Genomic DNA, 144,179 nt, shown 5'->3' on the forward strand with positions numbered 1-144,179 from the left:
GATACAAACCGGTATTATAACTGAGTGCTAGGACTCCAAAATCATCAGACCAGAGGCCCATTTTTGTGTGCAACCTTAAGAGGTCAGTTAAAAATTCTGATAGCTTTGTAAATCATGACCCTTTCTAGGAAAACCTGAATCCTGATTACTTTGGTGGGACTGTTCTGCATGTGAATAGGTGAGTTTCCGTCTCCTCTCTGTCTTTGGCCTTCAGCTCCTAATTCAGCCTGTGCAATTTTGTTGAATAATTTGAGATGCAGAATTTAATAATGGTCATTTGGAGACTTTTTCTCATCCATTTGCATAATGGTTAAAAAACCAAAATTTTTTGTCTTGTAAAATGCTTTTTATTGTAGCTTGGATATTTGGGAAGTGGATGTGAGAGCTTTCCCTTCAAACTCTGAGCACTTTATACCCCCGCTTCAAAGTGTCCTGCATTCTTTTATATTGAAAGCAGTCGTCACTGATTCTTGTGCTAGCTGCAGTATTGCTTTTGAAACCAATTTATGTCTATTTGTTTTATTTTTAATAATTTTTTTTGCTTCTTTTAAAATTCCTTTTTTTAACCATAAAGCAATCTTACACCTTCCCAAATCAGTAACTGCAGCCTTTTGTTGGGTTAGGATCTTTGACAGAAAAATTTCTGTTCACATATGGAATCATAATTAGATTTACTCATTTCTAATTTTTTTAAATCACACTCCAGCACAAAGCAACAAAATAACTAGCATTGCATGGTCAGGGATTTTTGTAGGGAATAGCAAATCTGATGTTTTAATTTTGCTGTTAAAATATAAAAACATTTCTTCTGCTAGACAAGTACTGACAAGTTATTTATTGCATTTCTCTTCAGTTGATGGCAGCTTCCATAAGTTGAAGACTGTTTTGTTCCTTCCTTGTCTCCTGATTTTTCCACCAAAAGGGGAAAAACACAAAGAGGGGTTGTAAAGCCCCTGCAAACCCAAGAGACAAATGGGTGAATGGCCTTGTCCTGCAGTGTGCAGCTTTCAGGTATATCTGAAAGCCCAGCTTCACTGGGTGTGTTTAGTGACAGTGACACTTTCATCCCTCCATAGGGATGTGGATAATTGGTCAGTTATTTCAATTACCAACGAGCCCAGATGCAGCCTAACTTCACTCCTGATGAACTGGAGTGCAGTACTCAGCTGCAATTTGTTGAGAATTGAATTGGGGAACTCCAGAACTGCAAAGGGCTTTAAACTTATGACATTGTCACTTGATCCTAATGGCATCCACCCAGCTGGAAAAACATCAAAACAACAGAAACGGATCAATTGTAACAGACCTTCTGTACACTGAGTTCAGCTGTATTACACCCTGGCAGTCTTGCTCCAAATATCAGGCTACAGGCAATATCCTTTGCCAAAAAATGAATCATAAAAGAAGCTTTCAGTCTTCAGAACAAGCCTACTGCATTGTGCATGCTAAGTATACTAAGCAATTACAGCTGTATGACTGTACATGAATGAAAACTATGATTTATGTTCCCATGATCTTGTGGTTGCTCTATTCTGGGAGGTGTCAGCCTTAACTGTTGCAGTGTTGCAGTCCTAAGTCTGTAAAGGCTTTTGAATTGCTGTATTTATTCTTTCTGTGCTGCCAGGTGCAGACAGCTTCCATCCAAAGCCCTCCTAGAGCTGCTGGTGTTAGAACATTTAAATGTGATATACAATAGCTGCAGCCCTGTGGCTGCTATTGTACATTAGCCATAGAGTATTGCTCATAGACCTTCCTCTGCAAATAAACCCAGGCACTACTTTAATAGTGTTTTAGCTTTCTTGAATTTCTAGTGTTATTCAAAGATTATGCAATACAACATGCATTTTAAATGTAAAAGCTGCAGATGAAATTTAGAATATTGCATGGGTAAAAAGCAAATATGCCACAAGAAAAGTAGAGACTAAAATACTGTATTTAATTTTTGTTTTTAAATTCACAACAGCATTTCTATAGTTTTGCTTTCATGACTTCATTTATACCCCCAAAATAAGGTAATAATTTTACTTTTAAGCTCCTGCATTTTAATTTCCATGTTCTAGAAATTTTCCTGCTCTCTAACTTTAAACTGAAAACTTTCTTATTTTTTTACACTCTCTTTGTACCAAGGAGAAATTTTATAAATTGTTTTGGAACTCCATAAAAAATAGATATTCTTGAAACAGCATCCATATAAGGAATTTGCTGGATATACTTACAAGGCATGTCCTATATGAGAGGGATTTTATCCACCATTGTGGCCACACAGATGATGTACAGAAGTGAGGAGAGAGAGATTGCACATGGCACTTTCTCCTAGACTGATACTGCCAACAAAGGGATATGAGCATCCAAGGAGAAAGCACTACTACCCCTAATCTCAAAATGGTGGCTGATGCAAGTTGGAGTTGCCTTTGTATAGGAATATGTTCTACAGTTAAAAGTCATATCACAGGTTCTGTTAAATTTGGTTCCTTCCAAATTCTTAATATTAATGAGATGCAATCAACTGAGGTTCATTAAATATATAATTAATTACCACATGTATAAATTAAAAAATCCCAACCCTTTGATTAATTTGTTTTGTATCCAATGCATTTCAGCATACCAGGTTTTCATGAAACTTCTTTTCCTGAAGTATCCTGATTTACCTAAAAATCTAAGCCTCATAAGGATTATTTTTTCTAGCCCTCAAAATTAACCCAGACAAACCACTGGAAAACCAATTATGAAGAACATCTCAACAGCTTTTTTTTTTTTTTTTTTAGTTTTTATTATTACAAACAATGGTGAGATGAACGCACTTCTACTTCAGTAAAGTCATGTTTTCTAAAACAAAGTGTCTTTCACGACTTATATTTTCCAGTCCTATTGTAGACTTAGTAGAAATCTTGTTATTTGTCAGGAGTTTTTGCTGCCTCCTGACTCATGGTTTGACCCAATTGTGCATTATGTACATGTAGAAGAGCTCCTGTCTTTTCCTCACTGGGTGCATCTGAGAACTCACCGACCGCAGAACACTTGCGTTATTACCCAGCACCGTCAGCTTCGCCGTCTTGATGGGACGATGCAGAGCTCAGCCTAAAGGTCTTCAGGTTCCATGGGCCATGGAAAGAAAGATTAAAGCATCTCTGAGTTCTTCTCAGAAGCGGTAAGATAAATATATCTCATTGGGGTTTTTGTACTGGGGATCTTTTTGTTGTAAGGTCAACTCATAAACTTGGCAAGGTTAAGAGGAAAGTCATAAAAGTGGACAGGAAAGAAAAATTTGTTTCAGCTAAGTAAAATTTGACTGAAGCAAGTAAGGATGTATGGAATTCCCTGACTGCATGGGATATGCCAGCAGTTTGTCAGAGATGGAAAACGGAAGAGTAAGGAAGAGAAGTACTGGTCCTTTCTGCTACTTGTTATTAACTCACTGAAGGTGAACGTCACAAGCAACTATTCCTGTGAACAGAAATTTGTGGGCAACACACTTTCTTGAAAAATTGCAATCAATAATTTTTTTAATTTTAGATTTTTAAAGTAATGAAAACAGCCATGCAAAGAGGAAAAACAATCCTTGGGAAAGATAACACTGTTCTACAATGCACTATCACTTCTTTCTCCTAGAACAGCCCTTACCTAGCAAAGGGCAAACTCCCAGATCATAAAGCCCCCTATATAAGTAATAGTTTTAACATTTTTCATGGCTGTGGTGTCATGATTAGCATTGAAAATAATACAGTAGAAGTGAGAAGGAGCTTTAGCAATGCACTGAGTCTGTTTGCGTAAGAGGAAGCACAAAAGGCCAGAATAAAACAACCTTGGGAAAAAAAAGTAAATCTGTTTAATTCACCAAGCAGGAACAGGAACTATCAGAGAACTGTTCTTCTGCATTCTACAGATCTGAAAATGATGAGAAAGGACAGCACACAAAAACTCCCCTTAGTAAAAATTCACTTCACCCATTACTGGCATAACAGAAATAGGAAGTGGCTTTCTACATCTTTCCCTCTACTCAGACTACTCTTGGGCTGGCCTTTCTGACAGAGTTCAGCATACCACAGGCTGACCTACTTCAGAACAAGTGGGTCATGATGCAGCTTTCAACCAGGAAGCCTAAGCCCCACTCTTCTCTGCAAGAAAGTGTGTTTGAGTCAAAAACACTTCTGTCATCTTATACTTGGGATGGTACATTGGCTCAAGAGAGGATTTTTCAGAACCTGTGTTGGCAGCAAGAACCCAAGGTTCTCCAAAAGAAGTTCTTCATTGTAAATGCACTGATTTTGCTTCACATTGTCTGACAGAGTTCCCTTCTGCACAGTAGATAAATCTACACTGAAGCCGTTCAAAGCCTCCTGAATACAGACCAATGAGTTTTATACTATCTCAACTTTCTGACTCCCCTGGAAGCTGCTGACATAAGCAAAAATTCACAGGGAGCAAATGCTATATAAATTATCTTTCCAGGCTGATATCATCAATACTTTTGATCTCTGTATATAAAAGTTGTATGTCTCAGCATTTAATTTTTATTTCCAGTGTAGATATTTTTGAACTCCCAACACGGTGCATTCTTTGAAGTCAGCCTTTCATGACTCAGAGGTTGTGTGCACTCTTTAGACACTGAAAAAATAGCAGGGCAACAATTTTGCCCCAGCAGTCTGAAAATATTCCTTCTAAAAGTATGCACTAGTTGCTTCTTTTCATGAACTTGAAGAAAAGTTGCATTTCTCCTTAACAGTCAAAGTTTAATGGTATGGACAGGAGCTCAGTCTGCTGCATCATCAGAATCCCTCTTACCTAGTCTCCAAGCAAAAATGAAATAGTAAGTCCTTCCATTCATTCCCTTCCCACAGTTTTCCCCTTTTTGCCTAAAGCCTCCTCAGGTCATCATACTGGTGCTCAGCTCTGGTTCTGTGTCAGAAGGACACACTGTGGTCACTGTAGATGTATTTTGCACCCAGGCCTCTCCTGGGTAGCACTGTGGGAAGAGCTTTGTCTCAGCAGAGTTAGCTCCTTGTCCCCTCTCAGGTGGTCAGCAGTGTTTTCTAGTGACTGCACAGGAGTGGAGCAAACAAGGCCATCACATCTGTGCCTCTCTGGGCCGGCCTGGAGAGCAGGCACAGGGCTCAGAGGGATTGACTTCTGCCGTGACTCCACTGCTCCCTTATCTTATGCCTACAGAAGCAAAGAAAGAGGTGACAGCTGAGGCCTGATTTATCATCTTGTGTCATTATTGCATCCTAATAACAGGCAAGGACAAATTGTGAGGTGTCCATGTTCAGATGAAGATTTGGAGCAAGAAAGTGAGGGGAAAACATACTGATCAACAGGTACTGACGTTACGGGGCTCTGCAGTCCTTCCACTTCCCTCCCCTGTTTTGACTGTTTTGTTTAAATATGACTAAAACAATTAAATTTAGTATTTCCAGTTGGTTTAAGTAATACTGAAGGTACCAGAAAGGCTACATGAATCTGTGTTTATGATGAACAAATAATGTTTTAAGGTAAGAAGCAGTGTCCTTACCATAGTTGTTTGTTCACATCATTTAAGTTAAAAGAAGAGAAAAATATTTTTATTCCGAATTTATAATCTGGGTGAATAAATATTATGCTAAACAAATAAAAAAAGTTGTTAAGAAATTGGAGACTACCAAGATTTGGGGTTGTTCAAAAAGTTATTTTTGAATAGGGTTGGTCCAAGTAAGTCAATTCAGTCGGAAAGCTGTTCAGATTGTTTTCAATAAAAATATTTCTTATCTGCCTCAAGACTTTCCATGTACAAAGAAGATAAAAGACCTAAAACAAACAAATGGGAATGAAAAACTCAGAGACGACTTTGTCCCCCAGCCGTGTCCTGAAGTAAGTCTGGAATTGCCCATTGTATTTTATTTCCTGGCTTTCAAAAAACCAAAGGACCGTCTTCAAAGTGAAGCTGTAGGGAGCCATATGGGTGTTTTTGGAAAAGTCACGTATTGTTAAACACTGAGTGGGACTATCCTGCATTGATCCATTGTCAACAACCTGGGCTATGAGATCAGCCAAATGAGATTGTGTTTACTGCCTCCCCCTATTGATGCTGTACGGCCATTTCAGCACAAAGCTTGACTCAGATTTTTCATGCTATTAATGCATTATCTTCTCATGATTCCATGTTGCCTATCTCTTTTCAATGACGTTTTTTCTTCTCTTTTTGATGAAATGCACATGCAAAGAAAGGCAGTGGAACTGATGCAGGGTGTGGAGCACAAGGCTGTGAGGAGCAGCCGAGGGAGCCCGGGCGTTTATCTGGGGTGAAGGAGACTGGGGCGCCATGGCCACTTCCCCAGCTCCCTGGAGGGAGGCTGCAGTGAGCGGGGTGGGCCTCTTCTCCTGGGTAACAAGAGACAGGACGAGAGGAAATGGCCTCAAGTTGTGCCGGGGCATGGTTTAGGTTGGATATTAAGAACTGCTCAGGGAATTGGTGGAATCCCCATTCCTGGTGGTGTTGGACAGGCGCGCGGCCCTCGGGACATGGTTTAGTGGTGAACATGGCGGTGCTGGGTTAATGACTGGTCTCTATTGCAAGGCCTTCTCCAGCCTTCATGATTCTGTGAGTCGAAACTGTGTTTTCATAGTTGTGCTTCAGTCCTCAGTATCTCTTATAAAAAGAACTAAACTGATTTTTTTTTTAATTAATCCTTGCCCTCTTTCCTTAGTAAGTAACTATTCACTTTCCAAAAAGCTTTCACACTACGCCGTTACTAGTGGCTCTTGGGCACTCCGAATTTTTATATGTGTATTTTAGCGCTGTCCTTCCTAGATCCTCTCCTTTCCTCTCAGCGGCGCAGCCCCGAAGCGCTCGCAGCTCCGTTCGGATGATGCGGTGCCCGGTGCCAGCACCAGGCCGGCGGCACTGACCCGGCGGCACGGCCACAGCGGCGGGCCGCGCATGCGCCCCGGGCCGTTGCCATGGCTGCGGGCGGACGCGCGGGGCCGGGGCGGCGGCGGCGGCGATGGCGCTGAGGCGGCTCCTGCTGCGCTACTTCCCGCCGGGTGCGGAGCGGGGCCGGGGGCTCCGGGTGGTGCCGGCGGCTGTGCCGGGGCCGGGGCCGCGCGCGGGGGCCTGCGGGTGCGCGGCGTGCGGCGGGGCCCTGCGGGCTGTGCATATGGCGGGGCCCCTCAGCCCGCAGGGGCTGGGCACGGCCGGGCGGGTCCGTGGCGCGCCCGCAGGCGGCCGGGGCGGAGCGGAGCGGAGGTGCCGCCGCTTGTCCCGGTGCCTGGCTGGGAGGCTGCAGCGGGGAGCGGCTCAACACCCGTCGGGGGTGTAATCGGTGACTTACTGCGAAGTCAAGGCAGTCTTACTCGCATCACAGTAAGGAGTTGTTTAAAAAGTCAGCGGTGACTGTAGATGGCACGGAAAAAAAAAAAAGTATTTGTGTTTTGAAATGGCTGTTTAGCAAAATAAGTTTCCGCTCTCTACAGCTCCCTGAAAGGAGGCTGGAGCCAGGCGAGGGTCGGTCTCTTCTGCCAGGCAGCCAGTGAGAGGATGAGAGGATAGTCTTTAGCTGTGCCAAGGGAGGTTTAAATTGGATATTAGGAATAAACTCTTTGCAGAAACAGTGATCAGACTTAGGGAAGGGTTGCCCAGGGAGGTGGTGGAGTCACCAGCACTGAGGTGTTTAAGGACTGGCACTCAGTGCCAGGGTTTGGTTGACAAGGTGGTGTTTGGTCATGGCTTGGACTTAATGATTTCAGAGGCCTTTTCCAGCCTAGCTGATACTAATTCCTATTTTTTCCCTTTCATTTATAAATTCTCAGAGTGGAGCCATGCTTTGAAAAGCAGTGCTGCCAGACTGGCATGGTGTATCAGGTGACTCAGTGAAATTTCAGAAGTGAAACAAGCTGGAGATGGCCAGCTCAGAAAGTGTATTGGAAAAAAGGATCTTCTTTTCAAATTCCTTTCAAATTCAAAAACTCGCCCACTATCTGCCAATGGTTTGTGGCATGGGCTTTGTCTCCAGCTTGACAGAAACATCCACAAGCAATAATCATACATTACATAGGTGGTTTACTTATTGCAGTGCCAACACATAAAGAAATGGAAGAAGCTCATGAGAGTGTAGTCACAGAAGCGTGACTTTTCTTATGAACTTCATGAAATGCAGAATGACACAGAAGTTCATCTAAATCATCTTTTCCCACAGAAAGTCAAGGAGTGGCTGAGCCTTTTATCAGCTGTTTCAAAACAGGAAGCCATGTGGTTAAACATTTTAATACTCCAGTTCAGTGGAAGTTGCAGAGGTGCCAGAGCAAACCTGGGAATGAAAAGTGGTTTTATGATTTTTGATACATTACTGCACTCAAGCCTTTGCAAACACTAGAATAAATATAATACAAGTTTTGTAAAATGTTTTCCAGACTTCTTGGAACACCAAACTACAGCAAGTATTTTCAGGACAGCTTCTTTGAAATTAATGCTGATAAAATGGTACAGAAAGCTGTTGGAAAAAAAGATCTTGTTCATTTCTAGAATAGAAAATAGCTCAGAAATAATATTATTTAGTATCTTTTTTCATATAAGCATATCAGAGTTGTTCATCACCATGCTTACTCTCAGCAATAACACCTAACCTCCTTCCAGCTCCAAGAACTGGAACTGGGTCTCCTGAGTCAGTGGAGCTATGAAAGTGGAAGTGCTGCTGTCTTCACTGCATGTTATAAAACCCCAGAAGTCTAATTTTGACCTGTTTATCACTTTTTTTTAAAGGAATTATTTTGGAATATGTAGAAGGTGGTGAGTCAAAGACCAGATCAATAGATCTGCTTGATCTTAGACCTGAGTAAGTATGATATTCCTGCAGATAACAATACTCTCTATGTTTTTATAGCATGTTCATGTACAACTCTATTTGACTGTGTTACACATAACTGAGATCAGCTATTAGGCAGAGCATATGTGCTCTACTCAGCCAGCTCTGGTAGGAAGGGCTTCAGAAAAATAACAGAGTTCCACCATTAATAAAGTTACCCAAATCCATGGAGTTTATTATTAGGCAGAAAGACATGAAGTAATATGATTGTCTTAATACCAGCATTGATATGGAAGAGGCCTTGCATGTAAGCCCAAGTCAGTAGACAGTGTAAGCTGGATATGCAGGATGAAAAAATCCCAATTTAAAAATTATTAAGTTTTGTCTACTTAGGACTGTCCAGTATAATGCTGTGGGTAAAACCTATCAAGTCTCTTTGTGAAAGACATAAGTAGTCTGGTGTTACTGAACAGGAGTGTAAACACTGAGAGGATACTCTTTTATGATGTAGTGGCTCCCATTTAGAAGACTGATGCAGAAAATCCCCTTAGGCTTGAATAATTCCCATGCTAACAGAAATGCTTGGCTTTCTTGCTAAGCTGATTTTAAGAGAGTATTGTGATTTGACTGCTGGGTATTGTCAACCCTCGGTTTCTCACAGAAAGCCAGAAAACAGTGGTTATCTGATGAAAGGGAAAGAGGATCCAGTTCCTCAGAGCAGCTGTGCCCCCCTCGCTGGGTGCTCCAGGGACATCACTACACTGTACCACGTGGTAGTTACTGTCAAAACTAAGAGTTGTAGAAACAGCCGTAGATTTCTGAAGCCACAGACAGAGATAAATTTAAGACTTTGTGTACACTGGTTATATTGTTACTACTTCATGGGCAATTTGTTTGGAATTTATGAAATTCCATTATAATTCAGATATTTAAACTGACAGTTTGGGACACACATCTCCCATGCCTTATCCTCCATAGAAATAATTTGAAAAGATAAATTTCTTGCCGAGCTATAATTTTTAAAAGTTGAGTTTTACTGTACAACTTCAGTAAGAGAGGGAAGGAAATAATAAAACCAAGAAAGATTTATTCTTATTTCTTTAGGCCCTTAGAGAATGAGATAAATACATAACATTTAATTTCTTCAATTTCTTGACAAGTAAATAATATTCTTGGGTTTAAATTCATAATTGTTTCCAGAGAATGGAATGTGGTGGGTTTGGGGTATTTATTGAGTTTGTTTTTGTTCTTTTCTCATAATTAGCACAGATGTTACAGCCTTAGTAGAAGAAATCCAAAAAAGAGAACCTCTCATCACAGCTTCCTGCTTGGAACATGTCATACATCTAGTGCAAAGATTGCAGGAGAAGCTAGGGGAAAAACAGAATCACAAATTCTCTCTTTTTAAGGTCAGAGGCATCTTTAAAATAACTTTGGGCTTGTGTGGGGGTTTAAGTTGTGATACTGTGAGTATGTTTTTACTGCTGTGTATTGTGCTGCATGACTGATTCCTTGGTACTTTTCAATCCTCTCTGCACTTTTACAGCAACGGAGTCTGGCCTGCTTTTCCTGCCAGGAATTCCCCTAATAAGCTGAGAGGTATAACTGTTCCTAGATATTGTTTAGCCAGGCTTAATTACTAGGGTGTGTTTTAGATGGAGAGAAATCAATCTTTTATTTGTTGAGTAAGAGCTTGTGGGCCAGCAACACCCAAAGTTACATTTAAACAAAACCTGTATATCGACCCCACGTAAATTAGCTGTTGGACCAAAATATTTTCATACATGTGTCTACTTGTTCTTCATTTTGTGAAAATTGTGGGATTTATGCTATTATTTTATGGGGTTTTATGCTACATGCAGTTGTCGTTACAAATCCTGGTTTTCATTGCTTTCTGTCATTAGTATTATCTTTAAATATTGATAAATTGATTTTCAGCTTACAGATCACACTTGAAATATTTTTTCAAACAAATAGGAATTTTAAGAGCAATGATTCCAGAGACCTTTCAGAGCTTCGAATTCAGGATTGAGTGTGTCAGAAGAGAATAGGTTTAATTGTATTTGATTGTGGAAATGAAACTTTCTTCATGCTACAATCTGACATAGTTAAATGTTGTATCTTTATTGTGTCAGCAGATGGCAATGTGTAGCTGTTAAATAGTATTGGTCAGTGCTATGGCGTTCATTGTTACCTTAAATTAGAAGAGAAAAAGAAGTTTTGTGTTGGTTTGTTAAGCTATAAAACCCCTTACATGTTCTGAGGTATAACTTTGGTTCTTTTGACCAACATTACTCATCTGGGTGAATTCTGCAAAGAAATATGTATTTAACCTTGAACACAGGTTCCCTTGTAGCAAGCCATCTTAAATTTAAAAAGTTTCTCTTCCAAGTTATGCTCTCAAGTGAGATAATGCCTTGCTTTTCAAAAGCTTTAGAAATTGTTTGTTCATCACAGGACTGACAAATCTTCAAATACGTGTTCAAACTTGAGTGTAAATAATGTATTTGTTCATTGTTGGGTGGAGTGCTGTGTCTGAGCTTCTGTATTTGGAAATAATAGAAGCAGGCAAATCCAATCAGTGCGGGATTATTTCCTTCACTCAAGAGTGGTTAGAAGGGTGTGAAAAGAACTTTTTTGATGTTCAGTTTCATTTAAGACTTCTAAATGAAATATGACTACCAGGTCCTTCTGAGATCCTAATAAAATATAAGAGATGGGTCGGAGTGAGATTTGTTTTTCTTTTCCCTGAAAAAAATGTTCCATCTGTGCATTGTTTGGAAATGAATGGTTTTTATTCCTGTTGCACTGGAGTATAATCTGAAACAAGTGTATAAGCTCATTTTTTTATTTCCAGTAATTGTGGTGATGGTGGTGTGTTAGGCACCCTGCAGAGAAATGAGGTTTTATAGCAATTTCTCAGGTTTTAAACTATTCCATGGCATGGGATGCTGTAGTAATTTGCAGATTTTTATCTTAGGTACAGCTGTAGCAGATTTTGCAGAACTGAGGTATATTTTTTCTAATATTGCCTTAGGGTTTGGTTGTTGTATCATTTGCACAGGCAATTCTTGCAGCACTGGGCATTGGAAGAACAGAATTAGTCTCATAATCTGAAATTACGTAAAAACCCATCTCATTTTCCTCCCTTTTTTCATAATTTCAAAATACCTCTGTTGTTCAGAGCTGCCTGCATGTAGTCCTAAAAATGTTATGGGTGAGATTTCCATAAATTTCCATAATTATTGATTCTCATATGCAGACAGATATTGTGGCTCTTTTAAAAAAAACACAATATTTTTGTCATTTCCACGTCTTGATTGCCCATTCCCACTTCTGTAGCTGAAAGTACAGCTTGTGTTGCTTTCTCTAGAGAGCAGAAATTGATGTTTCTGTAACATAAAATGCATTTTCTCTTTCTCTCTCCCTCTCAGTCCTTCACTTATCAACTGTTATTTCCATTTTGATGAATCCCTACTCTTCTGAGTAGAAGATCTATGAGCCTTTCTCATTTTCCTTTTGGACACAGGCAGCTTGGAAAACTTGAGATAAGCAAAAAAAGTTGAAGCTCTGGTAATATGTCAGTGATTAAATCTCACTGTTCATAAACAGTTTCTTCTTCATTCTTACACTACAGAAAAGACCTAGTGAACCACTGGGGTATTTTCAATGTCCCTTTACTTCCCTGTCAGCAATTGTGGTGATTTCCCAGTTTATGATTTTATTTTGGTTTAGACTTGAGGAGCAGGCAGCTTCTCATAGGTGAAAATTATTCAAGTGCAAACATGTTTTACAGCAGCCAGTTTATTCAAACACCAACCAGATTATATATATATTTTTTTTGGTTCTTTTTAAAGTATCATGGCATGGTGACTTCCATTGCAGTATCTGAAACTATTTTCACCTCTGCTTAATAAGCCTTATTATGTGTTACTATGGCTATGGGCTTGTTCACATGAATGACCCTTTGTGTCTCATTAAAGCATTGTTAGAAAACAACCTACACAATTCATGCAGACATTAAAGTTGAAATTCTGTCTTGGAATTTTGTCCTGCTGAGTATCTTTGCTATGGTTTTGCACACCTTGTCATGACCCCATAGGACAGAGCTATAGCTTATATTTCTTATAGGCTGTAACTTATATTTCTTTTTTTCTTCCTGTTTTGTATAACAAAGTCAGGTGCCAGCTGGAAGCATCCCACACCCTAAAAGTCTCAAATTTTAACTGGATTTCTTGGTTCACTGGCTAAGGCTTAATATTAGTTGGGATTTCTTTCATCAGTGATCTTACAGTCGTCATGGTCTCCTCTTTGGTTTTGCCCATTCAGCTCTGGTCTAGGGTTGCTTTGCTGATCTTGGAGAAGGTGAAGAAAATGCAAACATGGGGAAAAAAACAATTCACTGAAATTAAATATAAAATTGAAATCAATACTATATAACATCTTCAGTGGTAACCTGATGATTAATGTGGGATTTCTTCTCCTCTAACAGGAGGAGGAGAAAAAATCTGTTGAATATTTTGAGCAATTTTGTTTATTTTTTTAGCACCAAATGTTTTTCCTCTCACTGCCCCCCCCTTCTATTTCAGGTGCTTAGAACACACATATTGCCTCTGACTAATGTCGCATTTAACAAATCTGGTTCCCGGTAAGTTGTGTTCAAAGTCAAAGTACCTAATCATTAATTGAAGTTTTTTACTTGTAAATTAAATGGCAAGGAAACTTCAGTGCTCTTATCTTGCTGCAGAAATAATTCAGCTCTGCTGCTTATAAGCAGCTTCAGGCATAATTGGGGATTATATTTCAGGCCTCTGTGGAAAACCCATGGGAGATGCAAAAAAGTCGCAGGTGAGATTCAATTTATGTAATTTTTTTCTTGCACAGTTATAGTCTGTTGACAATTACCATATTACAGAAAGAAGCACCTTTATGGCCATTAACTAAATATTGCTAAAAGCTAAATGAGTCTTTGACATAAGCTCATTTGGGAGTTTCACTGTAGAGAAAGCATCACTTTCGTGTTAATTGATTTCACAGTGGACATATGTCTTATCATTTTTTCCTTCATGTCTTAAAAGCAGCAGCATGCTTTCTAGTTAAAATACATTAAAGATTAGAAAAAATGTGTTTTTATGGCTAAGATGTTAAAAAGAAAGAAAAGGAGCCTCTGTGGTCATAAATCTGTATTTTTGAATACAGATTTAGGGTCTGAGACAATACTAACTAAAATCTGTGGAAATAAATAATTTGGCAGTGCATTGGGACCAGTAAGATATTTGCTGTATTCAGAAATGAATTTCTTTTTGCTTTAGCTTTATCACTGGAAGCTATGATAGAACCTGCAAACTGTGGGATACAGCATCAGGAGAAGAGCTGCATTCGCTGGAGGGACACAGAAACGTTGTCTATGCAATAGCTTTCAATAACCCCTATGGGTAAATAAATTTCCTCTGAGATTTTTCATAATTGCTAATACTGTTATTTTACAAATACTGTAACAAAGAATAGACTTTTTTAAATTGAAAGAGTTCAACTTCTAAATTTGTCGAGTTCATCTATAGCTCATTGCTGTAGGATGACACTGTCATTACTTGTACAAGAAATCCATTCAAACATGCTTTCTGCTATCATTTTTTAAAATTAGGTTTAGAAATTCTAACAAAAAATTTCATTAGGTATTCAGTCTCGGAAAAAAATATGAGTTAGTTGAATGTATTGAAACACCATTTATTTCAGTAATATCTACATGACCAGATTGTGTTCTGAATGTTAGTCATTCTCTTCTGGCGCCATGTAGTTGTATGTGGTGTGACATGTAAGTACTTAGGACAATCTGTGTTGCCTCTTTTAAGGAGAAAGAAGTGGATTTCTCCATTTCCCATTACAAATTCAATATTATTTAGGACATGATTTAGAAATGTCACAGCTTTTGAGTAATTTTTGTAAAATCCACAAGGTGCTGCTGTGTGAACATCAGATATTAATTTTTGCACCTTTTGTTTTCTTCGGTAATTTTTTGCCCTAGGTTGGAATTGCCACCTGTTAGGTGAAGGGAATTACATGTTAGCTACTGAAGTTTCATTGTCATTTGCTTCCTGAGAAAGCTGTCATGTGTGAGAAAACCATTTTTTCTGTAAAGTAAGATAAATTAATTCCTATTTTTCTATTGAATCACATTACCGTTGGATGTCCTATTTACCAGTTGAACAATACACAATTTACCATCAGGAAATAAATGTAAAAAGATTTGTCCTTACACTATTTGAAACTTCATCTCTTTCTTCTATATGAAAAGGAAAACTTAGACCCTTTTGTGTCAATGTCATATTCTGATATTATTCTTTACTTTATAAAACCATTTAATGAAGTTCATTTATATGGCTTGGTGAAACTAATGACAAAAAATCTGTGCAAAGATCAACAACTAGACTGTAACATTACAGTGGAGAAGGGACATGCAGTGAGACAAAACCTGATGAGAACTTTGAACTACTTTTGTATTAAAAATTTGATAAAACCCCCTTTTTTTGCTGCTAATCTTTAGGTTTTGTAGTGTCCCTTGGTACATTTTCTGGAGACTTCACTTTAGTCTTGCTCTAACTGCAGATGGTCACAACACTTCCACTGACTTCAGTGGGAGTAGAGTTGAACTTCTGAAATTTGCGTGAACTGCATTTATAATTGTTGGTAAACAGATGTTATCTGATGAAATAACTTCTTAATAAATCTGTAAATACAGCACAATATCATCCCTAAAGTCGGCCAGTCATCAGTTACCGTGCCTATCTATTAGCACAGGTCACTCCTCTGCTGATAGGCACAGTAGCTCTCTTAGAAACTCCCTGTGTCTGCTAATTTTTTGCCTTGCTGTAACTTGTGTTTGTGAAATGCTGCTGTAGGACCTTGTAGTGTGGCAGCAAGCACCAAAGTGCATGGGAGCTTCCAGGGATGGCTGTTGTTTTTCTGGATTCTGATGTCTCTGGAGTCAGAGGGTTTTTCTACATAAAAATTACAGGATTTTTTTTTTCTATTTAGTGACAAGATTGCCACTGGATCTTTTGATAAAACCTGCAAAGTGTGGAGTACAGAAACAGGAAAATGTTATCATACCTTCAGAGGACATAGTGCAGAAATAGTGAGTAGTGATGGGTGTTTTTATTCCTTTATGTTTCCTCACACTATCATTGATGACTGTGAGTTCTGACTCCCCGTGAGCTCCCACTGGAGGCACAGTTATTGTGGCACATCTATTCATACATCCAGGTCTTGTTAACATTTCTGCACTGCAAGGGAGGATGGTCCGACAGTTCTTGAGATAAAATAAACCCCCAAACACGGTTTGAAATTATATCGTTATTTTTACTTTATTCTGATTTCCCTTGTTTGCTAAATGTTAAAACATGGAAAAATACCATAGCAACTGGAATTTTCAGTTTATTGTACATACTTTTTGTTCGATCACATATCACATGTTTTTCTAGCTATCTTGCATTGCCTCTCATATTTGCAGAACTAAATATACAAGAACATCATTGCTTGTGTTGTTGTCTTTCACACAGAGATCTGTACTTCATGTACAAAACCAATTGGAGCTGTAGGGGAACGAATTTCTGAAATTTAAAGTGTGTTAACTGGGAATATGTGGGATGCTGAAATGTCAAAGATCTATGAAATTAAAACAGTTTAAGCTTAAAAATGCTTGGTTTCCTCTCCCATGCACTAGGACCCCTATCAGCAGCATCAAGCTCCTTGATGCCCAAATTTCAGATTGAAAGATCAGGGCAAAACCACTAAAACTCTAATTTACAATGATGAATAGGGTTTTGGTTTGTTTTGTTGGTTTTTTTTTTTTTTTTTTTTTTTTAATAGCTATACAATCACTATTCAATGAAATATTGCTGAAAATTGTTTCTGAAAAAACAATTTGAATTTAATTGTAGATTGAGAGGCTTTAACTAGAAAGAGGTGAGAAAATGGTGGTTTACTATACTGGAATTTGGGGTTTGTTTCAGTATGTTTTTGATTCTCTGGATGCTTTGAGTTACCCCTTATAATGGAGAGCGTGTTTGTGTATTGAGAAAGGCTGCAGTGGTTTTCCTTCCACAGATCAGTCAGGTAAATGTTTAAAGGTCTTTCCATTTTCTCTGACTTCTTAGGGGTTATATTAGACCTGAAGTGTTATGAGTTGTGCTGACAAGTAATTAGAAGGAGATAATTGCCAGCAGGAAATGATGTGTTTCTCTGAATCAGACCTGCTTCTGAAAGGCCATTATTGCATCTGATACATTGCTGGCAAGGGCATGCCATAGTTACTCAGGATGAAAAAACTGAGCTGCTGCTTTCCTTTTTTCATGGCACCTGCTATTCTTTATTTGCAGAGCAATCACACTGAATAATTACAGAAAATGGGAGGATGAATACATGATTTTTTAAATGTGAGAAATTAATTAAAGTAGTTGCTGAGCTTTTATTCTTGCTTTTTCTTAAATATGATGTTGTGACAGTGCCCTTGGCAAATGACACCTGATAGGGTAAGAGTGCATAGAGTGTGTTTGTGTACACAGAACTGTTTGCATGATCTTTGCCCCAGTCTCATCAAGTAACAGAGAAAACATACCAAACAATAGTGCTAGGGAGCACTGTCAGACTGGACAGTAATTGGAGGATTTCAAAGAGAATTTTGAAATAGAGAAAACAAAGCCTGTGCTTGCAAGGAGTCTACTTGGTTTGAGTACTTATCCAGAATTATGTGGTAAGGATTTGTGGCTGTTCTAGTGAGCTGTTGGAAGAATTCTGCGAGTTTTCTGTATGTCAGAAAATATTATCAGACCTTTGTCTATTTAAAAATATTAATCCTGACCCTTGTTTTGTTTATTTAGAATATATATATAAATGGACTCCTTTAATTTTTCTATCCAATGTTTCTCGCTACAGGTATGTTTATCATTTAATCCTCAGAGCACACTGTTGGCAACTGGAAGCATGGATACCACTGCCAAATTATGGGATCTAGAGAAAGGAGAAGAAGTAGCCACTTTAAATGTATGTTTGCATTCCTTATGTTTTCAGAGGTGTTCCTTGCTTAGCCTTCCAGCTGAGATAAATAACAGTTTAACCATTCCAACTGTTTCAAACCTTGCAGTTTCTTTTGCCAGGTGATCCCATAGTGACTATAGTTCAAAACAGAATAAGAAAACTTGTAGGGAATGAGAAAGCTGTGGTGTTTTATGAGTCCTATTTATCAAAAGCCAGATTTTCTCATTGCAGTGACATTACTGCTATAGATTAGAATCCCTTCCATTACTTGTTAAAACCCACTGCTCTACTGTCAGTTGTGACCTCCTCTGTATGGAGGAGGTAAACATGGGCAGAAGACAGCCATCCAGTTACCTCTAGATTTCATCTCTCTTTGCTCTGCATGGCTTGCTGGCATTCCCCAGGGTCAGATTGGCCTCTGCTGCTTCAATGCATTTCTCTCACATAAATCCTAAGCCATATATAGTGAATAAGCTTCCTGCTTAAGTGGTGTGCCTGAGTTTTTGCAGTTGCTGGGATATTGACTGTTCTACAGTCAGATCTTTCTGTCAAATTTGTGGTATACTGGACAAGATAGTAAATAAAATAATGATGAGTTATGGAATGATTATGCTGCTGAAAAAAGACTGCATATTACACTGTATTAATGGAAAAGTAATAATTTGTATTCTCATACTCCTTTTTAAAAATTCTCTCAGGGGCACTCAGCAGAAATTATTGCTCTGTCTTTCAATACCACTGGAGACAGGATCATCACTGGCTCCTTTGACCATACAGTAGTAGTATGGGATGTTGGCACTGGCAGGTAATAAAGCACTAATAAATATAATTTTTGCATGAGTTCAGGAAAAAATAAATAGAAAATGTTGAGCTACATCTTACAGAGCTTGTTTTTAATTTAGAGTATGTGTTCTTTGCTCTTGTAATTCTCTTTGTTCTTTTGAAAAGGAGTGCTGCTCATGAAATGCTTTTGTATGTGTTCTTTGTTTTAAACTTCTATCTTATGAGTACTAAAGAGGCGGAAAGACTGGACTGATCCTGTGCTTGTACCTGGTAAATTCTCCAAAGAGGAATATATTTTATTAACGTGGAAGCTCATGGCTTGCAAGGTGTCTAGGATTTCTAGACTGTTTAAGTAGAAAGTATGTTTTATGTTATAGAAAATTATTCTGGTTACGTTATCTTTAAAAACTGTAGAGGGTGTATTTTTCCTTCTCACCATCCTTTGTCAATAGAAATTTAAAATGTGTTCTCCTTTGACTGTAGAGAACAAAATCTCTTGATTAAGATGCCAACAAATAATAATGCAACAGTTAAATATTAACTTGCATAATACTGACAAATTCACTTGTGTTTTCAGTGGGAAACTCAGTGTAAGTAAAATTATAAAATGATCACCCTGATTACTGACAAAGTAATTTATGAAGGTAACCATTCTATTTTGTTTACAGAGCTGTGCCTTTTTTTTTTTTTTTTTGAGAGCAAGAGGAATATCTCTGAAATTTATATATAAAATGAAAGTGTGCGTATAGTGATATCTTGGGATAATAGACAATATATATGAAAGTGTGACTAAGTGTGTGATTTATAAGTAGTGTATACATAGTGTATCATTTAAGGTTTGATCCTATAATCTTTGAGCTTATTCAACACCAACATTCATTCAGCAAATCGACCTTTGAATTCAACTTCCTTCAGCCTGATGTTCTTGCAAGTATTTTTGTGTGAAAACAACTTTTTCCAGGTTATTGTCTGAGCCTACAGTGAAATCAAAATCTGGGGATTTTCATGTTGCGTTTTTTTTTCTATGAACTCAATATGAACTTCACATCAGGGCCATTACCAGCAATATGAAGGAGCAGATTCTCACTGGCAGCTCTGGTGATTAGCTAGTGGGCAATAGAATTGTTCCAAGGCCAGCAGTCAGCCTTTCAGATGGCACCTGGGCGTGAATACCTTTAGGTGTAATGGAAAGTTGCAGTCAGAAAGACTGTGAGCAGATCAATTATGATCAATCAATCAATCAATCAATCAGGTAGATTGGCAAAAATCTTGTAGGTGAGGTTTTGTGTGCTTGTTTTTCACCATGTGAGTCACATGAGGTGTACATCTTTCCAAATTCAAATTTCTTCTGATTTTGCTGAGCACATGTGTTCCTGAGTTTTATTCTGGGTAGGTGCCCTGAACTGCCCCGAGGGAAATTGATGTTGGGACAGGAAATCAGAACAAAGTTTGAGATTCTCTTCATAAAATACTATGATTTAAAAGAAAAAAAGGATGCAGGGGGAACACACTGGATTACACTTTTGTAATCCAGGGCTGTATTTCCATGGCAGATACAGCCCACTGTAGTTCAGTTGAAGGTGTCTGCAGAGCTTCATTTGGCAAATCAACAGCCTGGTCCTGTATCTTGGCTCAGGGGTGCTGGACACCAGTGTGTGAGAGAGAAGCAGTTTCTCTTTTGCCATTATAGTCAAATACTAGAGCATCCATAGATCAAATTTAACTTGGAACCTGAAGGCTTAGGAAATACTGCCTTGACTAAAGCTGATTACTTTTAATAAAGAACTTAAATGGATTTTTTTATGGCACTTCATAAGTCTCTCTTCTGTGTTCTTTCTGTGCATCTGATAATGGTTTCTGTGAGATGTTCTCACATTGCTATTTATTCTGTTTATTGATCAGATTTTTATGGCAAAGCTTGAAGGCCTCACTGCCTTTTTGAAAATTGGAAGTTTAAGTTTTTATCTTTCAAATTAAAGTTTTTTTCTAGGTATTACTAGGTATTTTGGCCATTAGGTATTATAGTAACAGCAGTCTTGATGACCAAATTATATGTTTATAAAATTAAGTTTTCCTCTGTTATCTGCTCGTTGATTTTTTGTTTTACTGTAAAAAATGTACACAATTACAACAGTGGAGACCTCACAGTGTTAGAAAGTAAATGGGGTAATTCTGTAAAATGCTAAGAATGTAATCAAGTTTTTGTTATTTTAAACAAATAGCAAATTCAAATGCTCAGGAAATTTTTCTTACTGTTCATTTAGCACATATATTAATTTAGCTACTCTTATATATCTTGTGCAATGAATAAAAACATTTTAGTCACTTAAACTAATTTAGTTGTTTTCCTACTCATTAGTTTATCTGTTATTTACAGTCTGCTTCTATTAATGATGCAGTGATACTAGCATTGTGATAATAACCCAATTTGCTAATCCTTTAATAGATGTATATCTCAATTAATCTTTTTTAGGCTTTGTTGCCTTACAGACCATTAAATAGGAAGCAGTACTGGCTAATTGTAACCTCTCTCCTCGGAGAAAGCTGAAGAATTTAATGGGACTTGTATTGCTAGTCTTGTGCAGCAAGAAGATGAGGATTAATGAGGATTAGAAATCATATTTCAGTTGGGCTGTCATTTGCCTGTTATTTGGGAACATGCTCACATTAAGTACCTGATTAACTTCCATTTGATCTTCAGTGGATTTTATAAAAGGTTTAGATTATATGGAGTTTTAAAGATGTACTGTTTTTACAGTTCATTGAAGTAGCATAATGGGAGAGTAATGTGGGAAAACTTGATGTACTTGCTTAGCATGTAGATGAATACAAGGAATCAGTTGCTGGTACTGAAAATCATCACATTTCACTGGAAATACATTCACTAAAATATTTTTGAAAGAGAAGGGAGGAAATTTCAATTTTAATCTTTACTGCCTCTTTTTGCCAAATAGAAAATAGAATTGATGTAGTACTAGAATCCTGAATGAGCTGCACCACTCCATTTTATTGCTTTAATGGTGAAGACTTGATGCCTTAACTATACCATTTTCTAAACTCTTAATTTATATGTGTATATAAAAAGACACACTATAAATGTAAATGATCATTTAAATGGGTTTTTTTTGGTAGGTTGCTGCATACTTTAATAGGTCACCGAGGAGAGATTAGCAGTGCCCAGTTCAACTGGGACTGTTCTCTCATTGTCACTGGATCAATGGACAAAACATGCATGGTAAGCTGGTTGAGTAGGTAGTGAATACAGCTACTTGACATATAAAATGTGCCTTTTTTTAAATTGAGGAGCATCATTTTAAAGTAGTACATATAATGAATTAGAGAATTTACAACTAAATGTAAAACCTATCATCTTACTAATTTCAGTGAACTCTAGTTAAGTCTTGTTTAATCAATACACTGAACTAAAAAATGTATAAACTTCATTACACTAACTAAAGAATGACTCATTATTGATTTGTATTCAGCTTTCGTGTTATTAAATGCCAAACATCAAAGGACCTCTACAAGTTGCTTTATCAATCCACTAGATATCTATAAAGTAAATTAGTAAATTCCAAAGCAGCAATGCAGTGTCCCTGTTTGTGTGTGCAGCTGTGGAATGCTGTGACAGGGACACACATAGCCACGCTGGCAGGGCACAGCAAGGAGGTGCTGGACGTGTGCTTTGACTACGCTGGGCAGCGCATTGCAACGGCCTCTGCTGATGGTGAGTGAGGGGAACTGCTGGGGGGCTGCAGCACCAAACACCTCTGTCCTTCATCAGGGAGGGGCCTGCCTCTGCTGGGGAGCTGCGGCACCAAACACCTCTGTCCTTTCCCTTTGGCTCTGCTTTGAATGTAGCTTGATGAACAGGAGGGCTTGATTCAAAACTATCGATCCGAGCAATGTTTGTTGCATTACAGAAATTGGGCGTTAAAATTTTAAAGTTTTCTCCAGTGACAAAGTTCTTATTTTCCTACTTCAATTAACTCAACATGTCTTTCCCCTTTAACTTCAAACTTGGAAGGAAATATTTCACTTGTGGCTGGAAATACGTTTTAAATGTGTACATAAATAGCTTTTGTGGGGGTTGATTTGGTGGCTCAGATTTAGGCTTAAATGAAAAATGTAGTTAGAATTTTACTGGTCGACTTACTAGCAGGCTTTTCTAATGCACAGCAAAAGAATTTACAATAAAGTGGTAGTGAAAGAAGCAATTTTGTTTAGTTATTGGTATGCAGAAGTTTTGTATGTTTATTATTTGTCTAGGAATCGCAATAAATAGTTTTCTGTATTCACCTGCTCAGTTATTTATATTATACTGCATAATGACAATACTGTGTTAGTTTTAGATACACAATTCCAGAAACAGGATACCTGACTGGATGGGGAGGACTATTTGTATCTATTTTCCTGTACTTACTTGCTATATTAAGACAAAAGCCAATGTAAAAGGTTTCCTGATATTTAATAAATATCTTATTAAATATAATGAATAGATTATTAAATAATGAAATATAATGAAAGCTTTATAAATGTATTGTACATGCATTCTGAAATAACAGGCTTCAGTAAGCCGTGTTCTCTGTGGACCTTTGTATTTGTATGTTAGGAACATTCCAGGAGAATGCATTTCTGGTCAGGAAAGGAAGTCAATCTTTTCCACCCAGATTACAGATTCTTTTTAACATACTTTACCCTTGAAGGAAACTCTGTTTAATTTGCCTTCTATTTCTTCCAAAATTAAACCTGAGGATGAGTTCCTTCTGGCCTTATTCAAATGTCCTTACTGAAATGGGTGCTTAAGCATAACAATCACATATGGCTCCTACTGCAACAGGGTCAGCAAGAGTCTATAATGCAGGAACAAAACAGTGCATTGCAAAGCTGGAAGGGCATGAAGATGAAATTTCAAAGGTAAGTTGTGTGTGGTTTGCACCTTTTTTAATTTGACTTTGTGTGGCATCCAATCCAGCTGTTATTTCATGATGCTGCAATACTCTTAATCATTATACCACTACATTCTTTAATTTTTAAGATTGATAGGTCTGGCTAAGAAGTTATCTTTATTAAAAGAACACTCCTTTTGGCTAAAAGCTATCAGACAATGATTGTTTACCAATTTCACACTTCTGAGCTAAGACAATACCGGGTCTGCTGCTCCTATGGGTTCCAAGAGCCACTTCTCTGTATTGTCATGTCATTACCATTTGATTCCTTAGAATGGTGGCAGGTGCTTAAGTCCATCCCTCCAAGGGGTGGACACCAGGTTTTGTTGCCATTGAAAGGACTGGTTTTCCTTATCTCTTTCCTTTTCCTGAAGCAGTTTATCAGTTGGGTCTGCACACACACTTGGTAAAGAATGGGGGAGCAGAGAGGGAGATGCTCTCTAAGTGTTCTTTCAGTGTGATCATTGTTAACTGAGCTCCTGTCTGACCTGTCCTAAACTCTGCCTGTGTTATTCTGCCATTGGAGTCCCACATTCTCTGACAGAATAAGCACCAGGTTTTTAATCTTTTGTTGACATCTTAAGGCTGTTGCCTTTAAGGCTTTTACCATCACCCCTATTCCTTCCTTCTACCAGATGTGCTCCTCTTTACTCTTTGTCATTTCTCTGCACGCCTGATTTATGGAATGGAACAGAACCATATTCCTGTGGAAAAATACATGGAGAATCTTATTTTCAATAGTGAATAAGGGATTTGGAAATACAAAGCCTGTTTCAAGAATCACTTGATCATGAGGAGTATGCTCATTTGCTTTGCTTATCTGGCTCAATTTTGAACACCAAGGTTCTGTTCCAAATAAATTTAGTTGCTTCCAACATAGTACATATTTTTCAAACTTTGTTATTTGTTGCTTGCAGCTTTTCATTATTCTTTCAAATAGATAATCTCCCTAGCTTCCAAGCTAGTGTGCTGTATTTATGCTGCTTTTTTGGATGTATTTTGATGTTGAAATATTAATATTTTTAATCTAGGATGGTTCTTAATGAACAAAACTTAAATGCTTTCATTTTCTTATTTGTCTATAAATCATTTTGCTGAGAGAATAGGAAGCTCAGAAGGATTCTTTCTAGCAACTCTTTCCTCAGTTACTAAAGTCACTGCAGTATCTCACACTTAGTGTAGACCCACTGAGGACAGTTTGAACCCCTGCTGCTGAGAGGGTGGGTCAGAGACCAGGGCCTTAGTACCAGCATCATTTCAGTGCTGGAGGAGAGAATCTGCTCCTGTGGGAGCATGGGGAAAAGGCCATGTATTTCTGCAGATATTCTATGGAGATGTGACCACTTAGAAATGTTATTACTTGGAAACTGAATTTCTGGGGAACATTTTGCCCTCAGTGATTAAGCAATTTTGAATTGTATGACAAACTGGTATTGTCTGGTTAGTGCTCAAAAAATGTACCTGATTATCTGGAAATTCATGCAGTTATGGCAGTGAATGTTTAACAAATATGAAGACTTATTATAAAATTAATTGTTCCCAGTGCAGATTCTGATACTCCAGCGATGTATGTTATTTAATGTAGAACTCTATAAAATATGTATAAATTTTACATTGGAATAATGATAACATCTAAATACAGTTGCTCTTTGGAAGATATGATCCTGTAGTAAAGTCATGGTATATAAGGCCTTTGTTAATACACAAAGTTTTCAGTCACAGTGGTTTGCCAGCATGACTCTAGTGGAATACTGCCCTTGATTTTAGCTAAAAAACTGAATGCAAGATTGCTGCTTTCTATTTTCATCTTTCAATCACTTTGGTATGTTTCTTTCTCTAGGCATACTGACTTCTGAGTAACATAACTCATTTGTGTATTTTTAAAGGTGTGTTTCAACCCTAAAGGCAATTGCATACTAACAGCCAGTTCTGATAAAACAGCTCGGCTCTGGGATGCTGCTACTGGGCACTGCCTTCAGATATTAGAGGGTCATGCTGATGAGATCTTCTCCTGTGCTTTTAACTACAAAGGTGATACAATCATTACAGGTAACTAATATAGTCTATTTTTCTTTCCTTTTTTTTTTTTTTAAGACATTGCTACAGCAAAACAAAAATAGTCTGAAACCTGGGGCCAAATGCAGGTACCAGCAGTGACTTACAATATAGTCAAGAAAATCTAGAACTTTACTTTAGAACTGATGTGAGAATATGGCCATGAGCAAATTTGTGCCAAGGCATGGGCATGCCTTCCCATCTCTCCAGTGAGCACTTACCAGCACCAGAGCAGTGACTAAGCCATTTACTCACAGTGCATTGCCATGAGGGAGGTGTGGATGAGCAAAAGGCAAAGGAGCACACCTTTGGTGTATTTGGTACTGAGCTCTGATAAGGTTTCCTTATTTCAGCAATGGGATGCAGGATGATCTCAGCTAAAAGTATTGTCCTAGATTCTGCTGCCTGTTGCTAGTTGTTGACAAAAAAAAAATATTTATGTGTCTCCTGGGTACATTGTTGATGTATGTATTAACAAAAATGGACAGACTGTGCACCTAAGTGATCCTTCACAATGTGTGTTCATTACCAGGGAGCAAGGATAACTCTTGTAGAATCTGGCACTGACTGAAGAAAAGGATCCAGTTTGATGTATGCCTGCCTACTTTGAGAGTCAATAAACTCAGCCTTTCAGATCTGTTTTATTTTATTCTCTTTGTTCACCTTCTGTTGAAGTAGAACAGCTATCTAGATTTGATAGGTTTGACTTAGATATGGCATCACAGAACTGCAGAGGTTGGAAGGGACCCCTGGAGGTTATCTCGTACAACAGTCTGCCCTGCTCAGAACCCTGTCATCCAAGCAGGCTGCCCAGACTGATGTGGGTTTGAACATCTCCAAGAATGAAGACTACACAGTTTCTCCACACAACCTGCTTAGTATTTGATAACTTGCATAGTAAAGAAGAAAAGTAGGGTTTTTTTCCCTCTCACATTTAAATGGAATAGTTCCTTATATTTCAATTAGTGCATATTGCCTCTTCACTGAGTAGAATCTGGTCTGTTATTTCAGTCCCCAGAGAAAAATCATGATAAGTGAGAATGAATGTATAGGATAGCTCAGTTTCTTTATGTGTGATTTTTAACTTGTAACCTTTTTAATAAAAAAAAAAAAATAGAGCATTATAGTAATCTCAGTTGTGGAAGGAGTGTTGGTACGCACTTGTTTTGAGGACTTTTGTATTACTTTTTTGTCTGCGTGTAATAAAATATTGAATTAAAATGCTAGTTTTGCTTTTTGTAATACAATGCCTCATTCATATTACTGGCAAAAGCCAGTGGTCATTTATGAGCTGCCTTGCTATTAACTGTTCCATGTATGCTGCGGTTAAACTCCCCTCTGATACTTGCCCACATCTTTCCAGTCAATCTGTTACCTTTCTGCTCAGTCCTCATTCTCCTATTTTGAACTGAGGTAAAAAAAAAAATTAATATCAGTGGTGACTTAAACTTGGAATCCTAGCCCAGTGATTAGCATGAAGAAACTCTGCTTGCCAAAGATTGGAAGCCAAGGAAACTGACATAAACGGAGAAGTGGATGAGAAACACCTGCAAGTCATTTACTACCATGCAATGAGCTTTTAGCCAGGCTTTCCTCTCCCAGAAATTGCCAATAGGTTTCACCAGTGCAGAGCTTGCTCCCCTTCTTGAGAGCACCTGGAAATGCACTTGCTCCTTGCAGGCATAGTGAAGAGGCAGAACTGACTGGTCTTCTCCAGCAGACTTGAAAGCAGGATGAAGAGGCCAAGAGGGAGAAAGAAAGTGTACAGCAGAGAATGAGCCTTGAGGTATTTTGTTTATATTCTGTATCTCTGGGTGATTGTGGACTTCTAAATGTTGTTAAATTTAGTAGGAAGTTACTAAAGCTGATGTATTGGGACTACCTGTGAGTGCTTGCCAGCACCCTTGTGTGTAAATGAAGAAACAAAAGTGCCTGTCATCACTTGGCAGATTTCCTGGTTATTTCAAGTAGTGCTGTGCTGTGGGAGAAGTGAGTAGAGAGCTGCAGATAATTTCAAATGTAACTTTCATCAGTAGGCACAGTGGCTGACAGAAATGTCTCTGTAATGCTTGTGGTGCTTCCTTGGTTTTTGTGCAAAGCTTTTGGAGGACAAAAATGTATCTCAGTAAGTTGGAATTGAAAGGGCCAGGAAGAGCAGTGCTGTTCTGTGTTGGTTTTGAATTGCCAAATGTCCCTAGATTGATGGGTACCTGTGACCTGGGAGATTTCCAGCTGATAAAATTGGAGGAAAATTACTATACTATTACTGCTACATAGTTAAAAACTGAAATTTGACTTGCTGTGAACTATCATGAAGTAGAAAATATTATTTGGACTGTGATTAGAAACAAAATTTTCCCCCTACCCTTAATCTTTTAGTTTGGTTTTATTCCTGTTGCCTCTTCCTTTATGATTTTTTCTTATACTCTGCTAGTGAATCAGATGTCTGTAATAACTTCAGCTTCTAGCTCTTGTTCTATTTTTGCAAGAAATTATGAGTCGAGGTTTAATACAGTAAGCATTAGACTGGCAGGTTATCTGGGTTCTATTTCTTATTCTTCCTTGATTCTTGAGTGTGTAGAATTGCTTTTCAGGCTGAATTATCTAAGTTTCCTGCTCACATGTGAAATATTTTCCCATCTGGTGTGTTTCACAGCACTGCTGGAAAGGGTGCTGGCTTGGTACCCTGTAAGAGCTTCAGTAGTACTCTGGATACTCTCTGTGAATGTTTTGATGTTAGGTTCTCTGCACCTTGTTTTACCTACATGTGGATTTTGTAAATTATAGATATAGGCATTAGGAATGTATTGCATAAATGTAACTTGCTGGAACCATTCTGTGGGTCTGGCAGCAGCTTTATCCCTTTCTCTGATTCCACTTTAGTTCCTCAGCCAAAATGGTGAATGTGTATGTTCAGCTCTGTTACCTGGCACTTTTTTAACCTGCACACCTTATACTATCCAAGTGCTACTTTAATTACTGTGTGGTTGGAGATGTAGCTTTCAACATTACCCTGAAATGCTGGGAAACTTGGCTCCCTGTGACCTTATTGGAAAGGATTACCTCAAGAGAGCCCTGAAGTGCTCAGGCTTGTCACTGCAGCAATCATATTTGATGTATTCTTTCTGTCCTTTAGACCTTTGAAATCTTTTCAGGGTGAACTCTGTGAATATGCAATTGTTTTTCTGGGAAAGAAGTTTGTGTCATGTAACTGCTCTAGGACAGAACATACCCTTCACAAGGATGGGGATTTCCATGTAAGCACATGATGTGTTCTTGGGCTTGTGACGTCTGAGATTCCAATGCTTTCTGAATAGGTGATGACAGTAATACTCACACCCACTCACTGTTGTAAAAATGGCATTTTGTGTGAATTTCTTTTTTTTTGTCTCCTTCAGTGGGACCACTCACATTTCCTGGGTAGTTTGTAAAAGGATATGGAAATATATCCTGCTTCTATTTTCCAGGTTGCTGCACTTTACTAATTCTCTCCTGAAGCTGGGAGGGGGAAGCAGTACCTATCACCCAGCCCTGTCTTCACTGCAAATTGTTTTAATTAGTTTGATAGTCCAGCTGTCTAATAGAGCTGGACATGCTCCACAGCTGCAAGTTGCCTTCTGAGGGCCTGTTCCTTGTGATAACTGGGTTCAGAGTGGGTTGGGAAAACTGAAATAGTGGTGTTATAAGTTTGCTTATACATGGCAAAGCCTTAGGAATGGCTCTGACTCAGATTCTTAAATTAGCTACTATGGATGTGCTTTCCTTTTGAGCTGCAATTTGTTTTATTTCAGTAGCTCATGTGGGCTCTTTATTTCAATGAACTGGTGGGCTTTTTCCCTCTCTAATTTTGAAATGTAGACTTCAGGATTCACAGTGGCATTCCTGTGCTTGTCTGTCCTGCAGCTCTGCATGAAACAGGGCAAGAGCCACTGTAAAACTGGCCTCTTCAGAAAAGTTATCTACTGAATTTAACAGGTGACTATTTTATCACAGATCATAAATGGTTCATTTACTCGAAGACAATACAAATCTTCAAAGGTATGAACAAAATTGAGGTAGATTATAGTTTTTCAGCTTTTAGTAACCTCAACATTAAAAGAACCCTAAGCACAAAAATGTAAAAAATGAATTTTTAAAATATCTAATTCAAATACAGTAGAACTGCTTTTTGAAGAGTAGCACTTATACAAGGAGAGGAAAGTTCTGAACTTCTGTCTCCCCACCCTCCTGCTCACTTGTGCCAGTACTGAAAGCAGCCAGAGTGAGCACTGATAGGGGCTTGTACATTGAAAGTTATTCTGGGCAATCAGGGTATCATTTCTTTTTATTTTATTGTGATACTAGGAATGCTATGTTTAGTCTCTTATCTCTTGAATGACTTGTGGAACCCAAGTAGCTCTGTCACTGAGGTAAGAACTGGACCTTGCCCAAGCTTGTTTTGGTCAGAGCCATGGATCAAATTTGTCACTGAGATGCAGAGTTTGAGATGCTCCAGGGATGGCAGGCAAATATATAATAGGTCAAAAAATCCATAGCTCATTTGTGAACATTTTAGGAAGAAAAAGAGGACACACATTATAACATAAATTTATTTCTGAATTAATTGCAACATTAAGAACTACTGTACAGAGAAACTGCATCACACTGTTACAACTCTGTCAGATATTTGTGCTTTGTAAACATTTATTCTATCACAACAAAAAATTGTATACTGACAACTAACTGTATTTGGTTTAAAAATAAATACACTTTGCCATTTATTAACTCAAACAAAGTACTTTATAATTCTTGGTGCTTTTCATTAGCTCTCAGCCTCGGAAATGCTGAGCATTCAGAGTTGCCACTCACGTTAGTGAGAGCTACAGATGCTCAGCAGTTCTTAAGGGCTGGCCAAGTGACTCCAGTTATGTTCAGTGTTTGCAATAAATTCACCTTTATTTTGACTGTAAAGTGACCTCTCCTGTTCTGTTTATACTGCAGAGTAGATTGAGAATTACTCATGTTATTTAATGTTCCTGGTTAGATTTTGCTTCACTAACAATTTGTATTTTGTAACAAATGAGTGATGCAATCATGCAAGTTTTGTAATGGTTTTAAAGATAAAACTGAGAATATGGCTCTTTTTCATAAATTATTTAAAACTACTTCAAAATTTTCAAAAATATTTAGTGCAAAAGGATAGTTTTTTTTTTTCCAAGAAATATTACAGAAGCATATACTGTTATATGGAAAATAAAACTTCTCTTAAATATTTTTTTGGGAAAAGCAGGCAGGTATTCTATTCCACTATTTGAGTAAGAGAGATGAAAAGTATTTTCAAAAAAAAAAAATTGCAAAAGAGCTGTGATGTTGTAAGCCATTTTTATCTTTAAATTCACACCCAGTCTCTTTGGCAGAGTTGAGAGAATGTATTACTAAGTGCATGATATCAACAGATCATCTCAACAGGACAATAGCAGAGTATATCTTATCAAACAATTATAGAAATGTTATAGGAATGTGAATTCTCACACATAGTCCAAACAGTTATCTTCAAAATGAACACGTATGTCTGCTGAAATTTTAACAAACATTTTGCTTTTTTTTCTAAGTTACAAAAATTAACCTTGAGATTTTTAGGACAAGATGGTGCTCTTTTGAGATATGCATTTCTTCACCTCATTAACAATTTATTTGATTACACTAAATTAAAATAGTTCTTTTTTCACTGCTTTTAATTGATATGTAAAATGTTACGTAGTGCTTTCAACAGAAGCACTTTAGGTAACAAGTGTACTGTCATGATTCCCTTTTGCCAGGCAGGGACACTGAGGCACAGAGGTGAAATGACTCGCCCAAGGTCGCAGGGCTGGGGCAGGGCAGGGCTTGAGAACTGCTGCCCTGGCTCACAGAGCTGTGTGCAGGAATCCACCAGGTGTAGCTATACTGACCTGCACTACTTCCCAGGGAAAAGGAATCAGTCTTTTAAGGATAGTAGCTAGGAGACTGGATTTTATTTCTTTGGGAAGGTTGCAGGAATCAAGAATAGCTATGGAAGAGAAATAAACATATAGGAAGAAACTAAAATGTGTTTTCAGCAGCTTTTTACTGTGTTGTCTAACTGCAAAGGTGTTAAGTGTTCAAAAGCTTTTACCCCTTAGCAGATTATGGGGATTTCAAAGACCCATAAATATTATCTAGGGACAATGGTGCCTCCAGGCATTCTGAAACACACTCTGCTTCTAACAGTTAAACTGTACAAATATCAGTGTTGTTTTAAAACTGAATGGTAGGCTACTATCCTATTTTACCTGACTGATTTAATCAAACTGATGAAAATTGAATATATTAAATAATTAAGCCTTTACTGTGTACTTCATTAATTCAGGAGGCTAAAAATCCATCCCCTCATAGTACAGTGCATCCTATAGCACAACATGTCAAGAGTCCCTCATGACACAGAGGGACACAATAAATTTGGATCCACTTTGCTCCTGGGTCAGCTGTGGCACAGACTTGTGCTGTTCTTGTAGAGTTTGTACATTTTGCACATTTTATTCAGTGATGTTCAGAAATCAGAGCATTACACAAACCACTGCTTATTTAAACTGGAATAAAACAGGAGAGCTGAACCTGGGGGCTTTGTTAGCCCAGCTCAAGCAGCCAGTCAAAGAGGCTGGGGGTGATCTCTCTGCCCTCCTCGCTGAGCTTGCAGTACTGCACCACGGCTTGGAAGATATCCCCCACTTTCCAGCACTTGCGCTGCACTAACTGCACCACATCTAGAAACTAAAGAAAAATAACACCATGAAATACACCTGGGATTTGGGGAACGTTTTCTAAGGTTTTGTGGAACACAAAAACTCTTGTTAGCCCACCCTTTGTAAGTGCACAGCTGTATGAGGGAGTGGGCACCGTTCAGTGCACAGCAACATCAATGTTCTTGCTATTTATAAAAACTTAATTTCTCTAGTTCCATAGCTCCCCAAAGACTGATGGGCTCTCATGACATTTTCTAAATTAACTGCTCCTGTCAATTTATTTATTGCAATGAAAGTAAAAACAGACAAAGTCAGTTTGATAAAGGATTGCTATTTGCCATGTTATCAACAACTCATTGTCAAAATAATGGAAGTGTGATTATCCATCTTGAAAAAATATTTTTGCATTACCACTAGCTATATTTTACTTTGTTTAATTTTCTGTACTTCCATATATATATGCTGTAGTATTTTAAATATTCAAATAGTACTGGTGAGAGGGAATTCTGTGTAAAATTTTGTCACATGAAGACATTTATCACAGGTGTGTTTTAAACATAGACAGTATCTGTATTTGGCTTTTTTTTTTTTAATTTCTCGAGAAACCAGGGGTTAAATATATTTTCTTAAGCAGCTGTAAAAAAAAAAGCTGAGTTTTGTCCACTTGGTACTTAATAATGGGCTTCACAGGGTCATCCATCTGGTCCCTTTTTCATCTGAAGCACATAAATGAAAATGAAAACTTTTCAATTCTTTGAATTTCACAATAATTAGTTTGCTTCTTCTGTTTTTAGTTTTAGAGCACAAAAGAAAAGATTGTGTCTCTAGTTAGTGTAGCTGTTTGCTATTTACATACTGCAGCCTAAACTTTTAATATGTATTTTAATGATATTTAATAGGCACGTGATTTGCAAGAATGCTGTTGTAGGCAGGATGTGCTTCATTATTCTCTAGTGTATTTTTGCAATTGAATTAACTGTTTGCCAAAGCACATGGGTAAAGCTGACAGCTGTTCTTTAATTAGATGCAATTTGGACTGTTGCTGTTGAAAGCATTTTAAATTATGTTTATGATTCCCAAATGCATGTACTCAAGAAAATCAAACAATATCTCTGCTACTCAAAATGATCTTCCCATAAGAGACCAAAATAGTGATTTGTAATACTTTTTTCATTAATTGACTTAAATACTAACATGTTTTTAAATCTTAAAACTTAAGCTCTCTTGCTGATCTTGGAAATGGGTCTCTTTTTTTGGTCTTTCCTGAATTATTGTGGCTGCTGTTTGGTGGGGTCTACAAAGGAGCCCCAGCTGATCATTCAGAAATAGAAAGAGTTGGCACTTCTTGTAGCTATTTTGGACTTCAGTGTTGTTCCTGGCTCTGGCTTGGACTAACACCTCAGGAGGTTTCTCAGTCATCTGTCTCTCCACTCTCTCTGGAAAGAGACTTCTGCTCTCAAAAGCTGTACCCTCAGCTGGAGCAGTTTAGGAACAGCCAGGCCCAAGTCCAGACCGACCTGAGGCTGCTGCAGTTGGTGTTACAGGCAAGGCAGAACCAGCATAAGGACTGAAAATCTTAAGTCCAAACAATGTTTCACATTATAATGACCAAGTAGGTGAACATTGCATATGTGATGTCTACACAAAAATGTTTTTTATTTTTATTTTTTTAAACCTTTGCACTTAAACTCCATGTAAGCCATGTGCAGCCTTTCAAATGCAGCCACATAAAGGACTCTGTTAATTCTGCCTTGGGCATTAGTATTTAAAGTATCATTGATATGAAAAAGTGAACAGAGTCATCAAAGTATGAATCTGGTCATTGGACAAAGTATCATGGTGACATTTTCTTATGCCATAGGCAATCTGCTACATATTTCACATCCTTTAAGTTCTGACCCACCTGTCCTCTCATTCCTTTCTCTCATAAAAAGTAGTGTTGCCATCTTGCTGTAATGAAGATGTTTTTGCATCTGCTTTTAAGCTCAATAACTTCAATAAATAATAACTGTTAGAGTTATGTAGACATTAATAGTATGCCCAATTCTGTAAACATTACCTTTTCAATTCTGTTTTCCTGAGATTTCTTAAAATAGATAGTTGGAATTCCAAGTTCAGAAGCAGCAATCCACTGCAGGGTGGCTCGCAGCTCCACGTCAGGGCACTCTGGCTCCAGATCAAAGTTAATCACCAGGAGGTCCTTTTGACAGTTGGCTGTTCCCACTGAAAGCTCAGAAGTACTTTCTGGAAAAATAATCCCACTAGTTACTGTGCAATTGCTTGTGTTATCTTCAAACTGTATGTTTTAATTGATATAGTTCAACTTACCCTCAGTGTTTTCTGTCTGTTCTTTAAGGAAAACCTTTTCTTCTACTAATTCACTTAGAAACAAACAACAACAAAGCTTATTAGTCATACTTAGGAACAGTCTACAACATTGCTTCATGATGAATAAACTTTCTCCCTCAATGCAAGACCTAGAAAACTGCAAGAAAAAGGTTACATAGGATGAAACAATAAAATGCTGAATATATTTCATTATTTAATCTGTGAATCAGGAAAAACTGAATTGCAGCATTTTTCTGTAGCAGGATGAAGTACTTGTATTAGTTATGTCATGTGTTACGTTTCACCAGGATCTGTGCATGTTCACAGCTCACAAAATGACAAGCAAACGACATTATGGTAAGACACAGCAAGTCTCATAACCTGGGTGGAAATGCTGAATTTCCAATGTCTGTATTTTGCTGTGACAATTTTTTGATGTCACTGACTTCAGAAGCTCAGTATGTGATGTCCAGTCTGTATGTTTGTGCAGTGGGTGTGCCCTGGCTGCATAATGACATTCACCAGCTGGCAGGTTGTACCAGGATCTTTAGGCAGGATGTACTCACACATCTCTTGATAATTTAACTGCATGTTCAGTAGAAACATTCCCAGAAACAATAGGTAAAATGTACTGTGGGCCAAATTGCTATTATTATTGGAAAGAATGCTAGTGAGTTTTTAAAAAATTGTTTTTAATTGATCCTTATTTGCTTGAGTTTCCTTGGTATTACAGTAGAGTTTTGATAATATCTGAAGTTATTCAGAGAAGAAGGTTTGATGACAGAAAAGTGATAACACAGAGAACTCTCGTTTAGACAGGGTGGTTGATGGATCTGTGTTCTCAAGAGATGCACCTGACTGGGTTTTCCTGTAATTTTTCACTGTCTGGTGCCCTCACTCTGCCCAGACACCTGCATGTGCTTTTTTCTGAAACCATGGGCAGGCACAGCAGCAGGTGCAAAGCAGGGCTTGGCACGGTTTTGGTGGCGTAAATGATTTGCAGTTAAAATTGGACTAAACATCAAGTCTCACTTCAGTGACTACTTACTTAATCATAGGAGAAGATGGCACGTTCTCCTGATAAATTTCCAGGTCCATAATGCCAAGACTGCTAGTTGTACTGCTGTTGCCATTGCTGACAAAGCAAAAGTTTAAGTATTAGTGCCAAGCTGTGCTGAACATGTCTCCATACATCTTCCAAAAATTTATTTCTGTACAAAGCAAAGTGGGGAGGAGCTCTGTTCCATAAAATCAATTGTGCTCAGCAAGTGGTTCCCTGAATAAAGCACACTAGTCTGCTCAAAGTAATGAGGCTTTTATTAAAAGAGTTCTAGATAAGCATGTATCAGGTGCATCAAGTGATGCTGTAAATTGCAGGGAAAAAAAATGGACTGTGTTCTTGTGAATGGCTTATGCAATGAACACTTGGCCTCAAACAAAAACTGAGTCTGCCTGAGTCCTTGAAAAGAAGAATTAGCAGGTACAGAGATGTCCTGCAAGAAACCTGCAAAGATCCAGCTCCCTCTGAACTGGGGAGTTCAGGAGCAAGGCACTGGCTGCCCATCATACACTTACCTGTAGGGTGAATCCACACTGATAATCAGCAGCAGCTTCAGTGTATGACATCATACCCCAAATACTGATTGGGGTCTGATGGAACCCACAGGTACAGAGATGGCCCCTCATGTTTCTGACTACTCTGAAAGACTGAGATTTTAATCAAAGCCAATTTGCTCATTGGGACCACAAATACACAGAAGTATTCTCTTTGGCTTCTTCACAAGGATGAAGTAGCACACTTGAGGATATTTGGAAAAAAATATTAGTGGTTCACTTTATAACATCATTATAAATGTGACAGTGAATGTTTATGCAGATACTGTAATAGTCTCATGGACAGGTTGTGAATTTGCTGGCTGCAAGTCAATTACCATGAACAAATTCTGTGTGGCAAGTCACGGTGAACAACTTAATTTTTACTGAAAAACCAACTAATAATATTTTCCCCTACATTAGAGGGACTGATTAGACAATCCTTCCCAATCAGGGTGTTCTGAGACATTGTCAGCATGCCATGCATTCAGACTTGCTGTAGCAAATTCTGTTCCAGGGCAGAGCTGAAAGGCACAATACTTCAGCTCTCTCAGACCAAGGACTTTGTTAAAGGTTGATACTGTAATAACAGGATGAATGTTCAGCTGCACTGACAGCCATGTTTTGTTCAGTAATTTCAGCCAGCCAGCAGTGCTCTCTGACAGAGACTCTTTCTTTTCCCTGCTTCATTACCATAATGTCTTCCCTCCTTGTCATCTTAATACTTAAGAGAAAGACGTAATTACTTGATAATATTTCAAAACAAAGTCTAAGAGCATGTGAAGGAAAAACCTTACTCATTTGATGCTATGAAAGGGCTGAAGTCAGCCTACCACCACTCCATATAAACTCCAAGGACTAAATAACATTTTCAAACATTCGTCCTGGCTTGAACTGGAGCAAAATTAGGTCATAGTAGTAGGAGCTCTTGATTTGGTCTACTCAGGGAAAAATTGGTCATCCTCTATTAGTTTGCACCCCTGTGCCAGTCTAATCAGATCAGGGCTCAATCTTTGTTCTCAGTGCATAGATTTCTGCTGGGAATGGCAGAAATGCCAATCTTGGCTAAGGAGGCGCCAAAATAAGCATTAGGCAAACAACAGCAAATAAATCAAAAGGAAGACTATAGCAATTAACTTGTCCAATGGCCTTTTTGCTGTAGGACTGAGACACTTTAGTGATGGCACGAGGTTTTTTTCTTTGTCTGAATCGAGCTACTCACCAATAGCAAAAAGACCTGGCTGAGAATGAGAACGTGGGTAATTTTTTTCCCCTTATTAAAAAATAAAGAGATAAAGTCTGCCATTGGACATTTTTTACAGTATTCTGAGTAAACCTCAAGCTGTTGCCTCTCACTGCTGATGCAGGGTAGGCTTGGTGGGCAGACCACAGCGTGCAGTGGGAAGAGACAAGGTGGGTACCTCAGGGAGCGCTCACTGAGCTGCAGGTAGCTGCTGGTGTCATCAGGGTTGTCCTCATCGTTGGCCAGCTGGGACCAGCTGCCAGTGCTCTCTTCACTGCTGCTGAGATGGGCTGGAAATTCTTCAGCTGTTTTGGTCTCTCCTATGATTTCAGCATCCGATCTGCTGTGAGGACTGCTGCTGGCAGGGTGATAGGGAAGGCACATTGAAATTGTAATATCAGCAAACAAACTGGTGCCACCAATCTTCAGGCAGTGCTGCTCATTAAAGTCAGCCAAGCTGCAGAATTACAGACATGCAAAAGATTGGACAAGCTTATAATTTATACATAGAGTCCAGCAGAACATCTGGCCTGAGATGCACTTAAAAGAGGACTTTCTTATGACTGCTATAAGTAAACACAAACCCTAGATTTAAGTATGCATAGCTTGTACAGACAGATTTAGCAGGTGTAAGAAACCTGATCACTGTAAAGGTTTATTGCTTAATGCCCTTCAGTCAATCAGTGGTTAAAATATGTGGTATATATTACTGCAGAGTGACTGAATTTCTTGGAAATATATATTGCTGCTAAATCCCTGTCCTGCTAATAGGTGAATAGAGTTCTTGACAGGGTTTTCTACTTTGTTAAAATTTTAGATCCAAAAGAAGAGAAAGTAGGAAACTATTGTGGGTTGTGAATCAGTAATGACTCTGAGTCAGCCACTTCCTTAGGATCTTCACTGCTTATGCTGGGGAAGGACAAAATATTTCAACAGTCAGAAACCAGACTGAAGATGGAGCCCAGACTGAGTTTAGAAAGTACAGGGTTAAGGGAAAAATGCTTTAATTCTGCACTCTTGACATACGTCACACGTGTGTCTATGCAATATATATGTACACATGCTCCCAACAAACACAGAAAAAAGAAACTATATTTTTGCTAAGTTTTTAGAGCTTAGCTAGGCTTTTGATACAAAGAAAAATAATAATTAATCCCTCCAATAATTATATCACTCTACTGCCAGAATAACAAGTAAAGTGAAACTGTAGTTTTGTTATATTCACTGGACAGTCTGCATTTGCAATTTAGGGATTAAAGCAATGTTAGGTTATGTTCTGTACTGATAACCCTCTGCAGGATCTCTCTAGAGAAGTTCTTGCCTTCAGACCTTTATCTGTAGTTGTGGTTAAGAAATCTACTGCTCCTGAGTAATCACCTTGATTAGGCAGATACTGAGACAATGTCATTGTGGGTGTCTCTTTTTGCCAAGCTCTCACTCTCAGAGGTTGCTGCATTAATGCTGGATGACAGAGATGCAGCCTGTGCAGGGAGAATGGGACTTGGCTGCCTGGGGCTCTGCTCCCCCTGGCAGTCAGCTCTGCCAAACCCCTGTGCCTGCCCCCCGAGCCCTTGGGGCCGGGGCTCTGCCCTGCCCTCTCTGACACGCGGGCACTGAGCAGCCAGGCCAGGGGCAGGGCTGTTACTCAGCTTCTCAGCACAGGACAGGCAGCTCCTGATACCTGCTCCAAAACACAAGAGATTTGTGTGGGTGATGTTTCTTGGCATTCTGGGTTTTGTTTGATTCATTATGCAATTACATCTCACACCAGTGATGCTTTGAACTGACAGTTCCCCACTTGTGAACAGTCGCTTGGAACAGCTTCTGCGTAACTGTGGCTCTATTGCACTGCCTACATACAAGAAACAGCTTTTTTTTTTTCATTGCTGAAGGTCTTAATGCTTTTCCCCCCCCCCCCCCCATAACTGACTCTGTGTCTGCTTGATATTTTGCCTGGAGTCCTATGTGCCTGTATCTGAACTAGCAAGTAATTTCATGCAGTAGGAGTGGATCAGAGCAATTTCTACTGATGCTTTTATAGCTACATTATATATATTTTTAGGTTTTCACTTCAGACTAGACTTAGTCCAGACAGCCATGCCACAAATGGTTCAGATCTGTGTGAAGAACCACTGGAGGCGTTGCCTTCCCAGCAAGGCTAGGAGCACATCTGGAGAGCACTTGGGCAGCTTCTATTTGATATTGCTTTGGAAGAACTCTGCATTTCATGCTGCAAATGAGGCCAATGGACAGAAATGGAGGCAAGCTGAACCAGAACTGCACAGCATTACTGAGCCAAGATGCTCAGGCAGATGTAGCCTCTGCTTACCAATTCTGCCCTACCAATACTATTGCTCCAACTATGTCATAGCCATGTTGGGAACTCTGCTTCAAGGCAGAGGAAAAGATGAAAGGGCTCGTAAACTGGCAAAATAACTTCATTTTCAAGCAGTCAAGATTCCAAACAGGTGGATTTCTAAATTTATCTTACTCAAAGCAGGTTGCATTTTAAGGAGGAGGAAGGTTAGTGCAGGAGAGTCAGTATGAAAGACTAGTGACACCATGGTAATTATCCACCTAATTGCTGCCATACACAGAGAAGTGCTTACAATCAATCTACTTTCTCACTTCAAGCAGAGCTTTGTCAAATGCTGAAACACAGCACAGCCTAGAATAAAATGAGCTACAAAATAGTTTTTAACACCAGCACCTGCACTCTTTCTGCCACTCTGAGATAATGAGGTGCTGCAGTGCTCCAAGACTGGCAGTTTAGGGACCACTAAAGTAACAGATACAATGAAGAATTGTGATAAAGAGACAGCACCTTGAGAGACAGCATTCCCTTCACCTCAGAGCACCCACAGCAATACTCTGCATTTGCACTGCACTCTCAGGCTGGCTCACACTTTACCTTAACAAAAGCAAGCTGCAGATTTCCTTACAAAAGGAGTACAGCTGTGAGGAGAGGGTGGTAAACTGTGATGTAAACTCCATGAAACGACATTAAAATAAAATGCTCTTTTCCCTATCTAAATTCTACCTGAGAAGTCTTGAACTGAGAGATAAAGGCAATTTTTATTCTTAGTTTTCCTTCACTAAAGAATTTTTACTACATGTAGCTTCAGGCTGTAAACAAAAGTTAAACCTCAAGCTCTCAGAAGTCTGGTCTTGTTTCCAGGTACACAAAATGTTACTTGCAACAAGCATAGCAGAAAATTACAGGTCAAATCCTGCTATTGTCTGTTATATACTAGCACTGATTTTTATTTATCTATTTTTTAGTTCAGATCTCAGCCTGTGCTAAGTAAAAGTTTAAACTTGGTCCATCTTTCCTGCCTTATGGGAGACATAAATGTCTGTAGAGAGAGAACATGTCTGTGCAGTATTAGATTTAAATCTTAATACCATAATATCATATTCAATCTAAGCTTTCTCCAGAAAGTATCACTGTGACACATGATTGGGTGATTTTATGCCAAAAGAAACCTTTAGTCAAAACTTATCCTGCTTATTTCTTTAAAAGTATCACTCTTATCTTCTTCCTTTATCAAAATAACTTTTACTGGGAAAATAAAACAGAGACTAAAGCAATGTGCTGATTTGCTGTTTTGTCACTTACCTACTTACTGGGGAACTGGAAACTATGTGTTTCCCATCCAAAGCTTCTGGAGGCTTTTCTTTGCTTTGATGCCCCTTTCCAGATGGGCCACATGAAGTCAAGGATTCTGAGTCTTTATCTGGCTCATCTCGTTGATCAGTTTCTATTTGAATTAAAGGCACTTCCCTGAGCTGTCCTGCAGGGAGGCTTCCAGGGCTCTTCACATGCTCTTTTTTCTCATCCAAATTTACTTCCTCCATTTTGGGTTTGGGCTGTATCTGGGTTGTGCTTTGGGGATGTTTGCTTTCCAGCACGTGTTCTCGGCTCGAATAATCAAAGGAATCCTGCTGGACAACAATTAAACTTTTACCGCTTTCAACAATATTTGCAGCCAGTCTTTTTGCATATTGTTCCACATGTGGTGGAGAATCGCTGTAAAACTGGTCTGCCTCTGTAGCCTCTGCCTCATCCGCAATGATTTTGTTCTTGCGCATCAGGGACTCGATGGAGCTGGCCCAGGTCTCGTGGATCAGCATGTCTGTGATCTGGTCAGTCTTGCCTCTCTGGTACAGGCACGAGTCAGACTTGCAGAGCCCCGCGGAAGCCACGGTACTGACGGGCTGGACGCTTAGGGAATCTTGGCGGTGCTGGGCAAACCCATCCAAGGAATTTGCTTTCATCGGGATGTTCACGGTAAGCCTGGAGCCTGAGGATCGGCTGTCGGGCATCGACGACTGCCTGAAGCAGAAAGGTGACCGCAGAGAGGGTGCCAGCAGACTGCCACACCAGTCCTTCGAATTCCGAGAGGAGGATGCGTTATCTTTATTTTCCTTTTCGATTTCTCTTAGCATATACCTATAAAACTCTTCTGTTATACTTTCTGTGCTGGACTGTTTGGATGGGCAACTTGGTCTTACATTCAGGTGGCCGTTTTTCTTGGCTACCTGTTGCAAGGCAGAAGTTAAGATATTGTTCGCATTTTTTCCTGCGTAATAATCCAGTAATAAGTCGAAACCTCTTCCTTCGTTTTCCATCTGGTTCACCATAAATCTTGAAAATTCATCTGTAATGCTTTCACAACTAGACTGCTTTGAGACAGAACTTGTCTGGCTCAGAGAGTGACCAAAGCTGTTCATGAGGCCTAGGGTGTTGAAAGAGGCTTTGGAATCTGAGTCCTCCTCTGGTATGCTCTCACAGCTTGAGGCCTTGGCTCGGCTCCACCTATCACAGTGCAGTCTGTTCCTGGGGAGGTTTGGACCTTGCCAGATGCTATCTACCATGGAGAGTTCAGTGAGGTTCATGATCTTGGCAGCCACTTCATTTGCAAAGAGATTGACCGAATCTGGTGTGTCCTCAAGGTTTATAGATTCATCTACTACCCGATTCATCAATTTTTCTTTTAGCTCAGGATGCTCATCTGTTTTTCTTTTGATCTCACTAAGCCGAGGTGCCCTGTGCTTCCGAACCACAGAACCATTGCTATGGGTTTCCTTCTTCCTTTTCATGGTTCTGCATGATAAACTCTGGGTCACCAGATATTCATTGCCTCTCTTCCATGCACAGAACCAGGGTTGCTTGCCATTTGAATTTTCTAGACAAATGGCAGCTATTTCTGTTGCCATAGAGACAACTGTTTCTGCCAATTCTTCTGCAAAGTCTGTTATACAATATTTGTCCCTTGAATTTTTCACCTGTAGCACAGGCTGAGAAGGAAGCAACACATGGTTTCCTAACAAAGACAAGCTAAGTTGAACATCATTATTTAGCACAGAATCACACTTAATCTTGGCTTGGTTTTCTGTATTTATGGTGGCACTGGAAGACGGCTGTTCTTGAACACCGTGCTTGCATTCACTGTTTGCAAAAGTATCTTCTCTGTCGGAAAATGATCTGCAGTCTTTCTTCTGAAGATGATTGTTACTCTGATTTGGGGATTTGTAACAGTCTCGTGCAGTCCTTTTCAGGTATCTCTTCTTGGGAGATGTTTTTGCACCAAGCGTGTTATGCCCTGTATCTCCACTTGGCTCTGAATTCAGTGTGGAACCTTCATTGCTATTTACATCTTTGATATCACTCTTGCAAGTGCTTGTGACCTTTTCAAGATCTTTGCTAGTAGTGGTGCTGTAGGATGTACCAAATGGCTTAGCAGCAGAGTGATCAAGGGGGCTGTGTGAAGTTTCACATGCTGTTGCCGGGGTTGGCCATCCTTCTGCTCTTGTTACTTTCTCTGCTTTTGTGCCTTCAGAAAAGAGAGGAGAACACTCTTCAAGTTGCCTTATGTCGTTCATCTTCTTGCAAGTGAAATATATTATATTAAAAAGCAACTCATTTGCAGTCTCTGTGAAAATGTCTTGTGTACTTGAGCCATCCTCCGAATGGGCTTGTGGCTGTCTTTTCTTCCTAACCTCTTCCATAGAATGTCGTAGAATAATATTGGATAAGTTTTGTGCAAGTTCATCCCTGATTACTGCATCAGCACGTGGAACGCGTGGTCTTGCTGCTGTTTCAATAATTTTCCCATTTATGGATTCCATAAAATGCCCTACGTTTTTGTATGTGTTGGGTTTTGTCAGAATTACAGATGCCTCTTTGAGAAGCGCCTCTGCAATGCTCTCATTCAGCTTCTCCATGCTGCTTCCTACAGCTAAGCTGCAATGCAGAGTAATGGCTGCAGAGGCCTGAGCAGCAGACAGAAGTCCACTGGAAGTTGCAGGGTACTTCTCCTCCTTTGTGTCCCCCAGGCCACAGATGGCTACAGCACTTGCCACTTGAGTCATGCCACAGAGTGCAGATGGGAACGAGTATTCCGTGCCAGCACAGTCAGGGAGCTGTGGGGGTGCTGTGTGCACCTCTCCATCAGCAGCCACTCCACTTCTTGAGTCTGTGAATTCCTGCTCCCGGCGGAACTTTTCCGCAGCCTGGGGACTGGAAATGGTTCCAATGACAGTGGCTGCACAAGCCAGAGCCACTTCCAGTGCGCTTTGGTCGTGTCCATTTGAGTGTTCTTCCTCAAAGTCATCTGAAACGTCAGCAGAGCTTTCTGCCTCAGCCCAGTGGCTCAGGCTGGGGAAGGCAGACCCCGGCCAGTCAGGTACATTCTCAGAGCTGTCTGGACTTTGCACTATGACAATCTTTGGGAGTTCATTCCATGATCGGGAAGCAGATGCATCTTCTGACTTACAGGAGCTTCCCACAGAGATGCTGACTGCAGCCTCCTCACTGAAACTGGGTCGAGACTGTGACAGTCTAATGAATGCATCCTGCAGAACAGATTCTGCTAAATTTGTGGCGTACTGGCCTGTGGTTGCCTGCTCATTCTGGGAGGGAGGATCAGTTTTCCTGCCCCCTGCACAGTCTTCCCCGTCTGCCTTGCTGCTGTGTTTCGCTGTGGGGTCACCCCGAGGCTCCAGCTCCTCTTTAGCCATTTTGGTTACAGATACATCTTCTAACGTGAGTGCTGAGTTTTCAACCCCACTAGTCAAATTAGTAGTACTAAATGATGAAGTACCTAATTCCTTCTGCCACAGTATTTCCTGGTCTGACTTATCTTCAGGTTGCGAGATGCCATCTTCAGCCGCAACATTCACAGTTTCAGAGACCTGAGCAGCTGCATTATCTTTATTAATGCAGTTCCCTTCAAGAATGAGCGGCAACCTGGCTTTTCTATAGTGAATGTTTTCAAATCCCTTCCCTTTATTTTTTTTGACATCTGAAGATGCTTCTGAAACATTTAATTTTTCATGACCTGTGGAGAAAAATAAAAAAATTAGTTTTTGGAGAGTAACTTGTGACTTTTAAAGAAAAGAGCTGTACAACTTTGTAGTCCATTACTGCTCTGTAAAAGTACTGCACAGCCATGTACCTTGTCTTTGAACAAAACTTAAAAAATATGAATGGCTGTCCATTTTCTAAATTACATATGCATGAATTAACATCAAGTGCAATTTCTGTGAGCATTGCTATAGCTGCTTTGCAGTATGAGCATAATTATGCTCAGTCCCCCTGCTTTTACCAGCTTTATATTCATCAGCCTCGTTGTCATCCTCGAGGTGCTCGGAGGCCGTGAGGAAATCTTCTTCTATTGAGGACACGGAGCAGTTTGTGTCATCCTCAGGCTTTAGGACACGAGTTTCTATCTGCAGCTGCCTCTCCTGAACGAGCTCAAGTCCAATCAGAAACTTGTTTATTTCAAAAATGATGCAGCTTGCGCTGTTCCTCCTGTCCCCCCTCGCACACTGAACCAAGCAAACATCTGCCAGCCAAGGACACTAGAGGGGAAAAGAATCTCAGTTATTCAATTAAAAAATAGCACTTATCTTAAGCTTCCCTCTCTATAAATATCTCGGGAATGTTCTGTTGCAAAGATGCCATACGATTTGTCATTTCAATGGTAGTAACAGCATGCAGTTACATGTATGCCAAAATACAATTTCTTGGACTGACAGCTGTTGTTATACAAGTGTTTTAGTAGAGAACCCAGCTGTATCACAGGGGATTGTTTGTTTTTAATCAACTTGTTATTTTAATGACAGATAATTATTTGATGTTAGTCATCTGACATGCAGTTATTAATGGCCTCACACTACCCAGTATTACCTCTCTGGAGGGAATTGTTTGTGGGCATGAATTCCTTTTCAGGGTCACTTCTGTTGCAATGCTTGTTTGAAGACAGCCCTGTAAATACTGGCTGATAAGACTGTGAAGAGCAGGTCACCTTTAGATTTTCCAACAGACCATTTTTAAATAGTGCTTCATTTTGTTTCTTTGCTGTTCTCCCTCTTTATCCAAAGTCCCCTTATTTCAGGCCAATACAACCTCCCACTGGAAATGGGGATCCAGTGCACAATGTGCTCAGCCTTTATATAAAACTGCCTTCTCTAGAGAAGCTGTACAATTAAGTGGAATGAGAGGAAGGAACTCTTGTTATCCTCCTTTTACTGATTTTGAAACTGTTGGACATTTATACAACAGAGCTGAGTCGATGTCTCTGCATGGGACCATGCTTGTTGTATGGATGTATCCTGAACCAAAGCCAAGGTTTGCAGCTTGTGATGCTTTGAACTCAGGCTCCCAGAAAAGAGCCAGCTTGGGTGGCACCAACTTTGGATTGGATTGAAGCAGAGGTTTAAGGCTGTGGACCCCCTGGGCTTTTGTACAGTAGCTAACATAGGAAGGTGACCCCATCCTGGACCTTTTGTCTTTGACTGTGAATGCAAACCAATCATCTACTAATAAAGAGAGTGGGAGGAGTGTGTTATGCGAGATTAACATGTTTCTTAGCTTGCTCTTCCTTTCCACCTAAAAAATGTGTTTGAAAAGAAAACCAGATAACTTAAGAGTGTTAAAACAGAAAAGATAAATTAGATAGCTGCTATGAAATTGAATCAGGCTTGAGCATGCACTGTATTGTGAAAAATGCTATGAAAAAGAGATGCAGCTTTAGATCAGCCATTCCCCTGCTTTTTTTCCCAATCCACATTTTGTGGGGTTGTACTTGTGAAAATGGCTTGAGGGGGAGCGGCATAAAAATCCTTTTACAAAAACTGCCAGTCACCTTACAAGTGAATTTCTCTGAAAGGCAAACAATAGGAAGGCTGTGGCATATTTGGCCAATAAATTTCATCCAGTCTCAATGCAAAGCTTTACTCAACAGAAGTTTATTTAGCTCCTGTTTGTCTCTTGACTCCACTCTGTGAGAGGGCTGCCAGTCTCAGTGTCTGTAGGCTTGTGATGACAGGGGTGACTTGGATATTTCATTTACCTTGTTTGGGTCTCAGACCACCCCTGTGTGGATTGCAACATCTTGGGATGTGGAGTTTGGAGCTCCATTGCTCCCTCCACAGCCTTGTGCCTGTATTTGTTGAACGTTTCTAACTCAGCCATTAGTCATGAGTGGCAAGAAAGCTCAATAACCAGGTAATTGCTCTCTTTAATGATCAGCTTATTGGCAAACTATAAAATTCAGTGATCTTTGCAATACAGCTGTCACAGGGTCTGCTTCAGGCAGGCTTTTGTACCCAAGGTAATTTCAGGGAAAGAAAGTTTCCTTATTTTCTTATCTGCGGCAGACAAACCCAGCAATACCTGTTCACATTTTAAACTGGTTGAGAGTTTTGTACTCCAGGGTAACTCTGCAGTTCTAATGAAGCTGAGAGGTGAAGCTGGATTGGGAATGAAAATGGGAAGTGGCAAGACCACTGGAAAGGCCAGTGTCCTGGCCCAGCTCTGTGCACTGAAGTGTTTCCTCTTGCCCTCTCTGCTGCCCTTCTGCTACTCTTGAAATCTGGCCTTACAAATCAGCCATCCCTGCCACCAGTGCCTGCCTCCCCAAAGGATCAAGTGCTAATGTGGCTTAAAGCATTACCAGCTGAAGCCCAGATCTGCAGGATCCAGGGGGAATAGCAGGATCTCTCAGCTGTCTCTGTGTACCTGGTGTGTGTCCCCCTGCCGTGCACCACACCTCAGTCTGTCTGACAGAGGCTGCTGTTTGTTTGTTCACAAACTTCCACTCATCTCAAACTGATCTCAGGGCTTTGCCTTTAGGTTCCTTTTTCCCATTTCCCAAATTCCACCCATCACAGGCGTGATGTGTTCTTAGAGCTGAGTTTGGCTCCTACCTGGGGAACCTCATAGTCGGCCTGGAGGTTTCCTGCTGTCAATCCACTGAGCAGGACTATTTCATTTTCCTTCGGTGGCTGCACGTTCATCGAACTGATCAGTTTGGGGAGGTTGGGAGAGATGCTGATCAGCTTCTGTAGTATGAAACAGAGAGTTTGCTCTCAGGTAATGAAGTCTGAGTTGCACAGTTATAAATATTAAAATGAAATATCACTTATGGGATCATTTTAGAAAGCTCACTTGGAAGTATCATTTCAAGTAGATTAAGAATAGAGCTGGCAGCATTAAAATGCACATTCTTTCTTTTGAGACCCCAGACAAGACAAGGATGAAAGTATAAATTTTTGCTCGAGTGTCCAGCAGGACAATCTGCCATCCCTCACATTGTCACATGCTAAACAGCTTGATTGGATTGGTGCATCTAAATATTTCCTGTTACATGTGAGTTCCTTAGACTGTGAAAACAGCATCTCTCTCATGGTCTGAAACACAAAAGCTTCCGTAGGTATGGTAATGAGAACAGGGCAAATCTGCCTGTTTTCCTCCAGGCATATGACTAGCAAGAAACCAGAGGAAGTTACCTGGAAATTGCCAACCAAACTGATGCAATGTTACATGTGGAACAGCAAAAATATTGGAGATACATGAAATGTGCCTTTTTTTGCAGTTACACTGCATACCTGCATGGCCTTCCATTTATAATGATACAGTCACTCCCTATGTGTTATGTATTTGTTAGAGGCAAAAGCAGCAACAGCCACAGCATCAGTGATGCTATACAGGAGACCTGTATTGCCCCCAGCACATGCAGGGGACATTTGTGCTCCTTTGTGGACAAAGGCCAGGCCAAAAAGGCAATACCTGCTCTGAGAGTGCAGTTCTCTCTGGCAAGGCTTGGTGTCCTTGTTCTGCCAGCAGAGAACCAAGGCTGACCCCTTAGAGCAGGAGCAAACACCACCTCCATTTTCTGCACCACCATGGCCCTGTGTTAGTGCAGAACATGTGGCAAAGCCCTTCAGGGAGTGCAGATTTGGGCACCCAGCCACCTGCTTTAGTTACTAACCAAGGCAACAATACTTCTTTTTTATTTTCCTTTTCATCCTCAAAATATTAAGCTTGCAGCACTGTTATTTCTCCTTGGATTGAATTAGATATAATAAAACTTTCTGGCTTAGAAAAGCTAAATCAATATTGGGAAACAGTTCACTTTTCAGGGGAATGATCTTCAGATGAGACTAAGTATTTTTATGTGATATGACTGAATTCAGTGCTTCAATTCATTTTGATGCTTCACTGTAGCATAAAAAAGTTCTCATCATTTATTTTTTTCTTTAAAATTATAACCTTTCTGTTATCACAAACACTTCCTGAAGTATCTCTGGTTTTCTGCCTAAGTTGCCACATTTTATCAGATTTCTTAGGCAGGAAGTTATGGCATTTTATATATCTTTTACTTCACTTCTTTAGCTTTTCTTCAGAAAAAAAGAAGTCTGGAAGCATAATTATTTTACACAAAACCCCTCAATTTAACCCATTCCAAGGTTCAATCAGTGAAACAAAATCCTAACAGTACTTATTAGTAAATCAAGTACCTGCTAGTTAATAGTGATGCATTTCATACACACAACAGCTGTGCTAACATCTTCAAAAGTCTTCTAAGAAATGCTTTCACCACACCAGTGTATTGCATAAAACTCCATGCCACTCAATGCTAATTTACAAATCCTGCTTATTACAAAACCTGCTTATTATACACAGAAATGGGGATGAGGGAGTTTCCTCTTGGAAAAGAATGCATAGCACCTGTGCAAGCAGGGGATTTTTATTACCTACACTGCAAACTCAGAACAGATGTCTCGATCTAAGACTGAGGGAGAAACTTTTGTTGTTTCCTCTGATAGCTTTTGTTCCTCAACAAACACTGTAAACAGCAATAACACCACCACATTTTAGAAAACAACCAGTGCTTCTGTAAAGTAAAACCTCTCAAGCTGTTCTGCACAGTTAACCTGCTGATTCAATAGAAAAATCATTTTGTTGCAAGATGCCATATTTATTTTTGACAACTGAATTTTCACAGATCCAGGATGCAGAACACAGCATAGAAAAACTGTTCCTGCTAACAAATGACTTGCAGGAGGCATCAAGGTGCCAGTACTGGTTGTTCTGTGAGCTAGAAGTGTTTCCAGCAAATGAACTGTAATGGTTTAACCAAGGAACTCCCTGGGCACTGTCAGGAGATCCTACCTGGGCTCACTCACTACATCTTGGTTCTCTTCTGGTGTGCCAAATATGGGAACTGAGCCAGGATGATAAAAGGAACTGATAAAGGAAGGTGTAAGCACAAAAGTGACACCAGGTCCTTTCTTTAAAATGTGACTTCTGCAGATTTAATGGTTTTTGTTTTTTTTTTTCTGGAATGGAATGTGTTTTAGATATCATATCATGATGTAGTTTGTCTCAGTGCTTGTAAAAGAACCAGGGTTTTTTACTGGTTTTTAAAAGTTTATTTTTTCCTACTCCTGTAACTTTCAGTCAAACAGATCAAACACAGCTTTAGTTCTGTTTTATCTAGCACCCCTCTTCAAGAGCACATAATCTACCTATGTGGAGTTTGAGTAAGACAGCTCAGCTGAACAGGACCTCGATGAGTGGAAGATTTTAAGAGGCTTTTTGGCTGTAAGACAGAGAAAGAAATCACAAACTGGTGCCAGAGCTGGACACCAGAAACCCTTTTTATGTAGTATTATGCCAAATTAAAAGAAAATGGATGCATATGAACATGTCCATGTTCACTTCTCTCATAAAAGCAAGAAATCTACTCATATAAGTGCTGAGAATTCAGACTGCAATGATTCACTACAAACTTCTGGGATGGGAATAAGAAATGCTAGGTAACACAGTCCAGTGCTGAGACAATTTCTGATTCCTTATGCATTGCTCTCTGTAATGCTTAAAAATCTAGGGTTAGCTTTGATTTGCTCATAGAATTTTAATCTGTATTTTTACTAGAGTGTCCTGGTAGGCCTGAATAGATCCACTGTGCATGTTTTTAAGACCTAAGCAGTTACCTGTTTCACTTGTTCATCGCTGCAATCATCTCTGTTGGCATCTAAATTCACAAAACAAACCTGTAATGAGAGAGAAAAAGAAAAAAGCACTTTATAAAGTTGTATTAGAGTGGCAGCAACTCTTTTAAAGTCACTGTATTTTCATTTTCTAGCCTTGTAGCTGAAGCCTTTCACTGTGAAGCCTTTGCCTAGTACAAGAAAGGTAGAAAGGTTTGTAAAGAGAACAGCAGAATAGACATTAAGAAAGGAGGAAAAAAAGGAGTAAGACTCATGACTTTATCTGTGCTGACAATTGGCTTGTCTGATGAATGAGCAAATGTTGCAAATAAACTGTAATACAGAGGAGATCAGTACAGGTAGAGGAAATGTTAAAAATACATTTGATCACATATCTGATAAATTCTTCATGTCTTGCTTTTCCAACAATGACCTCTCTTCAGGCACTTGTTGCTAAATGTTTTTTAAGGAAGTGCAATTGTGAGTTGCTTTTAGAGTTTTCTGCACACCACATAAATGTTGGAGTATTTTTCCTAACTTTCCAGAATGTCTGGGAGAAGTTTAACACTTAATGAAAGTAATTTTTTAGACTTGGTTCATGAGGCAATATTCCACAGGAAGTTTTCAGCAGTGCTAACTGGGCACCAGAGGTGCAGAAAAGCTTGACTGCCTGCTGAGCACCTGCTTCACCAGAAAGTTCTATTTTTCATGACAAGGGCTTTTGCCACTTAGAATATGATGAGTTTCAGTGACTATTTAATGGTGGTGAGATTGACTTAAACACAAACTTCAGATCTAAAGACCATTTAATTTGGGAAGACTTCTATTATATTATATGCTTACTGGAAGGCCATTTTTTAATAAGAAAATCCCTCCTCCAGCTCTGAGTTAGATGCAGGGACTCCAAAACCAGGCTGACTGGGATGTTTATGAGAGTTTGGTGCTGTCCCCATTTAACCCAAGGCCTAACACAAATTCAAGGCACAGCTGAAGCCAACACCTGACTCTAAATAAATTGCAGGTCCAAAATTTAACATAAAAGAGCTGAGTGATTTGTTTTTTTTTTTTTACTTCTTTTTCAGTGAAGAGGAAATACTTTCCCTAATTCCATGTAAATATCCCATAGAAAATGAAATTGCTCTAAATTATCCCTTTCACCAACACTGTTGTGTTAGGCACCCCAGCTCCTGTTGTGTGCCTGCTTTTACACCAAGACAACCCTGATTTCAGTTTATATATGCACATGCCATATGTACAGATTATGACCATCTGCAGTAACAGCCAGCACAGCAGATGGAAAGATCCAGCCAGTGCTCCCATTATAAACCACAAAAAACCCAGTGAAGAAGAAAGCTTTTTGCCCTTTTAAATAGTTTCATGTTCTATCTGCATGAACTTACAAACATATTTTCCAGCCCTTTTACAATTTTTAGCAAAAATATTTCTGTCTGATCATGACAACAATCAGGATATGCCACTGTCATCTGCTGAACTTTTAAGAAATAGATACAAAAATGTCTAAGCTACAAAATAGTAAAAATATCCTCTAGCAGCGTAGCATGGTGGTTATGTAATGTCCTAAACATGCTACAGTTGATTAGACAAACACTTCTCTTACCTTCCACTGGGTTTTCACACCAAGGAATGTCACACACCAACAATAGGCAGTACCAAGAAGCATTAGAAAATGACACTCTGGATTTGCTCATGATCTTGCCCATGGCAGTAGGAGCTCTGAGCTGAGTCTGCAGTGCAGGGAGGTGTAAATTGGGGAGCCACCACCGTGGGCAGGGCAGGAGAGGGGCAGGTGTGGGGCCAGCCCAGGCTCTCCCCAGCAGGGTCACCCCGTGCTGAAGGCAGGGCTGGGAAAAAGCTGCACAGGAGCAGGGGTGTGTGCAGCCAAACTCCAGATTCCCTGGTAAACCTTGGTTTGCCCTTTGCTGCCTCCATGGGATGGTGGCTCATGACCTTGCTGTGAGAACAGTGGCACTGCCACCAGTGGCACTGCCTGCCCTCCTAAAGCCAGGGCTCTCCAAGCAGCCAAAACAATCATCAGCTCTGGTTCAGGTGTGCATGGCACATAACTCACCAATGCCTCAGCACAAGAAACCTCAGGACAAGTAGGCATATCTAGTGTTTTAAGTCACATGATATTTCTTTCTTTTTTTTATTTTTAATTGATTTTCAGAATCTTGCACTATAAAACCTGCAGCAGAACTGAATCCAGTTTCCAGATACACTTGTCCAGTTCAATTGATATTGATTTATTAAACTGCCAAAGCAATATTTTAGCATTTCCTGTTCTGTGGATTTTGCAGTTTTAATTACAGGCAACATTTTAAAAAAGCCAGTTTCATAGTGGAGAAAGACACTGATGAACTCATTTACTCTTTCCATTTGCTGGGAGCAGGAGGCAGGACTAGATGGGGAGGTGCTGTAACCATAAATCACCTCTACAGTTCCATCCTGCACTACTGCTTCCTTCTAGGAAGTTCACTGTCAGGATATTTTTGTTGGAGATATTTCACCAGTGGTGCTCAAAGAGAAAATTATCTATTATGAAAAATCTCTCCCTCTTTTCTGCTTACATAATACAAGTTTTAAGCTCTCATTAGCTTGCCTTGCTTGATTAACTTCTAGTAATTATCAGGGACACCTCCATTGAAACAAGGCAAAACACTAGAGAACAATTAATAATCTTTAGGATAGAAACACTGCATAAATTATGAAGGAAGAGCCAAGGTCAGGTCAGGATTTGACAACCTCAATTTAATTCTAATTTTTTTTCTTTGTATCAGATGCAGCTTAGTTTAGCTGTAACCCCACCTTCTGCTCATGTCAGTCCTTTCCTAGCCACTCCTTTACTTCTTCATATCCTTGACTTCCCACAAACACCTTTTCAGTTCCAAAATGTGTCTGCTTTCCACTTACACTGATTTTCTTTCTGGAAAGCATACAGAAATGTCAAGATACTGCCTTTTTTTTTCTGTCTTATGAAATACTTATTTTGGAGGGAGAAAACAACAAAATGTAAATGATGTTGCATAATACAAAAAGGAAACAACCCACCACCCAAATTCAGGCTTTGCACAGTGAGAGAGTCACTCACAACTTCCCAGGCAGGTGCCAGTATCTGCTTTTGGCTCAGTAGTTTTCCCAAGTTTAGGAATCCCATTTGCTGAAGAGAGAAAAGAGCTGTTCTTTTGGTGAAGATGTACCACTGCAGTGAAATGTAGAACAAAGCAGGATGCTACATGTCCCTAAACCACTTAATGCACTGGCACACTGTGAACAGCAACTCCTGCACTGTGCAGAGTCTTGAACATCAACAGCACAGATTTGGGTCTGAGCCCCAACCTTCCTCTCAGCAAACATTTCTCCTAGGATAGTTCCAGCCAGGTTATCATCACTAACTTGCTGAGCTCTTGAAGAAGTCTCTACTTACCACAATCATATAAAAAGCAAATTGACTAATTCTTTTTCTTTTTCTTCTGTATTTTGCATGGTAATTTCTATGACTGGTAAGAGATGCATAGGGTAAATTCTATGGATCAGTGGAGTTCTGAAATCTGATCTTGAGTTGGTGCAGAAATTATGCAGACACCTCACTTCTTACAAGAACTATATATTAAGAAATTATTTTTTATAAAGTAATTAAGGATGCAATGTAAACACAATATATTTTCCTCACTGACAAATGGCTTCAGGATATAGTTAACCTGGCAAGCAAAGTGAGCCACAGTCCTGTGTTCTGTGCTGTGAAGGACTGTGGTTAACATTTGCTTGAAGGGCTGCAGGAGGTGGGCTTTTTTCCCCCCACAAAATCAAATAAATCAGCATTATAACACCCTCCCAAAAATTTCAATATCTATTTTAAAAGAAAGGAAGTTAAACTGAGGAGACAAGACTCAGAAATGAGAACTCCATACAGATGGCTTGTGCAACCTGAATTTTACCTCACATGCCCACATTTATGCAATGCAGTGTTGTTGCCTGATTCAGTGAACAGTGAGCCTGCAAAAAGGGGGAAAATGATGTAGAATCAGAGCTCTGTGTATCTGCCATTTTCTAACATTTGAGCCTGTCACTTTGCAACCTAAAGGACACTCCCAAGCAGAGTTTCTGAGTTTCTGATCCATCAGTAGCTGGATTAGGACAACACAGTTAAATGGACTATCAAAGGTAGCAGGACAGCGTGCAGGTGGCACAAACTGTTTCATCCCTGTCACTCCACCACTGTCCCCATCCATCTGATCCCCAGCTTTGGCCTGGGTGCCACACACCTCAGCAGAGGCTAAATGTCTGTGCAGATGTTTGGATTTGCACCAGAACTGTGTAGAGCCCTCCATGTTCTCTGCTGCCCTGGCTGGTATTTCAGGATGTAAATGCTGTCTTGAAAATAGAGCTTTTATCTCCCAGGTCTGTGCTGTTCTGCTGTCCCCATCCTCCTCCTGACACATCACTGAGTCAACTGGTTTGGGACTACTCTGTCACCTGCCCATAAAACTCATGTCTAATTTCCTACAAGCAGAAGTGAGAAAGGCAATTAGCCCCAGGAGAGATCTCAGGAGAAAGGGGCTCTGAGCAGGCAGTTCCTGGGTGCCAAGTTAAAACAGTGTCAATGCCCAAACCTGACGATGTGCAGAACACAACTGTGGGATTTGAGAAGGTGAGCTGAGCCCAGGACTGAAGGTAGTTTTGTGAAAACACAGTTCAAGTGCTGGTAGGAATGCAGCCCTCGTGGCAGAGCTGCAGCAGCAACTGCAGCTCCGGAGCAGGAAAGGCAGGATCAGCCTGTGCTGCCCTTGCAGCCAGAGCTTCCCCCATGACTTTGTTCCCTTTAAATGTCCCCACCTGATGCTGAGCAGAGTGCAGTGGCAGGAGCAGAAGGCAGCTGTATGTCACACAGCCAGCTGTGTCCTCTCTGTCCTGGTTTGGGTGACCAGCTATGCAGCTCTCCACTGTCACTTTGGAATTAAAATGCACCTGCTGTGCTTCTTTGCATCTTGCCTTGCTGCTTGGGAGTGACATGTACCTGACACCAGTGCAGTGATTTCTGATTATTATTTAGCATTATCCTATGAAATACTAAAGGCTTGGCATTTTACTTCCATGGGCTTCCTTCTTCATGTTTTGGGCAGGTATTGTTTATTCTCAGGGTGTGTGTTGTTCCTTATACACTATTACTCTAAATACTTTATCCCTTTTAAAATGTAGGACTGTGAAGGTACAGTTTGTAAAGAGGGTGATTGAATTTTACATCAGCTGTGATTGCTGTGACAGTTGTTTTAAGGATTTAATGGAATCTTTGACCACAATAAGTTTTGCTCTTAGCAATAAGTCTGTGATAGGATGGCAGATTTGAAATTCTGAACCTATTCTCATCCTAATTTCATCTCTGAAAAGTAGAAAAAAAAATGCAGTTGCTCTAAACTTCTATTAGACCTAAGTCTGAGTCTCCTGGCTTTAGAAAGATTAGATCTCTGTAATTTCCCCACAGCACAATAACAGAATAGAGCTGCTCCAAGGCATTGCTGGCTGGAATGGTGACTATTTCAGAGAACCTAGAGCTGCAGGATGGGTTCCCTCAGGAGCTGAAGTCAGTGAAAGCCCGAGGAAAAAATATTGTTTTACTCTGTACTTGTGAGCCAAAGTAAACTGTAACCCACAGAAAATATCAAAGGAGTGGCAACATGCCAGATCTTGTCCAGAAACTTACTGTGAGCTTTGTCTCTTTGAAAATGACCAGAATCACTCACACATTTCTGACTTATATTAGGATGGCATAAAATGCCTTTTCCAGCAGATTGTATCCATACAGCCAGTTTGTGTGACAGGAGCATTTGTTTTGATGCTGATCTGCAAAGCTCCCAAATAGAACTTTGCATTTATTTTCACTTGTCTTATTTATGCTAATGTGATGGCTAAATAAAACCTCCTGGACTTCTTGTGATATATAGATATAAACCTGTGTGTAGATATATATGTGTACTGTCTGTAAGGTCCCCTAATCATTGACCTCTCTGTTCTTTAAAATTGCAATTTCTTAAACCTTGTAATCCCAATAGAGTTTCAAGCACCATTTTTTTTAGAAAGATAAAAAACCAAATAGCTGTGAAATGATGGTTTCTAAATAAATATTCTAAAATGTCACATAAGATCATCCATTAGCTAACAAGGAAACAGAAAATTAGTTCTGAAGATTCTCTGAATTTTTTTACCATCTAGGTCTGGTAGGACTCGTGGAAAAGGAGGCTGATTGCAAACTCTTTTTGGCAGCTTGTGGCGTTGGTCACTTCACCACAATTATTTACTAAAAGAAAACTTTCCTAACTGATACTTGAGGTCTCTATGGCTCCAACTCTCAGTATAAATGCTACAATACAGTTCTGATTCATGTGCTGAAAAGCTGCTCTCAGGGTTTCCCTGTGACTCAGGCTTTGGAGAGTAGAAGTCTCCCTACATTTCATCTTCAGACATTTGGCCTCTTGGGCAAATTCACTGCATTTGATGGGAATCTTGTTATGAACCACTCTGTGGCTGCCCCAATGATTATGCACATGTTGGGTGTAAAACTTCCTTCACAGAAATGACTTTGCACCCAGCAATAGCCAGCCTGATATTTCTACCCTTTGCTTTTCTCTCATTACCTTTACAAAGTTTTTTTTTTTTTCTATCACCACTTTTATTTGTAGAGTGGCATCAAAAGGAGTTTTTACTGCAGAATGAATAGAAAGTATTATTGCTTGTGCAAGATTAAAGAGTTAATGTACATTTCTGTAAAACCTTATATGCCTGCATTAATCTTCTTAATTTTTTTTTGATAGGTCTTATTATGCTTATTTATTTTCTTTCTTTCTGTATCCATTTAAATGTTAAATAGAATCTCAGAGAACTAGATAATAACTGTGTCAGTTAACAGATCTGATTTGAAGGCCAGTCCAAATATAAAAAATGATAAATATAAACCAATAAACCATCATTGATACCATCATTTAGCTTTGTTCAAGTTAATCTTGACTTTTTCCATTTCCACTGTATTTGAAAATTGTCAGAATGGAAAAATTCTGGTTCCATCAGACTGTTGCAGGAGGTGGTATTTAAAAGGAGAATTTGTTCATGAGCAGAATAATAACCTGAAGTCAGTCTGGGGTTGCTCAGGAGCCAGTCCTGCACCTTCATCCTTTTCCTGCCTCCTCTGAGCTCCTGCTCAGCAGGGTGGGCCTTACTGAAATACAAGCACAGACTGCAACAATGCATCAGTGACAAGGCTGCTCCAGAAAGAAAAAGACAAAAGTTCATAAAACACTACTTTTGAATTTTAGACACTTCCAGGGAAAAGATTTCATAGAAACAGGTAAAACTTTAAATTGCCAAAATGCAATGATGCAATAAAGTTTTAACTGTTGTGGTTAATTATAGGTCAGACTCTGCTAAATAACTCAGCAGAAACAGAGGTCAGTGCCAAAAGGCTTTGTTTAAAATGACTGAAACCATCACTGGCTAAGAACACTGTCCCAAATGCACCAAAGAATATAAAATATTCAATGGTTTCTAAAAACAAGCTATTTAACAATGAAACCAAGGTGAAAGACTGACTCCCACTAGCCCCAAACTCTGATTGTCTTGGCAGTCTCTGCCCAGGCTGGTTTTGGTAAGCCAAGAAATACAACTGCCTGCATCTCCAAAGCCAAACAGATGAATTCCTTAATCCTATAAGCAACTGAAGCAAAGGAAATTATGATGATGTTTGATTTACAGAAAAGAGAACACTGATGGTACATTACTAAATAAATGCTCAGATTTCTGGGACCGTTGAGTATTTGCTTAATGTTTTCTTTAACACACCTAGCTACTTTTATTTGGTACAGCATTGCTCTAAACTACTATAAAAATCAATTATTTTTTCTCCAAGACATTTGTATGACACGTAAAAGCACGAAACGAGATTAAAGCGTTCTAAGTACTTAAACCCATTCTGCTTATCTGTGCTCAGCAATCCCTTCTGTGGTGCTCTACAGGATTTTTCAGTACTTGAGAAAGACGAGGAAGTCAGTGTGGCTAAGCCTAATTAAAAAATGCAAATGATTTTGCTAAACAAAGATGTCAAGTGAAAACACTCCGTAGCAGTGACTGTGAGATTGACTGGACTCAAATTCCACCTGCCCTGGGTCTCTGGGGTCTCAGGATGAGCAGGTATTACCCAGGTGCAATCAGCTATCAGCAGATAGAAAGAGTCAGTTGTGCATTATCCAGCAGGACACAGGTGGTCAGACCAGCAGCTGGAACACCAGTGCCTGCAGCAGTCTGCTTGGGGGTGAGCTCTTACACTGAGCTGGTTCTTCTTTCTTGCCTCCACTACTCCAGTGTTCATTAAAATACACAATATGCTCTCCCCCATCTTTTTAAGTGAGATGTTAGCAGGCATCATAGCTCGGCCCCTGTGTCATTTTTGCTCTGTTTTCACACAGTGGGGCAGGGCTGCTGCATCTTGCAGTCTCCCAGGCTTAGGTGCCTTTTGTTCTGGACTGCACTGGGGGAAGAAGGAATGGGGAGGTGGCATTTTTCAGGGCAGCTGGGAAAACCAGCAGCTCCATGGTTGTCACACCTTATGAAACTCTTCCTGGTAAATCTCTACTCAAAGCTTTCTGTGAAGGGATTTCAGGACTGTATCCACTAGATGAGAAACTGTTGTCTCTAGATGAAAAACAGGCCCTGTGTCTTCTCTGATTAAAAAATGCTTTACTAAAAGCAGATCATTCTGTAAGTTCTCTGCTTCTCAGAGGATGGGGTGAGAAGGAAGGAAGCATACAGGTCTGATGATAGCTTTTAATTGAGCTCAGTCGTTTGATAAATATGCACCATAAGAAATTAGGACTGTAAAATCTAACTGCTCTGGATAATTTCCTCAGCTCTTCCTTTTCTTCACCAGGCCCCCTCCTGGTCTCACTCCTTCTTCTTGCTTCCTGCCTCATAAAATTACATTTTTAAACCAAGACCTCATGTTCTCTCCCCTTAAAAATATTGTTTCACCCTTCCATTAAGAGAATTTACATTCAGCATACAAAATATGCAGCTACTGCTGACCACTGTTACAAGCAACAGAAATTCCAGTTATTGATGGATCCAGTTTGGTGACAGTGATGGTTTCTGTCATTTTTAACCAAACCTTTTGGGACTGACCCCTGTTTCTACTGCAGTACAGCATCTGTCTGCTCATGCATGCTCCACAAATTGCAGGGCAGCTCTGCCCCAGCTGTTAGACAGGTTATAAATAGGTAGAGCTCTGAGGCAGCAGGATTACTTGAAAAAGAAGGAATGGTACAGGTTCTTGTGCTTATGAATCAGTCTGGAAAACAGCTGGCTGTCTGACTGCTGAGATTAAAAAGTCTGCTTATCTATGTATTAGCATCTTAAGGTTAACTTTCCAGCAGGTTGACATGGAAGCTCTGCCACTTTCCTCTCAGTAGACTTTAATAAAGTGCAGCTCTGTCTGGTTTCTCTGTGGTATAAGGAAGGTTTGAGTTCATACCCTTACAATTTCTCAGTTCCATCTGTATTCATGAAAACTGCAGGAACTCTGGCTCTGGAACCTCTGGCCTATTGTCAAATTGGACAGATATCATCCAGTGAGCTCAAAAGTGACTACTTCACTTGAGCCTGAAATGATTTCTGTTGGTAAACAGGCAACCAGAAACTCTAATCATGCATTTTTACTGAGGCTGTAATCCTAGGTGTTCTCTTGATTCTTTAAAAAAACGTAACCAAACTAATTTAAATATAATTCAACTAGTTTGTCAAATTATTTTTATTCACACAAACCCACAACTGCTTTGGAAGAATGTTTTGCCTAATCACATGTATTTTTGGACAGTTTTAGGTGATTCCCCAGTTGAGATCTGTTTTATTGAGTTTCAGAATCCTGTATGAAATAGTAAAGCTAAATAATTTCCTCTCACAGAGTTCTTCAAGCACTTTGAGGGAACTAAAAAACAAAAAGGGTGCAGGGTAGATGTCTAGCTTTGGAGGGACTTTGCTTACTCAAATACATTTTTCAAGAAGCAAATGGGGAAATTCTTTAAACTCTCACAGTAAATAAAGTGATTTTAACTGGGAAAATTAATTTTGGTCGATTTGATACTAATTCTTCCCATATACCTAGAAAAATTACTTTAAAAATATGACTACCCATATTTGCATACTGGAATATCTCAATTAAACATCTGCTGCAATCTGGAGGAAGTGTCCATAGCATCAGAATTATTGAATCCATCCCCAATCCCTGTGTGTCAGACAGAAGTACCTGTACTTCTGTCCACTCATCCATTCTCACAAGCTCTGCATTCCCAGAGCCAGATCATGGAGCTGCTGTAATCACAGATGTTTTTCTACTAAATTACATAGCAGCTGACAGAAATAAAGATCTCTCCATGAGTCAGTTGGATTATTAACTTTATCATTATCATTTAAAGCTCTGCAATTAAAAAAAAATAAGTTGTTTGTTCTATATACTTAGTTGCATACACAGATGGAGAAAAAAATACCTGAATAACACTTCTGAGGGGTTTAGAGCAAACCCCTGAAATACAACAAGAATCTTCCAGCTTTCAATTTATTGTATCTGAAATAGTAAAGCTGGGAATCAGAAAGGTGTTCTGGTCTGAACTTCTTTCCCTAAACAAGCTTCTACCAAGAAAACATCTGCCTTCTTCAGGGTCATCTTAAATTTGCAGGTTTAAGATGCAGACTCATACTACAGAAAGGAAAACTCCTACAGTGATGATCAAAGGCTGGACCTCTGTAGTTCCCAGTCTTTGCAGAAGACCAAAGAGATGAGAAGTCTTGGCATCTACTTGAGGATTCAATTGGATCTTTTGGAAAAGGAGCTGGAAATCTCAGCCTGTGCTAGGTTCCTGCAGTACTGTAAGAGTGGTGTTTGTGGACATTTCAGTGACACTGAGATGTGTGGTGCTTTCTGTTTGTTGTTGAACTCACAGATGCTGTATGGACAAGAGCTGCAGTGCATCTTTCAGGGCACATGGACACACCCTTTGTCTATACAAGCTCTGGAAGCTCTTTGCAGAACCTTTGGCAAAACCCTCAGCTGCAGTCAGGTGTAACCCACAGTGCTAGGAGCACAAAGCTGTGCAGAAGAACATTCACCCTGCTATGTTCTTCAAGTTCTCACACTGTCATGGGGCCCCTGTGTGATAAACAAGGGCTGGTTTCACTCAGGAGGAGCTCTGCTGCCACAGCCAGCAGCCTCAGCTGCAGCAGAGCAGTCAGACAGCCAGGGGCACACAGCCCCTGCACCCACTCAGGCACACTCACAGATTTCTCAGCTATTTAAATATGGAACTGTGCAGTCACACACAGACACTAATGAAGAGGAAATTAGGATTATCTGAAGCAGGAATGTGCACGTGGCTTTTTTTGCATATGGTTTCATAATGCCCAATGTGTCATCTTCATTCATTTTCCTTCTGGTTTTATAGGAGGCTTTAAAATGCCTTCATGCAGAGCAGTGAGGCGTGTGACACTGCCATTACAAAGCATGTCATGGAAAAGACACTTTCCTATAATTTCTGGGAAAGAGAGATCTCAGCCATTAACAAACTACTAGCTGAAATATGTGGGTTTCAGGTAATATTCTTCAGAATGTTCCTTCAGAGTGTTCTCCCACTATTTTTTTAATAGTTACTATTATTTTGCCTCCTATTACTCCACCTCAGAGTAGCTTTGGGAGTCAGGAAGGATTTTGTTTCATTTCTTGCTATTAAATTGGTGTGCTGTCTTGGGATGGAAGAATGCAATCGGGTAACTTCTGAAAAGTGTCTCCTTTTCCTGAGCATACAGATAAATACCTACTGAAGAAGTGTATATAGTGTATATAGTATAAATGCTTTATGGGTTGACATATTTTTGTGAAGCTCTACAATATTATAAGAAATAAGGAAACTAAAGATTACCAGTTGTTGCTTTTCTGTTGCGGGTATTTGTTTTTAGATTACATTTTCCTTTCCTCCACTGAACAAATTCTGGTGATTTGTTTTCACTGCCATTGGCTCCCATCACTTCTTTTTGGGGTCATTAGCAGTTATCACTAATATGCAGAGTCCACAGTTTTAGTAGATAGGAGACTGGGAATGGTAAAAGAGATGTAGCTCTCTCCTCCATGCACAGTAAAATTTGACCTTTTATATTTAAATAGTTAAAGAGGATCTTGAGCTGGAATATGTCTTATATGAGGTGTTTGAAATAGCCTGATAGTGACTCAGAATTAAAAAAAAAAAAAAGTTTCTGGAAGACAGAGCTAATCATCCATTAGCATTTGGATGCAATGCTTGTCTCACATTAATTTCCATGCTTGCCAAAATGATTCTGGCAGAGGAACCAGCTGTGAAATGTAGAAATTAAAATATTAGTTTGGAAGTACTAGATATGCCCTGTAGCTACTTGCAAAAGGATTTGCATGAATGAAAATGGGAGGTAGCAGTATTATCCAGGTGGGAGAATTTCTGTCCCCCCTTTTCTCCTTGTCCCCCTGCTTTCTGTGCTGAGCATAATGTCACCCCTATGGAACATCCCTTGGGCCAGCTGGGGTCTGCTGTCCCAGCCTGCTGTGCACCCCAGTGAACTCACAGGGGGCAGTACCCAAGCCCTGCTCAGGAACAGCAAAAGCATCTCTCTATTCATTGCCTGTGTGCAGCAGAAATACAGAACACAGCCCCACACCGGCCACTGTGAAGAAAATCACCTCCAGCCCAGCACACAGTTATAACCTCAGAGTATGAAGCAGGCCCATCTTCTGTACTACAAATAAACTCCAAAGGCTTCATGGCAGGTGTCCCTCAGTGGGATACAGCAGTACCTTCCTTATCTCACCAAAGTCAGATCAGGCTACCATCAAAAAATTCATTTGTGTCAAAGTAGGACCATGGTGCTCCACTGACAGTTTCTCTGCCCAAAATTACAACAGGATACAAGGCAGGTTGGGGAAACATCCACTTGAAATGAGGTCTGAGCCTTCCTTCTGTTGTGTGGTCCTTTGCATGATGAGAGAGAGGCAATTTCCATCTCTAGCTGTTAGTGGAGGAAGTCTTTTTCCCATTCTTGCCCTATATTTTCATTGGGATGGTGACAGAAGCCACATTACTCCCTTCAGTTTCCATGTAAAAATCCCTCCTGTGAGCTGCACAACTGCTATCTAACATGACATGAGGTTTCCAACCACTCTCCTTGCAGGCCCTAATGGAATGTTTCCAAAAGCAGACAACTCTGGGCATCTCCTGTGAGTCACTCAAATTCACCTAAATAAGGTCCTGACATGACTTTCCTCGTCTCCCCAGGCCAGCCACAATTCTCTTTCTGGTACACCTTGTATGTTGTCAGAAGGATGTGTTATGCTGCTCTCCTTCCAGCATTTTTAGCAGTAATGAATTTGAAATTTGGTCCAAATTATTCTTCAGAAGGTGCTTATCTCAAATGACTTGGTGGATTTATGGTTCCTCATATTTTAGAGACTATCCCCACTTTAATGGCTGGACTGCATTAATGAATCTTCCCAAGTTATCTCTTCATAATCCACTGCTTCAAAACCAGCTGTGAATATTTTCTTCCCATTAAAGCCTATTCCTTTGGGTTTGATGTAATTAATTGCCACTTAAGACTTAGAGAAAATATTCCAATAAATATTTATGCCACATGCACCATCTACTCTCTCCAGTGCCCTGTATACTTAATGTTTCACAAATTTCTGCAAACCTCAGCCTGCAGTTCATGTTAGAGGGAGCCTGTGATTGTAACACAGCACAGTCACAGATGTCCACTCTGGAGGTAGCACAAGAATCTCATTTCTTGATAAAGCAGGTCATGGAGGCACTGAGAATATGCCAGAGGGGAATGCTGGAGAGGATACAGCTGCAAAACCATGCTTGATCCTCCCAGTGCTTATTTACAGCTTTGTCAGAGTGAGGTTAAGCATGTGCTTCTCTTAAGGCCAGACAGAAAACCACTGCAGTGTGAGACTGTCACACAGGGACAGGAAAGAAGGTGGCAGATCTAGACAGAAGAATTAAGAGTGTTCCCAGTCTGAAGTTACAGGAAAGAGAAGAAAATCCATTGTCAATCTTGCACACTCTGAAATTCATGAGGCTGTGAATTTGACTGCTGTATGATACATGTGTGGTACTGAAAATGTGGAAATGCAACCCTTGAAGAGCATATTTGAATTCTGTCTTAACATTAGCTCATATGTGAAGATATATTTTTCAGAGCCAAGTATGTACAAGAGCAGAAAGCGAAACATATTTTACAGATTATACAAGTAATCTTTCCTGTGGTCTTTGAAGCGAGTGCTCAGTCTGCCTGCACTGTGCTCCATAAGGCAGAGAGCAATTGGAGAAGAGGAGGGGTGGAGGGGTTTTGGTTCCCTGCAAGCCAGGGAGGGGCTCTCTGGAAGGTTCAGTTCCTTCCCACAGCAGCATGAACACCCACACATGCCTGAGAAAGGACCACAACTCCAGCCACGATTTAGCCTGCCACTGTTGGTTCCTGCACCTTGTCAGGATGTAATTAAGGTATCGTCAAGCTGAATAAGAAGATGACACTTAAACCTAAAAATATCTCCAGTAATTATAGTTTAGATCTGGAAAGCAATGGATGGATTTTGATTTCTGAAAGAGACAATGCTGTTCCTGAAGATGGTTGAGTAATTAGGGAGTGAAAGGTAAAATAAACAGCCTTGTAATTCCCTGTCTGTGACACAGTGCTGAGGTGTGCAAGCAGGCTCATGAGGAACAAAAAAGGTCTTAGTACATAGGTCTGCTGGCTTTAGGCAGAAAAATAGGGCTTTGCAAATGTAAACCTTCATTCAAACACAATAAAACAAAGCACCTGTTTCAGCTGTGCATGGTCACTATTCAGGAACACACATGGCTTTGTTGTAAAACAAGCCAACAAACAAAAATCTCCTCCTTTGGGATTCAAGATTGTACTTTTATATTTGCCTGTGTAAAAAGCCTTGTTGACTGCTACTAGCCTGGGGAATAATCCTTCTTTCTGAGCTCCTGTAAGACTACACTGTCACTCTTCAGCGAGGGCATGCTCTCATTCTTTGGACACTCTGAAGAACATGTTGGATAAATGGGCCCTGACTAAGGGATAGAAAATGTCCCTGACACAGTGTCTGCAGTATTGCCAGCAAGTTACCTAGAAGTAATCTAGGATCAAAGACTGATGCAAAAAAAAAAAAAAAAAATCTGTGTATTTTTGCCGAAACATCCAAAGATATGTAGTGCCATATCTTTAAAAAGACTTGGGTAAGAAAAGAATGAAAACCACTCATAATATACTTTATTTCAAGTGAAAGCTGCTGTCCTTTATTTCATCAAAATACACCTTGCCAAAGATTTTTCCTTTCTGCATATGTTATCATTCAGCTTGAATTAATTTGTGGTAGCTGTTTCCTGGATGTTTTTGTTCCATCCCTTGAGTGAGCACTGGCATTTATCTGACAATATGGTGAGACGATTCAAGGAAGACTTGGCTAGAAAAACTAATTTCTTAATTTCATAGTTACTCTTCTCTCTGAATTGATTTACTGCACATTTGTACAAATGCCAGGGCAGTAAATGAGATGAAGCAGGAGCTGGAGGAGGAGGTGAGACCACAAAGCCCTGATTTGACCAGCTCAAATCAGTGCAGAAGGGCATCCTCAACCTCCTCCTGAAGTCATCTGAAAGCCTGATGGCTAAACTGCAATGGAAGTTATAATGCTGAAATACCTGCTTAGGAGAGCAAAGCCATGTGCTTGCAAGGCAAGCAGGCAGTTCTGAAAATCCAAGCACTCTGACAGCAAAAGGACATTCTTCACCATGTCTGTTAACAGAGACACCACAGGCCATGGGATCCAGCATCACATCACCTGTTTGCTTTGGTAACAATCTGGTTTCTCTCTCACTTGCCACTCACCAAGGTAAGCATTGCTTCCCTGCTTTGCAAAGCTCAAGTTTCTCTCCTAGGCTGGGTATGTTCTCCTGCACTAAACCAACCCATTTAACTAACCCTAAACTGTAATTCCTTCTCCTTCTGTGCTGCAGATGGATTAGGGTTTTTCCATGTGGCATTAGCCCACTCAGTGGCTGCTGCTGCCTCCATGTCCCACTCCCCCAGCCATGCTGTCCTCCACCCTCCTTTGTGCTTCCACCAGCATCATCAGACCACTTCCCAAAAGTGCCAATGGCACAGGGGCACAGAAGAGCAGCCAGCATTAGACAAGAGGGTGTTTTACATGACTGAATTTGACTGAAGTTTGGGCTGCTGTCCTTGTCCTTTCCCTGTGCTCTGACCCTGGGCTGGATCCCTTGGGCTGGATCTAACCAATATCCAACAGCCTGTGTCTGTGCATACAGCCTGCATTGCTTACACCCCTGTGTGGAACATTCTGGAGTGAGCATTTCTGTAGTTGCAGAGTAGGAGCACTTGCAAATGGAAAAGCTGCTGGACTATTTCAAGAATGTTTCAAAACCTTTAACACTTTATTGAAACTGTTCTCTCATCCATCTGCCTGCAAACCCAGTTTTTTTCTGAGCTTTAAGGAGATATAAAACAATTTAAAATGAGCCCTTGTCACATCCTGACTCTTTAAAAAGTGAGATCTTGTTATGCTATGAGCACTGTTTCTAGGTGCTTTGTTTTCATTGAAAGGCAGGTATTTTCCACCTTCCATACTGCCATTTAGGGGTGTAGTTTCTGCTTCTCCAAGACATTTGCCAGGAAGTTTGCAGGATTTCTGCCAGTCTGGAAATCCACTGCCCCTCTCACAAAGGCACACTGCTTGGGAAGGAGAGGCTCAGTGGCTCTCAAGGAAGCTCTCTGTTAGGCTCTGTGGAGTGGGAATGTCCTTCTCCCAGCCTGTCTGTGTTGGGACAGGATGGGCATGCAAGGAGCAATGGGGTGTGATGATTTTGTGGGGAGATCATTGGAGCCTGGGTCTGTTTTGAGAGAATTTTTTTTTTTTTCAGTGCAAATATAATTTCTAATGGCTTTTTGCTGGCCTGGAGCATGAAAGGCCAGAGAATATCTTGAAAATTCACTTATAAGTATCTCAAACCAAATGAATGCCAAATATCTTGCAGGACTATACCACCCTTTTTTTTTCTTCATTTAGTTTTGTATCCTGCTCTTTTCCTAAATAATAGTTCAATGACTATGTTCATGAAGAATTCCTAAAAGAAAATTAAGATACATCTTTAGCAGTGTGGCAATACCACCTTAAACATGGAGACACTGTAAAAGCATTGCAAAGAAAAGTGTTAAATTTTAGCAACTGCTAAGATAAAGTCACAATTGACATTTCTGTGTGCAAGATGGGTCCAATGCTAGAAGAGAACTATAAGTCATCTAATTAAGCAAAAATTTAGATTTCTTAGCTCATACTAACATAAGCCAACCACACATATTCAGCATTGATAATTATTCTAGATTTAGATATTTGGAAAGAAATTAGGGACAAAGTACCTCTTAGTTTTTTCTTTATCAATAAGGTCTTAATCAAAGCATGTCCAAAGCAGGAAACATTTGTTATAGGTCCAGAGAAAGAAAGCTGGCAATAGTGGAGTAAGCAAAAGTATCCATTTTTATCTGAAACTACTTTTATGAGGTCACTCCCTGGGGTAAGAAAAATGTTCTATTACAGAAATTTTAATTGCATTTATAAATCACTATGTGGATCTTATGCATGACTATGTCTCACAAATTCATATATTTTATTCTATTAAGTGGATTTTGATTAAGTTCTCATTCAGTAGAAACAAACAAACAAGACATCCATAATTAAACTACTTTCATATTACAGGAAACATTATATTAACAGGAAACTATGTATCCTAATCTCAGTGGTAAACTGCTGCTAAACAGTACCATAGTTAACTGAAGTAAATTTAATGAAATGTTTACCAATCAGACAAATATCCTCCAAAGAGAAAAAAAAAACATTTATAATATTAGTGTAGAGGAAAAAGCTCTTTAAGGTAGTTTAACCTTTTAAAGCAGACAGCATGGCAAAATCAAAAAATGTTGCCTGAAATAAGGAGCATAATGGCATAATCTTTCTACAACAACTTATCTTTGCTTGGTATGCCCAACCTATCAGAGATAAATATAATTTCCTCTAAGATTCTACAAAAAATTAAGCAAAAAGTCAAAGCTCAACAGGTAAAAAAGTAAGCCAGAATTCATTCTTATATTATTATTTGAGGCAGTAATTTCCTCTGAGAAAATAAACCTAATTTTTAGGATATTAAATACTAAATAGTAAAATTAAATGCCTGTAGTCAATATGTTTTGCACTAAAAGTAATCCCTTCCTACATGAAAAAATGAGGATACCACTGGCTATCTGCCTGAGGAACCTGCTCTGGTTAAGGATGTGTTCAGCTTCTCACCTTGTAAGGTTGCTCCCTTGCACACTGGGACTAGGTGCTGCATTTTGCTCACTCTGTCTTGTGGAAACTGACAGAGCAGTGCTGGCTATGACTGAATTAAGCCCAGTAACCTCTGGCCATATTCCTAAATGTCATGGCTGCAGTGACACTGCTGTGTCCCTCCTGCTGCTCTCGGCTCTCTGTGTCACCCTGGGCAGGACACAAAGGCTCCATGGATGGAGATTCAGTTTCCTGGTAGCAGCAGTCTGGGCTCACCAGCTGGAGCTGAATTCCTGTCCTTGAGGGAATCCCAGCAGGCTCCATGAGAGCCCTCAGCTCGTCTTTAGGGTGTGTGCAGCACAAGCAGTGCTGGAAACCTTTTACCTGAGATAAAGCTGATCTTTCCTAAAGCCCTTCTTTGCTCACTGAGACCAGGAATAGCATCCAAAAAGGACTCTGAGGAAAGGTCTGCTCTTCTGAGTCCTCCATCAAGTAAAAAACTATTAAAAACATAGCCATGTATTTTCATCCAGTTTCATTTGGATAGTTTAAAAAGCAACATAATTCCTATTTCTTCATGCACATTGTTAAACAAAAGCTGATTTAATAACATTATAACCCATAATAACGAGATTGAAATTTAATTTCAAGTGCAAAATAATTCTGTATGAGCTCTTCAGCAGCTTCCTTTCATCTAACATGGAAAGAGCTTTTTCTCTTTGATTGTGTCTCTCTGCCTTCAGGAACATAGAGCAGCCTTTTAAACATCTGCTCTTTCCAACCTGCCACTTAACAAGTTATGGTTCGGAATAATTTTCTCTTTGGCTTATTTTTCTCTCTTGTGAGTTGCAGATTACGAGCATAAAAAAATACAGAGCGCCACCAAAGTCTGAAAGCCAAATATGGGGAAACCTCTGCAGTAGTCTTTATTAATGTGCTCTCTATAGAAATCTGGTTTTTTTTAGCTTGTGTATTTGCTTTTAAAAGAAAGCTGGAAATTGCAGACTTTTTTTGGTTTAACACGTACTGTTGTCAGCTCCACAGCCTATCCAAACAGCTCTCAAGTAGGAGATGGCAGTGATACTTACTGAGGCACAGTTGCTTTCTGACTTGTCTTCTAGAAAGCCAATTTGGCATGGTGTCCTCTGATTCTGCAGCCAGTAGTCTGTTGATTCTAGCAGACTGTTACTGCAGAGAATCTGTTAAAACAGTTAAAAATAGTTAAAATAATTACATATTTTTCTGAGCCCTATTGTGCTTTGGAGGCTGGAACCCTATTGTTGTAGCTCAATGGAAATTTTGTTGACAAAATTGGGGGAAGTGGGTTGGGGGGGAAAAGATGGATAAGACAGACCTGTTTGCTTTGGACCCATCCAGTTACTGCATCTTTAGTCAAATCACCTATATCCCCTGAAGTGTGAACATATTTTGTTCCAGAACTGAGAGGCCTTGGGGGCAGACACTTGAAGGAAATGCCCAAACCCAGTATTTTTATTGAAAAGTATTGCTATTAGTTTTGTTCTGCATTAAAGTGATATACAGACATATTAGGAAAACTAATTATTCAATTACACCAGAGCACACCAGCTTGCAGCCTTTATGACTGACTGTATCTCTCTCCACAGCAGATCAGTACTACTCATTCTGCCAGCAGCCTCATTTCTGGGACTTCCAAGGCTCCAAACTCCTTCTTCTAAAACAGGTTTTTCTGTTTTCTGAGAAGCTGAAGTATTTTGGACCTTCTGTAATGAGCCCTGAGGTCAGTCAGCACCCTGAGACCAAAACTTTGTGTTTAGTCTGTGTTGACTCTGCCCTACAGCTTGTGCCACAGCTCCACTCAAACAAAACCAAAAGGGGGCTACAGAGATCTGTAGACTTTAAAGAGGCAAAGCCAGTTTGCAAATCTGATGCTTAGATTAAACTGAATTCTTTACTTTTTGCCTCTGTACCAATATTCTACCATGAAAAAAAGGGACCATTAGTATCTTTAAAACAGCTAGGGAACAGCAGGAAAAATGTTGCTGTACCATTGGTGCTACTTACAGAACATTTCCTATGGCTTATCATCTTCCCTAGGCAGCAATGTTAAAAGGTTTGTGAAATAGATGTATATTTTATTTGTACTTCTTGCAATTCTTGTATTACATGGAAATAGCCTGTATTCTAATTTTTGGACCTTTAATAATTATATTTAAAAATAGAAATTTGTTGCTATACCTAGGGAAAGAAAATCTATCTACAGTACTTTCCTTTACCTGACTGCATGTTTTGAATTGACACACATTTGTCCTACTTCAAGAACATTTGATCTCTAAGCCTGGATCCCTTCCTTAGGAAGAGAAGTGAGAGTAACTTGTGAGTCCTTCTCATTTCTCAGGGAAGATGAATGACTGTGGAAAGCTCATCTGGCCAGTTGACACAGTTTTCTAATCCTTGGGGGCATCCAGAAGTAAGCTTATTACCACCCACAGAATAACTCCCACTCTAATTTTTATCTTTCTGGTAGAAAGTCAGTCGCACAGTTAATATTTCGCTCCCTGTATTATCCTTTTATTGATTCCTGAATAAAAGTCAGCAGGAGAGGGATGAGGAGGTAATGGGGAACACCCCAGGCCCTGAGCTTGGCCTGCTTAATTCCCCATTTTTGGTGCCCTCCATGGAGACTTTCCACCTTTGTAGTTTCTCAGAACACCAGCCCTGCTATGGGTTTTCTTCCAAAGATCTTTAAAATACCAATTTAAGGTTCACAAAATACTCAAGGGAAGTGCTGTACCCAAAGACTTTCTTCTGAGAATGCCAAAGGCTCATGAATGCTTCACCAGCCTCTTCTTGGGGGCTGCTAGCTAATCTTGTTTACCAGTGCAACAACTCTGCACTCAATAAATTTTATAACCTCTCATCTCAGTGCAAAAAGATTCCTGCTATCATAACTAACTCAAGACTAGACAGGGAAAATAATACACTCCATATCCCAAAGAAACAATTTCCTGTTAGTGTAATCAACTGTTGTGTGTGTTTGGTTTTTTTTGTTTTTTGTTTTTTTGGGTTTTTTGAGGAAATCTTGAAGCATTATGAACTGGTTGGTAAAGTCTAGAATTAAACATTCTTTTCCTCTCTCTGAAAAATTACCATTCTCTGAGGCTTTGTGAAGACAACATAGAATTGAACATATACAAAAACACCCATAAACATATATATATATGTGTGTGTGATTTCAGATTTAATTATATTCTAGACGTTCTCATCCTCAAAGGCTGAAGTTCTAATAACCTGCTAAAACATAATTTTGCATACACAGGAAACTTTAAGCTCAAAGAGCTTTTGCTGTAACAAGCAATCTTGTTTAATTTCCTTAAAGATCGCAGTTAATTTTTCTTCAACCTTAATCACTTTAGATCTTTCTTTCCCAAAACTAAGTTTCTGAGAAACTGTGATAGGCAGAAATTTATCATGCCAAAACAAGCTGCAGATATTCTTGGTGCTGGCTCATCTTTGTCTCAGAAGGACTTGGTGCGCACTTCAGAACAGCTCAGTCATAGCAGATGTATATGGTACACGACAAACCCATGAAATGAGCTGGGCAGTCCATACCTCACCTGCTTTGTCTCCTGTGAGATGTTAAATGACCCTTGGTAGCTCTAATTTTCTTTCAGAGATTTTTTTATCAGGAAGCAAACACTGGTAAAGACAAATGTTTTGGTCTGGTCAGGTCAGGTCAGGTCATGGTTGCCAAGGTTGAGTCCCTCCAGGGTGGTTTATGAGTTCCAAGGCTTTATACTGCATTTCATTTTTGTATGTAGCTTTTCATAACAGACTTTGAAGCCAAGGGCAGAAATTACTACATGGAAGTTTTGGATAGCATGTGATTTCTAAGTAACCTCAAGTAGATAAGTTGGCAGAGGTCAGCTGGTCAGATCTAAGGAACAGAGGTTGGCTCACACTAATTTGGAAAGGCTCCAGAAACTGCTCCAAAAAAGACAGCGCTGTGGGGATGGGGGAATGCAGGAACACGTGCCAGAGGTGTCCTTGCACATAGTCTGGTTCTACACAGGACTGAGTGGTGCCCAGGAGATGGAGATGACACTTGAGCCAGTGGTGGCAGGAGTGAAGGGTAAACCTTGGATCAGTTTAAACTCCATCTTATGAAACACAGAGTCTTGCATTAGGACCCTAGAGACATGATATGGCTCAGAGCTTTCCCCTTAGTACTTCAGTGGAGGAAGGATAATTTGGGCTACCCTGCAATGCTGAGAGCAGGTAGGGTTACACACACCTGCTGTGCAAAAATGTATCTCTAGAAGCCGTGTGAACTTTTGGGCATATTTCTTTGGTAAAAGACAGTATTGTTGTGATCAAAGGCACACATATGGTAAGAAAAAATGGAATATTTCTTACAGCCTCTTGCTATTGTAAGGCAGTTCTCCCTGTTAAATAGGTTCATGTGTTCAGACAAAGTAGGAGTTTGCACATGCATGAAAACTTGATGGGATATTCATGCTTTTAAAGGAACATACGGAAGCCCTTGTAGTAAAATAATATATGACTGCAATGATCAAAAGTGTATAAGCTTGAAGGAGTTGATCAAAATTAACAGAAGTAGTTAATTAATCAAAAGCAATGTGAGAACTGGTACTCTTTGTATCTCTACCAGAATATTACCACTGCCATTCTTGCATTTAAGCGTTTTTTCAAAACATACTGAGGTGATCTGTACCAAACGACAAGAAAATGAACCCTCTTCTCCTTCAGCCATCAGTCTGCAGTCCTGCTCTTTAAGGCAAACAGTATCACCCGCCAAAATTTCATCCTCCTGTCTTGTACTTATCTTCATTCTTATTTAATTAGGACGAGTGCAGGGCCAATCCCACTGACACATTGTTAGAATTTTTCCTATCAGCTGAAAACTGAAAGCAGAATTTGATTCATTGACCATACTCGTGTGACAGCTGCACACACTATACTGCTGTATATCTGGTTTGGAGCAGGATCATCACACTCAGAAAATAATTCAGGATGAATCTGCATCATGCACTAAATGTGAAATCAGCAGTAATTCATGGTTCTAAAAAAAAGTTTTCCACTCTCATCTAGAGACTCAGCCGTCAGCATTGCTCAGTGTGTTGTGAATCAATGAACTAAATCAGCCTCTAGCAGAGTGTGGATTAGAAAAGTCACTCTTTCCCAGAGGAAAATACTGCATATGAGTTTAGTGTAACAGCTTCCTGCTCCCTGATTTAGATCACAAGACATTAAAATACAGTAAATATCTATAACCGAGACAGCATTAAAAAGGCTCTGCTCCACAAATGAAACATCTGCGTCTTCGTGACTGAACATCTTAATTGCTTTGGTTAATTACTACTCATCAAAAAAGATAGGAAAGTGGGACATACAGAATGAAACGAGATATCAAGGGGCACATCTTCTGCATTCATTTAGGTTGGTCTGTGTAGTAGCAGGCTGCATCTCATATGGTTCCTGACAGGAACCATGCATGCCAAATATAACTACTCAAACCTGCAAGTCAACTGTTTAAACTGCTCCCTTGCAGCAGGAGCCCACAGCATTTCACTCCACCATCAATTACACATCTAACTTCAATATCACCTAACACAGGCTGAATGATAATATATCTACCAAATTTTCTGTGCATGGTTTTCAGTATAGGGAAAAAAATCTTTAGCATCTACATGTTTTATCCTTCACTCTTCTTACAGAAAACAAACAAACAAAAAACTCCAAGCCCAAAATGAAAGCATTATTAAAAGACAGAATTATGAGAAGACTGAATGAACTGTGAAAGTTTAAAATGAATGCTATCTTTTCAGCTCTAGAATTATGCCTGTGGGAGACAGTAGAGCTCTGAGGTTTATTGCAGAGTGAGAGGTGAAAGACAGCCTGTCCTCCTCAGTAGTCTCTGGTAGTGCCCCCTTCCCTCAGACTGTACTGCCATAACAAGCTCCTAGGAAGGAGGAATAAAAGGTCTTCACCTTTTACTATCAGTTGTACTGAAATTAGCTACATGCAGAAAAGGACATTTGACCCCTCCTAATGACATACATACACACAAAGGTGTCACTTCCCCCCCCCCCCCCCACATGCTCTAAATTAAATTAATAATAACATTTTAACCTGGTTTTATATAAACCCGGTTTTAGGAAACAATAACAGCAGTCTATACCACCTGTTGCTGTAGAAACATTCCAATCAAAGTTTTTTCATGAAGGACCCTCCATTGCATTGGTCTGAGGAAGCAAAGCTCTGTCTGGGTCCCAGAAAATTGTCATTTATTGAGGAGCAGTCCTGAAGGTATTCATGCTATGCATGGCTTTTATTTCATATAATGAAATGTCAGATAATGAGGTAAATTAGAAATTTTCAATGGAAGTTTACCTCCCATATATGTATAATGTATTTTGGGATCAGACAAGTATAGACCAGGCAGACAAAACTTGCAAGATACCATAACAGAACCACTAAGTTATTTTTCTGTATCAAACCTTTTCTAAGTATCACTTAAATTTTGTATTCCTCACTAAAGCTGAAAGCTAAAAAGCAAAGCTATATATACTGAATATAACATAAACTTAAAAGTTACCTTCTTACAAGCTGTGACAGAGCTTCCCAAACTGCTTGCAGAACTGTCTGTGCTGCTGCCTTGGTGCTCTGGGACTTCATGCATCAGTGGAGATTCAAAGTTGCTGAAGAAGAAAAAAGAAACAAGCCCCCAAAAACCTTTCCAGTGACTCAGCCACATAAATAACTCAAGTAATACCAAAACACAGGTCAGTAAAGAGATGTAACTTAAAATACTAGATGCTGTCTATACTCTCCTAGCTGTTGTTACTAGTCTATTTATTGCTAATTTTCCCTGTTTGGAAGACTATCCAGAGCTACACACTTTGGATATAAAATAGCAGACTGATGTCTTTTGAAGACTAGAGGAAAGCGTAAACTGCCTCTACAACCAGACCTGTCTGTCTTGAATGCCACTGTAAAAAGTGGCACTAGCTTCTTTTCATAAGCAGGCAGCTTGGAGCAGCAAATGAAATACTTGCTGCAATAATTCTGCTTTGTAAACAACAGAAATATTTGCTGCATTTTTACCTGCCAGGATAGAAGAAAATGGGTAGTGATTACAAAGTAAAAAACATCAGGAGAGGCAGTATTCTGCAATCCAGATGGAACAGCTCAGTACACTGTAGGTTTGGGGCTAAGCTAAGTCATGCACATACTCTGTTGTGTGATTCAGTGGTACACAACAAACGTGTTTACTTTGGAACTGTGCAGATGTGAAGTACAAAACCATAAAACCAGCCAAAGTTTCCCCAGCCAAATTATTTGCACACACAGCGAGAACTAACCCTCTTACTTCTCCTTTGGAATAGTTCAGGGAGTCTCCAAAGATCTTCCATCATTTAATAATCACCTTGGTCCAAGATTAATTAAGCTTCTCCTTCTGGTCATGACAGGCTCACAGTTAAAGGCCATACCTGCTATAGGACTATTTATGCAGGAACATACTAAGAGAAAACCATCCTACATGATCATGTTCTTCCCAGACTGGGTCTTTGGAGTGCTTAGGACTAGCCATGAATAAATGCATTCTCACTTGTAAGAAACTTTGTCAATGAGAATTCTGCTGACATGTGTGGTGCTATTCCAGAATAATTTTTAAAAGTACCTAGATGTGCTGGAATTAGAATAGTGAATAAAAATATAAAACTAATTTAGGACTTGTTAATTGCTAGCTGGGGGGAAATTTCATGAATCACACGGGAGGACTGAATATAGATGCACAAAAGAGACCAGAGGGTTAATTAACTTCACTTGGAAAGTGTGTTACCACTTAATACTCTGGAAGATACCAGCATGATTTGTACTAAGAAAGAAGACTTTTGCCAGTTTACAAAACTCTGCTTCATTTTTCAGATTATACAGACACATAGTGGTATTTCTGGGCAGTAATTTCTCTGGCATTTGACACAGCAAAATAACATTTTATAGCCTTATACTGAGTTCTTTAACAGAATGAGGGAAATTAAACACATGAAGTCAATTCTGGCTTTCTGTCTCCATCCAAAGTAGGAACCTCATGTTCAGAGGGTCAAATCTTACATAAGTTAAGTATCCTCCTTGATAAATCCACATTGAGATGCAGCCTTTGGATGAGGTAAAACTCACCACTCCCAGCAGAAGCTGTGCACTGCCTCTTTTTATAAGATGCATCACCTCTGCAATCTAACAGAAAATTACAGATCAAGGCTGACCTCCAGGTTGAACTGCAAGGCCTGCTGTACTCTTTCCTCCTGCTCTTCACTGAGAGGAAGGCTGAGGGCCCTGCCACAGGGAGCTGATGGGCTCCTAATGACTATTTTCTCCCAGTTCCACTGTGTGCAGGGAATTGAACTGCAGCGCCTGAAGTGTTGTTGAGTCTAGCAGCAACAAAGATAACAATTTGACAACTACCTGAAGGCCTTCTTTGGAACTTAATTAAACAGTACAAATAGAATATCACATTAAAGCATAGCTGAAAAATGTAGTTGAAGAGTTACACTTTGGAGTATAAACAATTCTGTGCTATCTCTAGACAGTATTTCAGCAAGGGGTGGCACATGACATGGCCCATACAAAGTAAAGCTCTCCTCCAAGTCATGCAGAAAGTGAAATGATCTGTAAAAGCTTCTTAATCCTTTAAAATCTGTGTTCTTTTCAAAATAAGCCCACTTTTCATTTGTAAATCTAGAAAACCCTGTTAAAAGCACATGATGATTGACATAAATGTAAAATGCTATTAAATATTTTAAATGACACTAGGCTCCCACTCATACTAAAGTTCAGACAGGAAACCCAACTGCCTTTGGTGTTCCCAAAATTTGGTAAACCTAAATCCCCTCGTCACCTATCCCAGTCCTCAGAGTTGTATTTCACATCCAGATGATAACCTGGAGGACAGGAAAAATCAGCAACTGTGTTTCACAGGACAAGGGGCAATGCATTTTCAAGTATCTCTAACACTTTCAGAGCTTCTTCTTTAGGTTCACGTCTCTTGTTCTGTAACTGCTGAGCAGAACCCCTGTTCTCAGGCTGCACTGCAGTTCAACTCCTGACTTGTGCCAGGGACAGGAACTCTGGGCTCCCACCACTTGCAAACAGCTTCGACCAGTCAGGGTTCAGTCACTGAAATGCAGAGAATTTTTTTTAGCAAAGAAGTGTCAAAACTTTAACAAAACAGGAGAGCTACATTCAGTTTTAGACTCCACAGCCTTTTCCTTACTGAGTTTATGGCTACATAATTTCTAGAAAAGCACAGGGAAACCCCCCTGGGCACTCTTGCTGGTCAGTCAGGTACATGACTAGGTGTGACACAAAGGAGATGTGCAGCAATGTGCATGCCAGCTGAGGGGAAAATGAGCACCCAGCTGTGCTGCTGCAGGCTGGGAATCCAGCACCACAAAAGTGAGTCTTCAGTAACTCAGGAAATGCAGTAATGCAGTGTATGAGGTCCTGCACAGATACTTTCAGGGGCACATGTCTTTCTTCCAGCACTGAACATGGATTTGGCTTTTCAACATCTCTTTTTCAATTATCTCATCTCTCAGCTAGGGCAAAGTTTCCTCTTCTCTTTATCCCACGGGTACCCTTTCTAAGCTTTCATTTTCAACAGGTGTTTTCTCAAGAGACCCTCCTCAGGCCATACAGCTCTGCCACCCTCGCTCTGCAGCAAAGGCAGTAATATAAACCTATTTTTCACTAACTCTCCAGGGAAAAGCTATTCTGGCTTTGAGAAGCTTCTGCTCTCATTAGTTCCTCAATAGCAGGAAGCAGAATGAAACTCTTGCAGAGATGTAGCCAGCTCATCATCAGTGATAGCTCTGCATTCACATACTATGCTCATTACTTCACATTAAGAGCTTACAGCAAGGGCTGGACTTTCAAGACATCTGGCACAGACTGGAGCCTTTTCACTACAAGATAAAGAAAGTTGTTAGAGATTTTAGGTCTCAGTTCTCAAGTTTTCTTGGCTCCCTTGTTTAGTATGTGATGGAGAATGCTGATCTGTGTTAGATGTGCTCATCTGGCTTGCAGGAACCACAAAAAGCCACAGGCATAGCAATCACTCTCTGTTAAGGAATGGCTCATTTTGAGAGTTTTCTATTGGTGTGAAAGATCCTAACCTATAATTCAGGTTTTGAAACTGAAGTTGGGAATCTGGACCTAAGACTTGGTGTTAGTGCACCATTTTCACTTTGGTATTTACATTAACAGAGAAGTCTCCACACTCATTTACCACCAGGTGCTGTCTTGCTGATTCATGAATTGTAACTGATAACTTTTCTTCCTACAAGCTATATGCACTCACAAAGAATACAAACAAATTAGAGGTCTGTAGTAAATGGCTGTGAGGTTTATATCACTGACTGCAATAATAACACATGGTGTATTGCTGTCCAAAATGCAAACGAATTGCTTCATCTTTCCTATGTTAAATAATTCAAAAATACTGACCTCAATGACTCAAGACTTAATCAAAAAACCCACAGCTGCTCCTAAAAATAATTATCTCCTTTGCAGATGTGGCAGATGGTGCTACATCAACTAAGATGAGGTAATTTAAAGAATTCCCCAGGTTATCACTAAAGAAAATTAATCTTGTGAAACAGTATCAGAAACTTCAATTTCCTACCATCTTGAACAAGCATAAACAGCTTCCCAAAACTTGCTGTTCAGTAATCATTCCTAAGGAGCAATCTCAATAAATAGTAAGTGACCATTACATATATATTTTTTGAATCATATTACAGCCTGCTGCTTTTCCTTTTTTCATTAGGACTCCTAATCTTGGCATTTTGAACACAGAAAACATGAAAAAAACAATCTTGAAGGAAGCAAACTGAACGAACCCAGGGAGGTTTCTCAGTGCAGTTAATGCCAAGCTATAGTGAGCTACATTTCTGTTTTCTGCTAATATCTGTAGTGAACATCATCAACAACAAAAAAGGGATGAATCTCATTTTGAAATAGAAATGTGAGAGAAGTGAAAGCAGAGCAAAATACCTTAGCATCTTCTTCCTTCTACCCTCCCAAATAAACCTGAAAGCTACTAAGCAACTGAGGAAGGCAGCCAGCTTAATCCAGACCCTAAGCAAGAAGCAGTTTTGAAAGGCATGCAGTGTTCAAACAGCATCTCTACTTCAAAGCCTTTTGAAGTGGATAGACTAGTCATACTTTTTCCTCATTCTACCTTTCAAATTTTACAGTTTTAAAATTTACCTTTGCAAGTAAACAGGTCAGCAAAGTCACTAGGAGCAAAATCTTTAGATGTAACAGTGTCAAAGTTACTATTCTAATCCATATAAATGGTTTTTATTCAGTCTGGACAATGTGTATACTTCAATCAGAGCACAGATGGTTAGTCAAACAGATGCTCTATAAATACTTCAAACAAATGTCTTTCTGATTTTGTTATGGATTTGGAACTCAAGAACAGAATATAATCACTGGCAATATCAGGATCACATCTTGTAAGGTATTAATAGACTTTTTTCAGTCTCCCATGGCTGCTATTGGCTTCAATATTCAAATACTGAATACTCCCTTCACTGTCTGTGCACTCTAACAGGTAAGGATTGGGTTTTACAGATGAGCACACTAAAAAGACTAGAAGTTTAAATGCTTTCTATTTGGATTTCTCATTTCATAGTGTCTACTGGGTACTCTTGATTTACATTTCATTTTTATCAGTGATACAGCTGCCAAAAGACCAGGTCTTTAGCTCCATGCTGATGAAAAACAGATGCAGAGAAAAGATAATCCATGCTGGGGTACACTTCACAATGCCCACAGAGCCCTGAATGACCTCCAAATAAAACCAGCAAATAAATCTGTAAGTCTCTGTAAGCAGTAGCAATCATCAGCCTTCTTTCAAATCACATTTTTAAAATATTATAAAAGAACAGACAAGTTTTACTGAAGAACAAATGTAAACAAAACTAACTACATTTTTTATGATCTACTTAGAAATATTCCTTCCTTCCTGCATTTACTGATTGAATTACTAAGGCTAAAATAACAAGGCTTTATGTACAAGTCTGACAAACTCCTCCACATTCAATAGCTATGGCAGGATATATTCAGCTCAGAGAGCTGACAATCAAATCAAAGAGTTGGCACTCAGGAGCTGAACGACAGATGATTGGGCTGGTGGCTTTTGATGGTCAAAAATTTACTGAGAGAGAGTCAGCCCAATATCAAACTGGCTTTTGCACACAGCTGATAGGCATCCTGCCTTTTCCCTACCTACCCCTCGATCTGACACGCCTTTAAGCCAATTCTAGACAGACCTTTGTTGGTAGAATGGCTACTTAATAAGGAAAACTTCCAAAAAGAAGTTCTGGAAGTTTTCCTTATTATTTCCTTATTTCCAGCCTTGGACCTTAGCCAGAGGAAACTACAGGAAAGAACAGGAGGAACTGTGAGATCTCTTCTGGTGGGAAATGCCCACAGCAATTCACAGGTAACTGGAACTTCTGCTGAGTTCCTGAGGTGGAGGTTGTTCTAGAAGGTACAAAAAGATGTCTTGGATCAACAGCTAGGGAGCAGCAAGGTCTGCTGAAGAAGAAGGACTGACTTGGAGAAGATGAAGGACAGACCCTTAAATGCAGGGAAGGCTAAAGGACTTTACCTTATGGAGGTGGACTGAAAGACAACTCAGACTGCTTTTCTGCCCCAAAAGCAAGGAGTTTGTACTCAGGTCTGGAGTGCCAGCCAGTGGGAAACTAAGGCTCTGCTGAGGGTTTGACTGCAGGAAAGATAAGAAATCTTGTTAAAGGAAGGATTCTTCAAGGAATTAGTCTGTACACACATAACTTAAGTGAGCAGTGCTGACTGGGAAGAGGATTTTAGAGAGATACAGGCACAGGTATCATAGAAACATCAGAATAAGGCAGTTTCATTTCCTCTACAGCAAAGCAATAGAATTGCTACTATTTTTAGCCTACTAAGTCAGCAAAAACCAATATAAAATCTGAAATATTCTTAAAAAGATGTCCCACAAAAAATCCCTTATTCACCTAGCATATGCAGGTGTACTGTACAACATTACTGGTCCTTGTGCTGTGGAAAGGAGACCAAAAGAGGAAATAACTAGCAAATTTTTCCATTCTAGCAAAAAATTTTCATGACTGTGTATTTATTAAAAAATTTATATTATTTCTGTATTTTTGATGGCAATGCCTATTCTTAATATAGGATGTGTTGTTAGCACAGCACAATGCAATAGCTCAAATGTATGATGTTATCTGATCCTCCTTTAAAAAGAATGGAAAAAAACATTGTGACACAGCTGGAAACTGGTGAAATTTGGTCCAATTTAAATACATAACAAATGTGCAAGCAGCTCCCACAGATTTCAACTAGAAATAGAAATTCACAGCACTTTTCAGGATGAAATCAAAGACATTGAAAATTAGGCTGTCATGCCATAAACCACTGGGTAATTTTTCACAGCCTGTTTTTTATGTTTCTTGTATCTAACAAACAACTTGTGTTCCCTGGCTGCTCCTCTCATCCTTTTGCTGTGCACAAACTGTCAGCTGGGTGTCTCAGGACAAGCAGAGCAGCGTGGCACAGGAAGACACCAGTGTTTTTATGTGGAGGATGTAAATCTTGCCTTAACTCATTCATTAAGTATTTTTGGCATCCTATTTATATTATATAGTCAAACATCACAGACAAGCTTCTCAACCAGCTTTTGTCATCAACAAATGTGATTCTCATTTGGAGCATCAGAGCAACAACAGTAAAATACTGACAATACAAGCCTCAAAGCACAGCACATGCAAACAAGTATTTCACTATCTGACAATTTTTTTTAAAGGCCATCCTCTAAAGATCTCAAATTTCGTTTATAAAAGCTTTTCAGTGGTTATATTCAAGACAGATATTGAATATTTCTGAAGGGAAGAGTAAGGTGACAAAGATGTTCATAACTTAGAAGTAAATGCATATGTCACGATTTTATTTGAATAGAAAATGTGTGTAGCTAATCAAAACTTGCTAGCTGTTGGTGTGTTTTCCTTTTTAGATTGATTACAAATCAAATAGACTGTACAAGCATAATTAAAATGTGGTAGGTAGTCAGGATTATGTGCGTGATCAGAAGGTGAACATCACTTTCTTCTTTTGAATGGCATTTTCCTAATATTTAGCAGACTTTCTGAAATTCTTTGTACCACCTCTCCACAGAAATAATAAATCTGGCTTTGGAACTATGAGATTAGGTAAGGGGTCCTGTCTTTACCTAAATACACACATATAAGGTAGGAGCTTGGGAATTTCACACTGTTGCAGCATCACTTTCAGCTACTTTTAAAAACATAAAGAGCAAAACTGGTAGTGAAAATGGACTACTGATCCTGGAAAACCAGATTTTTCATAACAGAATTTGAATTATGGAACAGCCTGGGGCCTTGGAAACAAAAAAAAGAAGGCATATGACAAGCCAAGTGGTTATAGTATCATGATGTACAGTGTTCTTTATTACAAAGCATGAGAATTGACTTCAGTGTAGTGAAGGTGCACCTGTCCATATCAGAGAAGTTAATATCTCTGAATACCATAGGAAATGATAACAAAATATTTATTCCAAATGCCTGAAGACTCCCCAGCCACCAGTAAGCCACACAACTGGTCAGTGAAGCATGACAACTTCCTTTTTCTTTTCCTTTTTTCCCTGCTTTATGGGGGGGAGGTGGGGGAAAGAAGCATTTCTGTGATCTAAGTCAATCACAGCAGAGGGAGAAAAATATGATAAGGCAATTTGTAGCCTATTGTAATTAGTTCCTTTGGTCAGGCACCTATACCAACATATGTGTGCCTTAAAAATAAAACTGGTCAAAATGACACTACATATTTGGGATATTGGTCCCAACTAAACTCAATTTGATTATGGGAAATATTTTACCTTAACAGTATCTAAAGTACTTTCAAAAGTACCTATCCAGCAAATGTATTATTTCTAGTGTATGTATATATTCCTTCAACTTCATTATGTTCCCCAGCCCTTCCAATTTGCAAGACGGCCAAGTTGGTTTAGATTCCTGCTAAACCTTCCAAAACATTGTCTAGGATTATAATAGAGTTCAGAAAGCAATATGTTTTTACCTTCACTAATGATACTAGAAAAGTAAAACAATAGTCTAAAAATAAGTGTTTTCATCTGAAATATTCACAGAAATTTCCTATTCTCTTTAATCCAGTATTGTTTCTGTGACCACCTGCAGTTACATTTGTAAACTAGTTAAAATGTCAGGGTACATTCTGCTTATTTTAATGCCAAAGAATACATTTTGTCGTGGCTTATTCACAACAGATCTTATTTTAACTTATTTTACATGCCTGAAATATTCTTGAATAATTCTGATTTGCTACTAGTATTCCAAAGAAACAAAAATTTCACCAATTTTGATGTGGTGTGAATATGTCACTGAGTACAGTCTGTGATTAGACAGAAAAAAAACCTCAAAACTCATTAGCTTAAAAGAATATTTTTTTAAGAAAGAATGATAATAACATTGTAAGATATGTGAACAAAATGAAGCTGCCTCTAATCAACTTGGCTTTTAATATGATAAAACATGTTTTTGTGCCATTCTGCCAAGATACTGCAAACATTGTATTTGGTTTAACTTGCTTCAATTTGTGAATTTTTTTTTCCCATGGACTGTAATGTGACGAACAGGATTGAGTGGTAGGTGAAGGCAACATTCACAACTTTTTTCTCACTTATACCAGCTTAAAAAAAGCATGAGATTTCAGTCCAAGAAACTTGAGCTTTAATGGCAATATGAATGCTTATTTCTACTCTCTAAAATCCACAGCCTTTCATACTCTTTAATGAACATGGGACATTATCTCTGGGAGTCTAACAGTGAATCAGATGAATGTGTTACTAATTTAATTAATTCCTTGGGAGCATGATGTAGATAAACTGCCACTGTTTTGCAATGCAATTCAGATTAATTATGAAACTGTTGTGATACCTGGGCCTGACATGGTTAACTTGTTCCCACTGGGATGCACAAGGTCCAGCAGGACCATCTGCACCATGGACTGAGCTCAGGTTAGGCTCTCAGACAACTTCATCACTGCCTGCAGCGTGACTCTGTGAGTGCCTGCCAAATGAGTATTCCTACACTTACAACTAATGAAAAAAACTAAACCAGCTCTTCCTATTAACTTCATTAAGAGTAGGGGTTGCCACTTGTTTCTTGCCTTGGGAGTATTTAAAATTTACTCTGATCATCACTAAGCTCTTTCAATTCAAAGGAACAAAAAAAGAAATAGGTACTTAAATCCAGGTTTCACCAAATTCCTTGCTGCTGTTTCATTAGTGGGGGTCACTGTAACAATTGCAGCTACAGAAAGACGCAGGTAACACAGAGGTCTGGTTCTGTGTATGCAAAAGCAATTCATTCAAAGTAAATCCAGTCCCACAGCCTCTTTGTTTCATTATTGGACTTGGACTAGTATTTGTATTTATATTACTTGTTTATGGTCTGTCGCTATTTTTTCAGTAGCCAATTATTTTGCTTACACGTGATGCCTTAAAAGCCTTGCCTTCTGAATCAGAAAATCACCTGTTGCACTCAACAAATACGTACTTAACTATGAAATAATTTTTCTTGTATGAAATAAAAATCTGCTACTATTGCTAGTACCAAAAGACACCTCTCTCTTATTGTCATATACACTGTTCCATATGCACAGATTTCCAAAATCTCAGAAGTATGGGTATATTTGGAAAAGTACCAGAACTCTGTGTTTGGTAGCTATCCTAACACTTAAATTACATCATGCAAACACTGAGGCAGGTCACATATGCCACCTTTGGGAAAGTGGATAAAGTGACCATTGGATTACACTGATTTTATGGTATGTAGGTATGTTTAGGATTGATGGTCTTGGCAGATACAATGTGATCTGTAACTAAGCTCCCTAAGAGCTGTGCTATTACTTCTGTATTTTTAAATATTCAAGAAGCATTTTGTTTTATTCCAGTTGAGGGGAAGGTCTTATTCCAGAGTTTATGTGAGGATAATGGGTTTTCATTTCAAGACCACAGCATGCAAATCTTTTCCTTTTATAAATAAATGTCCTGTTCATTTTTATTAGAGGTCTACAATAGTAATACACATTTTTCACTGAGGAGGAGGACATTGCCCTGACAACATAGAAGAGGAACAATCTATAAGTATGTTGTTGAAGCGTTACTCTGCTGATTTGATTTCTTCTCTTTTCAAATTGAAATAGCACAGATGGTTATAAATGCATCTTAGGGGAAACGGATTGGGACCTGATTTAAACACAGATCTGAAAACTAAGAGTCGTTTCTTTCTCCCTTTAATATTCTGAGGAGGCACTGCATGTAATGAACAGCTCCACGGCTGATGGAATGCCTGTACATGAAATTTTGATAACTATGCAATCTCACAGAGACTACATGAGGACCACACATATTTTTCACTGCTAGAAGAAAATACAAGTAAGTCCTATGAAATTCTGTGCATCTTTCTGTTTAGAAAGTTTTAACTACACCACAATGATGTACCTGTTCAATGTATTTCAATTTCCCAGCAATTCATGTAATAGATCAAAACTTTTCCAGAAAATAAAAAAGCTTCCATAATACTTGGAAGATAGTTATTGCAAGTGCATGGAGCCAGCTCAGGACAGTGCATAAAGGGTAAGTTTCAGTCTTAAAAGTCACTACCTAGGGTTATACAGGACTTGCTGACCAGTTCTGAATTTCACTAGCAGCAAAATATGTACTCCAGCATCAAGTTCTGTGTTAGCAGTTTTAGAAAAGAACTTATTCTTTCAGTGATAAATTAAATGTAATCAAGGCTTACAAATGACACTTTCTTACACAGCAGTCAAGAATAATTAGATGTAAAAGAAATTGTGATGCCACAACCAAGAGGAAACAGAACTTTGATAACTACTCATTGTGTGTCGTGGGCACTGGCAGTAGCCAGATACTTAATAATCAGGCAAGTCTTGAAGTGAAGAAAATTATTGAGGGAAACTAAAGAGATTAATGACAACACTCCAGAGGCTGACAAGACTGAAAAAAGAAGTTTTAAAATTCATTCTGGGCAGCAAATTAATCCCAGATATTGTAGTATTAATCTGCACATGCTAACTTAGTAGTTCTGGTTAAAAGACAACCAGAAATATGCAGTATGTTTTTTTTCTCTCTTTCAGTGAAGCAGGAGGAAGGGAAGCTGTACTGCACATGCTGTCTGAAGCACTACTGGATCCACTGATAAGCAAAGAGGTGGTTAAAAAATCGGGAGACAACCCTCACCAATTTCTGGCACTGAGATAGGGAGAGATATGAAGTTTTTCAAAGCGCCTCATCCCCGTGAGTGCCGGGCAGGCTTCCCCTTTCTGCTTCTCCCCAGAGAGCACAGGCAAGAGCCTGTTCAACACACCAGGAGAAGAGGAGCTGCTGCTGCATTTTATCCAGTCAGTCGGTAATTAAAACTATTGTTTTGATGTAGAAGTTTAATTAGTTTTCCTTCTTCTGAGAAAAAACTGAAGCTGCCTGCCGCACTTCTGAGTTAAAGCTCAAAACTACATGGCTGTTAGTGCTCACTTTCCTGGTCCTTCATGTTGAAGCTGCTTCTCCACTGAAATAAGTCAATGCTTTGGGTGAGAGCAGCTGCAGTGAGTGCAATACAGAGCAGTGAGCCTGGAGGGACCACTGCTGGGACCCTGCCACCGCAGGCTGCATCCTCAGAGGAGGGAGCTCTCTCAGCCTGCTCCTGCTCATCAGCACCTCTAGCACACCTCACTGCTGCCTGCATAGGCCACTTCAGGCTGCTCAGGTGCCAATCATGGCTTAAAATACATGGCTTTAATACCTGTTCTTTAGAGGGTGTTCTTAACTTTAGGGAAGGATAGCTGCAAGAGGAGTGGCTGGGGTTCCTTAGCCACAGTGCAGATAAAGATTGCCATGAGTCTATGCCTCCCTCCCCCTGTGCCTTCTCAGGTAGCAGCTGAACCAACCACACATAACAAGAGTTAAGTGATTAATGTAGGGCTGAGGAAGTAGATGACAAAACCCTGATGAATTAGTGAGTGTGCCTACAAAGATTACTGGGAGGAGGTCATAACCTAAATAATATACAAAATGAGCAGCATTCCAAATTATCACTGGTAGTTGTTAGTACTTCTCAAGTGTGTCTGGAGAAGGAGAGGACTGAATGAAGGAGGAGAAGGGTTGGTGTGCATAGGCAGAGTGTGAACAAAGTGACTGACACTACTGCAACTACTGTAGCCACAAAGAGGAGAAGGGATGCATGGGATTAAAGCTGGAGCTGAAAGAAATTAATGGATATTTTCAGGAAAACAGTGAGAAATTCATGTGGGAGGCTAGGGTAGGCAGGATTAGAGAATTCAAACCAGATGGGATTGATTAAATACGAAAGAAATGGAGATGCCGAGCCTGGACATAAGCAGCATGGTTTGGTCACTGTAGTGTACAAGTGGGTTAGTGAAACAAGGCATGGAAATTCCATAGTTAACTTCTTTACTACTTCTATGACTCTCCCTCCTCCCTTCACCCACAGTCCCATTCCTCAAGGGATCAGATCTCTCATGCACAGACTTATGGCCTTTAACAATTTAGGTTCCTTCTGGTTTTAGCTGATTTTTTTTCCTCCCCTGACCTCACTGAAGGAAAGCATCTCAGAATTTTGTCTACGTTTAACAACACAGGTTAACCAGGTTAGTGAACTGCTTAAAGAAATTGCCCATGAAAACAGGGCACAGCATGTCATTTCAAGAATTCCCACCACTGAGACTGAAACTAACACTGGAAGAAGTTAGTGAATATTGAAACTTATCAGATCATTTTTCTGGCTGCTACACTCATAATATCTGGTACATTCATCTGCTAATTTGCAAATAAAAAGCATACCCAGCAAATATTAAACTGATTCCTCTGGTTGGGCTGCAGTACTGGTTCTGCATGAGTGCAGAAAAATAAATTTCATCCTCATATGTGACGCCAGCTGCTGCTCTAATGCATGTAGTTTCCTGATAATGGGAGTTCTGACATTACTCAGTTGTTCAGAGGATTTATTTGCTCTCTCTAATTTAAATAAGATTTGTAATACATTCAGTTTTCCTTTACTCACAGAGGTGGAAAAATATGGAGAACAGACCTGTAAGTTGTGGTCTTTGTGGTCAGTCCCACCAAACACTACCCATCGCTCTTCTTCACTTGTATCATTTCACTCACCACTGGCAATTTTTCAGAATAAATGTTTAGTATTTATTTCTGTTTATGTGTTGCTTTTCTGTGTATTTTATTTTTGTTGGCATTCTCTTTTCTTTAATGATTTATTCCAATGAATTGTTATCTGTAGCTTACTCCCATGGCTGCTGTGGAGTCTTTGCCCACAATTTTGCCTCCTTCAAGGATCCGAGTTTTATTTCACTCATTCCTAAAAGCATCTTAGTTCAAAGCCACCAAATCTGTTTTCTCTGTTATACAAGATGCAGGCTGCTTTGCTGGAGCATAAGAGCAGCTGTCAGCTCGGTCTGACAGTGTTACAGTGTAAATTCCAGAGGCACTAAGTGTGTGCCACATGCCTGCTGCCTGTAAGAAGCTCTGATACAGCCACAGCTTTTGGATCTCTTCTCAGCTTCAAATATCTTAACTTACCTCTGTGGTCAGCCCTAGCATGTTCATCAAATGTAAACAGTGCTTGGTTTCCACCAGGATCCTGTAAAACAGAAAGGCTTTTCCTAGCCATTCTTTGTGCCCTATGTGCCACAGCAGGTATTTCTGAGATGTAGCAAAGATCATTTTGTGCTGGTGATTCAACACTTTTTTTATTACATGCAGAGCAAGTTCTCAGAAATAGAGAGAACTTCTCTATTCTTGGGCTTGTCTTTTCATGTTTTAAAACGTAAAACCTGCTACTTCTCATCTCTGTTGAATGTACAGGCATTTTAATTTTTCCAAATTACTATTCAGTCTAATGTTGCTTCTAAGCTCCACTGCTGTTTCCAATTCTGAATTGAAGAACACTTTTAATTCCTCCATTCCTTTCTAATATTTACACAAAAGGTGTGTTGAATGCAGGTTCCAGTCCAAAAGACACGTTGAAAGACTTTTATTTGGCTGCCAGTATTTCTTTTAGATACATAAAACTGCATATGTTTATAGGTTTGGTTTCATAAGCTTGAGCAGAAAAACTGCAGTTTTACAGAAGGGGGTGGTTGTATGTCCTTAAGCAGCAGCAGCATCCCAGATAGTCACTAACACAGGGGCCAGAAACAAGGAAGTTCCTGCCTCATATGTAAAAAGTTCATGCATTTTTCTTCCTGTCTCTCACCTGATGAGGCAAAGTGCAAGCCAGTATATTTTTTAATGTGGGGATATTTTTCCTCCACCATAAAAAAACCCCACCAAACCAAATCAACCACCACAAAGAAAAAAAAACCCAAAATAAATCCTTATAGATCACATTTCCAGCTCCCCAACTGCAACATGCATCAAAAATGCTGCTTGAAGGGAGAGTGGCAGCTACCAGTTCTGTGCAGTTCTCTGCAGCTGCTCATCTGACCCCTAGGCTACTGCAAGAAGCTGCTGCTGGAAATGCTAAATTATCAGAAGCCTGAAGGCCACTTGCCTGCACTGCTCTGCAGTGACTGCTGGCATCCCAACCCAGGGCGTATGGTTTTGCCTCCAGCTATGGAAGCCAAAGGAAGGGAAGGTACTGAGCAGGAACTGATGTGCAGCCTGAGTTTTTGCTGAACTCTGGGAGTGATGGTGATGTGTGACAGTCAGCAAGTGGGCAGAGCTGTGGCCTCGACTACGTGAAGGTGACTGAGATGAGGTGTGAACAGTCACAGAAACAGGTTAATGCCTGAAGTGATTCTATAAGGAAAATGAAAAATACCCTTGATTTCTAACAGTCTGACAGTGAAAACTTTCTTTGGTGAGGTCAGTAAAGCTAACTCCTAATTTCAAAATTTGTATTTCTCAACAGCTGTTGTAACTACATCTCAATTAAAAGTTGCCTAAATATTGTATGGTGGGCATAATGAGCTGCAGGTGTATGATGACAAGTTATCTGTCCCATGATGTGCTTTTTGTGCCCTTTTTTTTTTTTCCCTCAGGACTTTCTGATGAAGACAGGAATGATCTGAATAAACTATTGCTGTTCTGGTCACCCTTCCTGGAGTCCTGGGATCCTTACTACCAGACAGAAAGCTTACAATTAAACCTTCAGCAAGGAAGAGGTTACCTTGATTAACAAATAACAAGCTGCTGTCAACAGTGAGCCTCAGGAGATAAAAGAGAGAATGGGAGTTCTTGGTGTAGGGACGTCTGACCTGCTTCAGCTCTGGGAAGAGAATCACTCTTCAGGAAGATGAAAGAGGTACCTTGCTCACATGAATAAGATTAGCCTTGGCCTTGCTACAGAAATAGGCAATTTTATCTGGGTTAATAGGCCTAGAGCAGAGGGGAAGAGATGACCAGATGGCAGAGCTCTGCAATAGACTAGGACTGGTTTCCTCAGTTTCTAAACACAGTGATGAAAAGCTTAGCAACAATCGTGGAGTTGGAAGATGACTGTAGGCTTGTGAGGAGGTAAATTTGTAACAATGAGAACAAGACCATAGGCAAGGAAAGCAGCACCTTGTCCAATTCTTGATACCTTCAAGACTGTCTTGCTGGAATATCTGTTTATCTTGGGGTTAAGATTGCATTCCATCCAATTTTGGTAGAGTGTGAAATACAAGATGTCATGTCAGATAACCTAAAAGTCTCTCTTGCCTTAAAGTCTGCATCCCTCTCTCTTTCAGATAGTGACTTCCCGTAACATACTAAACTTACTATAATCTCTTTGTTATTCATAGTGTAAAAATGCATTAAAAATTACTTGCCATGATCAATAACAAAAAATACAAAGCTAAATAATTTTCATTTCACTCTGAAATGCCAAGGGAAAAATTGGCAAGGACTATTTCTAGATCAGACAATTCAGATGGAAGTGCAAAAGCATTATTAAGGTTTGGTCAGTAAATGTTTATTGATATGAAACACTATTCAATCAGTCTCTCTAAGGGATTGCTTTAAAGCTTTTTGTTTCCTTCAAGTAAACAGAAGATATTTCTCCTCAAAGTAATTATCACCACTCAGGTGTCATTGTCCCTCCCTCCGCCAAGTAGTTCCTCTGGTGTGTTTAGGTAGTTCACATCGTTTCACTATCTTTCTTTTTAGGTTGTGCATTCTCCAAACTTTATTTCTATCAATTTTTTTACGACTCATTTAGACATTGCACTGGGAGCAGCTAAACCAAAACGAATTGCAATAATTGACAACATATGCTTTTTATCTATGATAGTCTTAAATGGTACAATTTCTATAATGCTTCTGTCTGCCTGCTACTATCAAAATGCAATTTACTTGTGATTGTTGAAAATTATGCTTAACCACATCTTGCATCTCCGGTAGGCTGCTGCTATCCGTACATCCATTTCCGTCTTGCAGGAAGTTTTGCGCTAATCGGTTCTTCATTACCGCTATAAATGCGCCTTTGGTGGAGCCAGGGTAACAGAACTACAGCGATTTTTAGGTTTTTCTTTCATCGTGAAACAATCTGATTAACTAGGTAGCGGACACGCGTCGAAGTGATTTAAGCACAACATCCTAAAGGTATCATTAAGCACTAATTAACTTACCGACTCTCTCGAGATGCTACGGCATGAAAACCAGCTGTTAGAGCGAATTTAGACGACAATGGCTATTTTTTTCTTTCTACCGTAAGAAAAGCCCTCTAGTTCCTGCTTCAGGCGTAGGGGCAAAGCCGCGGCGGGTGACCGAGCACCTCCCGGCAGGTGCGGCGCGCCGCCCGCCCTTCCGCAGCCGCACGCGAATTCCCGGAGCCCCTCCGCGCCCGGCAGCGGCTCCGCTCCGCCGCGGGCACCGCGGAGCCCAAGCGCGGCTCCTCCGTGACCGCGCTCAGCCCGGGGACCCCCGCCCGTCCCGCGGGCTCCCGCGCCGCGGAGAGCCCGGCCGGAGCGCCCGGCAGCGCGCGGGGCCCCGCGGGCGCCCGGCGCCGATACTCACCCGGCGGCACCGGCGGCTCCGCGGCCGCCCTCGCGCGGCGCGGCCCCGAGCGGCGCGGCCCGGAGCGCGCAGGCGGCGGCGCGCGGGGAGGGGCGCGGGCCCTACCTGGGGGCGGCGGGCGGGGGGCGCCCGGCCATGGCGGCGGCGGCGGCGGCGGCGACGGCGGCGGCGGGACCCTCCGCTCCGGCCGTGTCGGGACAGCGACGGCGCGTCCCCGGCGCTGCGGCGCCTCCCGGCCCTGCCCTCCGCCTCACTCCTCCCCCGCCCGCCCCGCCGCCTCCCCCGGCCCTCCCTCGCGGCCGGGCCCCGCGGGGCCCTGCGCTCCCCGGGGTGCGGGCTGTGGCGGGGCCGAGCGCGGCACCGCGGGGACCGCAGGGAGCCCCGGCGAGCGCCGTCCCCCCGCAGGGCAGCGCCGTGCCCGGCGCTCCTCGCACCTGCGGACCGCTGCCTGGCAGCCGGTGCCCGGCCGGGACATGCGGGAGGCGGCAGCCGGTCGGAGCTGTTCGCCGGAGCGATGGAGGTGGCGGCTGCAGGAGTTCAGGACGGCTGCAGAAGTTGCTGGCGTTGTGCTCTGGCTGCGGTGTGGCAACGGGGATGTGACAGCGAGGTGCTCGTTGGCTGCAGAGAGAAACGGGCGATCCTTGCCGAGTCCTCGTTACGAATGTCATGATGTTCCTGGAGCCCCAGCCCCGTAAACCATGTGATTTAAATGACGGGGATTTCTTTCTGGCTGTCTCAGATGTGACACTCAAGCATTTAGGGACGGAGCCTAGATTTAACTACAACTTACGTCTCGTTTTGAGCTCATTCAGACAATTTCATCTGGTTACTTTCAGCAAACTTTTCCTGGTTGGTTTGCTTTTTCTTTTCAGGAAAATACTGAGTGTGTTGAGGTTCGGCTCTATCATGTTTGCATAACCATGTCAGAAAATCTGTGCAAGGCAAACGATTAGAATTGGTCTCTAGTCATGAAAGGAGAGATTAAAAGCACTTGACTCACAAGAGATGGATGCATGGTGCAAACATTGTTTGGAACCCAGAGCTCCTGGGTTCAGCAGGAGTCTTGTTGCCTCAGGTGTGAAATTTGGAGACAAGTGGTATCCCCTGATAGTTCTTGGCAAGATTCCACTTCTGCTGAGATTTGTTTTCAGTAAGTTTAGTCTTAAGGTCAAAGCCCAAGATATGCCCTGTCCAGTTAGTTGATAAGTATTATGCTTCTGTTAGTTACATAGCAAACACTCAACAGGAATCCAGCAGTAAAACCATGGCAAGAACTTACACAAATCTACAAATGCTGCTTAAAGCTTGACTCCTGTATGGTGAGCCCTGCTCTTTAGTCGGTGCTCTGTTCAGAGATTTGTTGAGTGAATTCAAAGACTAAGAGGAAGGGCAAGGGGCAAGGGCAGTAAATCCATGTTTGGACAACTTTTTTTTTTTTTCCTTCAATGAAGATTCAGTGTTTCTCCTCTTTAAATACATCAGTCCTCTGCCTTTTCTACACCTTGCTATTCCCTTTAGTTGGCACATCATGATGAAATCATGGAGTTTAGTGAGGTTTGGAAGAGCCTGGGGCATGTGAAGAGATTTTTTTTGTATATTAAACCAGGTTTTGTTCTCGGTTCCAATTTACAATGCAGAAATTTCTTAACCAACTTTGGCTAGAGGCACAGTATCATTTAACTACTGAATCAACACTTTTTGATATTAACAAAGGCTACCTGAAACATGAAGGGTTTGTTATTGGTGACTTCGGCATAACCAAGAGGAAGAAGTTTCATCTTAATTTTTAAATATCTCAAGATTTTGTGCTAAGGATATGGATTACACCTTCTGTCAGCATGTGAAGTGACATTAGAGACAGAAAGGCTAACAGCTACGTCATGGTCGCTAAAGTTAAAGGTGAATCAGAGCAAAGAGAAGGATTGGGTTTTATATGTAAAGTGGAGAAGCTGAGGAAATAGAGACATGGCAGCCTAGCAGGGGGGTTGGACTAGATGGTGTCCAGAGGTCTCTTCCCTGATTTCTGTGATGCTACCTAGGTGTCTCTTAGGCTGAATTTAGGCTACTGATTAAAGCTGGTCGAGGCTTATTTGCTTTACAAATGTGGTTTTCACATTCGCATGCCTGGGTTTGCTGAACAGCTTCTTCAGAATTGTTAAAATCTTTTGCTTCTCTTGTGAAGGGGAAGGACAGAGAGACCTTCAGTTAGGGACTGAGAAAGGAACCATTTTCTCTCAGTGAGGTTGTCACTCCAGAAGTTCATAACAGGTTTTCTACTCTCTAATTTCAGATTTTTTGCTCTTGTGATTTGACAAAGGGAAGAACTCTGAGACAGAAAAAGATAGGAGAGATTTTTCCCTCATTAGGGGTGGGACTATATGTTGCTCAGTCTCTATCTTTGATTTTTGTTCCCTGATGTGATAAGGCTCTGAACCCTCGTTTTTCTATCATAAACACTGCCATTCATCAGTCCCTCACTTCAGCAGATAGCACTGATATTACCAGTGTACTGGTTTTGTTTGATTTTCATCATATCCTTGTAGATGATGTGAAGCCCTCTGATTCTCCCTATGTAATTTGATTTCTTCTCTCTTTTTTTTCCTTTGCATTAGTAAATCTTTACTTTCTGTTTCTGTCATCCTGCAAAAATTCCACAAACCTGTTGCACAGACATGTCCTCTTCTATTGCTTCTTCTCACTATTTCAGAGCCCTTCTTTGAGCCAGCCATTATAGCTTGACTTCTCTGCAATCTGCCAGAATTATTCTTTTCTCAGGTGCCAGCACCCCTCTTCACTGAAAGCCCATAGTCTTGATTTCTGAGGGGTTTAGCCAAGTACTACTTTGTGCCTTTGTTCTTATTCCTTGACAATGTTGGCACATAGCCTAAAAAGAACTATTCTTTTTCTGGAATTCAACTTGACAGAAAAGAACTGATTACTGTCATACATTGACTTGTTTCAAAGCTGTCACCAGGAGTGTATTTTTCTCTCAGCTTTTAGATATGAATTGGCACCAGGAAGAGAATACTGTGGCATTTTAGTTAGCTGTCTTTTATGTGTCAGCCTAGGACTCTGTTCCCATACTGGATGACAGAGGTTATGGCTAGAAAATTCAATATTCCTATGTTTTAAGGGTACAGGCTATTCCAGTTGTTAAGAATTTGCTGATTTCAGCTTTTATAAAAAAGGGCTGCTTAAAAATAATTAGTCATCCCTTGTATTGGGAAAAGAAGCAGAAGAAACTGCTGCAGAGCTGTTAGTTTGAACTGACAGAAACTGAAACAATAGCACCAAACTGAGCTGTTTCCTGAGAAAATATGTCAGTCATTCCTGAAAATCAGAGGGAGCCAAACTTACACTAGGACTTTGATTAGACTTCAGCCATTCTTTAAGCTGTTGCATACCCCATCTGGACATGGTCCTGCACAACCTGCTGTAGGTGACCCCGCTGGGCTGTGGGGTTGGACTAAGTGCTCTCAAGAGATCTCTTTCAACCCAGAAGATTCTGTGCTTTGTATGATTCTGTGCTTCATTAGATTTCAAGTTTTGTTCACTTGCAGTGAAAAACTCTTCCCAAAAACTGTGCTTATGCCTGACTTGGGTTGTCTCAGGAACTCAACAACTCTGTACTGACCCTGTAACTGGATGGTATTTTCAGGTATAGAGCAATGTTGTAGGGGACTGGAGGAAATAGAATTTTTCTTTCTACTTCTCTTTGCTTGTCCTTTAGCTGCTTTGTACAAAGATCTCCTAATTAAATGTACAGTGGTAGAAAGCTTAGCATGTTGCAAAAGCAGCATCAAAAACTTGTCAGCATTTTGGCATGATATTGTCATATCCCAAGTACAGGGATCTCTCTTACATAATAAAAAAATTTGATGCAGTTAGGACGAGCAGCACCTAATCCTAACAAGGGACTTTGGACACTAATCAACAAGTGCTAATCAACAAGTATTTTAGGATGAACCTCTCTTTATCCTCCTTACCCATGTTTGCTGTGCAGTTGCTGTGCACACAGGTAACTGTTTTGATGGATATTTAGTTAGCCCTTTACAACTAAACTATTTCCCTTTTCCAATGAATATTAAAGGGGTTCTACATGGTTGTCCTGTAGTTACCGAAAAGTTTTTTTAATATAAGCCATCTAGCAGGGTTTATATTTGTCTTCTAGATGTTTGCTTACCAAGATGGATATTACAGCTGGCTGTGTTACCCTGTGTTTGATTATTGTGCATAAGCAATGACCTTGTGCAGTCAGGTTATTGATGAGGTTGCATAATTCTGTTTGTGTTGTTGCTAAGTAGATTGATTGAGTACTGACACAGTAGAGGGACACCTCTTTTACCCAAAATACCAGGTGTATTTTGCTTGTAGAGTTGCATTGGTTAAATTGTTTGCATTGAAGATGATGTTGTTACCTTTTTTATGTTAATATGTTTCAGACAAAGTTTGTTGTCCAGTAGCTTGTTTGTTTGTTTTGTTTGTTGCTTTGATTTAGGTTTGGAGTTTTTTTACAGTAACAAAGTTTTGTTCTGCCTATCTTAGTTCTGTTCCCTTTGAGGTGGGTACTTGGGCTGTGACTGAAGCACCCTCAGTCAACAAACCAGAACTGAAGAGGTGTCATAATATGGTGCAACAAGTAAGTAGCATGACTTACTTTAATTTATATCAGAACAGATCTGGCTGACAAGATTCTTACTGACAATGGCCAGGAGCTTTAGAGAAAGTTGGTCTGGCCAAGATAGTTGTTGAATGTAGTCAAAAGAGAATGAACAGTTGTTTGTTGCTTCACTCCAGACTGGTAACACGGCTCCCCGTTTAATAAATGCAGCTCGTTGCCTTAGGGCAGGGGTGCAAGATGATTTATTTTTCATCTATGTACATATCTGCAACTACAAAGAGAATTTTTTCTAACCTAACCTCATTTTTTTTTTTTTTTAGTTAATAGGCAAGTTTAAATATTAAACCTTCTCAGTCTGTCTGCTTGTCTCTCTCTAGCTCCCAAACCTTCACTCTATTTTCAGCCTACCTGCATCCCTGGATAAGGGAAGAGAAAGGGCAAAGAGATTGCATTTAAATTCTGAAATAGAAATCAAGAATAATAAGCTGGTCCCAGATTTTTGAAATTCTGAAAAGTTTGTTTTCACTCTGGTTACAGTAAACTAGAAAGCTCCTATAACTGAGGGTTCCAGCTGATCTCAGCTGTATCATTCCACAGGGAAAGGAGCTGGTGTTTACAATAGCTTAAACTGAGCCATACAGTTCCTCTTAGGTCAAAAGTAATGCACTCATTTTATTCAGAACTGGGCTAGAAGTTGATAATAATAACCAGCTGGTAGGCAATGAGCCATCATGTGTAGCATTAACTGAAATCTTTTAGGCATCTGAAGGTGATGATGCATGTAGAGTAGACAGAAGGTGACATATTCCCAAACACCCTCTTTGAGTTCATCTATGCTGCCCTGGGTTTTTTGATAAAGATAAAAAAATGCTTTTGGCGTCCTCTGTTCTCTGAGCATCCAAACCTAATGTCCCATAAGCTGTGAGAATATAGTATACAACTGCTGTGTGCTTGCTCTTGTCCTTTCCTGCAATTCCAGAGGGTGTCCAGAATGCTGCTGCTTGCTTAAAAGGCTGTGGTGATAAGGGTCAGCTCTGTTTTCAGAATATGTGTAGAATTTTTAGATTATTCTGAAGAATTAATGAAAATAAGAGCTGGAATTCTGAGTCTTCCTGACAATCACCAGCATTTTTCATTGCTAAGCTATTTTTGGAAATTTTATCTAAATTCTAGCTGCCATCCTCCAGTGTAGTGTTTCCCTCAGGCTTCATATTTTTGGCTGTTCTCCTGGGTGAAATTTTCAAGTGCTGGGAGCAGTTAGATTTTAAATAGGTAGTATATTTTGTATGTCCCTAGAAAAAGAGCTTAAGTCAAAAGATTTACTAAACAAGTCTCAGAGAGGCTATCAATAACAGCTATCTATTTTTCCTTCATGTCAGTAGGCAGGTAGAAAAACAGAAAATATGAAAGAGGTCAAAAATAGTCTGAAAAGGAAAATTTAAATACCAATGTAACTGATAATACAGAATGTTTGATTTGATAGCGTTGTCTGTAGCTGTAGTGCTCTGTGCCTTGTAACACTGCTATTGAAGCATAAAAATTGCATAGGCAGTGTGAATATACAATTAAAAAGTGAAGAAAAAAAAAGCTTTACTTTTTTGGTAGATTTTTCATCTAAGAGTATACCAACTGCTGTGTGCTAATTTTCTGTGTGGATTATATATTCATGAGATGCAATGTGAGAAATTGCTCATGCAATATATTTCAATAAATGACAGGATATGCTGACAATAAAGTGCAGGTGTATGAAAAGAGCAGGACAGTTACTACCAGTAAAAAAAAAAGAAAATATCTTCAGCCCTTCAATCTCATTTTAAACATCTCTGGCTGAACCTGCAAGAGAATAACAAAAAGCTAGCAAGCTTTTTACAAACAAGGACTTAAATAAGTGTGAAAACTTGACCTTTCATGTTTTTCGTACTTTAGGCTGCTAAATTACCATGTACAGTTGTTTAAATAGCTGCAGGAGGGGAGACTGTAAACAGATGCCTACAGTCACATACAAAATCCTATGGAGTTAAAAGTTTCAAAATTACCATGAAATCAATTTTCATCACCATAGTAGCTAATGGTGTTTCTAGAATCATAAATACCATTTGTTAAACTGAAATGTGTATTTCCACTGTAACAGGTACACAGGCATGAAAGCCCCTCTGCACAGTCCTTTTATCATAGTTCAGACCGACTCTGTGTCCCGAGGAAATTTAAGTAACATGGCACTTGAACCTGTAATCCTCCCCATTTTCTTAGTAAACTTGTTACAGGATACATTTTTGATACATCCATGCAAGGATTGCATCAGAGCCTAAATTTGTAAGGGCTGAAACACTTTCAAATGAAATTTTGTTTGTAGGAAAACATAGGGATAAGGCAGAAAGATGACTAGAAATAAGGCACAATTTGGGAAGGTTTCCAGCAGGCAAAGGCAATTTCATTTATAGTTCTGAACGGAAGAGCTAATCTAGATTAGGGAGGAGATGGGAGTGTTTAGATCTTGATGACATCCTAAAATAATTTTCTGATTTATGAGAAAAAAATTAAAATTAAAATCCTATAACTGCATGTGAAGGTAAGCATTTCATTCCACAAATCTCTGTTTTTCACTATATGCTTTTTTACTTCTGTCAGTGAATTTGCACTTCAGAGTTTAAGTTATTTACAGTTTGATATAGAAACAGTAATAAAAATAAAGCAAGCTACATGTACTTCTGCTATGTGTCTGAGCTCTAACTTCTAAAAGGCACAATTAGCTGGAGTCAGAGAGATGCCTCATTTAAAAAGGTAATTGAAGATTCATCTAGGGAATGGTATATTTGAGAAATAAGTGAGTATTTCATGTGGATGTGCAATGCAACTTCACTTGAATTGGATGAATTGCTCATCATTAGAAGAGGAATGAGTGAAATAAAAACATTTTCCTTTTAATGAAAAATTTTGAAACGTATGATTCTCACCCCCCCCTAGCTTTTTTGAGGGCTTTTAGAAGAAAAGTTGTAATAGCTTGAGAGACATTTTGATCATGGTGTATGTTGGGAATTTGTGGAGGACAAAAGTCCAACTATTTCTGGCATGGCTAGGCATACCCAGAACGGGCAAACATGCAGTAAATATTTAATGAGTCCTAGTTTGGTGATGGCTAGAGGTTTTCTAGGTCTAATTTTATGTTTTCGTATTTTTTATTTGTGGTTACATTTAAAGCATTATGAAAGTCTGCTGTCCTGGCAGACCAAAGTACTTAGGGATTCTCAGAGTCTTAAGAAATTTGGTTTAGACAGCAACTGCAGATTTACAGACAGTCAGTCACTGAAAATGACTGTGGGATCACAGATTGCTCTTGGGAGTGGCTGGGAAGCCATCAGTAAGGATTTTGTTTAGCTACACTGAATGAGTCTGTTAGTTACTGATACTAGAATATGGATTTGCTGACTTCTCTAGGTTCCTGCCAGTATCAGTTGCTGTATGAAACATGAAAAAAATGGGAATTAATTTTGTTTGTTTGAAGAAAAACATGAACAAATCCAAAGCAAACAAAACCCAACTATATTAGCAGAATAACAGATCGCACTTCAGTGAGCTCTCCCATGAGATTATCTTCTCATGCTGCTATAAATGAAGAGTTTGGCTCTGACCATGTACGGTAAACTCATGTGAAGGAAGGATTGGGCCCTTACTGTGTAGGTGTTATGTTAAAAATTGGTCCAGGTGAGAAATGCTATTAAATTTTAATTCTAGCAACAGAATCTCTTCTAGTAAATTATTAAATTATACAAATATATTTCTTACACTATTTTAAGAAATAAATGTGGTTTTTTTCTATTGTAAACCAAAATTCATATTTTGTGTTGTACTAAAATTTTATCTGCAAGTTATATGGTTTCATACAGAAAACTGCTCTGCAAAGCTCTAATATTTACAAGTTGTTTTACATTTGGAGTATGTTTCTGTGCATATTTTGTGTAGTACTCAATTTAAATCTTGATGAACAAAATTTAGTTGAAAATTCATTACTTAGCCTAACAGACTTATAACTGTAGGCTCAAAGATACAATATATAAATAGAAACATCCTTGGAATAAAATGCATAATTAGCTTGGGAGTGTGGAGTGCAGTAAAGGCTGTAGTTTTTCAGGTGAATTTTGTTCCTTTTGTGGTATTTTTGTACCTCATTGATTCTCAAAACCTGTCACACAAGAGAGTAACTTCAGGATTAGAACATAGACTTTGCCATCTGAGGCTGTCTGGGGTAACAAAAGCATCAGCTTGACAGATTGCTTTTATGGCCCTGAGCCTAGTGAAGAATATTAGATCCTGGTCTTTAATTTTCTGAATTACTGTTCTAATTAGCAGGCTATCATATATGCAAAGATCACACTCATTTATCAGCTTTACCCACTAGGTGTGTAGCTGAGTTAACAGCCACCTTTTCACTTGGAGGAAGCTGTGCACAACTTCCTCTGAGTCCTTTGTGGAAAGTGTAAAAGGTGCCTAATAGATCAAGGGAAAGTGAACCAGTCTAATGGGTGGTTGGTTCCCCTGGACATTGTCAGGACTCATTTCTAAGATGTGTGTGCATTGATTTTTGCCTTTGACTCTCCCCAGGCTGTTAATACTGTCTCTGTGGATTCACCATTTGTCCAATATCTCTGTATATGGGACTTGTCAGTCCAACAAGAACTGCTGTACTGAGCCTCCCCGTGGCTGGAACCCCCCAAGTCTCCCTGCAGTGCCCACACTGGGAAACCACCCAGGGTGTGGAAACATTTAGGGAACTAAAAACTGCACTGTGCAGTTAATAACTCCATGCAGAATGTGTTTGATGCATGGCAATGTTAGATACAGAGTGTGCCTGGGCTCTGTGCACAGCACATGCAGGGAATGCTGGTGCTCAGTGGAAGGGTTGCATTTCTGCTGCCTGCATCAGGAAATTTCAGCTGGAAACACCACGAGCCTTATCTAGCCCTCAGTTCCCCCAGGTTACAGGGAGAACCCATTAATGCAGGCCCTCCTACTTCAGGGATGACAACTGCAAGAGTTACAGCCAATATTTAGCCTTATTTTTGTTTTTGAAGTGAAGTGTTAATGTTAAAAATAGCAGAATTTGTCCATTTTCTTATAGGTGAAGTTTTTCTAATTGCTGAAGATACTGTGACCAATTTTTTCACTAACCTGTACTGGCTGGTTATTGGTAGTCCATGTACAGAAATTATTGGACCTTGGAAGTTTCTCTAAAGCTATTTAAATACATTGGATTAGATTCTGCAGCACTGCATTTCTAAAATGCTATGACCATAGCATCTTTGTTCCTAACCATGAAGAAACTATTATAGAATTTACAAAATTACTGTTGCTTAGAGGTGAGAAAATACACATGAAACTTTGTTTTCAAGACATAATCCTTTTTTGGTTGTTGTCTAGAATGAATTTTTATTGTCAGTATAGAATTAATAAACATTGGAAAGTTAACACTATGTTTAACATCAATGACCTCCAATGGAAAATGGATTTCTAAGGTTTAACTCATATTCATAAACTATTTTTTAAGATCACTAATTCGCACTTGTGTTCAAGAATCCAATTTCTTTTCAAGTGTTTTCTGAATACGGTAATGCTAATACCATTGTAAATGCTACTACCCTCCCTGATGCAAATGTTAGAACTTGGTGAGTCTGCATTGGCAGATCCTGGTTAGTGTTTTCTGTTGCTGCAGAAGGGGATCTGTCGTGGTTTTGGAGAGACTAGTTTGTATGAACAGATAAGATAAGGGACACAACTGGAGAAAACCCTTCTGAATGTTGTGGTGTTTTACTGCCCTTTGGAGATTTCTGCAGTGCAATAGGAATAGCTTGTGTGAGAAAGGCTGAAGAAGTGGAACTCTGAAACACGAAGCTCTTGGAAGCAATCTTTAGAAATTCTGGCTAGAGATCTATAATTGTTTGTTTGGGCATTTTTTTTTAAGCTCTGTGGGGCAGCCTCCTGAGCAATATGTGAGTAACATCACAGGCTCAGGCTGTGTTTGCTGCGCTGTGTGTCATCAAAGAAGGCAGTGCTAATCTGAAACTGGACAGCTACTGCTTTTATGTACTTTTAGCACTTCTGCTGTCTTTGAAACAAATAGATCTGTCAGCTCATGGTAGTCTCTAGAGACTCATCAGCAGAGTAGCCATGTCATTAAACTTTAATCAGGCCTCAGTAATTCAGTAACAATAAAGATGTGTATAAGGATAACCTTTCAGTCTAAACAAATGGAGACTGCCTCTGTTTAAGGACCTACAGATAATGTGAAAATCATTAAGAAATCATTAAGAACTTTCTTGTTGCATGTTGCTATTCTGACAATGAAAGTACATAATATGACAAAGGGTGGGACAAAATGGAAAGATTTTTTTTATGCTGATAGGAATTTCTTGTATGGGTTAGATTTCATGGTGTTACTAACCTTTCAATTTTCCAAAGTTGAGTCATATTTATTTATAAGTAGATAAGTAATGGCTAGTTATTTATTTTATTTTGGAACAGGAAGTATTAGAGTTTAGATTGTTTTAAAAAAACCCACAACATTAATTACTTGGTATTTGTTCTTTAAATGAAAGAATGTTGCAGAATTAACAGAAGTCAAGAGCAGAAATGATAGGATGAATTTGTAAAAAATATCTGTCGTGGACATCTCATTTTAAGTCTCTTAATATAGGGCAGAGGTTTTGCTAATCTTTGGTTGGAATGTAGAATGTTGCAGTGTTGCTACTTACTGAATTTTGTAGCAAGTTATTGCCTAATTAATTTGAAAGTTATGACAAAATTTTAAAACCACTGCAAAGTTCAGTTTGTTCATTTTTAATGTCTCAAGAGCTGTGTGAAGATCCTATGCAGACCCATAGAATTTTCCCACAGCCACACTTTGCACTGAGCATTTATTATTTGCACCTTTGGCTTTTACTGACATGCCTAATGACACTTCCTCCATTTCCTGCATTACATTTTCAACTGGCAGTATTTTTCAAAACCAGTCAGCGTTATCCACACTATCCATACTGAATGCCATGCTGCACCAGTGGGATTTTTAGGAGTCCCACTGTCAGTCAGGAATTGATAATTCAGTAAACTTAAGAACTGCTTCATCTTTCTTCATAGATTTTTCTTTGCCATTTTGTCATATTTCCTCTCCTGATCACCTAAAAGCAAGAAAAATATTGTGCCAGCTCCGCTACTTTTTGCAGAGTAAAGCTGGTCTTTAATTATAACCTTCAGGATTGGAATTGCCAAGTAGTTTGGAATCTGGAAAATGTTATATTCTGTGCAAGCCTTTTCATAGGCACAGCAGACATAATTTTGGTTCTCCACAGGATTAACATTTTTCTTCGTCATAAATTGTACCTGTTCTCTCATCTGACTGAATCTCCAGCACCATGAGTTCTCTGTGTATGTGTACGTGCTTTGAATCTCTACAAGAGCACAGTGCATGTATGAGAAATGTAGCTTTTTCCAAATTTTGAATTTATTCCCTATGTGTGCTACACTCATGCCAGCAAATTCTTTTGCACTCTGCATTTCCCCAGGAAAGAGGAGTTTGGGAATTTTGGGGTTTTTTTTAAGGAGACATATACTACCAATGTAACAAATGCAGTCTACATCTTCTTCCCTGAGTGCTCTTGAGATGTGCTTAGGAAAGAGAACTGATAAAAACCAGTCTCCTTTCTCATTGACTTCTCATGGCACTTCAAACCCATCTTCATAACAGCCACAGTCAGGGTTTGTGTGCGTGTACATAGATGTGCTAATACTGATTTAGGGCTTTTTGTGCTTAGTGACCATGTCATCTGCTGGGGATATTTTGGCCAAAGTTCCTTGAATAGCTCTTGACTAATTAATTATTGTGTATGATTTTTGAGATTTAAATTGTGATGGTATTGCAGAAAATTTTTCTCTAACATCTCAGGTCTCTGAGGCATCTCTAGTCATTCTAAAGGCATCTGTTGCTGGGGGTGGCTGAGCAGGGAGAGAGCACTGATACAGGGCCTGTTCCTTTCTTCTAATCTTCAGTGCCATTTGCTACTCCTGGAAAGAGCTGCCATATAGAGTAGGACTGACCTTCTAATTGACTTTTACACTTGGCTTGCCAAAATATTAGTACTTCACAAATTAATAGCCTATTTCACTGTGCCTTTACAGGAACCCAGATTTCAATTCACTGGTTGGAGAGGGAAATGCAGGAAGCCTGGACAGGATTGTAAGAAATGCAATGTGAGTAGTGGTCTGAATTGAGGCTGGGCACCTCTACTGATCCCTGATCTCTCAGGCTGCATGTCTGCTCTTCTCATTGACATCAGTGGCGGTTTCTTCTGTTCTTCTTCAAGTTTCAGATTCCACTCATGCAACTCTGAAATCTGCCATGTCAACAGCTCAACATATTCCTGGATGCAATTCAGACAATCTGAGCACCCACCAAGCAGCTCAGACCTCTAGTAAGCAGCAGTGGAACCCAAGTTAGAGTAGGCTCAAACTGGTATTTGGGCTTCAAGTTTCTGATTTAGGGCTCTTTTGTTTCCTTTTTAAATTTTAAGCATCTATTTAATCAGCCTTCGTCAAGATATTATACTGCATGTACAGACCTCATTAAGGGCAGTCCTTTCTAACAGCAGAAGTATATTTAAATAATTTCCTGAATGTATGCTTTGCATTTCTATTTTGGTTATAAAAGTTAAAATGGAATAACAGTAGAGCCATACTAAAGCAGCTTTGTCAAACTGAGTTTGTAGTTTGGTAATTTAAGTAAAGCCTGACAAAATTAGACCTACTTTGACAGGGAATTCTCACAGCTCTCAATTACAGGTTCTTAAACCTTAGGGAGAGGCAAAGCTGATGGTAATTGTATCGTGACTTGCTTATCTGAATGCCTTACTTTCTTATTTTATGCCATACTGAATTGGTATAACTTTGGTTGAGCTTTATGTATGCATAAAATAAAATATTTGGAGTAGACTCAGGAGTATGCAATCACTCACTGCTCCATGGTATATGCTCAAATTTCTTTACTAACAGTCTTCCAAAGTGAAATCCCTGCAACCATTCCCCTACTCTTCTATAAATCTGAACACTGCATAATGCTACCAGGCCCTGCACTTTTTAGGATTATTTTTCTGTTGTTAAATCTACTTTAATATCCAGTCTTGCTCTCTACAGCAATGATGGCACAACTCCCTTGCATTTCCCTAGCACAGTTCGAGTCTTATAAGTAAATATTACCTGCATGGTTATATGGGACTGCTTTATGAGGTGTTAGGACAGCTGTGCTATTCATACTCCATAGGCTGAATTTAAACAAATGCTGGGTGAGGAGGGAGTGGACAAGTAGGGTAATGGGTGTCATTCCCCTTCCTTCAAACACCATTAGGATTGCACATTAATATGCAGTACTGAAATGGAATGTCACACATTAGTATGTGTGTAAGATTCTGGATAAAATATAAATATTTGAAAATAAACTAGTATATATACTATTTGATATCTTGTATAGTTATATTCAAATCCAGTATTTATACAAGGACTTTATCATCCTTCTTGGAACCAATATTTCAGCTTGGTTGCAGTTTGTTGATCTTGTTTCCCAGTGGAACATCAAAATGTCTTGTGTGTTGCCTAAACCCTTTTAAGTTTCAAAACCCTTGTGTTGAGGGGCTCTCACTAAATATTTATGCAGACAAGGGCTTGATCTTCACCTTTGATATGATGTTAAAGGGTGAGATATTGCTCACAGCATATTTGATTGGGTTTTGGTTTGGTTTTTTTTCCATCTAAAGGACAAAGGGGAGAAAATCAAGGTCCTCCTTATATTCTAGGTGTAAGCCAATGGCTTTACTCAATGCTGCATCAGGAATTGTCTGATATATATATAGGTTTTTAATTATCTTATTTAGGGGAGGGGAGAATTTTTTTGCTTGTTTGTTTTTTAATTTATTTTTATTTGGTTTATTTCTATTTTTTTTAAGAAATCTAAAGGTAAGCTCTTTCTTAATTTCTGGTTGATTTACAGGAAAACATCAGGAAATAAACAGAAGACTAAGGTTAAGTTTTATACTGTGTGGACTTAGTTGTTTTGTCCTTGGAATACAAAGACTACTGATGCCATGGGATTTAGAGAGAACTCCTCCTTGGCTTGTATGAACAAGGTCAGGTCATGTGAACCTCTTAAACTTGACAGAGTTCTGTTTTGGATGAAGGATGGGGTTTTGCAAGGTTTTTATATCTCAACTCAGTTCTCAGCATCTACAAATTTTTCTTAAACTAAGGAGTAAGAAACCAGAAATAATAATAATAATAATGAGGGGGAAAAAAGCCTTTGGAATATCAGTTATGTAGTCCTTAAATTTAAGGGGAAAAAAAAGATACTAGCTTTACAGCTTTAATAGTGTTTTGGACATAGCTAGTTTTTATCTGTCACCAGAATCTTCAAATATTCTTGTTCTTATGGAGCCATGAAGATGTTTTCTTGTCAGAAAACACTTGCTAAGAAGCAAATTCTAGAGAAACAAAATTATTGTGTGGGTTTATAACACACTATAAATACATGTAAATTGCACCATGGATCAAAAGCTCATTTATACTAGCTGGTAATGATGATAGTTATACTGAAGATTGAACTCAAGAACTTTGATTTCTTTTCTAAGGTGATAATGTCTTGGGACTTGTTTTTTTATTTCTATGTTGAGATCTTAGGGCTGATTCAATGTATTGCATACTTCTAATCCATTGTAAATAGGGAAAAGTGTTTACTGCCTCACAAAGTTGGTTACATAGAAGTTTATTGTTGTAGCAGCCAAGTTGTTGGCTTCTATTGCAAATTAAAATTTGAACAAGTTTTTATTTCATTGTTGTGTAGATTCATCTGTAATTACAGTTCAGTCAGATGTGAAGATCTTTCAGAATGGTAAAACACTTTGGACAAATTCTAAACATGTAGAAGTGTCCACCAAAATCTTCAGAATGTTCTACTTTCTAGAGGAAAAGAGAACAGCAGAGAGAAATTGAAGAGGAGTACCAACATATCACAATATGTGTGAACACACCAAGATTAAGGGTAAGAAATGTGCAGTACAAGAACCATGCTTGTATGTAGGCATGTATGTCACCAACCTCATGTATAAATTTCCATATTTGATGCTTTGACCCCTTAAATCAAAGTGGGGCACAGAGGAGAACAGTGGATCCATGGCAATCTACACAGCTACCCAGGGAATTGGGATAAGTCAGGCTGGAAGGAACTTCAAGGCCACCCAGTCATGCCACATTCCAAGAAATGTGAACTGCTGCTTTTTTATAAATTTGTAACGTGGTTTTAATGCTGGTATGCCATGAAACTCTACAAAATAGGTCTACGAAAACCCGTGAAATATAATCCGCTTTTCTGAAAGTAATGTCAACTATACTTCAGCAACTGTCTGAAGCAGTTAGTCCAACATTTTCTTTAAAATTCCCTCTGCTAGACATTTCCATAAGCACTGTAGGTAATCTATTACTGTGCCTCAGCATTATTGCAGTGTCAGGTGCCCCTGTACTACAGGTCACAAGCACAGAGCACTCACTGAGTTAAAACAGCAGGAGACAAATAGGCTCAACTTCGTTTATCTAACTATCAGATTCAAGATACTGTCTCATTTTTGGGCTCCCAAACAGATAAATTCTGCTACATTTATGCTGTGCTTTGAATTGTCAATTGGTGTGGTAGTCACAAGAATATTTATCTTGGGATGTTTCAGCTGGAAGCACTTCAACTGAGCCTAATTGAGAGAGACTGAAAAAAAATTGTAATAAGAGGACTGATCTGAAAACAATTAAGAATATGCTTGGATAATTATGAACCTACATCAATTCAAGGATTTTAGAAGAGGAATTGAGTGGAATTGTCTGGAGGATTTGCTGGGTTGTGATACAAATGCTGTTATGCTTGTGCAAGTTAGGTAACCATTAGTTGAAGTAGTTTGTACAGCTGTGAAAAAAAGCTAAGCCATGCAATTTATATTTGATCAGAAGAACACAAGGCAAAGGCTGCTGAATGATACAAAAACTTGGAGAATGTCTGCATGGAGGCTTGGATTTTGGGACTAGAGTTGCAGAATTTAGACCATTAACCCCTGTGTAAATGAGCCCCTCTAGGCTTTCCAGAGTAGTTCAGCTAACACCAGCATTTTGCTGAAGGAAGGTTGCTCTATTATGCTGAAAAATGCTGACTGATTTCTCCAGAGCAGCAGTTTAATGATGTCAGTAATCCTGCAAAAGCCTCTATGTGAAGGTCTCATCTTAGTCCTTGTTGCTGCTAGAGGTTATCACGACTTGCTACTTTCATGATGTTCTAGGAAAAAATATGCACTACTAGATTATCTGTTATCACTGTCACAGCCCAGCCCTCTCTGCTGCTAACATAAAATGGAATTATAAGCATCAAAGGGAAATGAAAAATCAAATCCAATTGCCTACTGAGTGACTCAATTGCATTTTCTGTTTATTAGATGTGATGACAAGATAAAATACCATCATTCCTGGGCAGTTCAAAAGCAATCACTGGCAATTTATTTGATAGTTATCTCTTTAGGCTCTGCCTTTATTTCCAATCTGCACAAGAAGAAGTATTTATCTGCCTAAATTTAACCATTTTCCTCGGATGTCTGTGTTTGCCGCCTTGTCTTCTAGTCTGCCTAGGAGAGATGGAAACACCTTCAGAGGATTTTTGAGTAGGTGTAGAACTCTGAATCACTGTCTGGGAGAGCCCACTGAAGCCTCTTTTTCTGTATTTTCTTGGGCAAGTTGCCTCCTTTATATAACAGTTGCAAGTTGGCGGTGACTAATGTGACCCCTCTGGGTGTCAGCTGAGATAAACTCCCTGCTGTGCTTCCCCTTCTTCCTTGTGCTTGGGACTAGGGTGGGTATTCAAGGAGAAAAGTCAGTACAGGCTGGCCTTTGGGAAGAATAAAATATGATACAAAAAGGAACCCCATTAGATGTGCTCTAGCATCTCTCTACTTGAGGTCTTTTTAAAATCTCGGGGACTTCACAAACAGACATATTATTTGTTCTTTGTGCCTTACTTGAGAGAGAACAGCATGGAAAAAGCTGGTTTTAAGATTTAAATTTTTTAAATAAAAACCCTATATCCCAAGGTCCTGCCTCCCACAAAAATCAAAAGCAAATATCTAGGATTGAGAATGAGAACAGGACAAACATATATTTATGTCCACCATCCTCTAATCCTTTCCATAGCCCCAAGTATTTTTAATACAGAAACATGCTCAAATATTATTACGTAAAGAGTAACTGCCAGCATATATCTCTTCCACAAATTTGTCTAGTTTCTCTTTAATTTAAAAAAAGAAAAAGTGTAAACTTTTACTGTTATATGCAAGGGAATCCACAGCTTTACTAGTTTTTAATGAAAAAAACAACCCTTTTTACTTGTTTTGAGTTTGGTTTTTGGTGGCCTCATTTGAGGCCACTTGCTTCTTCACTTACATGGAAAGAGATGGTGAATGGGCATCTAATCTTACAATCTCTAGGACATTCACAGTTTTGAAGATCTGTTTCATTTGACTGTTTGCTTTTCTAGATTTCAAATCTTAGACATTAATGACAAGCATTCTCCTAGCTTTTAGACAACCTTGTTTCCTCTCTGAGTTCTGTCTGACCCTACTTTTTGAGAGGAGACCAGAACTTTCCACAAGATTTCCCACTGCTCCCTCACACTTTTACCTTGTCTGACATGTCCCAGGGTTCATTTTTTCAAAGTTGAAGTATTTGTTCAGATTTGGAACAGCACAGGACATATGGACAAACATGCTATCCTAAATTTGAAGTTCCTGTTCTAGATAGTTTTATTTAAACAACTATTAGACATGTTTCATCTTAGGAAAAACCTTGAGAATGGTTGAAACAGAAAATGGAAAATTTCAGCCATATGCAGAGTTTAACAAATTTATGTGTAGCTGAATGGAGATTCTGCCCTGGAGTGTGGTACCAGGGGCACTTTGCTCAGTGCTCAGACAGGGAGCTGTGTGTAGAGATGAGTTGCCAAATGTAGGTCTCCTGCTTACTTAGTCCAACTTCTTGACTGCTGTCTTTTTTGTTCAGTGGGTCAGGAAGCCAGTGAGGCAGTTTCCATGTTCTCCCTCTCTCATGTTCCTGCAATGCAATTTGAATTTGCTACAACACTTGTGCTTTTTAGAGGAACAATAATCATGTTGACCTCATGCAAATCAATTCTGAACCTGGCTAGTCTTCATGCTTTTGCACATGTATTTGGAGTGTACTTCAGTGAAATGATGCACCACCTCATTTTCCTTTAGTAAAAGCCCTCTGGGCTGAATTTACAGGGCTCCTATGCAAGCTGCAGCAGAAGAGTAAATCCTATTATAGGATTTCTGAAGCCAAACTGAAGAGCTGACCAAAAGATGGGTCAGTTCAACTAATCAGGTTTGCAAATGTATTAACATTTCATTCAGCAGAGATGACCTAGAATGGTCAGGTGCCTGCAGTGTCCATAGGACTGAGAGGACCAAGCTGCAGAGCCTGTCTTTGCAGGGGTGTGGTGTTGCTCTGTGCAGACAAGCTGCCTGTTCACATCTCTGGGTGAGGGACATGAGAAATGAGCACAGTGACTTCACCATTCAGTTGCACTCACATATCTTGCTTTATGCCATGATTAATCTGAACAAGCATCCCCCAAAGGATTTTACCCAGTGATCATCCTGCAGAGGGTCTATGTGAAAAAATATCTAATACTTGACAGATGTGTAGCTGATGTTGCTAATTGTAACACAGCTGCAGCACAAAGCAGGCAGCAGCTATTGTATTCACAGGACAAATTTTAGCATAAGATGGCTACAAGCATTCTAATGGCTTTGTTGATCAGACCTTTGCTGGTGAGGTAGCAGAGGCCCTGATCAGGTAAAATTTGGTGGTAATTACCTGTGTCAAAACCAGCTTCATTGAAGTCAGAACAACCAGTGTTTGAAATGAATGGGTTTGTGCAGAGCTGGGAACCAAGCGATTAAATAACTACAGGTTTCTCTCCCTATTGTACTTCACTGTCTTTCCAGGCTACTGTCTATGTATTTGAACAGTCATTTATTAGGTTATAGTAGCTATACAAGCTGCAAAAATGCTTGTAAAAGAGCCCTGATCCTGTGATTTAGAAAATGGGAGTGCCAAGGGTTAATGAAAAAGGGTTGCTTTCTAGAAGCAGCAGGTGATATGCAAGAGGCAAGTCCTGAGCAGCAATTCCCAGGTGTGTAAAATTGGTCTGGTGCCTGCAGTGATGATGTGGCTCAGAGGAAGCAGGAGCTACTGCTGCTAGTGTAAATAGAGATGTCAGTGAGACAATTCGTGTATACAGAGCATTTGTTGGATTACTACCTGTGTAACAGCAAGTAGGTGCTGGATTTCCACAGCTATGTCATTGTCCTTTTATTTAGACTAATACAAAGCCAAAGGGAAGTATGAATTAAATGAACAATAACTAATCCTGGTCAAGAACAAAGTATGTCTGAGTTTGGTCATTTTGGTTTCTTTTTTTCCTTTAGTGGGGAGGGATGAGGGGATTAGGTATCAAGTGTTACATAGCCAGACATTTATATAATTACATTGAATCACTGGTTTTGATGCACTGAGTGTTCTTTCCAAATGCACGGAGAGGATCAAGGTATATTATGTGGCAAATGGAAGTTACAGTGAATGAGGTGTAGAGAAGAGTGGTTCTGTAGAGTTCACTGGTCTTGGGAGAAATAAGGAGCTGTAGCAAAACACAGATAGCTTCAAAGCTGCTCCTATGAGCAGAAGGAAGAACTGGTTTATATTTTAGGCTGAGTCTAGTTATAGCATATATTAAAAATCTGCTGCTTCAACATCATAAATGTTACCATCAGTCTTGTCAGTTAGGTATCTTGGGTGAATGTGCATTTCCAATGGGTTGTTGATGCCAAGATCTAAAAGGGATTTCAGTGCAGAAGTACTGTTTCATTCTTCATTCATCATATGCCCGTGTCTTACATATGCCTGTGTATTATCCCAAATAATAGGAAGCCATTTCACATCTAACATCACAGCTTTACCACAGAAGATGGTTACAACTAGAAAGAAGTTCTATTAGGGATGCTTGAACTAGCGTTGTTTTTATGTTGTTACTTTTTAGTGAAAAGTTCTCTTGAGCAAGTACATGAAACATGATTTTTTTAAACTGAGAATGCTGGAGATTCCTACATATGTGGAGTTTTGTACATGTTCACAGTAGCAGATGAAGGCATGCTTATGCAAATACTGGTCTGTTAAGTCAAACAATGCACAGATAAATATAGACCAAGAAAAGAAATCTAGTAAAACATTTGACTTCATAAAACAAAAGCTATGTAGGGGCACAGCAAGGTTATAAACTTAGCAGTCAAAGACAACAGAAACAAAACCCAAAAATTTACTTCATGCTTTTGGTCTTCCACCTGCAGCTTTCTCGTTTCTGGCTCTGCTTTTTTCCAATCTCATCCTGGCTCTTGTCCCACCTGCCAGTCTGCTTTCCTTGCCATATCACCTGGGTGAGAGGAGCAGAAGCATTGAAACCCAGGAGTGAGTGAGTGTTTCTGTAATCATGTGTTACAGTATTACAAGTAAGGCCTTAGAATAAATTAAATAGTTCTTATTTGGAATTATTTGTTTACTGCTATTTACTGACTTGTTTGTAATCAAGAATTTTGGTATTGGAAAATGAATATGATTATGGTTATGTTTCTTTTGGAGTGTTTAAGAACATAGATTACTCTGTACATGTGACTGTATCAATCTATTTGTTGAAACAAAGCAAGGTTTATTTGCTAACATTCTCATGACCAAGAAGACAAAAATAGCCGATATGTTATTGGTGCACAGTCTTGTTTTGTTTGTTTTTAGTGGCAAGCTGTTGTTTTTGGCAGTTTAAGCTACTCTATAAACCTTCCTTTGGGTAACTGTTAGAGAATTCTGTATTTGTAACATAAAGAGCAATGCAAAATAACAAAACTCTTAAATTTCTGTGATAAGGTTTTCTGCACTAACCAGTGGATTGATCTGTATTCATATTAGTTCTTCTGCAATAAAATTGCCAAGTAAAAATTTCAGTATTAGTTACTCTAAGGATTAAAAACCCCCACATAAGTAAACAATGTGTAAACAATAGCAGGTTAAGAAAAAACAAGTTTTTTTCTTGTTAGATTTACTTCTAGATTTTTTTTGGTTTTGACATTCACTTTTTTGTCTCAGTCATGAATATTACAATGGTTTTTGTTTTTAATGGGAACTAAGCTTCTCAATTAATGCCTAATGTCAGAACTTGACCCTTTCAGAAATTAACTATACAGCACAAAACTTGAAGCAGAATAGAGAATAAACAACGCTGTCTTGACATTGCCCAGAAATGTTTATTAAACAACTCCATCAGTATCAAGCTTCCAGGCTTGCTCTACACTCCTGAATTACTGGTATTGTTTGAGACCTGGAGTTTTGAGCAGTTCAGCTGTATTTGTTTTTACTTTGAATAGAAATAGAAAAATCTTGCTTGTATTAAATGACTGCAGTATGAGTTGAGGATTGCAACAACAGATGTGAAGGAAAAAAAATATTTTAGCAAAGGTTGTTTTCCCTGTGTTGCCTCCAACCAAGGCTTGTCTCTCTAAGTGCAGAATTCTATTCTAACAAAGAACAATTAAAATTCAAAGTTTTATGTTTAGATAACTGTTTGCTTCCACAGAATACCCTCATACACAGGATTTAGTCTACTATTTAGGTTGGTTTTACAGACATCCAAATCCTGTCAGGCTGAGCTCCAGTCTCCTCCAGCTTTATGGAACATTTCCAGAGGAAGTATTGAAATTGATAGATTTCATGTCTCTGTTGCTTCCACCATTACCTCGTCTCAGTGCTCGGTAATAAATTAACTTGGCACTTTTACATATTTAGACATTTCTTCTCTGATCCTATTCTGAATTCTTGATCTAGTATTTTCATGGTCTTTTTGGGTATGTAAACTTACAGAATTAGAACTAGTATCTGCTACAGCCAACAGTGAGGTCCTTACAAACAGCCAGAAAAATAGCTGCATATCTCTTTGAAGCCAAGTAGTATGTAATATGACTTTAAGATGATGAGTCTGGGAGCTGAGTGAGTCTCATCTGTAGTAAGATGGGCCACCCAACCAGTGGGGCAATAGAGGCAGTAGGATTGAAATTGTAGGTAGGTTTTGTTTGCTGAGGACTCCTGAAACTACTTGACTCTGAGAGTGCTAGCACATAGGTTTTAATTTTTTTTAATGTTACCATGGCCTCTGAGTTAACAAACATGTAAAATTACTCCAGAAGTGTTCAGCTCTTAACTGTCCTTGTCTGGTGCTTTTCAGAGGGATCGAGATTCCAGCATCCATCTGGGGTTATGTAACCTAGAGAGTCAGGACTTCTGCTGCTGTGCTAACTCCCCTCACTACATCCTGGCTGGCTTAGAGCTGGGATGTGGCAAATGAAAGTACTCCACAGAAACCTCTCCCAGCCCCTTAACCCTCAACATTAATGTATGTGAAACATGCATATACTCCTCACTCCCACAGCAGTCTGATGGCTGCCCTGCTACAAATCATTTCCTGACGTGGATGAACTAAAAAAACTTGGGTTGAAAAGAGCTTTAATTAAACTATTTGTTTCAGAACCTCCTGCTGACTGGAGCCCTGTAGTGCTAAAGGTGGACTATACTGAAAAAGCTTTTGGATGCAATGGAAAAAACCCTATGGTTTGCAGTCTATGATAGATCTGGTGTGTGTTAATGTTAAATATGGTATAAAATGAATGAGTTTAAGGTACAGTGTTCTTACTAACAGGAAAAGTCTAATTGACCTATTTAGAATGTTTGAAGATGCATATGTCAGTTTATTTTCTCAGCAATTTCTAGCAGGAGTGACTCTTTAAAATGCATCTTGATCCAGTTTTCATTTAAGCTTTGGTGGTTATTTCATTATTTATTTTTTAATCTCTTATTTTCACATGAGCTGGGCCGTAAAACAAAACTTAATTATTTGCAAGGCCTTTCTGTCCTTGCCCACCACGCTGGTGCCAAAGGCCGTGCCCTCAGCAGTGCCCCACGGCACCGCCATGGTGCGAGCGCTGGCCGGCATGGCGCCGGGGCCCCGCGCCGCCCTCAGCCCTTCCTGCCCGCGGCTGGTGCCAAAGGCCGTGCCCTCAGCACCGCACGGAACCGCCATGGCCATGGTGCAAGCACTGGCCGGCATGGCGCCGGGGCCCCGCGCCGCCCTCAGCCCTTCCTGCCCGCGGCTGGTGCCAAAGGCCGTGCCCTCAGCAGTGCCCCACGGCACCGCCATGGTGGGAGCGCTGGCTGGCATGGCGCCAGGGCCCCGCGCCGCCCTCAGCCCTTCCTGCCCGCGGCTGGTGCCAAAGGCCGTGCCCTCAGCACCGCACGGAACCGCCATGGCCATGTTGCAAGCGCTGGCCGGCATGGCGCCAGGGCCCCGCGCCGCCCTCAGCCCTTCCTGCCCGCGGCTGGCAGCGGCAACTCCTAAACTCCCAACTCCCTGGGACACAGGGCAAAGACTGACTGTGGCAGACCATGCTGGAAAGGACACCTTCCTCAGAAACCATCAAAGAGGTTGTTTATAAATTCGTGAACAAAATTAAGGTACTAAAGTGGGGCCCTGGCCCTCAGTTCTGTGTGGGGCTTGAGCTCTGCTCCTTGCTGTGGGTCCGGAGGTTGTGCCTCATACATCCCTGTTTATACGTTCATTTCTGGAACATCAGCCTTTCTCTTCCCCAGAAATGAGTCCCTGATTGCTTTCTTTGAAACAAAATGATGTTTCTTTTAAAAATCCAACTTAGAATTGCCTACCCAGTTTCATGGAAACCTGTGAGGAAGCCTGCTTTCCCTGAACCACCAAATTCAGTGTGTGGGTGAAAGGCATTATTTAGGCTCTTGTAAAACAACAGGAGAAAAACCATGTAATGTAACATTATCAGAAAAGGCTTAAAATCTGTGGGGTTTTATTGCAACTGAAGGAAACACGGCTGAATGTAATGACAGAAAAGGCATTAAAATGCCTTTCATTAAGGAACTATTTCTTCTTTGCCTTTCCCCTTTGTTGTATAAGGCTTGCAAATATCAGGCAGTTGTGTCCTGGCAAGGGAGCAGCTGCCTCCAGAGCCAGCAGGAAAACATCATGGCACACAGCTAAGGGACGGGATCCAGGCTGGAGAACACCTGCCAAGGACTGCAGCTTGTACAAAACTTCTCTCAGGTGATTTCAAGGGGTGGAAAGGCAGATGACTAATACTGCAATGAGGTAAAAAATTCTGCTTTTCCACTTCAGAAGACCCCAGGGATTCAGGTGTCTCCTGGCAGGTGTCAATACTAAGCTGATGACTTAAAGGTAACTTTACCTAAAAATATTGTAGACTCCAGTCCCTTAAAGCTTAAGGGAGATTTTTCTGTCTCATATTGGTCCCCTCATCAGTAAGTATGTTTACTGGAAGTCTTTCATTTGGAGGCAGAAGTTACCTGATAGAGGTCATATGCTAAGACATCCCTCAGGCCCAGCAGTCACCAGCCCTGGTGCCTGTGGCAAGTGTTGCTGTAGAATGTTGACTTTTATTTTAAGTTCTATAAAATAGTTTTTTTGTTAAATGTGTTGGAGTCTTATAAGAGGAAACAGTCTTAAAGACAAAACACTTGTTGTTTTCTTTCTTTGTTTTTTTTTAATGGTAGGTTTTGGCACAAAGTTACACAATTTTAAAGCCTCAAAAGAGCTCAGTAGGCAGACTTTAATTTTTTTAAATGCAATTTTGTTGCTGTTGCGGCAATAGGCGAATCTGTTGTGTTCCACACAGAGAGCAATACTACACTTATCCAAAGCGTGGCCTCAAGCTAGCATCTGAATCAATGTTAGTTTGGGATTTCAAACCCGACTTCTTGTTCAGTGTCGGGAATTACTTTATGAAAAAATAACTTACCCATACATTCAGCATTCACCTGTGAGACCACTCAGTCCTTTATTCCTCATTATGCAGAAAACCACTCTTTAATAGAGACATTTATGACTTTTTATTACTGTAAATGATAGACCTGTCTCTGTGTTCAGAATATATCTCAGCTGAAATTATCCCAGCCAGCTGCTCTAAGAATACTTACCCTTTAAACAGTCTAGATAAAAAAACAATCTTTAGTGCTCCTCCTGCAGAAGCAGGTTTAAGCTTCTGAAATGGCTTGTGGGACTCCAGGAGGAGGACCTGTGTTTTAGGATACTTCTCTGTTTTTCCATTCCAGCCTTTAACTCTAAGAATGCAGTGCAGAGGGAAGTGACCTGCTAAACATGCCCCAGCTTCCTATGCTATCCTGTTGGGGGTTGTTTTAAGAACTGCATCAAAAGGAAAGTGGTATGTTCAGCCCATAACTGCTGTAGAGTCATATTAAGTATCAATTGCTTCTCCATATTTAAAGTTCTACTTTTTTTTCCTAATTTAGTTAATTTAATTTATATATTTTCTACTTGGTTTAACTGCACTTACAGGTACATTTCAGTGTCTCTCTGTGCCTAATGACTGCAGGAGAATTTATATGGTTCTTGTTACAGTTTCAAAGAAAGAAGATAATGCAAGTTGATTTAATTGAAAATATTATTGCACTAGAGAGTTGCCTGTGCAGAATTTGCTGTGACTTCTGTAAGCCCTGTATTTATTTTTTCATACACCCACTTGCACATCATTTATCAGCATGTTCAATATAATCCTCAAGGGCTATAGTACTTGGATTTTTGGTTGTGAGCATGACTTGTGTTTCTGCTATTACTTGGAAATCAGTCTGTACATAATTTCTTTAAATTTCTTTCTGTCAGAATCAAATGTATCATTTTAAAGGAACAAGCCCACAGGGCTTCCATATTTTCTCAATGTGCAGCAAGAAATTTCATGAGAAATGTTTTTAATATCAAATCTCTGCACTGGTATTTTAATAGTCTCAAATTTTACTGCATGACACAGTCATGTTTCTGACAAGAGTGATTACATCTTTGGCATTAGGACAGAAAGGGCCAGGTTATATTTTCTGCACTATTTATCTGTTATTCCCAGCTCAACAAGGACTTTAACATGCTCTCTAAGACCACTTAGGAACTTATTTGTTTACTTGGTATTTTTAATTTGTAGGAATGTTAAAATGTACACCTCTTCCATGAAGAACATGTGACTTCTGCTGGGAATTTCTGCAGCAAATACTGCAGATACTCCTTCTGAATATTTTTCTACAGCAGATCCCAAGGAATCCCATCTGTCATAGCTTGCATGATAAAGATTTGAACTTTTTTACTTTGACTATTCCAAAAAAGAGGTTGCAAAAATAAAAAAATTAAGTGGTTGAAACATGCATGCTTGCACCTAAAGGCACTCAAATTTAGACTGCGGGTCTTTGGTTTTATTTTTAGAAAGTATTTAGTCCCCTGTGGATGTCTTTGGAAGATAAGATTCAACAGCTTTTAGGTCCTGAACTCCTTTCTTTTTGAGTTGTTAACCATATGCTAATAGTTATAATACTGATTCTAGACATTTACCTGCCATTTTCCAGCATCCAGTTTGCAAAATATATTTCAATTCATGCAGAAAACTACTTGTTGAGCCAACTAGAAACTCAGGGCTTCCTTGTGTGATGTCTTACCACCATTGAGACAAAGAGAACTGCTGCTCTGCTTTACTTGCAAAATGTTTTATTGAGGACTAACACCTTATATGAGCAGAGGAATGTAGAAAAGTTGCAAGAGTCACCAGTGTGCAGGAATCTAAGCCAAGCTGTGGGAGAGTCTTGTCAACAAAATGCTGTTTGAATTAAGCATGAGACCATGTATATCTGAAATACTTTAATGCTTCAAACTCTCCTATAACGACTTTGCACATACAAGATAAACCTGATAAATGTGTTTAATAATTATGAGACAAAGCTCACCATTTGGCACTTGTATATTAGTAGAGAAGACTGTCTTTGATATATTGACAAGTTATAGAAGATTCCTATAAAAGATTCTTTCCTTTTCCTGCAATATTTGAGGAACTCACTGTAGGGCAGATGGCATGAAGGAAGTTGGAGTGTTATTTTTCTACGAAAAAGGTAGAAATATGTTCAGTATCTAGCACAACAAGCTGCTTCCCTACTAGATCATGTGCCTCCAGCCACATGAGCCTGGTGTTTCCTGCACTAATATTCCAATCAAGTGCCCATCCTATCCCTTAAGGACAAAGCAGGTCATGCATAATTGTAATGCTTCCTTGAATCACAAAACACTGAGCACAAACCTTTTTTTTTTTAATTTGCATTTGTCTTTGTCAATCTGTTGACTTCCTCATGTATTTTGTTGGCATTTTGCCTCTCTTCCATGTTGCAGGTAGGAGTATTGCAAAAGTTGCACAAAGCTGGGTGCTGTGTTAACTTTGATGGCTAGCTCTGTCACAACCTTCTTTTCTTTGTAACAAAAGGAAAGCAATAGCCTTGAGTAATGCATGAAAATTGGCAGAAGTTACAGATGGCACTGTCAAATAGCGAAAGAAAAAATAATGTCCCATCTACTGTGATTTGTCTGGCAGAATTGAGGATGCTTCTGTCATTTCCCTGACACGATGCTATACTTATCCATGGCACACGGACAAGACTTGTCATTTAGATAAGAGCTGAAGTGAACAGAGAAAGCAGAGCCACAGTAGATTTATTAGTTTGGATTGAATTCAGAAGAAAAACTTCTGTTGAGACTTTTGATATTCACTTTATGTGATTCTGCCCTTGCTGTAAACTATAGCAGCTTGACCCAGTGAAGATGTTCCTGTTTTTTAAACATACCATTGTCTGAAGTTAAAGTGAAATATCTCTCCCTGCATACCTTGTAAATAGCTCATCTATGCTGGTGATAAAATTTATGCAAAACTGTGGTATCAACCTTGTGTCATTTTTGTTTTTAAAAGCCACCCAAATAAATAGAGCAATCCCAGCAATCTGTATTGTTCCATGCACAGAGTCAGTTCCCCAGCTTCTAGCCTTTTAATGTTCTACACTGTTCTGTACTGCAGCCATATGTCATTTGAAAGAGTGTGTTGCCTTTTCAGGTGTAATTTGGTTTACAACATGTTTATTCTCAGCAGGCTTTTCTCTGGTCTGTGTGTGACTTTGACACCACTTCAAGATGACTTGCACAGTGTGATAAACTTCAACAGTAATAATCAAAACAACTAAAAAAACAAAGCAAAACAAAACACCAAAAAACCAGCAAACCAAACCTAAACCAAGCAGAAAAAATCCCCCACCCACCTAACTGAGAGTAAAGTAAAAGTTTGCCTTATTTACATTGGAACAGATCCAGAATGTGTCAGTGGAGGGAAGTATTGAAAGAACTTGTGAAAAAGAAGGTTTAGTTTTGGTGAAGGAAATGGGAACAGGAAATCCCAGAGCCAGGCTGTTAACCCAGGTCTGAGGATCCACCCCTCGTTATTCGGATTCTGTGCAGTCCGAGCAACTTTAAGGGAACTCACTTGTTCTCTGTGCCTTTTGCTGCCTCCTCTCTGTGTTTGCTGTATATCCAGCCTGGCTGTTCAGACGTCCCCACAGTGAGAGGTCCTGGTGGCACTGCTGCTCTGTTTGCAGCGGGGTGGGAGGAGCTGTGCTTGTCCTGCAGGGCTCTGCCGCTACAAAACTCTTCCTCAGTACCCATCTGACGGGAGAGGAAAGGATGTGGCAGTGACCAGAAAATGGGTTGGTTTGGTGTAAGACCTGGCAGAAAGTCTTTAATATTGGTCACATGTTTGTGACCAAAGTCTGTTATGAAGTATCTTCATGTTCTGTACCCAGGATATTGACAGGTGTTTTGATTTAGAGGATAAGTTAAGGAGAGCTGTGTCTTCACAGGTGTGCTTTAGAAAATTGAATACGTCACAAAGCCTTGATTTCTCAGCCTTGAATGGCTGGGAAAAAATGGTTTGGAGAGGAAATGGTTTGGTTAGTAGTGGAATATACTGTTATTGCACAATATTTCTTCCTTTCCTGTTTTAAAAGTTTTCTTGGTACTGACCCAATAACAGTGTCTCTCCTAGGATGTGCTGTTTAGATACAATAACCCTGGATGCCATCTTGTAAGAAGCATGCATTTAAAAGGAATAAGTCACTTTGAAAGAGTTCTGAAGACTCTCCTGGAGTTTATGCTGTCCTGGAGTAGTAATGGGAGAAATTTCCTGGGCATGAGAGGGTCCTCCTGGACTGGTGCAGAGTAGTGTGGCATCTCTTCCATGTCTGTAATCCCTCCATAAGGAGGAGGCAGTCACTGATGGCTTCCAAAAACATCTTAGGAACTTTCTAATGTGTGTTAGAGGATGTGGGGGGATAAGGGCACTGGTGTTCTTGACAAGTGTAAAGAAGTGATTGAAACCTTCTGTGCTTCCCCATTGTGTATGAATGCAGCTGTAACTGCTGTTCTTCTATTTTCCAAAGAACTTGCAGACTTAGTGTCTTCCTTACTTTTTAATTTGTTTTTAAGTTTGTTAAGTACTAACTTCCTAGAGCTAAAAACTAGTATGTAATGATAGGTTTGGTCATTACAAAGATGGGACCTTGGAGAAATTGTGTAGCAGGGAAGGAATTCAGTCACTACAGTCCAATATTGCAAACAGTAAAGGGAGTAAATATGGAATGGGAAATAGCTTGAGAGCATACCATTAGTAGGAACAAATGTAAAATGATGAGGATGCAAATCCAAAAACTCTGAGAAAGCAGAAAGGAGGCATAACTCAAGCAACTTAGTTGCTGGGTATAATACTACTTTTTTTTTTTTTTTACTGCACTCTAAAGGACAATGAACATAGCAAGCAGCTGATGTGGGGCTGTATCTTTCTTTAGAGTGCTCTCTCTGGAGTCAGTGAGAAGTAAAATGTAAAGGCAGAATTTGATATAGAATTCTGAAACCTTTACTTAGATTCATTAAAATATATGACTGCAACTAGAATAAGTGATTCAAATCAATGCCCAGACTTTTGGAATAACCCCAGCTTATCTACATTTGTCCCACATGAAATCCAGTATTTCCATACAAATATCAGGATTCTAATTAGACCTGATGGGAAAGGACACACTACCAAATGAAAGCATGTGAACATTATGTTTCAGCCACATGCTTGGTAGTAAGAATGACATAACTGCAATTCTCTATTGCTCTTCAGAGCTGAAGAATTAGCTAAACAAAGGGGTGGCATCAGCTCTCACTGATGTAGTCTAAGTTGTGAGTCCCATTTCATGGGCAAATTTCCCAGTACCCCTTTGTGTCTTGGGGCATCCCACAGACCGATCCTAAATATGGATAGTGCGTGACCTAAACTGTTGTGTTGCCTAATAAAAAGCCACTGCCTGTAAGGCTCCCCTGCCAGCAAGAAACACTTCCCCCATTGGAACACATCAATACTTTTATCTTCCTTCTTTTCCTTGGAAGGCGTTATTTTGTTTACCAGAATGTTAGAGTACCTTGAGAAAGCAAAAAAACCCAAAACAAAAACCAGGAGTAATTTTACCATGTCAGACCAAAATTCTGTTTAGCCATTTTTAGTTTTCAGCTATGGCAGTTATGAACAGATGTCAAAGCAGGATGAGTGTAGAGTGATCCACTTCCATAGGCTGTGGAAATCTGCAGTCAGAGCACTACCCAAATGGGAGACTGCATGAATTGTGTTAGCGTCCATCAATGGATCTATTGTCCACAAATTGTTTAGTTCCTTTTTGAACTTGCTTGTTTTCCTGATCACCCCAGTCTTCTGTGGCAAAATAATCAATGAAGTATGTAAAAATATTTATTCTTCTATGCTTTTAAGAGTAGCACTAAATAGCATGGCTTGGGTAATTGTGGTGTTCTGAGAAACAGTCAATAATCACTTCCTATTCATCTTCTCCACATTGATAGAGATGCATGAAATAAGCATCCTCCATCTTTATTGTCAGGTTTCCACTCTGAAGAGTCCTTTTCTATTCAGTGTCTATGTTTAGAAAATTATTTTGTCTCTAATCATCCTTTGTTGCCCCTTTCTGCTATGTGTGTTATGAGGTTACTAAAATTGCACTCATGATTCAAAATGTGGGCACCCAAAGGATTTATGTAAAAACATAATGATGTTTCATGTTTTGTTCTCTGTTGTTTCCCTAACAATTTCTTATTTACATTTAGACTATTGGGCACTGAAATGATGTTTTTATCAAAGTAGCTGTTATTTTTGATCAATATCAGAGATACTACATTTCTTTTTGAGTAGGAAAAGATAATTTCAAGCATGTAATTTTGTACTTATGTTTTCCCAATGAACATTTCTTCATTTATTGATGATGAATTTCATCTGCCTTTTAATGACTCATTCAGCATTGTTAGGTCTTTCTGGAATTCATCTGTGTTTGTTATGGTCTTTATTACCATGACTAATTTGTCATCAACAAGAGAATTGTTTATTCTTATAATTTGCCTTCTATCTTTTAGCAAATTATCAGTCTGCCAGGGGATGTTCCTTCTTACCCAATGACATTTTATTTTCCTTTAAGGTCATTGAAAGACTTTTCTGAATTAATTTCTTTAAGAAGATCTTGGATCCTCCATGGCTGGACTATCCTAGCTTGTTTTTGCAAGTTCAGAAACTTAATATATTTGAAATATTACTTTTATTGAAAAAGGAGAAAAGTTGATTTGCTTTCCATTCTGTCATGTTCTTGAAAGTACCCAGAAAATTTATTATTTATTTTACTTTCAACCTCTCTACCCAAGTTAAAAGCTTTTGTCAAGGTTTGTAGTTGCTTGGATCAACATTGCAAACATTCATTTATCTCATATGGAAGTCAGTTTCAGTGATAGGGCTTTATAGAGTAGCAGGTAGTAAACAGACATTTCATTAAGAAATTCTTTTAAACTCTTGGCTGAATATTATCAGGCATGCTGTTCAGGTGGTGATTTGGCTTGATTAATTTGATTTCAATAATTAAGCCTTCTACAGACATTGCTGATTAAATGGATTCTTAGATGTGACCTGGTGATTCTTAGGAATGCTCTGGGGTAAGGAGGTCCCCACAGCTCTTCCTGCCCTGTGAACATCAGCACAGAGAGATCATTGGGCTTTATCCTTTGGTTTCAGCTTCACTGAATGTTTTGCCTGCCCTTCAAGCACTCCTGGCTTTTATGTCTTTAGCAATTATTTTCTTTAAAATCTCTGCCTAGCCTTGATACTTTCACATTCAACTCTAGGGTGTTTTGTTGTGTTTTGGGTTTTTTCCCAATTTGTTGTGTCTTCTATTTTCTTAAGAATTTCAACTCTCTGCTCAGTGAAGAATCACCTCTTTAAACTGACAGGGTAGGTTTAGATTAGATATTAGGAAGAAATTCTTTATTGTGAGGGGGGTGAAACCCTCAACAGGTTGCTGAGAATCATGGATGCTCCATCCCTGGGAGCATTCAGGCAGGTGTGTCAGTCTGGTCCAGTGGAAGGTGAACCTGCCCATGGCAGGTGGGTTGGAACTGGATGATCCTTAAAGTCCCTTCCTACCCAAACCCTTCTGTGATTCTGGGCTACCCTGCTGCCCCATGAGGACTGAGAGCTTACATCAGCTGAGCGTGGAAGAAGTTTCAATTGAAAAGGGGGCATTGGCAGAGCTCTTTTATTGCCACACCTTATTGTATCACCTTTCAGGGAAGAAATACTCTTTGTCTTTTCCAGCAAGAGCCTTTTTTCATGTAGTCTGTGATGAAGATTCACAGTTCAGTCAGCCACCAAAATACAATTAGGGTAAAAAAAAAAAATAAATTACATATCACTCCAATAAACTTCATTCCTAAGCGGTTCAGTGTGGTTAGATTGCCCACAAGAGAACCCCCTGAAGACAAAAATTAGGCAAATTACCTGGGCCAGTACTGAGTGACTGAGAACTGGGAACTTTTAATTAAGTTGATATAAAACATTTATATGTTAAGTGTTCTTTACTTAATATTGGCTGCATAAATAATTCAGCTGAGAAAGAAGATGAAGATTCTTAGACTAGTAGATTTGACAAGCCTGATTGTGCTCATGAAAGTGTAGACAGAGCTTAAAAATGATATGCTCAGAACAGGGATCCTAATGTCACCATTATCACAAGTTACTGAAATGGAAAAAGAACAGCCTATTAGCTTTTATTTGCTAATAAAATTTGGCTAGTAATAGCAGCAGAAACAAAACCAGCAGGTGCTCTGTGCCCATTAGTCAAATTTATTATATAACAACAGTATTTGATTACCAGACTGATGACTTGTGAAGTGCTTCTGTGTGTCTGTGTGGACAATCCAGAGCCTGACTGCAAATACCTGATTGCCAGACAAATCATGTTGGGTTCTTTGGGTTTTGTTCCTAATTGGATGAAGCACTTGTGCAAATAGCTGTTTGCAGTGAAAGTCCATTGGAGAGTCTCCCAGAAAATACATTTGGTAGCCTTTTCCTGTCTTATCACAGGGGCCAGACATAAATTATCTGAAATCACAGAAAACTCCTGTTTATCAACAGTTATTAAAAAGAATATTTTCTTTATATTTTTTCCCAATTAACATATTTGTTAATATTTTCAACTGTTAATTGTGCTACTGGAGTTCATGAGAAAGGTTAATCCACATCAGAAGTCTAGGGCCACCGAGTTTTGCCTTCTGCAAAATGGTCCCAAGTATTGTGCTAAAAATGTGTCTGTGTAGTTTGTGTCCTATAACAAGGACTAAAATAAGGACTTCTGCAGTTTTCTATCTGACATATGCATGTTTTGGCTTCATATACATATGGTTAATTTCCATTTGACTTTAGTGAGTGCGTGGATGGACTTCACCTGCTAAGCACAGCTTCAAGAGGGAGCAGCCAGATGTTGGTACTGCTGCAGAGAGTTAAAGGTGGGCAAGAGGGAAGTGGGAAGTGCACCCTGCAAGTCACAGCTCCTATTCCTTGCTCCTGCTCATGGAGGTAGGAGGGCTGCTGTGGAAAATGATGCTAAGCACTGCATATTAATTTCAGACAGTTGTTCTAAAAAAGCAGAACATTTTGAGTTGCTTGGGTTGGGTTTGATATAGGCATCAAGGGAACTATTTGGGTTTCCCCAGTATGAGAAGAGGAAAATAGAATTTTTATAACTGCTTTACTTTGACTGAGTTGAGACAGGTTTGAGGGCACTTGGAAATGGCCAAGTGCCCTCAAACCTGACTCAGCTTTGTCAAGGTAATGCAATCATGATCTCACATGCAGTGATCATGACTGTGACTGTGGATCACAGTAGGGAAACAAACAATAAGAAGTGGAGGGAAGAAGTTTGGAAGTAGCTGATTGCTCTGCATTCTTACCTGTAGCAAGGTTGTAGGATTTTTCTTACCAATCATTTTTCAGTTTTTCCTAGGCATCTTGTGAAGTGTGAAGGAAAAGGTACACAGCAAATTAACACGGAATGAATCTGTGGTGCCAGTATAATTAATTTTCTTAGGTTGCATTGCCTGAGCTGTAAACAGCACATGCAGCTGGTAAATTACTCAGTTTCTCTAGCATGTAAGAAAGGGGGAGACAGAAATTTTCCTGGGTTTTTTGCTCCTCCTTCTTCACTTAGGTGTACTTAGGTGGTTTTGAAGGGTTTCTGCAGGTCAGATATGGCTCTATGGATTTTTCACTCTTTCCCCCAAGTAAATACAAGTTCATAGAATCAAATCTTTTAGTGTTGATGGGTCTGTTTTGGCAAAGCTTCTGTCAAAAGGATCTTTTGAATTCTAGCATGTAACTCCTACCCATTCATCGCTCTTCCCCATTCCTGAATACTCTCTGTATTGCTCTGTATTTATAGTTTTTACCTGGTACTTGGAATTCAAGAGCATTTTCTGTACTGCATCTGAGTGCTAAAGTTTGAGTGCTGTGGAGTAGCCTTTTCTTTTGGTGCAAATGAAAAACAAATGCCAAAAGTTTGCTAAATAGAGGTCCAGTTTTGCAGGAAATTTTAGTAAGGGCAGCTGCAGGAGAAACTCTCCTACTAATTTGAGACTCTCACTCATCCTTTCATCTTATTACATTGTCAGAATCTGTAGGTGGAAGGCCTGATACTGTGTAAGATGTGGCACACCTGAGCTGTTAGGAGAAGTCTGCTGTAATTGGGTGTATCAATGGCAAGGTTAGTGCTGGTTGTCAGATAATATTTCTGTTGTAACTGTGTTTTCTTCTGCATTTCCCTCTCCCTGAAATGAAGCCTAGTACCTTTGACTTCTAGCTGTATACATGTATTTGTGGATAGAACTTATTTGTGGAAAACCATGCCTACAATTTTAAAGCATCAGTGTTACCCACTCTCTTCCCTAACAATTCTGTGAAGCCGAACTGCCCTCCTGCAGTGTTCTGTCACATTCAGTTACAATGCCTCACTACAGACCACAAAATGGAATGGCAAATTCACATCTACATTTGTAAAAGAGCATCCCTGCATCATTTCTAATTCCAGCTGTTTGATCCTGCTCTCCTGGTGCCCTGAATTGGGAGGGATGGTTGGAAGCTATGTACTGCACAGTCCTTGATGTAAGAGTCTGTGCCAGCAGGCTGACAAGGAAAAAGCTAGGGCATCTGAGATTTCATGGTCTAACTCTGAATTCAAAGCCTATTAATGATTTGTTACAGATAGTCACAATCCCCAACTTTTAGTTGTATTTATATAGTGTCACACTCTCATTTTATTAGTCCTCTGTAATGTGTTTTTATCTATGAAGAAAACTGCTAACTAACAGATCTGAAGACTTTGTGCTCTTTGGAATTTTTTTAAATTTTATATTAAAAAGTACATATGTTTGTTTATGTCATGTTTCTTACACTGCTTGTGTGGTTCGAGCTTAGAAAATATTTTAGTCTTGTAGCAGCATACAGGATGGAAGAGTGCTTAACCTCCCATGGGGCTCTGTGTTGTTTGAAAAGTAATGGAAAAGATATTGAGAAGAAGGCATAGAAAGGAATTTTATAGGCAGTATTGCAATTTCACTGTGATTTTTAGATTAGATTTTAATATACATACAAGTAAACTGTGTTCAAGGTCATATCCTGTGAATTGTGAAAGATCTGGAAAATGACGTCAAATCTTGCATCTTCACCTGTGACTTTTTCTGAGGATCACCTCAGTTAATCATTGATAGAACTTTTTTCCTTACTCTTACAAGTTGCAGTGGAAGACGAATGGGCATCTTCTTTGCATTTCAGTATTCTCAGTCTTACATTAGTACTGTGCTAAATGCTCCCTTTTCAAAGGTTCAGTTCCACAATTTTTTTTCCTTTTTGGTTCCTTTCCTGATCTGTGTCACAGAATATTATTCTTGCCAATGAAGATAGCATTGAAAAATCATCAAATACCCAGCCAGTTGCAGTAGGAAAGTAAAAAAAAAAGCCCAATTCTAACAAAAATAATGCCTTAGTAATGCTCATTCAAAAGCTGTGACTTTATTGGTATATTTGGATATTCTGTGTGAAAGTAAATACATAAGTACATAAAGGAATTAAATGTATAGGTTGTATTTATAAATCTGTTAAATTTAATGACATAAACTTAAAATGGAGGATACTGCAGGAGATGGAACCCTATAGGGAAAAGCTACTGTACAAATGCTTGTATCTGTCCCACCAGCTTAAATATGCTTTTGGATCAATTTATGAAGTAGCTTATCCCCTTCAGTTAAGAATAAATAAATCATTAAGCAGACTAAGAATCTTACTAAAAAAAACCCAAAACCAAACCAACCCACAACAAAATAAACCAACCCTCAAAAAACCCTCCACAAACTGAACTAAAAAAAATCAACAAAATTTAACTTAATCAAGTTGAAACAAGTTCTATGGCCATCTTAAATAGGGATTATGCTTTATTCTTTTTATGCTTTGTCTTTTGTTATATCCTTCCAATACTATAATCAAGTTCATGCCACTTTGCTATATGAGAGTAAAGCTAAAGTCTTTAGTCTGGGGCTCCTCTGGAATTTTGAAGTAAAATTGAATAGCTGCCCAATCAGGGGTGCCTTTCACTTCCTTGGTGGCAAATCCAGCAGTAGGATTGAAAGCAAATCCCTGGTCCCTTTGACAAGGTACAGCACACTACCTGAAGCAGGAAAATCCCTGTTGTCCCAGGTTGCCTCTCCATTCTGCCTATTCTAAAGAAAGATGTATTGATTCCCCCCCCCTCCCCCTTCCTTATCTGGGGCTAAAAAGAGATGATATGTCAGCAGTATAGATACTAAAACTACCAGAATTGACATCATACAATGAGCTAGAGTTCATTAACAAAACATCACAAAGTTTTAAGAGTGCTGCCTGAGGAGCTGTGCAGGCTATTGACTATTGATCTGTTTAGCTCATTTCAGAGCACTGGAAGAATTGCCTGAAAGTGATGGAAGCTAAATCTGTTTTTGTGATGGCTGAAGGTAGAGAGGAACAATCAGTAATTGATTCCTTGTATTGCTTTTGAGTAGTTGTCATAGGATTCAATAACAAAGTATTAAGGAAGGTTACAGTAAAAGAAGAAATAAGTATATTGCTAAACAGCCAGAAGATCATTACTTTGAAAGGATCTGTCTCTTCTCTCTGTGTTACAAGTTTAACTGATGCCAGGCAATACTGTTGATATAACTATTTTTGCAGAAAATATGAGCTGCTGATGGTCAGGGTTTTGCCTATGAAATGACAATGATAAAAAGCTCACCATTACATAGAGAAGGGATTAAAACTAGGATAATTGTCAAGTAGCAATCACTGTCAGGGAGCTGCTTTTTTTGGTTTGTGAGATCGGTGACATTTGACATTGTTATTTTCAAAGTAGTTATTAGAACTGCTAAAATGACTATTAAAACTTGCAAATGATACACAAGGGAGCAATCAAACAATGTGAGAGGACAATGGGAAGTTCTGTGTCTAGATCTGAAACCCTTAGTGGGCTACAGTGAAGGACTAATCCTTGGCTGTAGGAACAAAGGGCCTGTCCAGTAGCAAGAGGGGGAATCCTTCACAATTAGCAACTCTCTGTTTCTGGAGCACAGTATCAAACCCTGGGGTGGTGGTTCCAGTAGGATATCAGTAGGGAATGTTCATCTAATTGGGGCAGAGGACTAGAGTGATTTCACAAAATCAACTGTTATACTTCAGCAAGTAACTCCTAAACATTTTCATTAACAATTTCCAGTCCCCTCCCCACCTACCATGTTGGGGGGTGTATTTATTTTCCTTTTGTTTTCCTCTTTAACACAGAAAAGATATTGTATCACTGTGACAATGTCTGATTTCCATTGCTAGCAATTTGGAAATAGGTATCTCTCTTCCTTTTCTGATTTTTTGGGGTTTTTTTGTTTTGTTTTGTTTTTCTGAACATGAGTGTTAAATTCCATTTGAACATTAGTCTTAATGTGTTCAAACTGTTTCTATGTTCAAGCTCTCATTTGTGTTATTTGGGAGAGCAATAATATTTAACAGTGGTACTCTATACCTTTTATACCAAGGTGAGCCTCCCTGACCTCAAAAGCAACAACTCATTTCTTCTGAACAAAATAAGGATCAGAAATATGCCTAAAGGTGAAATCCTATAAATAATAAACTACTGGCTTCTGTCCTTTTGTCAACAAAATATATAAAGATGCCCTTTATTTTGATTTTATAAAGTCAAGTTATTACAATTCTGTTTGTGCTCTCTTGTTTCCATGGAAACAGTCAGTCTAATTTTAGGGAATACTCTTCACTCCTACCATTCAGTTAAGTGTGACAGAAATTTATGTAGTACCTCTGTTGTCTCTTGCACTGTCATCAAGAAAACTCAAAATGCCGTTGGAGACAGTGTACACATAAGATAAGCAGAATGCTAGTGAAAATTTCCTAAAAGAAGAAAAAAAAACCCCAAAACTACACAAATGAAAGCCAAAAAAAAAAAAAAAACCCTGAAAAAAAATCCCCAAAACCCCCAGAAATTGACACTGTTTCAGCTTTATGTGGAACTTCTGTGTTAGATTAAACGTACTGTCACTGGATTTGTCTGAAATAATATTAAAGGAAGAAAGAGTCTAGGAAGAAGTGGGTTATATTTAACTCAGATATATGTAGCAGACCTCTTCCTTCTGGATACTTAAATTTTGAAATAATTAAATAATGCACTGTCATATGCACATGTAAAAATGAAATAGAAAAGCAAATTAGAAGAGAGGTGGAGAGACAGTGCTGTTCAGTTTCTAATGACTGGATAACTTCATCTGTGTTTATAATTAAGATGAAGCTACCTAATAATATAAATGATGAAATGTCACCTATAAAGGCCAGGGTGCCTGTATTAAATCAATAGTGCCAGTGTGTTGCATACAACACACTAAGGAGTAAAAATGAGGTGAAATCTCATATCTCAGCTGTCAGAGTATCAGCAATGGAACAGAACCATCTAAGCCATGGTCACACCCAGGAGCAAGACCTTTGCTTCTGCTCACACTCAAATGGGGACTGTTAGAGCATCAGGAGCTCTCAGGAAAATTGTGCTTCAAAGATTAAGGGGACGTGAAAGAGGTTTAAGAATTCCAGCTTTAAGAATGGCTGTGTCTCATGATTTAAGCCAAATAAGTTCTAGAAATATATCTGTGATTTAGAACAACCAGTGGTATCAGGGACATTGCACTAGGAAGTGCATAGAATATGTCTAAAGTTCTTAGCATTGGGATGTATTGAGAGCAAAATAATCTATTTTGATGAATGTGAAAGGAACAGATGTCAACTGCACAAAATTTTATTCAAGGTGGTTTAGTGCCATAAAGAGGCAATTATTGACTGGTAATGGTAGGGGGCCTGAAGAAATTAGTGTGTGCATAGTGCTTGTTGGTTTTAGTTCATGGCTGAGCCCCAAAATGCTCCTGAAGCCCTGAGTGTATTTACTGAGGGTGACTTACCTCAGGCAGTGAACAAATGCTCATCTATAGCACTGCATACCTGTGTGCAATTGTATAAACAAAGCTGGAGTCAGTTGGCTTCTTTGTGAAGAAGAGTCAGTGTTCAGAGGAGCTGCCCATGAGAAAACAGGTATGAAACTTTTGTGATAGGAGACAACAGTATGATACCCCTGCAATAAGATGGTATGATTTAAATATTTCACCATGTTTTTATAAAATGTGGCAAAATAATAACGTGGCTCAAAGTAATTAGGCATTCCATACCCAGCTTTGTGGTTCCTCAGGTTTGCAGAGACTTGAAGTAGCACATGTGCCATGACCATTGTACTCTCTTCACTTCTATATTAAGGTCATCTCTTTGGCATTTCTTCTAGTGCTCCCACATAACTGGCTTTTAAAATTAATTTTTAGCAGTAGTTCTGGTTCTAGTTATATGTGTCTGGTGGCAATGAATCTCTTCCTCTGTGCTTGTGCTCCAGCAAGCACAATTTTTCTGTTCATGTCAGGAGACCTGTTGCGGTGCTTTAATTTGTGATTTGTGAAATACATCTTGTTAGAAACAGAAAAGGCTACCCCCAGAAGAGTACAGTTGGTGACAGTGCAAGCAAGACAAAAGAACTGGCAGCAGAACAACACACTGCTGGGAAAGCATCTGTGCTGTGCTTTCAAAAGTAGTGTGGGGAGGGAAGCAAGAACAGTATGAGAGGTAGAAGCTGTAGCTCCTGGCTTATACTTCATACAGGCTCAAAATAAAAAAAAAAATTAAAACACTACTAATAGTTTCAATTAATTTCTTCATTTTTATTATTTTTCTATTTTGACAGGGTTAGGAGGAACTGATTCCTTGTGAGGGCTGCCAGAGATGTACTCAGACTCAGGTGCTCATTGAAGTCTTTAGGCCACCTGCTAAAAAGCCTTGCTTGTGTCCTGACCCACCCTGTGTTGCCTTCTGTTGCTCTTCTGACCAGCCATACCCCTCTCTGAAGTGTATATATAACTCTCAGCAAGACATAGCTGGATGTTTGATCTATTCTGGTGCCTTCATTCCTTTTGATGCTTCCTGACAACAGTAATGGAAGCTGCTTCCCCTAAATTGATGTGTGAGCTGAAAGAGACAGGGCTGTTTGCTTTTTGTCTAAAACCTCTGTGTGTGGTGGGTTACACTGGAAGAGGGCTGACGTGGCTTTGAAAGCTTCCAAAGGGCACTGTGTCAGATGGAGCTCAGAGAGAGCCTTGGTCTCTGCCATGGCACAGCACACTCAAAGAAATGCTTCTTTAGTATCCCAAATACTTATGAGAAGTCCAGCATGGAGTGGCCCCATTTGTGCTGTCAGCTTTACAAGTGAAAGGCAGGAGTGGAGACCATAATGGAAACCAGAATATATAGCCCTGTGGCTTTTGGCTGTCATACAGAGGCATCCTACGGAAGGGCTATTCCACAGCCTCCGCCCACCTTCCTCCGCCTGCTACTTTGGCTTGTGCAAAAGATGCCAAAAAAAATCAACCCAACCATTCTCCCAGTCACCACAAATTTAGGTGAAAGCAAGCTGTAAACATTTTTCAGAGAAGAAAAACTGGTGAATCCTGGTGGTAATTTAAATTTGTAGGCTTTTCTTGTCTTTATTTAACATGAAATGGTGTATGGTCAGAGCTTAATCTGGAAGACTTCCCTCTTATAAAAAAAGAGAAAATAGCCATTTAATTTAAAACCCCCAAATTTTTTCTGTTGTCTAAGTTGACAGTGGAAAACCCCAGATTTGCTGCATGTTCTTATAGCTAGCAATAACAATTTGAGAGCAAAATTAAAAGCTCAATAATACATCATAAAGATGGTATTATGTATTTGTTTAGCAGGTGCATGGTTAAATCCAAAGTTACCTGTCATTTATGTATAAAATGCTAGACCATTTTACTATATTTTTTTCAGTAAGAGGTGCTGCAGTTTTTGACATATTTTTAATGTTTCCAGAGGAATAATGCAATCAATTTTACAAAAAGAAACATTGTGCATCAAGCTCAAAAAGCATGAAATGGAATAGTAGTAGACTAGACAAGAATGCCTGGCATCAAGTGCTGTTATCATTCTGTTCAGGGCATAGCTCATGGTCACTCTTGCCTGTTTTGCAGACCTAAAATTATTTCTGTGTTAACCTGGAGAACTTTCTTAAGCAAATTCTGTTAAGGATCAGATAAAGTGTTTGAAGAACAAGGATCTTACTGTATTTGCAATATCACCCTGGTAAATTTTTTTGTTGCCATCAAAGAAAAAGCCAGTAGTTCCTCTGGAACTCTCACTGTCACTAAGCACTTGTGATGTTCAGGAGGCTCATGAGCTGGTGCTGAGATGGTGCAAACCCTCAGCTCCTCTACAAGGCTCCCAGCCTTGTTGCCAAAGAGGATGTAAATATCTCCAACTGTGACATTTTATGCTGAAGGAATGCAGCTCAGCAGACATCAGTCTGATTCTGCTGGAGGGGCTAAGGAGGTGTGTGTTTCTGGTAGATATTTAAGGTGATTTTGTTATACCTGTAAATGGGCTGGTATCTGGAAACATTAAGTGTTGCTGTCTGTGCTGACCTTGCCCTGTACATACTAAGATAAATTATACATGCAAGATGTCATCATGATTTGAAAGGCTCTTCTTTAAATACCAAGTGCTGTTGGTTGCTTTTTTCCAAGCTATCAAACATCTACAAAACCAAAAATTTTAATATGTGTATTTCTTGTCTTTGTAAGTAAACAAACACATACTTTTAAATTATGCTTCAGTAGTGTTATGATTGTGTAACAAATTAATAGTGCGGCATGTGATAAACAAAGACAATCATGGTAACTGTGGTGTCCCTTACAGCTAATTTCCCAGCAAGATTTGTTTTCAGCTGGAAGGTTGGCATTCAGCTTTCATCACAGTTGTCCTGTTGCTACAGGATGTTTTATATGAGAGCTGACATGTAGGGAAGCCAGCTTCTACTTTGCCTTTCAGCAATCTTCTTAATCTGTGGGGGAAACAGATGCAGCCTTAATCCTTTTTATCTATTCATTGCAAAATGACAGTGCATATAATATAGGTGAAAGGGAGAACAAAGGCCTAATGTATTTATTTAGCTTTTTTGCATGTGGTTGTGGGGGTTTTTTTTTGGTTTTTTAATAACTCCAAAAAGACTACTGGTTTCATGATTTGTGTATGTATGTGTTTCATAAACAAACATTAATGGGTTTTAAATACGTATTTATATTTCTCTTTGGTTATAATTGAAAATCAGGATAACACTAGCCTAGGATCCTATATACTTCTTTAAAGTAGTGTTAAGCTGCTTTTTGCAAATCATAGCATTTATTAATTTCTGTTTGTATAGCTACAAACAACTGAAATATGCAAAAAGTACTTTTTCTCTTCAAGTATTCCTTTCAATTTGAGACAACATACAGGCATGGTTATATAGCTAAAAAAAAACCCCAAACAGGAAAAAAAAACATTACTTGCCACAGTAGTAGTATAATTTTGTCTGGTGCAAGATGAATATCACAATTTCCTGTTGCCAGCATGTTAAAACATGGAAATCCGAAATTGCAGATTTTGTATTTGTATTATATAAGAAAACTTCACATTCTCTACAACAGGCATGAGATAGCAAAACTTTCATAATTTTAGAATACTGTGGTGTAAATAACTTTTCTCCAAAGGGTCAAGTCACGAAAAGAGGAAGAAAGCTGCTATCTCTTTGATGGAAGTGGGGAAAATAATATAGCACTGACTCTACAAATTTATAGAGGCACAAAAACAGAAAGATGCTTTAATATAATTTCTGAAAGCTTGAGAAAAGCCAAATGGGATTTTCAACTACTTTTTGTTGAGTCAAAGGTCCTAAGCTATCCCAGTTGACCTAGAAAGAGAAATGTGGGCTTGTCACTGGTTGGTAATAAATAAAGAAAAAATGGGAGAAGAATCTTTACTTGTGTGGGTAAAGTGAATCCTGCTGTTCATCTTCTTAACAGGCCATAGGATACCCTTAGCATCCTTCTCATCAGCCAGTGGATTTTTAGGTGGAGTACAGTTTTTTTCTTTTCTTTCAAAAACATGGTTGAGCAAAACACTAAAACACGCACAAAAATCTTATTTTGGTTTGGTAATGCAAACAAAGAAGAAAAGGAGAGGGGCAAGCCAGAACCAAAGTTAAGAGTCAGCATTTTAAATTAAATTATTCTCCCTCTGCTTCACTCCCCCAGTGTTCCTGTGCCACAGCTGACAATGAGCATTTTCTAGTTAGATTATTAAAACTCTTGATATCTGCAGCAGCTCTCTTGGTGCTGGAATGCATCTGTATAGTGAGGATTAAGCAAAACAACACATTTTCAGCCCTGTGGAGCCACAGGCTGCAGCCAGCCCCAGTGTGGATCTGTTCAGGTGCTCCAGGAGATCTCCAGCACGGGGGCCCTGCTCTTCTGAAATGGGAGGTACAAAGAGAAAACGTGCTCAAGGACTCCCTGAGCTCTCCCAAAGCCAGGTACTTTGGGTTTCCTCGCCAATGAGGGGTAGAGCACAGCTTGGGGCTCTAGGGTGCTAGAGGAGGCCGGCAGTGCTTCTTCTGCAGTTTAGGCTGCAACATCCCTGTATAGGTTTACCAGAGTTAGAAAAAGCATATTCTGTGCCAGTTGTACCTCTGTTGCTCTGTGTGCTTTGTTTGTTGTTCAAAATAATTGTGCAGTGCATTGTACTTCAAATACAGACCTAAAGTCAGAGCTGTGAAATGCATTTGTTCCATGGGAAAAGCAGTAGATCTTGTCCCAAAATGTTTCTTTTCTTTATATACAAGTGATAAAATGAATTTTAAAAGGCATGTGTGTTAATTTGAAAGCTACCCATGATAGTTGAAGAAAGGAAGCCCAGAGGGTTTCTCTACATAATAACCTTTTATGAAAGTCAATGCATATTTATCTGGAAAAGAAGTGAATAGGAAAGTGACCAAAACAGTGCTACTAATAATGTTATTATTGATAATCTTATTAATCCTAGAAAGATTCTATTAATGCAATATTTAAGTGAATGTCCAATTACAAGTTTCCATGCTTGGGAATCATTTTCCACATGTGGGATATCTGCCTGCAGTCTTTTGCCTTAAAATGAACGGATTCGGTAAGTAGCGTTCATGCAAGAGAGACACGGTCTCAAAAGAGAGCGCTGGTGTGTTTTGCTTGCTCCCTTACTCATTCTGGTGAAACTGAGGAAGTCTGTGTTCTGTCACAGAAATATATCTTTCTTTCATAAGTGCTATATAGGCACAAGGAGGCCATGAGAATTGTCTCAATTACTCATAATTTTTGTCTTAGAAGAATTTAATATCTTGCTGCAAACATCAGCATTTGGGAAAAATAGCAAGCCTTTGCTTTCCTTTTCCCCTTCCCCCCGTTTTTTTTCCCCTTTATCTGTTTCAAACATTCATCCTTCATCTCATCCATTAAAGCTCTTTGGGAAATGCCCTGTATTTGCTCCCTGGCAGAAACATCAGCAGAGTGTGTTCATGTTATATGAAGATTAAAATTTTGCAGCTGACTGAACATGAGAGCAAATTCACTATTCATATTAATTAGTTATAATTTTCCCAAAATAATTTCACAGAAATTGATCCTAAACCTACACAATAATGTGGAGCTCTCCATGGACTTATACTGATAAATATTTTAGAAGGAAAATCCTAAAAGGTGTCAAACACCAACATTAACAGCTTTCTTGCATGCATGATAGAAAAAGCAATACATTCCAAGGTATGTCTGTGAGTTAGGTTGAAGAGATTCATTGTACAGAGTTTAGGAGAAAAAGAATTCTAAGCTTTGAATTATCCACTATTCTCTTAATTGTGCTCCAGCTGCAGTCAGTGAATCTAAGTGAGCTGCCAGTGCAATTAAGGGGAGTGGAATTAAACCTGTCTGCTGCCAGCTCTAGTTGGAAAGGGAAATGTGCATAAGCAGAGTAAGAAGTCAAAGTCCTTTCTTTGATAGTCTTTTCAGAGTCTGTGATCTGCTGTTTCAATAGTGGGAGAGAGAGATCACTTCTAAAGGGTGGCAGAGTATATCTTAGAAAATGGGCAAAACCCTGTAATTGTACACACCATCAAAGCCAGCAGATAATGCAGCTGAAGCGCCCTGTACCCCTGCTGATGTGGACAGAAAGAAATGGAGAGTTTCAGAATAAGAGCAAGGCTAGCAGGCTGTGTCAAGACTGTTATTTTTGTGCTGGCTGGTGTATTTGCCATGGGGAAAGCTGACTGTCTGGGCTTAAGTGTTGGAATGTGTTTGCCCGTTGTAATGAGGGGGCACATTCAGTCTGACCTTGGACAATAGAGTTAATATGTCATTATACTCATTTTATCAATGCCCTTCTTTCTTGAGGCTTTTTCTGAGACTTGATTTCTTCTTGCTGTTTTCCCTTGCTATTTAATGCCCTTATTAATATTGGCTACCAGTCTATGAGAAGCAATACCCAAATGAGCTGTGCTGAGGAAGGCCTTGGTTGTTTCTCTGCTTTCACTTCCAAGACCTTTTTGTTGCATGTTTCATTATCTCAGATTATTGAAAGTTATCAGAAAGGTGTTTACAATTCTCTCTTTCACTATCATTGATGGATTCCTTCAGCTTTAGAGAGAAATATTTTTTAAAAACCCCCAACCCAACAAAACAAACAATGCTAGTGTTTATGGCTGGTTTCTCTTGATTGTAACATTAAAGAACATTCAAAGCAACAGCAATAAGTGATGAGGAATTACAATTATCTCACAGTTTTTTGTATTTGTAGTCCTAAAACAGTTTCTCTATCTCTGTAAATCAGCCAATTGCTGAAAGCCCTGGAGAAAGAGAGTGATAGAGCTTCAGAACACAATTGCATGTTAGAGCATCAGGGTAGTCCTAATTATTTTTCTAAATCACAAAAGACTAGGCATTTTAGGTAGTTAAAGAATACATGCCATTGATTCCCTTGCTTTTTTTTTGCTTTTCCCTGTATTTTTGTCTTGCCTTTCTGCTGCTACTAAGTCTATTACAGGAGCTGAAATGCAGTTTTCCTGAATACTACTCTTCTTTCCAGTGGAGAGGCTATCCCTTATTTCAAACAGAAAGCTTGTGCTCCCACATTACTGTGGCAGAATCCTTGTGCATGGCTTTTTCATATTTTTTTTTAGCCATTAGCTTTGTCATATTTTGACTCATAAATCAGCCATGGGGTAGACGAGAAAGGAGCAGGTTGTTAGCTGTCCTTACATAGTGCACTGCGAATCTGGATTCTGATACTGGGAAAAAGAAGATTTCCTGGGAATTGTTCTGTTCTTTAGCAGGATTTGGTCATCTCCAGTTATAAAGACATCATTTCTGTGCTTTGGACCTGGTATGTTCTGGTGGCCTGAATCATGTTCCTCTGCTGATGCTCATTGTTATGGCTGAGGGAATGAGCAGTGCTGTCATCCCAGTTAGCTGGGGAAGAAGCTTAGGTCTGATATTCAGCTTCTGACACCTGATCAGATAAATCAGTTCAGAACAACTGAGATGCTGCCTGCCGGGCCAGGGCTGCAGAGGCTGCTGCTATTTTAAGAAGACACACGGTACATTTAGCATACTGATGGCAGCACTGCAACTGGCAGGAAGTCAAGTGATCTCTTCTAGGAAAAGCAGTTTCAGGTACTGAAACCAGCACATCTACATTCTTTGTAGCCTTTATTGTGCATAAAATGATATTGAAACCTTTCACTGAAGTCCTAAATTTAAGGCAGGTCTCAGGGATCCATGTTGGGGGGGGTGGGGGGTGGTGAGCTGAACACTAATTCCTTAATGGTATTAATTAGACCTGAGCAGGTGCGATGTTCAGGCTGTGTTGGCATTTAGTACCACATCTCCTGTAAAAGACTACAAAGTGGTGTTAATTGGTACCACTTTTTCAGACTCAGTTTGCTTCTCTGCAATGTTAGCAGAGTTTGTTAGACAGATACATTCATCCTTTTAGCTAAGACAGTGTTCGCTGATTTGGGAAAATACAAAAAAATAACATGCATGGGTGGATTTTCTTGGATTTTGCTTTGACTTCTTTTTTTCCTGATGGAGAACAAGAATGTTGTGAGTCTTACAGCATGCTACCTAATGTCCCTAACAAACAGACTGAGACTGTTAATGAACATGGATAGAACCAATTGATTATTCTACTGTTAATTAGACCTCCACTTTCTCACATGATCACTGCAGTGTCAAATCAGGTAATTCAGCTGCCTGAATCTCTCATTTGCAGGAGATTTGCAGGATTTTGGACAACTTAGGTTTAATTAGCAAAATGACAACACCTGCAGTTGCAGATAGCCTTAGCGAAAGAATGTAACCATTGTCTAAAAATAATGAGTATGCACAGTAAACCCTCCCTTAACCAACATTCAGAGTGGCCCCTGAGGTGAAGGGGAGGATATGCTTTGCAACTTGCATCTACTTTTTCATTTCTTGCAAAGACCAAACATCCAAACAGAACAGATTTTGGTAGAATAGGAGAAAGGCAGATAAAAGCCTGCCAGTGTTGCAGGGAATAATTATGGCTGTTTTACCTTCATGCAAGAGTAGCTACAGAAAAGGTATTTGGTCTGATCTTCTTTTTGAAGGCCAAGCCATTCCATGTGAAAGAAAAACTTGCACAACTTTTAGAAGTCTTTCTGTCTTGAGGTGCTTTGATGGAGAGGCTGCTATAATTTTTTTTTGTCTGCTTTGGAAGCAAAAATTATAAATTTATCTGTAGGTAGGAAACTACTGTTCCATTCATCTCTTGGCGCATGCCCCCAGAGTGTGTAGTACTTGTCTGTTTGAAGAGTTCTGCTGTTAAAAATATGTTAAAGACAAGGTCCAGGTAGAATCAGAACTATTTTTGAGTATAGTAGCTGGAGAGAGGTACTTATGCAATTTAAGCAGCATTGTGTTTGCTGGTGTGCTGCTTGTCTGCTGATCTGTGAACAGGAAAGGGGTGACAGTATCAAAGAGCCTTTGCCTTAAATCTAAGAGAGTGGTGCAAGAAGAGCAGATCTGGTATCTGGTTCAAACCTCACTGCTTCTAGACCCTAATCTGTTCACTAATTCATACAATTTGGAAGACAGGGGTATAAGAGAAATGGCATATGTACGGAAGCACAGAAGATGTGAGGGAAAGAAATAGGATAAATTCTTTGTGGGAACCAGACCTTGGACGTAGCAGTAGATGGTTTTTTCATTCAAAAGAGGAACAAAAGTTATGGCAGTAAAGAGGTCAGTTGTGGGAAGGGAAAGGAAGAAAGCAAGAGATGCTTTCCATCCCTGCTGCTCTCTCCTATATTCCAGAAGCATTATTTGCTCTCTGGAGCACCGCTTGTCTTCCCAAGCCTCCCTTTGCTCCCCCTGAGATCTTGCTCTGCAGAGCATTCTTGAGGCAGGAGAAACCAGTTCTGCTGCCAAGTAAAGAACTTCTGAGTGGGCTCAAAGAAGCCCTGCTGTCCCTGTTCATCCCAGCTCATGTCCAGAGAGAACTATTTGTTTCCCAGTCTTGCTGCTTCTAGCAAAATACTGCATGTACTCATGTCTGAGAGCAAGAAAGGTTGTTCAATATGGCTCTTGTGGTAAAATCAGAATTTTGTGCTATGTAAATTATGTATATAACTTTGAACTCCTGCAAAATGTAATAATCAAATCATAATTCAGCAAATAATTTGCAAATTCAAGAACCATCTTAATTCTCTGCTTGCTGATTCTGTTTAATGGGTGTTGCAGATGCTCTTGGAGCTCCATGTGCTGTGTTTCAGTCCAGACAGAGCTGAAGTGAAACTCAGGCCTAAATAAGGTAAGTCGTCACTGTTTAGGTTTTATGCAACATTGTAGGTCTGCTTTAATGTTAAGCTATATGCTTACAAACCACTTCTCAAATACCCAAGGACTCAAGTAATTACGCCTCTGTTTTCAGATTAGTGTTTTAGGCAAACTGACATTTTTATGTGCTTAAAATGGCATGTCAGCATATAAAAGTAGAAGAAAAATGGTTGTTAACTATTCCAATCGTAAACAACTTGTAAAAATCATCTTTCATCGTTTACCAGGCAGAAACTGAGGTAAATATACAAAGCTAAGGTCTTGCTACTAAGAGTTTTATATACACATATGCTTCAACTGTGATTATTGTCCTGTTAAAGTGAATTAAAACTCTTTGTCCCTAGAGTCATTTAATATGACTGCTGTCACATTAGT

General features: G+C 39.5%; 2 protein-coding genes across 2 annotated transcripts; one reads left to right on the forward strand and one right to left on the reverse strand.

Moving 5' to 3' along the window:
- Positions 1–6,977: 6,977 nt before the first annotated feature.
- On the forward strand, positions 6,978–26,164 carry DAW1 (dynein assembly factor with WD repeats 1; the record flags this gene model as incomplete). The annotated part of the gene is made up of 13 exons (XM_084212322.1): positions 6,978–7,017; positions 8,732–8,804; positions 10,039–10,183; positions 13,364–13,422; positions 14,087–14,209; positions 15,810–15,909; positions 17,709–17,816; positions 18,509–18,615; positions 21,726–21,828; positions 22,206–22,320; positions 23,434–23,510; positions 25,429–25,591; positions 26,130–26,164. The coding sequence occupies 13 exons, from the start codon at positions 6,978–6,980 to the stop codon at positions 26,162–26,164; spliced, it is 1,248 nt and encodes a 415-aa protein (XP_084068448.1).
- A 5,912-nt stretch (positions 26,165–32,076) lies between these two features.
- On the reverse strand, positions 32,077–94,034 carry SPHKAP (SPHK1 interactor, AKAP domain containing; the record flags this gene model as incomplete). The annotated part of the gene is given in 13 exon segments (XM_084212191.1): positions 32,077–32,365; positions 34,397–34,581; positions 34,666–34,718; positions 35,714–35,800; positions 37,680–37,859; positions 41,121–44,844; positions 45,112–45,367; positions 47,717–47,851; positions 50,789–50,848; positions 70,298–70,408; positions 75,808–75,910; positions 93,801–93,850; positions 93,852–94,034. Coding segments are annotated over 13 exon segments (5,271 nt in total). The 3' UTR covers positions 32,077–32,221.
- Between the last annotated feature and the right edge of the window lie 50,145 nt (positions 94,035–144,179).

This window comes from Fringilla coelebs, assembly GCF_963513975.1.
Source record: "Fringilla coelebs genome assembly, chromosome: 10".
Taxonomy (NCBI): domain Eukaryota; kingdom Metazoa; phylum Chordata; class Aves; order Passeriformes; family Fringillidae; genus Fringilla; species Fringilla coelebs.